Source organism: Benincasa hispida, chromosome 4, assembly GCF_027475165.1.
Source record: "Benincasa hispida cultivar pf3 chromosome 4, pf3_genome.v1.1, whole genome shotgun sequence".
In the NCBI taxonomy this organism is placed as follows: domain Eukaryota; kingdom Viridiplantae; phylum Streptophyta; class Magnoliopsida; order Cucurbitales; family Cucurbitaceae; genus Benincasa; species Benincasa hispida.
The window spans coordinates 66,872,890-67,017,068 of NC_143481.1; the positions used below are offsets into that span (position 1 = coordinate 66,872,890).

A 144,179-nucleotide genomic window follows, 5' to 3' on the forward strand; every position below is an offset into this window, starting at 1 on the left:
AAGACCGAAAATTTCACTCTTTGCAATACAGTACGATGACCTTTCAGAAATTGCTTATAAGTACAGTTCAACCAAATTATTGTTTTGCCCCTATAGTTACACTTAACTCCTTAAGTACCACTGATCCCTCTAATGAACAATAGATCATAGTCCTACTATGACTAAACCCCTTTCGACCCAGGAGAGGATGTGGCGCCACATTGTTCAAGACCCTGAATCAGCCCGTAAGGGAGCAATTTATCTCCTTACCCCTGCTTCGGGGAAGGAGTGAATTCTATCTTGTGTAGTTGAGTTCCCAGCTCCCCAATCAGACGAACCCCCAAAATAGTAGGCTTGTTGAGTCGGCGATTTGGCCGTTCTCACCCATACAAATCAAAAGACTGCCCTCATAGGCGGGAGTTCACAACTCACTCAGGATTAAGATCATGTTACCTATGGTCATCCTAGTGAAATGAAAGTCTCTATAATGAATGATGTTATATAATGAGACTAAACATTTCGTGGTTCGGTCTTATACAAACTCCTTTGTATAGAATATCCCCGCTCGCATGTCTAATAGATGAATGATCAGAATCAAATTATTTGTAGCACTTTACAAAATTTGTAACATCTAAAAACGGGTCATACTCGTAGTGTCACCAGGATAAGGTACCCAGCCTTATCCATATACTATAGACTATTTAGGTTATCACTTAAACATGATCCACCTGTATGTCTCTACATATATGTTTAAGTTACAACGATAACCTTGGATGTTAGTTTATTGGTTTGTTCTCCTAGGGCGAGGCACCAAACATGTTCGAGTCTCAACCTGCATCCGTCATTAGTAATCAAAATCCGCTTTTTGACCAGTGATTCACCGGCCACTAGATCTAGGGATCCTACCTTATTCTCAAACCTGGCAGCTCGGTTGATTGGCACTTTTGTAGGCTCATCTTGCATACAAATTCTGGGGGTATGTGTAACTAAAATATCACATATTTCATAGACAAACTGAATAAAATATCAAATATTATTGAACACATATAAGTTTGTTCATACAAGGTTTACAGACTATATAACCCTATGAGATTTAGGGCATCAACCCTAACAATATCCCACTTGTCCTAAAGCTAGTGGGGTGTACAAGATAATAAAAATACAAGTACACAAAACAATAAACTAGGGCATAACACGCCTAGTACAAGATCTTGAACCCTTTATTTCTTGTTTAAGCATGTTGTAATTTATATTGAATGCATATCTTGTATGTTTACTATAAATTTAGTTTTCAATAAAAATGGAATTTGGACGATTCATTTAGTCGAGGATCTCCTTTAATACGAGTTCTTTCAGTTGGTATCAGAGCCAAGTTATAGTTATGACTCTAAATTCCATTTTTGTATTGAATTCGTTTACAGCAGTGGTGGGTTTTAGTTCATGCATTGCATTTATATGATAAATGTTTGTGGATGTTTGTTGATGGATGATTACGGGATAGAAGTCTTTGTTTTATGGCTTTCTATTTAAGTTTACAAAGTTAATTTGTAAGGGCCCTTGCGTTTTTGGGCAATAAGTTGCAATCGAGTTTGTATTTGTTTAAGTTTTGAGTCACTCGTGAGGCTTCAGAAGAAGGGTTACAGTGTGTTTCGATGGAGAAGACGAAATGAAGGGTTGCCACATCGTTAGCTAAAGCTAAACGATTGCTTAGATTTTGTTATACAATTTTGTAGAGTTTACTACACGATCGTGTAACATTTGCTAAACGATCACATAGCTAATGCTACGCAATCGTGTAGAGTTTACTACACGATCGTGTTGCATTGGCTGCATGATCACGTAGGTGCTTGATAGGTAGACGATCGCGCAGTATATGATACTTGATGCAAGCTTGCATGCTAAATGATCGTGTAGACTATCATGCTCGTCACATAGTCATTAGCTACACGATCGCATAATATACGATACTTGACACACGCTACATGATCGCATAGACTTTCATGCTCATCACATAGTCAAAAGTTACACGATCGCATAAAAACGATCATCTATACTTGATGCCTCACTGCTCAACGTTAAGGAGATTGCTACACGATCAGCTGCAAGGGTTCTTGGTGGAGCAGTTCAAAACCCAGTTCACTTGTTCCGAACCGATGGACTCATTTTTGTAATAAGTTAGCCTTTAATTTCTAGTTTTTTAGATTGTCTATCCCGGTCCATCAACTTTAGTTAAATATACATGTGATGTATGTTTATTTTATATGTCATAATGTATGTTATATAGTTTTAAAACCCACCATAGGTTATGCATTTATTTTCATGCATCATTTTATATTATAAGTGTTATAATATATTAGTATGCGTGATTTAAATTACATAAAGCATGCTCATGCATCATATAATATAAGAGTTATAGTATATGTATGCATGCATCATAGCATATCCATACATCATTTATATTATAAGTGTTATAATATAAGGTTGAATGGTTGTATGATTTGTATGCTATGGCTTAGTTCATTACTTAATTATATAAATGTTATATATTAGTAATGAATGAATATTGCATGACGCATGACACTACCTTAGGTAATTTATAATTGTTATAAATAACTTATGTATGTCTAGCTTGCAATGATTGGTTTTAATTGTTTCATTTACTTATAAGTATTATAATAAATGAAATTAGAATTAAAATCAATAGTAAAGAGTTGCATGCAAATCTTAGGCTATAATCAATTTTTAAAGTGTTTTAAATTTTGATTGGGATAGACCTAAGATCACATTTCTAATGAGATTATAAATATAAGTTTAATCTTTTAAATCAGTTTAATAGGATCAAATTGATTCATAATAAAAGATTAAATATGTAACAAATATATCTATAAGGGACCTTTTGTCTAAGGCCGGTTCTGGCTAGGTTGGGGTACTTAAGTCAATGGAAACGTCACACCCCTACCTGGGAATCTACCTGAAAAGGTGAATTAGATAGATTTGTTACATGCATGCAAATTTGATGAAAGTCTGTTAAAGAGTTTAATGGGACTTGAATCAAAGTTGTTTAATCATCAAAGACAAGAGTTGTTTTTGAGAAAATCAAACAATCACTTAGATAAAATCAGTAGCCAGATTTTCTAAGTTAATTAACCCTAGGTATAATACTCAGTACAAGGGAAAATGGGGTATATGATACTTTACTTTAACCTCTACACGTTTCTCCCTAAAAGTTAACACCGTCAGATCTACTCTCGGCCTCGAGGCACCATGGGTGTCCCCCTACGGTTGGCATTTGGGTAGGTCAATACCAATGTGAATGGAAAGAGTGTTTATAGTAAGTGGGAGTGGGACGTGTGACAACATATCCCCTAGTCTCTCTCATTAGGTTGGATAAAGTTTCATGCATCATAGGTGTCCTCATAAAGGATGACAATTTTGCATGACACTTTATTTGATCTCCAGAAATGGATAGGGTTGCTTTAGTCTCTTGTTCTTATCGGATTTTCCTTAAGGTTGGCTCATTAGGGCGGGACTCTATAACCTAAAATGAGGGGTTGCACTTACACAGAATTGTTAAGGATGTTAACAAATTCTGGACCAAACAATAGTGACTATTAGTTACAATTACAAAGAGTTGTTTCTGTCTAATAGTTAAGAATGTCTCATTTAAGTGAAGGGGTACTTGATCACCCTACGGTGACTTTTGTCCTGCCTCACTGAAGCATCATTACAAAATAGATGTCACTTAGGGTACAGTAGACTATTTTGCTAAAACTTGATTGGTTTTCTAAAAGTGGTTTAATGCAAGTAGACTTAATTAAGTTTGTACTATTTTCAACAATTTAATATGGCTACCACTACACTAAGTTTGCTCGTCGAAGATAAATTAACTGGCAAAAATTATGCTAGTTGAAAAAATACAATTAACACGATTTTAATAATCGATGACTGTTTCGTCCTAATGGAGAAGTGTCCTCCCATTCCACCTTCTACTGTTGCTCGAAATGTTTGGGAAGCATATAAGTGTTGGACAAGAGCAAACGAGAAGGCCCAAGCGTATATCTTGGCAAGCCTTAACGAAGTCTTGGCCAAGAAACATTAGCCCATTGTCATTACATGTGAGATCATGGAGTCTCTGTGGGGAATGCTCGGACAACCATCCGCATAGCTTAGGCATGATGCTCTTAAGTACATCTTCAATTCACGTATGCAAGAGGGGTCATTTGTTTGGGAACACGTTCTCAACGTGATGTCCTACTTCAACATGGCGAAAATGAATGGGTCAAGCATTAATGAGGCCAGCCAGGTTAGCATCATTCTAGAATCTTTACCATAAAGTGCGCTTCCGTAGTAATGTTGTTCTGAATAGGATTGACTACAATCTGACTACCTTGCTCAACGAGCTGCAGACTTTCTAATCCTTGTTGAAAAGCAAGGAGAATAAGGGTGAAGCAAATGTTACTTCATCTTCTAAAAAGTTCCACAAAGGTTCGACCTCTAGAACTAAGTTTGCATCTTCTTCCTCCAGCACCAAAAAGTGGAAGAAAAAGAAGGGTGGAAAAGGGAAGGTTGCTGCTAACCCAAGAGTTGCTGCTTCAAGAGGTAGACAACTAGTGAGGGTTGACAAATGAAAGTGTTTTCATCGCAACTAGGATGGCACTGAAAGAAGAACTTGAAGGAACTCTTATTCAAGAGTACCTACGAGCAGAAACGAATCTTTCCAATTCATTGTGATAGAATTACCGCATATACATTCAAACATACTTTAAAGATGCCAAATAGATCAAGAAATCATACCAGATGAAGATTTCTTCTTCACAGCGAGTCTGAAGCCCAACCGTTTACCTCAAACAATCACCACTTGGACAAAAGGAAACAGAGAAAACAACACCACTCAAAGCCCTCAGTATTCTTGGAGTGAGAATCCAAAGTGTGGAATTTGTTCGGATTTGGTAGAGGGAAGAAAGAAGAGAGACCGTACACAACGATCAAGCAAGTAGGAGGTGCAGTCGTCTATCGCATAGACAAGATGCTTGATCGTTTAGGTGAAGTATACGATCGTGTAAGAAAAGTAAGTGATCGTCTAAACGATCGTGTAGGAAAAGGTAAACGATCGTGTAGGAAAAAAGGGTGAGCGATCGTCCAAACGATTGCTTAGGAAAAACTAAGCGATCGTCTATACGATCGTTTAGTAAATACTGGGAGCTAAATGATCGCTTAGAAAAAAGGTAAACAATCATTTAGATAATAACACGCGATGGTGTAATCAATATGCGATCACTTAGCAATATCATATATGTAAGCGATCGTGCAGTCACTATCGTATAGGCAATGATTTTCTAAACGATGACACTATCTTTTCACAATGTCCGCGCACAACGAGATCAACACACCGTCAGCTATTTATAATGCACTCATCTGTTGTTTAGAACAGAAGAGGTGCCCTCCCATTTCCTTTATAACCGTCCAATAAATGTGATCTTATCACATTCATAACATATAATTAATATCATATATTAATTATAATGTTTTCCTCTACTAGATATAAATCATATTTATATCCAATTTTCTCCAAATTAATGTATCTCATACATAAAGTTAATTATATCATATTTAATTAACTCGTTCAATTATATCATATATAATCGAACTCCCTCTTGTCAATTTGAACATTTCAAATTGACCCAAGAATTGACTCTCAACTTGTATCCAAGCTACCAAGGGGACCTTATGGACCTACGGCTCGAAGCTCCAACGGTACGTGAATAGCTGACTAAACTCTTTAGTCACGATATCCACCATTCGTTAACTGCCAGACACTCCACTAAAGACCGACAGTTGAACTCTTCTTGCCATAGATATATTTCTATGTCCATTGGATATAACCAATCATCAGTACAATGACCCTTCACAGATGCTCGTAATTACAGCAAGCCAATTTATCGTATTACCCCTGTAATTACATCTTCCTCCTTAAGTACCACTGATTCCTCTAATGAACAATACAACATATTCTTACTATGTGTGAACACCTCTCAGGCCATGAGAAGGTACGTGGCGCCACATCGTTCAAGCCCTGGAATCAGCCCTTAAGGGAGCTATCTATCTACTTACCCCTACCTCGGGGAAGGAATGAATTCCATCTTGTGTAGCTGAGTTCCCAGCTCCTAAATCAGACGAATCCCCAAAATGGTAGGTTTGAGTCGGTGTTCTGGCCATTCGCACCCATGCAAATCAAAGGACCGCCCTCAATGGCAGGAGTTCCCAACTCACTCAGGATTGAGGTCATGTTACCTATGGTCATCCAAGTGAAGTGAAGTCTCATTCATGAACGGTGTTATATAAAAAGACGTTAACACTTCGTGGTCAGGTCTTTTACAAACTCTTTGTATAGGACGCCCCTGCTCGCATGTCCCCTACACGAATGATCAGGATCAGACCATCTGTGACAAGTCATAACACTTGTGACCATTTCACAAAGCGGGCCGCATCCGTAGCGTTACAAGGATAAGGTTTCCCTCCTATATCCATATACTACAGACCATTTTGGTTATCACTCAAGACATGATCCACTTGTATGTTACTACATACATGTTTAAGTTACATACAGATAACCAGGGATATTAAGTTTATTGGTTTGTGGTAAAAACATCTAAATGTGCAAAGTCAAGTAGTGAAGTAAATATCATTTATATTATACATCATAAGTGTTCGTACAAAGTTGTTTACAAACTACTGGACACGAGACTTTAGGGCACAAACCCCAAAAGAACTGCCCCAAGTATTTAATAGAAAAGAAGAAGGCCAAACAAGGTAAATTTGATTTGCTTGTTTTGGAAACTTGTTTAGTGGAGAATGATGATTCTGTCTGGATGATTGACTCTGGGGCCACTAACCATGTTTGTTCATCATTTCAGGGAATTAGTTCCTAGTGGTAATTTGATGCTGGTGAGATAACGATGCAAGTTGGAACCGGGTATGTCGTCTCAGTTGTGGCAGTGGAAAGTCTCTAGTTAACTTTACAAGACAAATTTCTCATTTTGAATAATGTATTTGTTGTTCTTGATTTAAAAAGGAACTTAGTTTCTGTAAAGTGTCTTTTGGAACATTCTTATCAAATCAACTTTTCTTATAATAAATTGTTTATTCCTAAGAATGGTGTTGATATATGTTCTGCTAAACTAGAAAAAAATTTGTATGTGCTAAGGCCGTTAGTAACAAATGCCCTTCATAACATAGAGATGTTTAAAACTGTCGTAACTCAAAATAAACGACCTAGAATTTATCCTAAGGAAATGCCCAACTTTGACACCTAAGACTAGGGTACATTAATCTCAATAGGATTGAGAGGTTGATGAAGAATGGCCTTCTAAGTGAGTTAGAAGAAAATTCTTTACCTGTGTGTGAGTCATGACTTGAAGGCAAGATGTCTAAAAGGCCTTTTACTGGAAAAGGTCATAGGGCCAAAGAACCTTTAGAGCTAGTGCATTTAGACCTTTGTGGTCCGATGAATGTAAGAGCTAGGGGAGGTTATGAATATTTTATCACCTTTACTAATGATTATTTAAGGTATGGATACGTTTATTTAATGCAACATAAGTCTGAGTCTTTTGAAAAGTTCAAAGAAGTCAAGGCTGAAGTTGAAAACGCATTAAATAGAACGATTAAAATACTTTGATCTGATCGAGGTGGAAAGTTTTTGGGTTCATCTTTCCAAAACTATTTGATAGAACATGGAATAATTTTCCAACTCTTAGCACTTGGTACACCTCAGCAGAATGATGTATCAGAGAGGAGAAATCGAACCCTATTAGACATGGTTCGGTCTATGATGAGTTACGCTTTCTTACCTGACTCGTTTTGAGGTTATGTAGTGGAGACTGCAACGTATATCCTAAATTGCATTCCATCCAAGAGTGTTGCCAAAACACCTCTTGAGTTATGGAATGGTCATAAAGCTAGTTTACGTTATTTAAAAATTTGGGGTTGCCCAACACATATGCCTAAGGCCAATCCTAAGAAACGAAAACCACGTTCAAGGTTATGCCTATTTGTAGGCTAACCCTAGGGAACGAAAGGTGGTTATTTCTTTGATCCTAAAGGGAACAAATTATTTGTATCGACAAATGCTACTTCTCATTAGGAGGACCACATAAGGGAGCACAGACCCAGAAGTAAAATCGTGTTGAATGAGATTGTCAAAGAAACTACTGAATCTTCAACAAGAGTTGTTGAATAGCCTAGTACCTCAACAAGAGTTGTTGAAGTAGGTTCATCTAGTACGTTAAATCCACCTCAAGTGTTGAGGGAACCTCGACGTAGTGGGAGGGTTGCGAACCCACCTATTCGTTATATGGGTTTAACTGAAATCCTAACTATGGTAGTTGATGGCGAGGTTGAGGATCCATTGTCATACAAGAGAGCAATAGAGGATGTTGACAGAGATGAATGGATCAAAGCCATGGATCTTGAAATGGAGTTTATGTACTTCCATTCAATATGGGATCTTGTAGATCAACCTGATGGGGTTAAACCTATAGGTTGTAAATGGATCTACAAGAGGAAACGAGATGCAAATGGGAAGGTGCAAACCTTCAAAGCTAGACTAGTGGCAAAGGGTTATACCCAGGTAGAGGGAGTCAACTATCAAGAGACTTTCTCGCCTGTTGCCATACTGAAGTCTATCCGAATCATCCTATCTATTACCTCATATTATGACTATGAGATATGGCAAATGGATGTCAAGACTGCTTTTCTGAATGACAATCTTGAGGAGATCATTTATATGGTACAGCTCGAGGGATTCATAGTCCAACGTCAAGAGCAAAAGGTTTGCAAGCTTAATCGATCCATTTATGGACTAAAACAAGCATCTCGATTTTAGAATATAAGGTTTGATATTGCGATCAAATCTTATGGCTTTGATCAAAACGTTGATGAGCCTTGTGTCTATAAGAAGATCATCAACAGTTCAGTAGTTTTTCTAGTGTTGTATGTAGATGATATCCTACTCATTAGGAATGATGTAGGTTTACTGACTACAGTTAATAATTTGCTAACGACCCAATTCCAAATGAAACATTTGGGAAAGACTCAATTTTTTCTGGGTATTCAGATCTTTCGAGATCGAAAGAATAAAATGCTTGCACTATCTTAGGCATCGTATATTGACAAGATGCTTGTCATGTATTCGATGCAGAACTCCAAAGGTATGTAGTCACTTTGTCTAAGTAATAGTGTCCTAAGACACCTCAAGAGTTTGAGGATATAAGACGGGTCCCCTATGCATATGTTATAGGCAGTTTGATGTATGCGATGTTACGTACTAGACTTGACATCTGCTATGAAATGGAGATAGTCGGTAGATATCAGTCTAATCCAGGATTAGATCACTAGACAGCCGTTAAGAACTTCCTCAAGTATCTGTGGAAAACGAGGGACTATATGCTTGTGTATGGTTCTAAGGATTTGATCCTTATGGGATACACAAACTCTGATTTTCAGACTGATAGGGATTCTAGGAAATTCACATCAGGATCAGTGTTCACTCTTAACGAAGGGGCAGTAGTATGGCGAAGCACTAAGTAGGGGTTTATCGCGGACTCCACCATGAAGGCTAAGTATGTAACGGCTTGTGAAGCTGTTAAGGAGGTCGTTTGGCTCAGGAAATTTCTGACTAATTTGGAAGTTGTTCCAGACATGTCAAAGCCCATCACACTTTATTGTGATAATAGTGGTGATGTGGCTAATTCCCGAGAGCCTAACAGTCATAAGTGCCGTAAGTATATAGAGCGGAAGTATCATCTCATCTGAGAGATTGTGCATCAAGGGGACGTGATTGTCACGCAGATAGCTTTGGAGCACAACATTGCTGATCTGTTTACAAAGGCCTTCATGACTACAGTGTTTGAGGGTCACTGCAGAGTATGGGTCTATGGCACAGGCCACGTTTGGACTAGTACAAGTGGGAGATATTGTATTAGGTGTGTGTTATGCCCTAGTTTATTATTTGTGTACTTTGTATTTTGATTATCTTGTACACCCCACTAGTTTTAGGACAAGTGAGAGATTGTTAGGGTTAATGCCCTAAATCTCATAGGGTTTTATAGTTTGTAAACTTTGTATGAACAAACTCTTATCTGATTAATAACATATATGATATTTTATTCACTTTTTCTATAAAATATGTGATATTTTAGTTGCATTAACCACAAACCAATAACTAACATCCAAGATTATCGTTGTAACTTAAACATGTATGTGGAGACATACAGGTGGATCATGTTTAAGTGATAACCTAAATAGTCTATAGTATATGGATAAGGCTGGGTATCTTATCCTGGTGACACTGTGAGTATGACCCATTTTGTAGGTGTTACAATTGTTGTAAAGTGCTACAAATGATTTGATCCTGATAATTCATGTATTAGACATGCGAGTGGGGATATTTTATAAAAAGAAGTTTGTATAAGACCGAACCACGAAATGTTTAGTCTCATTATATAACGTCATTCATAATAGAAACTTTCATTTCACCAAGATGATTATAAGTAACATGACTTGGATTCTGAGTGAGTTGTGAACTCCTGCTCATAAGGGAAGTCCTTTGATTTGTATGGGCGAGAGTGACCAGATCGTCGACTTAGCAAGCCTACCATTTTGGGGATTCGTCTGATTGGGGAGCTGGGAATACAGCTACACAAGATGGAATTCACTCCTTCCCCGAAGCAGGGGTAAGTAGATAAATTGCTCCCTTAAGGGTTGATTCCTGGTCTTGAACAATGTGGCACCATACCCTCTTCTGGCCCGAGAGGGGTTTAGTCATAGTAGAACTATGATCTATTGTTCATTAGAGGGATCATGGTACTTAAGGAGTTAGATGTAACTATAGGGGCAAAATGGTAATTTGGCCTAGCTGTACTTACGAGCAATTTGTGAAGGGTCATCATACTGTTAATTGGTTATATCTAATGGACACAAAAATATATCTGTAGTATGAAGAGAGTAGTTGTCGGTCCTTATTGAAGTGTCCGACAGTTACAGATAGTGAATAATATAATTAAAGAGTTTAATTAATTATTCATGTACCGTTGGAGGTTCAAACTACAGGTCCATGAGGTCCCCTTGGTAGCTCAATAGGATTTAGTTGAGAATCAGTTTTTGGATTAATTTGAATTGTTCAAATTAATAAAAGGATTTAATTATATATGATATAACTAAGTTTTTTCAATTATATATGATATAATCGTCATAATGTATTTGATACATTATAGCTTAATGGGAGGAAATAAATATTTGAATGAGAATCAAATATAGTTTCTATGAATTGGATTCATAGTTGTTAAATTTAATATAAATAAGATTTATATTAAATGTCATATAAAAGAGAAAATAAACTATAGTTTATATTGTATGTGATGCAATATTAAAATTATAGGTTATATGTTATATTTGATATAACATATAATTTAATATATATATAATATGATAAGTTAGTTATCATATTTATAATATTATTATTAGTATTATTTAATAATAAGAAAGGGAGTTACAACTCTCTTCCCCATCTTTTCTCATGGGTGGTGGTTATTTTTTATGGCAAGGAGAATAAAAGAAAAAAAATGTTTTTCTTCTTCTTTAACATTTTTTTTTCCTGTTGGTTGAACGATTGAGAAAGACAAAAGTGTTATGTGTCTTTGTGTTTTGTGTGAAAGTTTTCAACCTTCTTCCTTTACACATTAAGCTTTCCCTCTTAATCAAAATGGTCAAAGCCCACCACTCATGAGTTCTCACTCTGAGAATACCAAGGTATCTATTGTGGTAATGTCCGAGAGGTTTATCTTGAAGAAGGTCTTCAAGTTGTTCGTGATCTGTTCGAGGGAAAAACACGAAGAAAAGTCTTCAAAGGTGAGGTTTCTTGAAACCCTTTCTTTTAATACATGCTGTAATTTAGATTTAAATGTATATCTTATTGTTTGTTTACTGTAAATTTTATATTCAATGAATTATGGAATTTGGTCGATCCGCTTCTACTCAAGATTCTCTTATTAGAGTTCCTTCAATAATACTCTCTTTAAGATAGTTATTAAAAAAAGCCGTCTTGATATCCATTTTTCAGATTTCATATTCCTAAAAAGTGGCAATGGACAAGGGTATCCTAATCGACTTGATCATGGCAACCAGAGAGAAGGTTTCTTCATAGTCCACCCCCTCTCTTTGGGTAAACCCTTTTGTCATGAGGCTAGCTTTGTAGGTCTGTAATTCACCAGTTTGGTCTCATTTTCTCTTGTCGATCCATTTGCAACCAATGGGTTTTACCCCTTCTGATTGATCTACATGATCCCAAACTGAATTGAAGTACATTGACTCCATTTCGAGGTCCATGGCTTTTATCCACTAGTCTTTATCCTCATCACTCATTGCTTGTTTAAAAGTCAATGGATCCTCTAATCCATCATTAGATATGACGACTTGAGTTTCGGTTAAACCCATGTACCAATCAGACTATTGCACAACCCTCCCATTACGTTGAGGCATTCTCAACTCTTGAGAAGGACGTGAAGTATCAGTTCCATCAACAATTCTTGTTGAAGGACATGCTTGATCAACAACTCTTGTTGATCTATCTGTAGTTTCTTTGGTTATCTCACTTAATACTAGCTTACTGCGAGGTTGATGATTTTTAATGTAGTCTTCCTCTAGAAATGTTGCATTTGCCAACACAAATAATTTATCTTCCTCAGGATCATAAAAATAATCACCTTTTGTCTCTTTGGGATAGTCTACAAATAGGCATACTTTTTAAACGACGTTCTAGCTTTTTTGGATTTTGCACCAACACATGTGCTAGGCATCCCCAAATCCTGAAATGATGTAAACTATCTTTACGTCCTTTCCATAACTCGTAAGGTGCTTTTGAAACACTTTTCGAAGGAACCATGTTCAATATATACGGTGTAATTGTAAATAAATGAGCTTCCTTCATGATTTTTCTCCCCCAAATTATATTTGAATTTATATATTTTACTATCAAATTAGATTTTATATAACTAGTTATCGAATTAATCTCAATAAACAAAAACTTTCTGATATTTCTCTCCAATTTATATTTGAATTCATCTTTTGTTATCAAATTTGATTTTATCTACTAACTTTTGATTTGTTTAAATGTTTGTTACAAATTCAATTGTATCTAAATAATTTTTTATTATATTATACATATTGCTATCAAATTAATTTGATCTTTTTTTTTTCATATTTTTTATGTTTTCATTTTTTCATATAAAAACACATAAAATGGCTTATTGTGCTTAAAAATAAACATATAAATGGGAATTAAACTTTAAATGTTTAAAACATGTGTGTATGTATATGTGTACACACACACACATATATATTGTTCAGGTTAATAATAATATTATTGTTATCATCAAAATTAGATACATAAAAAATCCTAAATCTCATCTTCTTCATCTTTTTCACTTAGCCACCCCCTAAAATCTATTTTTCTCCTTCTCAATCTCATGTCTCATGTCTACAATCGTTGGCTCAGTAACACTTTCTTGAATTTCATCGTCTTGGCTAGCTTTTAACGACCACCCTCGCCAGGTCACCAACCTTTTTCACTTGTACATATGTTTCCTGTTCTTTTTTTTCTACTTTGAACGTCATTTTCAACAATGACGTTATGGGATTGATAGTGTTTAGAGTTGACTTTCAATATCCTATGAGCAAAATGATCACATGGAATGAAGACGATGAAACTCCCTACAACTTGTTTGGTGTCAAACGCAATCATATTTCCAATAGTCACATCGAGATTGCAATTGTTGAGATTGGTGTCCTAATTCTCCTGGAGTCGCGTTGTTTGTAATATATATACATTGTTATGAATAAAATAAGAGTTATTTCATTATGGCATTTACTCATATCCAATAAACAAAGCTCCATGGTTATTGTATGTAAACTTAAGCATGTATATGAGATATACAAGTGGATCATGCCTTAAGTGATAACCTAAATAGGTCTATAGTATAAGGGTTAAGGTGGGATACCTGATCCTGGTGACACTACGGATACGGCCCGCTTTATAGAGGTTTGCAAGTGTTGTGAACTACTATAGATGGTATATCCTGACCATTCATGTGGAGACATACGAGTGGGGGTGTCCTATACAAAGAGTTTGTATAAGACTTGACCACATTGATACTGGAGACTTACATCTCATCTAAACAACCACAGGTGACATGACTTCAGTCCTGAGTGTTTTGGGAACTCCTGCCTTGAAGGGCGGTCCTTTAATTAGTATGGGTGAGAGTGACCAGATTGCCAACTCAACATGCCTACCTTTTTGGGGACTTATCTGATTTGGGAGTTGAGAACTCAGTTACACAAGATGGAATTCACTCCTTCCCCGAAGCAGGGGTAAGTAGATAGATTACTCCCTTAAGGGCTAATTTTGGGTCTTGAACATAGTGGTCACAACTTCTCTTTAGAAGAGAGGACTCAGTCATAGTAGGACTATGATTTATGTTCATTAGAGAGATCAGTGGTACTTAAGGAGTTAGATGTAATTATAGAGGCATAACAGTTATTGGCCCAACTATACTTACCAGCGATCTGTGAAGGGTTATCGTGTTGTTGATTGGTTAAGATGGACATATAATATACCTATAGTAAGGAGAGTTCAGTTGTCGATTTTTAGTGGAGTGCCTGGTAGTTAACGGATGGTGCATCCCATGACTAAAGAGTTTAGTCAGTTATTCACGTACTGTTGGAGCTTCGAGCTATAGGTTCATAGGGTCCCCTTGGTAGCTCAATGGATTCAAGTTGAGGATCAGTTCTTGGTGTTGATTTGAAATGTTCAAATTGACAAGAGGTAATTTGATTATATATGATATGATCGGTGTGATGTATGAGATACATCAAGTGGGGGATTAATGTAAATGAGATTTACATTAAGTACCATGGAATAGAAAAAGAACTATGGTTTATATGTTTCATGAGATGAAATATTAAAAATATAGGTTATAAATATAATATGATAAGTTGGTTATCATATATATTTATAATAATATTAATTATTGGATAATTATCTCTTTTTCTCTTCAATTAAATGAGAGGTTGTTGGTGGTTTCACGGTAATCCTAAGATAAAAGGAAAAATGTTTTCCTAAATTTAGTAGTTGTTTTTTTTTAGATTTCCATTCTAAAAAATTACTCATGACGGTTGTCAAGTAAATTAGATTTACTGAACGACAGCTTGGAAAGACTAGACGATCGTGGAGTGTTTCTATACGATAGACACTCAGCTAGCCGATTAGCTAAACGATCGTGCAACTTTAGCTAAACGATCACATAGTATTTGTTAAACAATTGGGCATCGTCTATATGATAGACACTGTCATCTCCCACTTGCTCAATCGTTTACACGATTGTTCTCCTCCGATCTCGTCCTCTAACCAAGTCCACACAGAGCCCACACTTCTGGATTTTCACAACGAGAATATCAAGGTAGCCATTGTGGTGGTGTCATACTCAACTCGACACTGTCGAGGTTTATTTGGAGGTCGTTCGTTGTGTTCGTGATCTGGGTGATCGTTGTGTTCGTGGTCGCTGTGATTGTGTAGTGTAGCAGTCAAAGTGTACGAGCGTTCGAGTGTTGCAGTCTTGTGGGTTGTTCAAGCGTTCGTGATCAAGGGTGTTAAAGATGAGTCTTCAAAGGTATGTTAGTTCTATCCCTTGATCTTTAGAAAAGCATGTTGTAATTTCGTTTTGCGCATAGCCTATTGTTTCCATTTGTGATTGTAATTGTTAATGTTCATATACGATTGAAATTTGGAACAATTCTTTCGCTGCTCATGAAAATCCTCATGTCTGATTTCCTTAAGCAATTCCTTTAAATACTCACTTGCTAACAACTTCACTTATACAATCAACTTTGCTATTTTTCACCTTGGAGGAAGTCCATCGTTATAGACATCTATAAATTTCTAATGACCCCCATCATCTGGCCGTCATCTTTCCTCGCATACACACGTTCTATAGGCAACCCGGAGCGTTAAGGACCATATTGGATGATTTTTAGTTTCGACTTTGGAATATTTATTGTGTATTTGTGGTTCTAAAATGTTTATGTAGAGTGTATTTGTGGTATTCGAGTTGTTTTTTAAGCAGGGTATCTTTGAAAACTCATTGTACTTAATTTTGTTGTTTTTAAGATAGTTTTGTCATTTACTAATTAGTATTTTCATTATATAATTTTTTTTTTTATCTATTTTTATAATTTTGAAATTTTTTTTTCCATTTTTCCAAATGAAACTTTAAAATTTACTATTTTTCCTAATGGTATATATATATATATATATAAAGCCCAAGTAAGCAGCCCAACAACTTCCGAGCCTCTCCACAAGTCAGCCCAATGCCGAAATGTGAAAAGAAAAACCAAATTAAAAAAAAAGAAAAAAGAAAAAGAAAAAAGAAAAAAGAAAAAAGAAAAAATCAAAACCCTCCATCACACCACCCACTTCTCGTCCTCAGCCGCTCTCATTCCCAATCATTTTTCCACGCCTCCACCAGTCCACCGCCACCGCCACCGCGACGACTCCAAGTACACCGGCATCTTCACACTGCACGTCGGCACCGGCAGCACCACAGAACCAGGCCCACCTCCACGGCTCTAAGTCCACCGCAACTCTACGAGCTCGCTCCACTGCTCCGAGTCTGGTAAACCGTCATGTTCGGTTTCATTTCTGGTTTTGTTCAAAACTGAACTGAACCGAACCGTAAACACCCTTTGTGTTATCGTCCTCGCCCCAGCCCCCTTCTATTTGTGTTTAGGTGAACTCTAAATTTTCTTCATCGTATCATTCTAAGGCTCCTTAGCAGGATTCCTCTTGTGCTTATCAATTAATGGGTGTCAAAGGTACTGAATATATTATTTTCTTTTTACAATTTCTTCTGCTCACTCACTGTTTTTGAGTAATCAAACTTTATTACCTTCATATCAGCTAAGAGGCGGGACCTCAAACTAAACCATGGGGAGGAAGAAGAAGAAACGGGGAAGAATGCACTTTCAAAAACAGGGGGCCAAGCCAAAGAGCATATTGAGCAGTTGCAAAGACTCCAACAAAAGGTATTTTCGTCTTGTTTACAAGTTGCCAGGGGAAACGATTTCAATGAAAACTTTGTTAGACTAGCTATTTGTTCTTGTAACTAAAATATTTCCAAGGCTAAAGCAAAGTTATGGGGTATGGTCTAATTTTAGTTCTCGATCGATTTGATGTCATTGTTGTAGAGTAAGAGTGTTTATGGGTTGGGTTGAGCAACTTGTTGGACCCATCATTATGTACTTTTATTGTTATAATTTGTAGTTGCAGGTTAGGGTCTTTAGTGTACTCTACTCCCGGTTGTGATTTCTTAAGATGAAGCCATTTTCGTGAGTTACTTTTTGAATCCTACCAAATTGTTTGGTTTAGACATTTGTCCAACTTAAATAAGCCTAGTTCAACAAATTAATCCCATGCAATCCAGTTGTGTAACATATTGGCTTATTGGGTTGGTTTGGGTTATTTAGATCATTTATAAAATTTTCTGTAGAAGTAACTGTAGTTGAAAGATCTAACCCATTGTACTCCAAGGCTTAAGATTCTTTTTTTCTCTCCTAAAAATATATTTGTTCGAGAGTGAGAGTAAGAAGTCTTAAAAGAGTTATGAAATAGAGCGAAACAATTTTAGCTCTTTGGTAGGGAATTGAACTATGGACCTTTAGGATGGTAATTAGCCATCAAGTTCAATGAAAATAAGATAACAAACTTCGTGCATGCCTAGAGGTTTGAAGTGTGCTAAGATGACAGACTTCTTGCTTGCTGGAAGCCAAAAGTGCATAAATTACATTGCATTGGTGAATTGAGGTGAACAATGAAACAGAAAATCGTATAATCATATATTGTTAACAGAAAGTAGGAATACTAAATAACATTGAATATGAAATATATTGTTGAAAATAGAGTTGGATCTGACAAAATTACTTTACTTTGATGTCTTGTATTCAAAAGAGGGTGAACGAAATATGATTTTATAGATATGAAGTTTTTAAAAGTATCAAAGATTGTGTTTCTTCACCCAAGTGTAAAAGGTGATAGAAGGACAATTGAAAGGTGACCAAGGTAGTTGCATGAGTGAAGGTGGTTGCATAGACAACCACAACCACAAGGCTCATCTTGCCTTCCACCATAAGTGGTTGTTTGGGCTCCCCTTGAAATCCTTTGTGTCAATGATATTTTGGTAGTAACATTTGATTGTCCTTTTTGTCTTACTACACCACACAAATGCTAAAACATTTGCTAATTTATTCTTTGATCTTGTTCCTTATTTTGTATAAAACTGCCTAGAGAGAAAGAAAAGCCTATCAGATCAAAAGCCTATCAAATCTCTATGTCTGACAATTTCTTTGGGGAAACATAGTGAACTTAAGCAATTCTAGTTATTAGTTAGATTCTAATAAGACACAAATAATGCTATACATCTTTTGGTACTTAAGCACCTTGGAGAACACCTTCTGAAAAGTTAGCTATTGAGGTGAGAGAGCCAAGCCACTTAACTACCGCATTGGTCATCCCATTCTAAACGATGTGGGACAAAGGTAGCCCATACTACCTCGGTTCCTAACAATACCTCATCCCGGAAAGTCTACGTCGCTACAGCTAGACTGATGATTCTTCACTTGGAAACACCCGGTCAGAACCCTCCTCCGGTGCTCCTCTCCTGGATGTTGACAACTGGCTCTAATGCCATTGTTAGGTACTTAAGTACCTTGCAGAACCGCACCTTAAAAGCCGGCTATTGAGGTGAGAGAAACAAGCCACTTAGGTATCATATTGATCATCCCATTCTAACCGATATGGGACAAAGGTAGCCCATACTACCTTGGTTCCTAACATAATGGTGGTAATATAAATGGAATTTCCCCTCGAGGTCTCTTAAGAGCTCATCTTAAGAGGTTACCTTTTTTTTTAAAATAAATAAAATAAAAACCTAAAACCTTGTGGAATTCAGTTTTTCTGTTACAGTATGGTCAAGTTGACACGAAAGAAATAGATATGCAATTCCTTTATATATTGATGCCACTTTGTACGTTCTTTTAATTCAATGAGTTATTAGGAGAATGTCTTATCCTCCCATTCTTCCATCCATCCTCTGGCTGATGAAAATTTTCTCCCCAATTTGATTGACGTTGTTTGCCATGTTGTTTATAGGATCCGGAGTTTTTTGAGTTTTTGAAAGAGCATGACAAGGAGCTTCTCGAATTTAATGATGAGGATATTGATGTAAGTACACTCGTTTATTTGAGCTGCAAGCTGCCAATGCTTCAACTGTGTGCTACATAATGTGTCTCAATTCCGTAACAATTTGGTGCAGGAGGATGCTGATGATGATCTTGAAGATGCTGATAATGATGTGGAAGATGCTGAGTTACATGAAAATTATAAGAACTACGAACCTGTTGTTTCTGAGAAGGAAGAAACACCATCTAAGAAAGCTGTAACTGCAGAAATGGTTGATTCTTGGTGTCATTCAATAGAAGAAAATGGAAAATTGGTTGCTCTTCGTTCTCTTATGAAAGCTTTCAGGACTGCCTGTCACTATGGTGATGACAACGGAGATGACCCTTCAACAAAATTTAGTACCATGTCCAGTACTGTTTTCAATAAAATTATGTTATTTGTATTAAGTAAAATGGATGGAATACTTAGAAAGTTTCTAAAGCTTCCTAGCACTGGTGGAAAGAAAGAGATCATACAAGAGCTGATGACCACCAAAAAGTGGAAATCATTCAACCATATTGTGAAGTCATATCTTGGGAATGCGCTTCACATTCTCAACCAAATGACAGACACCGAGATGATATCATTCACATTGCGATGCCTCAAATATTCTTCTATTTTTTTGGTTGCATTTCCTAGCCTTCAACGAAAGTACATAAAGGTATTTCCAACTTTCAAATTCATTAATGTTTAATTTTCAAGGTCCTTATGATGGGATAGTCTAATTGTGGTACATAACCCAATGGAATGACTAAGAATAGCTGGAATGTCATTTATCATTATCTATTCCATTCACACAATATTATTTCATCATTATCGATTTTATGAAGGGCATGATTTTATTATCTGAAATTTTCAGGTTGCCCTTCACTTTTGGGGTACTGGTGGTGGTGCCCTCCCTGTTACCTCGTTTCTATTTTTGAGAGATTTGTGTATTCGACTTGGATCTGATTGTCTAGATGAATGCTACAAGGGGATGTATAAAGCTTATGTCTTGAACTGCCAATTTGTAAATGCAACCAAGTTACAACACATTCAATTTCTTGGAAATTGTGTCATCGAACTTTTCCGTGTTGATCTTTCGGTAGCTTATCAACATGCATTTCTTTTCATCCGTCAATTAGCAATGATCCTCAGAGAGGCATTAAACACAAGAACTAAGGTAAGTAAACTATTTTTATTTATTGTGTTTCATTTCTATATATAAATTATTTCTCCAGTGGATGGCTGGAGATTTTCTTCCTGTGGTCTCTACTTTCTTAGGTATTAATTTCATTGGCAATGCCTGTTTTCTTCTAATGGAAAATTGACGTGATGGGGTGAACAAATTGGAGTTATTAATTATAGTGAGTACAAGGAATGATAAAATTAACTTGGTCAGGGTTTGGGGGTTCTAAGAGCATTTCCAAATGGTTGTGTTATAATCAACTTAGTCTTCGCCTCAAATGCGAAAATGTTTTCCTTTTTGTTTGTGTTTTCCCCATGTCCTACATGGCATATATTCAATCACTTCTTTATTTCTAATTGATAGTATTTGTTTGAGTTTATTTCTTGAACTTGATGTTTTTTTTACAGGAAGCATTTCGAAAGGTTTATGAATGGAAGTACATAAACTGCCTTGAGCTTTGGACTGGTGCTGTGTGTGCTTATGGCTCAGAAGTTGATTTTAAGCCCCTTGCATATCCCTTGGCTCAGATCATTTCTGGAGTAGCTCGTCTTGTACCAACTGCTAGATATTTCCCTTTGAGGTTAAGGTGCATTAAGATGCTAAATCGGATAGCTGCTTCAATTGGAACTTTTATACCTGTGTCCATGCTTCTTTTAGACATGCTAGAAATGAAAGAATTAAACAGACCTCCAACAGGAGGAATTGGCAAAGCTGTTGATTTGCGGACCATATTGAAGGTACTTTTCTACCCTTGAGGGTTTCTTTGTTGTGTACGGCAGCTTTTATTTTTAAATCTTATTTATGTTCTTCAGTTTATATAGTTATTCATCTCTCCAGGTAAGCAAACCCACCCTAAAAACACGAGCTTTTCAGGAGGCATGTGTTTTTTCAGTTATTGAAGAGCTTGCTGGCCATTTATCTCAGTGGAGTTATTCTGCCTCTTTCTTTGAGTTGTCTTTTATCCCTGTTGTACGCCTGCGTAATTTTTCTAAATCAACCAAAGTTCAGAGGTTTCAAAAAGAAATAAGACAGCTTATTCGTCAGGTATACCCCTTATGGTTTATCAAATTTCTATTGCATATGTTTACTTTTTGGAATCTAACACTACTTACAGGATAAGATAATCAGGAAGAATTAGGAGAAGCAAGAGGATAAAGAAAACACAGCAAGAGAATAAGGAAAATTACTTGTTGGATCCTAGAATTAAATTAAACTTGAGAAAGAAGAAAAAGCAAATTGTTCACATTTGCTGATGCATGATAAGCAATCTCCATTTTATCTAAAATATTTTCAATAATGAAGGGGTGTGTTTCGAGATGCTCTTAGAAATATTGTATTTCAATAAGGGGCTTTGTTTTTTTAACCTGTTTGGGCCACAAGATAGATCCTTTCTTTTTCAACGGTAGGTCACTATAAAGGTTGAGACAAAGCATCCTATATTCTTAGAAAGTGCCTCTTGTACATTTTTTTTTTTTTGGGACGGGGGACAAGTATTTCATTGATTATGTGAGATATTGTACTTGGAATGGAGGAAAGCCGATACATCTTGACCAGGAAGATTACGAAGAAAGTCTTCCAATTGGCCAAAAGAACATGAAGAGTATAATTGTTAGGGAGTGTGGCATTTATACCAAGATAGAGAAACTCTAAGAATAGATTCTAGAGAACTATCCACCCAGTAGTGTTAATATAACAAAAAGGTTTGTTTAAGTGTTTTGTATACTGCCGAGTTATTGTACATTGACTTTTGTTATCTTCCATATTTAGGTTGAGGCCAACTCAGAGTTTACAAATGAAAGGCGTAATTCAATTTCCTTTTTACCAAATGATCCTGCTGTATCTTCCTTTCTTGAGGTTTGGACTTTTGCTTTTGTTTGTCTTCTTGTTTAGTCTATACACTGTAATGATTGTTGACTTCAGTATGTGCTGAGCTACTCCAGGTTGAGTTTATATGTATATATATATATATATATATCTACATTGTCAGAGGCTCACTTTTTACCTTAGGCTCATAGCCCAACCCACCCTAATTTCCAGGGAGGCTTCACCCCCAACCGGCTGACTCCCTGTTAATTTGCATGTTATGTTCCTTTGCTTCTTTCTTGTGGGGGTAAGTTCTCTGAATGGGTGAATGTTAACATTCCATAGAGTAATTTGTTGATGGAATATTTCCGGAGCATGAGAGGAAAATTATCCTTCTTTGACGGTTTCTTTGTGGAATATGGACGGAGAGTGAAAGATCAGGATAAAAATTAATACACCCTCGAGGATAGTGTTGATGAATGTACGGTGTGGGTTAGAGTCTTTTTCCTGGCAATTTTGTGGTCTTTACTCTTTAGTTTAATTTTCTGCACCACTATTCCATTGCTTTTAATTTTTTTGGAAGTTGTGCATGCCTTTTTTATTTTTATTTTTGTTGTTCGTTTTAGCCTTGGATTAGGACTATGAACTAGGCTTTTCTTGTTAATTATATTTTATTTTATTAAAATTGTGCATGTAATGGGTTTTAGTACCATTCCTTATGTTTTAGGATGAAAAGAAGTTGGGGGCCAGCCCACTGTCGAAGTATGTCTCAACATTACGTCAAAGAGCTCGACAACAAACAGATTCTTTATCTAAATCTAGGTATACACGTCTCTGTATGGGGATATTTCTTCTTCTTTTTCCGTTTTTCTGCTTTTATACATTAGAGATGTTATGTTCAATCCAAAAAAAAACTTATATTACTATTAAAAAAGGAAAACATATATGGATAGTGGAGGAAGAGAAAGAGAAGGTATTCTCTCTCAGTAAGAAACGAGAGGAGACTATGCAAGAGATCTGTGTCGGACTTAAACAGCTGCAATATCCCAAAAAAGTTAGATAAAAGACACCACGTGCAAAGGACTTGACACAATATTGCAACTTTTAGGATTCTGAAGATCTATCCTTTAGGCTAGTTAAGAAGAAACACTATTGAATAGTAATGATAGTTTAGACTAGTTCTCTAATAATTTGGCACGCCTAGCAAAGAAAAACTACCGAATAGTTCTGACTCTCTAGGAAGACTTTTCTACACTGCTGCCTGCTGGATAACCAAAGTGGCCAATCATGCAAATCCGGAGACTACTAGATGAGGGATTCTCATGATGTGTTCTTTTAGATGAACTACACCATCTAGGATATAAATAGGTCATTGGCGTGGAAGGGCATCGATAAGTTGGCACAAGGTAGAAACTTAATTTTGAAGTATGAAATGCATGCCATCATAATTTCTTAAAAACGTTATGATGCAAGAAAAGATGGTTGTGAGACCTCCCCACTACTATAGCAAATTAGTGCACAAGTTAAGTGACGTACGAAAATTGGGATACATATTTTTTATTTAGTAGAATCAGAGATTAACATTCAAAGGGGCTACAATCTAAAGGACAAAAGGGGCAGGATGTCCTTTTACTTCTTGCAAGAAGTAAGAATAAGAATTAACATCATAGCTTGTCTTCTGCTTTTTGGTCGACCGCCTTTGATTTTGCTAATTGAAGCAAAGGTTTCGAAGATAATGTCAATAACCTGCATTGGTAATTGATGTGTATGATTTCCATGTTTCCTTTTTAACATGCTTGTACGTTACAGTGTTCTTTACGGTGAACATTCATCTGTATTTGGGAAAAGTGGGTCAGACAGTGAAGACGAGGATACTGAGGGAAGAGAAGGGACCTCTGTCTTTAGTTCCACCTGGTTGCCAGGAAGCAGTTCCAAGTAAGTTAAATATGTAGTCAACATGGCATATTTTTATGCACTTGTTTTTTTAGTATACAAAATGAACCATGGTTGAGCTTTATAATTGTTAGGGAGAAGCATCCAGAAGAAAAGAAAAGTAAGAAAAAGAAAAGAAAGATGGAGCAACAGGATAAGGCAGCTCCTAGAGATGAAGATGTTGTGGAGGACTTAGTGCTCAGTTCAGACGAGGATGACGGACCTTTAAGTGACACTTCTGCTGAAAGTGATGGCAATGAGGACATTGAACCTGTTAGAAAGCAAACTCGGAAGCCGAAAGCGCCATCACGGGGATTGAAGAAGATCCGTTCGCCTGGAAACAAGGCCAAGAAGAGAAAAACTTCTCGATAAAAATGAGTAGGCAGAGATGTTCAGGTTAGCAAAAACACAATGAAAGAAATAGGTAAAAAAAAATGGTGCCATTTCCCATTGTTTTTGGTCTTCATAGGTTGGTTCCAGCTGAAGTCTAAGTTAAGCAATGCAGCTGGATGATGATTTAGGGGGCCATTGGAGGGGAAATTTTCAATGGTCAGTGTCTGTCTTGTGATTGAGAAAATTTTGAGAGAACAAAACACCAAGCGGCTCATGTTGTTTATTTAATTATTTTCTTATTTTCTTTTCTTTCTTTCATAATGTCAATATCTGCATAGGTTTATGAAAATTTGATATAAATTTTGAGGAAGTTCAAAATTAACGGAAGTACTTTGGTTAAATTAATTGCATCAAATTAGATCTCAATATTAGTCATTCAATTGAATTATGGAATGAGTTTTTTCATTCACATTTTCTTGACTTGAACATCGATCATAAATTTATTTTATTTATGCTCCACATCTGTATCAATTTTCATTCAGCAAATATGATGAACAAAAGTCCACATCAAACCTATTAATCTGAGTCCAGTCACTGTGCCATGCTACTTTAACAATTTGATTTTATATGTTTTCATAATTTTATATCTGTAAGTGCATCAATTTCATGCTCAATATTAGTCATCCAAATAAATTTATAGTACATTATGGTTGTATGCTTACAAATCATTAAGTAGTGATATTTTTCTATATAACAAATGTGTAAGGTGGTGATTTCTAAAAGAAGTAAGAATCTATGTTTGGATTGAGCATCCGATTTGTAATACGGTCAAATTCATTCAGTTCTCACAGTTTCAATCCAATTTTTTCCTACCGCTTTTCACTTTACGATCTCATTTCTTTCTACCCTCGATATATCATGTAATGCATTCCAACACTCCTTTGATTTCCATTACATTATAGTCTCCCAAACAATATCTTTAGCTGCTGAACTATGTTTATGTAGACATAAAATACATGTTTAACAAATAATCCGTATTTTCCTAATAGTAATATCTTTAGCTGTTGAGTTATGTTTATGTAGACATAAAATACATGTTTAAGGGGCAATGAAATTGTAAGGCTCTTTGATTCTCTGCACAGAAACAGAAGAAAATAAGAAGAGAATAGAGAATAATAGGGCAAACGATGGTCGTTTATTTATTTATATACTTCCTCTTCAAGACTCAACATAGACACAAAAACTCCCCTGCAATTTCTTCCCAAAATATACAGGAAATATTACTCCCAGCACCTTTGAGAAAGCCCGGCATTTCTCTCCAACCAAAAAGCATGCTCAACTTTCACCAAATTCTTCTCTCCCGTCCTTCCTTACCAATGTTGTCCTTTATAACCGCCTGGTGATTCCCTACTCAACATCTCCTTCCTTTGCTCTCATAGATGATTGTTCAATTCCCTTTTTAGCCCTTCGTGAGTAGGTATAAGTAATTTGTGGTCTTACAGAAATTTGGTTGCTTAAGCAGAAAGATACAAATGGCTGCTAATAATGGTTTGGTAATACAAGGTTGGCATGTCCTGCATCAGGAAAAGCATTATAGTACTAGTTAATAGCGAAAGAAAGCTATCTGAAAATGACAACAATGTTTTGATAATGTAGTGTTGTTTTGTCGTTTCTATGAGAGTGTTTTGAGTTCTCAATCCAACAACTGACGAATCATGTTCTGTATATATACATAGCTTTGTTTCAACTCCAAGCTTTTCTCTTATCTGTTAAACCAACCGCATTTTGCTTTGCGGCAAATCCACACATTTCAACATCAATTACATTTTTTAAAAAGGGAAAAAAGTAGCCTTAATTTTGAGATCTGATCTATTAATTTAGAAGTTTAGAAAAGAAAAGGGGAAGTTGTATAAATAGAGGATTAGAAGAAGGTAGGCATATCAAAAGCTTAAGCAACTAAGAATTTAAAGAAAAGAGAGAGAAATGGAGGGGTTGAGGTTGAAGATGAAGATGAAGATGAAGATGAAGAGAGATGTGTTTGTTGTGATTGTGGCTGCTGTAGCTTTAATGGCGGAGAAGGGTTTGGCAGATCAAAGACATGTGGTTGGGGGAAGCCAAGGTTGGCAAGAATCTGTTGATTTCGATTCTTGGGCTTCTGCTCAGACCTTCAAAGTTGGCGATCAAATTGGTATGTAAATCCTTTTGTATTCATCAAAACAATATATATACATTTGGCTACATTACCTAAAACACCTCTAAAATTTCCTACTTTATGTAAAAAAAATATATTGTAAAAAATAGTTTGACATGCCTTTTAAATTTTAAAAGTTTGAAAAATACCCTTAAACATTTAAAAATATTATTGTTATTAGTTTTAGTATTTTGTTTCAAAAACATATTTGAACTTTTAATTTTTTTTAAAAAATATCTTTAAATTAAAAATAAAAAAATAAATATATTCTTACCATTAGTATTTGAACACAAATCATTAATACTCATTTCAAAAATATCTTTGAACTTTGAAAAGTACCTGAAAATTTTCTAAAATAAAAAATAAACTGTATTTGATTGTGCATGAAAATGCTATCATAACAAAATATGTTTGTACTTAATTTATGAAATTTAACATGACATTCTTATATAATGGTAATAGACTAATTAATTAAACAATAAAACCATTCAATATATTGATAAAAATTAATTAATTAATAATCAATAATAATTTTAATTATAAATATTTGAAATTTGAGTAATTTATAATTAAATAACCAATTAAATATTTAATAAACGTCATATCAATTATAGTCTAATACTTAAATTTTAATTTTAATTAAATAATATAAAAAATATTTTGATAAACAATATATTATATAAAAAGTGAAAAAAAAAGATAAAAATATGATATGTTAAAGAATACTAAAAAAGTTTTACCCATAATGAATGAATTAATACAAATTAATCACAATAAATAGATAATTATAAACAATCCATAGTAATTATAGGTTTATAACGAAGGATGAAATTAAAATTAATTACATAAATCTATACAATTAATTAATTATCTATTCTAAAAAAAATAAAATTAATTATTAAAAAAAAAAAAAAGAATTTTCGTACGAACTAATTTAACTAGTTTTGATCTTTGTTATTATAAAAATGTTGAAAATGGAAGAAAAAGGAATTCATATTGAGTTTGAAGTACAGTTTTCAAGTACGATTCGGGGCTGCACAGTGTGGTAGAGCTTCCTGATGAGAGTTCATATAAGAAGTGCGACATTGGGAATTCAGTGGAAACGAAGAGTAGTGGGAACGATGCGATCAAATTGACCAAATCGGGGACTCGATACTTCGCTTGCGGCACCATCGGCCATTGCAGCCAAGGAATGAAGGTCAAGATCCACATTGCCACCGGCACTGCTTCCTCTACTCCATCCCCACCTTCTTCTTCTTCCTCTTCTTCTTCTTCTTCTCATTCACATCATTCTCTTTTCGGTTTCTTCCTTATGCTGCTGCCTTTCTACGCCTTGAGATTCATCTGAATTTTTAATTCATTAATTAGTATGCTTTTGAGTTGTATTCTTTTTCTGTTAATTCGTTTTAGATTTGGGTTTTCATGAGTTTTTTGTTTGGGAATTGAAATGGCTAAGTTTATGTTGGTATATTATTAGTATGAATGAGAAGGAGATAATACTGTGGAGTATCATTTATTAGTATGAATGAGTTTTTGGTTTTGTTTGGAGCTACCTTACCTCATGTTATTTTTTTTTTCCTTATTTCTTTTATGTATATGAATCGTTTGGGATTTATTATATTTAGTAATTTAAGATATAAGGTTGGAACATTCGATTTTAAGAGAAAGCGAGCTATATTCATGTTGATGGATTATTAGTATGAAATGAGAAAGGGTTAATATTGTGAAATATCATTTATAAATATGATATATTGGTCCTACGACGATGGTTGAATCTGATTTTGTAGATGTGGTTGGATTGTTAAACCTTTCAACTCTGATCTATGTAAAGTTAAGTTAATATTTTTGTGAAAGAGACTCTTAACCTTGCTCTGTCCGTAAATATCCTTAATTTTTGTAAGGTTCCTAGAGAAGAGAACGAAATTGTTCATGATATTGCATCTTTGACTTCTTCAACTGGATCTTCTCTGGTTGGAAAGATTCCAACTTTTATCCCTTCTCTTTTTATTGAAAGGGAGCGAGATATTGTGGTTTAGCGTGGTGCCTTTTCCGTTTTGTGTAGCGTAGTCGTTCGTTGCTATCGTGATTCGCTCTAGGAGTGTATTGTATAAAATAAATTGGAAGAATAAGTTCTAAGTATAAGTGATGCGTTGATGCTTTAATGCGTTTAAGTATTTGTAACGCATTAGTGCGCTAGAAAGTTGCAACAGAACGCACAACACTTCTTTTAATGACGTTCAAGTTTTCCTAAACCAGACCCAAGTATAAATCTAATTTAGGTTCCTGGCAAGTCCAGGGTCGAACTTAAGGATTCAGTTAAATAAACACAAACCTTGCGTTGTATCTATTGTAGGGGTTTTCCTAAATATATGAAGAGCAATGTGTTATTTACACTAAAGTGTTGTGCCTGTGCAAGAAGATACAAAAGAGTTGAGTAGTGAGTGATAGATCATGCGAGAATGGAGTTTAGTGTAAGTGGTATGCGTCGGTCTAAAATGAGTATACACAAACCAGAATGAGATGGGATGATTTTCTTATCTTTTGTTTATGCATTAGACATTATTCAACTCTTCTCAATGCAAATAACATACAACACCTATCTCTAGGATGCATGCGTCTAACACAGAATGCAATAAACACCAGTAAGTCTATCTCTAGCTATACTAGGCATCCTACTTGATGCAACTTAGTTATTCTCTCGAATAATCTAAGTTAAAGATACTTTTACCAAGTGATCAAGTCGGCTTAAGCGTTTGAAATGAAGTTTTGCATAAAGTATAAGTGCATTCAACATAAACAAGAAATAAACAATGGCAACATGTGATGGATCAAATATATGAATTTTATAAAGAAGCAAATTGTCTTTACAAAAATAATATTCAATCAAATGCAATGAAAGTGATAAATAAGATAAAAGGAACTGAGTCAAGCCGCAGAGTAGAATCTCTTGTATCTCTTTGGCTCAATTCTGTTGTATACAATCACTTGTATAAGAGTTGGACGAAGTGTCTTTCTCAAGCTTGGCTTCCTCCGCTCCCTGACCGGCGGTGGTGGTGGTTCTCAACCCTTCTCATCGTCTTGGCACCACAGCATAGCTTAAACTACGACTACGCTAATTACAGAGAGTAAGGATCTTGATAATTTCTGAACTGAATAATTTTCTCCCTGCGAACTCTGGAGGGACTTCATCTATTTATAGGCGTTGGTCATGTCCACACTTGATGAATGGGCAGCATTAAAGTCCATACCCTTGTTAGCATTAAAATTCATGCCCTGGTTAGCAGCCTGAATCTCGAGAGCTTTTCAAACGCTGCCTGCTGCAGATGCTCATACTTGCAAGTGGTGATGTGACACAATTAGCCTGGATCAATGAATCTTCTCTGCGTTGAACTCCCTTTGACGCATGGCCCATGCGTTAGAGCTTTCCCTGTGACACCTTCTTGATTATACATTAGCTTTTTGTAAAGATCCTATAATACAATGCGTTAGTGCTGCGATATTTAATAATAAAACTTCTTTTGCATGAGTTTGCTAATGTTTGAATAAATCCATGCATTTCTTCTAAAAATGAGGAGAATTTATCATTAAAAACCTTAGTTGTTCCAACTTAAGAGCAAAAATAACTTGTATTTCTACAAGTTATCACCACCCCCAAATTTGAACAATGCTTGTCCTCAAGCATTCCAAAATAATTCTTTGTTATCTCCTTTGTCTTAAGTGTGCAGAGTTCGCCTCTCATCATATTCAGTCATAAGTTTGAGACAAGAGTTTGGAAAATGCAACTCAGATTGACTCATTTCTGAAAAGGACTAATGTTCAGTTTCAGATGCAGCATGCCTTTTATCAACAACTCCTTTCGTTTCTCAAAATATTCTCGTTTTTTCTAAACCAACAATGCGTTAGATGTTCTTTTTAAGATAAATGCCAGATAAAAAGAAAAAAAATTATGAATTCACTTATCCATGCATTGTTTCAGGTATCCCACTTTTGTTTTGGCTTGCCCCACGGGTGTCATGCGAGTATCCAACTACGGGTGAGAACCCTTCACAACTAAACTCATATCTAATATTCATGCGTTTCAAGATATATTTTCTTCAGACTAGATAGAGGAGTTCTATGGGACGCGTTGGTCTAGGAGACTTAACTTCGTTTTAGCTTGCCTCCACGGTTGTCATGCGAGCATCCAACTACGGCTAAGTTCCTTTTCCAACTTAACTCATGCCATTTTAAGCTTTTTCTTTTGAAATAATGACAGAGGAGTTGCGTTTAACATTTTTCTTATTTTGTTCCCTTTTCTTTATGATGTACTCGTTTGATGCGTCTTAACTCGGATTTCCCTCATCCCCAAATTTGGAGATGAGCTATACTCATCCCAAATTTGGAGACGAGCTAAATCTTCATTGCTAAAAGAGAAACAAAATTTCAAAAAGGCTTTGAGAGTCCGAAAGGAGTTTAAGTCTTGAAGCTTGCACGCGTTAGAAAGTAAACTTAGGCTTTTTAAAGAAGTTCAGGCCTTGTTGATTTTCCTAACGCCTACTTTATACTTATAGATTTCATATAGTTGATATCATTAAGGTCAGACAACACACAAGACTTAGAAAACATCTAAAGAACAAAAATAAAGTATGCTAAGGTCAAACGCAAGGAACAAAATGATAGGAATTTCTCATTCATTTTCATAGATTTACATGAAGCAAACAAACAAGTAAAGCAAATACAAAAGAACATCAATTAAATCAAAATACAAAAATAACCCAACATCCAAAAACTCTATTATGTTGGCGCATCATCTCTGCGTTCTTCTCCAGGGTCTTCATCCATAAAGCGCAGAGGGTTTCTAAGATGGGCAAGCAGTGGAGGCAGAGCAAACATTCCAACCAAGACCTAATTGATGTATTGCATTGTATAAACGAATTGGTCTTGCATCCTTCATGTTTGTTGCCTTAGGTAATTTCTTAGAACCCGATTCTGTTGCTGAAGACCTTCGATGGATGTGGCCAATGGTCTGAGCTAATCACTGATAAAAGTTTTCAACTCTTATAAGTCAACGCTGCATTGAGGTGGTGTTGGTTCTTCACTTCTTCCAACTGGGTCTTCAAAATTTGCTGCGTTGCTCGATCCTAACCCAGTTGGTTCAAAGATTATTGGAGGAGGCACGGAATTGGGAATTGGACTTGGTGGGGACGAAGAAAGGGAACAAGGAATGTCTTGATCCATATGAGTTGGTTCTTGGTGCATTTGATCAGGACTCCCTTCTGACGGGGCCAATGGTGAGTCATGGATAGTAAGGTTGAGGCTTGAGCCCACTTCTTCTTCCGTAAGTTTAAGCTCTGCTTCATACTCTTCATGCTCTGAAGCTTCATCGTTGTGTTCAACAATCTGGACGCATCTTCTTTTGAGGGTGCGTTTGGATGATCGAGGTTTGGTTGCCACTTCTTTGGTGGGTAAGGCAGGTTGAGGCGGCGAACCACGAAGTAGACGCCTTATTAACTTGATATCTATCAAACCATCGATCTCTTCATGATCATCCCCCAGAGGGATGCCTCCGCATTCACACAATGCACAGATCAGCCATGGGAAGTACAGTTGTCCTTGCGGTTTGGTTTTGATGGCCTTGATCTGATCCCTTATTATTCTTCCAACGTCTAAAAGGATGCATTGCATGATGCAATAGGTAGCCAGGATGCGTTCCTTTGACAGTGTTTCATCATGCGTTGTAGGCATAATGCTTCTTTTGATCAGATAGTACCATAGGTTTGCGTTTGGAGTTAAGTTCCTAGAGGCTAGCATCTTTGCTCCGTTTCTAGATGTTTGCCACTTGTTTCCAGGTTTGGCTACTGTCCTTAACGCATCTTCCAATTGACTTGCCGTTGGCTACTCCAAGATGCGATTACCTTCTGCGTCTGGATTACTATCAATGTTGAACACTTCGTTGATCTTGTCCACTGAGAAGTGCACTAATACCTCATCAACAAAGGTTGTGTTCTTCTCCATGTCAAACTCGTTGTTGTAGAACATGCGGACGAGGTTGGGCCAAATACGTGTGTGCCCAACGTAGAACTGACTCCACCCCAATGCGTTTATTGTTTTTGTTATGTATATAGGCAGTGGGTGGCGCTCGGGAAAGAAGCACTTTTCTACAAATATATCACTGAATTGAAGCTTTCTTCCCGAGGTCTTTTTAGGTAACGCGTCGGTTACCTTGCGTTTTCCTACCGCGTGCTCTTTGGCTTCTCTTGCCAGCTTTCGCCCTTGCCTCACGGGCTGGTAGTCTTCCAAGTCCTCCTCTAGTGCGTCGTGCCTTGAACAACTCCCATGCGTTGCATCTCAGGACCGGATGTTGATTGTTCATCTTCTTCCTCTAATAATAATTTCCTTTTCCTTGTCACTCTCTTTGATTTTAAAGGCCTTTCATTCGCGTCGGTTTGGTCTGGGCCAATTCTCCCATCTTCTTCTCTATCTTCTTCTTCTAATTCTGCCTCTAGCATCATAGTGTATCGCTCTGCTTCGTCCAACTCAAGTGATGCATTAGGTGGGTTGGAACGCATCAATTGATTTTCCTCTTGGCCTTGATTAAGGCTCGCCAAAATGGCTCCAAATACTTCTTGCTCGTCCAGTCGAGCCAATTCAGCCAACTCTTTAGGGTTATGCTCTGACGCAGAACTGTCAGAGGGGGGTATGGGTGGAGTAAATGGAGGGGTGCCCACTGGGGTATGAGGCGTCCCAGGGGAGGATATGACAATAGGTGAATGCGGTGGTTGGCTTGATGCGTCTGAGTCGACTGGGTAGATGGTTGCTAAAGGTTGGATTGAGAGTGGAAGCGGTGGACGCATGGCTGGTGACGGTGCGTTGTAAAGGTAGGCTAGAAATAGATCATGCGTTGCACCTACCATAGTTATGTTGGAACGAATGGTGGTGGGGCAAGCTTGGTGTAGGGCTTAGAGGCGGCCGTAGATGACGGACGCAACCTCGGTTTTGCAGGTGTTTTGGGCTTTGGCTTAGGGGTAGTTTAGGGTTTTAGTTGAAGGGTCTTGGTCGGAAGGGTAGCGATGACTTTGGAGGTTTTGGAAGGGAGTTTTGTGGGTGTTGTGGTGGGCTTTGACGGCCTTTGGGAGGAGAAGAAGGTTGCTCTGTCGTGCGTGGGTTTGGATTGGATAAAGGGTTTGGAGGTTTTTCTAGGGCTCAAGGGAGGCAAAAGCGAAACAGATGAGGAAAAGTAGGAACTTATCGGCGAGTCGTTCCCGAAGCTTATGGTCTGGTTCTGACTGTCTGATGCTGACGACATTGTGGCCGGCGGGGAGCTTGGGCAGATCGGAGGTGAGGGAAACGGAGAGGCTAGGGTTTTTCTTTTTCGTTTCAGAGATGGCTCGAGTGAGAAATGAGGAAGAAGAAGGAAATCGAAGCATTTGATCTTTTTATAGGCTGGGAGAGTTAGTGGCCACCTGACGTCCGTAATAAATGTGAAGCTGAAGGGACGTCTTGGGTTTCTAAGCACTCAGGTGCTTTTGTATTTTCGAGATGCATCCCTTCAACTAGGCCATGCATTAGACTTAAGTCTAATGCGTCCGTTATTCCCAACTCGATTATACACAACTTTTTAAAAAAAAAAAAACAAGTAAAATTTCCAACTTATGAAGACAAAAACAAAGAACAATCAATCTTTAAAACATAGACAAACAAACAAACCAACAAACTCCAACGCATTGTAAAATACAGAATGCAAAAAGACAAGATAGAGGAAGCGTCCCTGGAATATATGGCGATGCGAACGCAGGGATGCTTCGATGCGGGCCTTAGCTGGCTTCGCGTAGTGTGAGGGACGACTTTTGACGTTCCAATTCATCTTCAAAGTATGGCTTCACTATTTGGCCATTTACTTTGAATGCGTTGGTGCCATCTTCCCGTGTTACTTCCACTGCTTTATATGGAAAGACTGTTTTAATGATGGACCTGACCACCTGGATTTTAACTTCCCTGAAAAAAAAAAAGGCATATTTCAGGTGACTAGGTAACGGTTTCAACTCGAGTTCTGGTGGTTCCTCAAGTGATGGACGTGTTGGTTTTATCCGCCGCTCACTCAGACTTGGCGGCTCTTGTTCTTTCAGATTCTCCTCTAACGCGAGGACCTTGTATACATGGGTCTCTTCTTCAGGAAGCTCAATACTTTTCAGTTGACAATCTTCACTATCTGGGAACTTTAATGCGTTTAATACATTAAACTTCACCTCTTGATTATCGCGCATAGTCAATTCGCCTTTATGCACGTCAATTAAAACTTTCCCAGTAGCTAAGAAGGGGCGTCCAAGGATAATTGGTACCTCCCTATCTACTTCATAATCCAAGATAATAAAGTCTGCTGGGAATATGAAGTTGTCAACCTTTACCAGAACGTCTTCAATCCTTCCTTCTGGGTACTTGATTGTTCTGTTAGCGAGCTGAAGAGTAACAGAAGTGGGTTGTGTTTCACCAATTCCCAATTTCTTAAAGATTGAGAGAGGCATTAGATTAATGCTAGCTCCCAAATCACACAACGCATGACCCACATCCAATCCTCCTATCGAGCAAGGAACTGTGAAACTCCCAGGGTCCTTCTGTTTCTTTGATAGACCATTGCTTACTAATGCGTTGCATTCCTGCGTTAATGCGATTACTTTCGTTTCGCTAACTCTTCTTTTCTTCGTCAAAATGTCCTTAAATTTTTTTACATATTTTGGTATCTGCTCCAGGGCTTCTATAAGTGGAATGTTGATATACAATTGCCTTAGGGGCTCAAGAAAGCACTTGAATTTTTGTTCATCATTCTTCTTCATCAGACGCCTAGGGAATGGTGCGTTCAGCAGCACCTCAGGCTTTCCCACGTTGGACGTACTGGGTTCTGAATGGCTTCTAATCTCAGGCATTCTTTTTTCTTGATCCATTGAACGTGTGATGCGTTCTTTTGAAGGACTGTTGTTTCTTGGATTCATTCTTCTTTCTTCCAGAGCTTTTCCACTTCACAACATCACCGCGTGACATTGCTCCTTTCCATTATTGTTCCCAAGTGTTTCAGTGTTGCTAGATAGAAATCCAGGTTGCCTGCTTTTCAATTCGTGCTATCTGCCTTACCTGGATTTCCAGGTTTCTGATAGACGACGCCTGGCTTTTCAGCAGCGCATCATTCTGGGCTATGTATTCCTTCAATAGGTTCTCAAGCGGAGATCCTGAGCTCAATGTCTGTCCTCCTCTATTGAAGGACTATTGATGTGACTAATGCGTTTGTTGAAATGCAGGCGGCGGTCCATTCCTTTGCTGATGGTTCACCCCTGGGTGGTGCTTCTGATGATTTCCTCCTGTCCAAGAAAAATTTGGATGGTTTCTCCATCTGGGGTTATATGGTTGGAAAATGGGTTATTTTTAATGAAACATACTGACTGAGGATTTTGTGGGCAATCCGCATAGGAGTGAGGATCTCTACAGCCCACACAGCTAACCATAGGTTGTCCAAACGCTTCTATCTGATTCATCTTCTGCTGATTTGATGCGTTTCCTAGCGTTATGTTCTGCAAAAGGCTGGTCATCTAGCCACTTGAGCAGAAAGTGTGGCTATTGTGTTGGAATCGATAGGATTAACGTTCTGAGATCTCTTTTTCCTGTCATCTCTTCCATCATACGTATCGTCCACCCATTCCATGTTGTGTTTAGAAATGCGGTCTAATATCTCTTTAGCCTCAGTGTAAGATTTGTCCATAAGTCCACCAGTCGCTACTGTGTCTGCTGCCATTTGTGATGCTCTATTCAATCCTCCATAAAACGTCTCCATTTGAATAGTTAGAGTAATCCATGGTTCGGGTAAATTTTGACCAAGCCCTTAAAACACTCTCATGTGGCACTTAAGGTCTCAGTGTCTTCTTGTTCAAAGTTCATAAGCTCTCGACGTCTCCTCGCGTTGGTGGTAGGTGGGAAGTATTTTTGCATAAATTTTTCACCAACTTCTCATAATTATAGAGAGTAAGGATCTTGATAATTTCTGAATTGAATAATTTTCTCCCTACGAACTCTGAAGGGACTTCATCTATTTATAGGCATTGGTCATGTCCACTTGGTGAATGGGCAGCATTAAAGTCCATACCCTGATCAGCATTAAAGTCCATGTTCTGGTCAGCCGCCTGACTCTCGGGAGCTTTTCAGACGCTGCCTGCTGCAGGTGCCCATACTTGCAAGTGGTGATGTGACACAATCAGCCTGGATTAATAAATCTTCTCTGCGTTGAACTCCCTCCAACGCATGGCCCATGCGTTAAAGCTTTCCCTGTCGCACCTTCTTGATTATGTGTTAGCTTTTTGTAAAGATACTACAATACAATGCGTTAGTGCCGCGATATTTAGTAATAAAACTTCTTTTGCATGAGTTTGCTAATGTTTGAATAAATCCATGCATTTCTTCTAAAAATGAGGAGAATTTATCATTAAAAACCTTAGTTGTTCCAACTTAAAAGCAAAAATAACTTGTATTTTTACAAGTTATCAGTAGTTTTTTTTAAAAAAAAAAAAAAAGAATGAAAGATATATTGGTCATCCTTTGATGGAATAATTATCTTTGCCAATGTGGTTTATCACAATAAAAAATGGACTTTTATTTTTAAGTTCAACATAATTTGTGAGGTTGAAGGGAATGGGCATGTGTCTTAATCGGTTGATAAGCTATGTTGGTTGTTTAAATATAATTGTGACATTTAGTGAAACAAATGTCACATGATTTATTTTCAGTCTTTGATAATGCAAGTTTGAATTATTCACAATTCTGTGTTAACTTCTTCCATTTTGAACTTTCATTTTTCAAAACCATATTATATGGATAGTAAGATCACCAAAAATTAGAAAACATATAACTTGGTATGTCGAAGAGAATTTGAGCCAAACAACTTAAAGTTGTCTCCTTAAGACAATTTTACTCACTCTAGTACCTGAGTTTCTTGAGTAATTGTCTTATAGGATAGAACAAATTAACTTTCTTATGGAAGTAGCACCTCGTCCACAAAATCCAACGAACTATACTTTGTGGAAATAAATTGAACTTGTACAAATTTATAAAAAGGGAGAAAAGTTGTATGAGAATAAAATGCTAATGAAAAAGTTGTCCAATGCAATTTGAAGAAGAAACATATATTTATAGACTATTCTTGACTATTTGAATAGTCGTGTCTCTTCTTTAAGTTGGTTAATTACGGAAAAAACATGTTTATTCATGAAATAATGCAACTCTACATGAAAGGTCATATACCATTTATTCCAACAATCCTTCCCATAAATGGTAAGTTGACAATTTAAGATAAAAGGAAAAAGAAAACGTTTAGTATTTCCCAATGAAAAATCTGCATCGAGATAATTAGTAAACACTTTAAACTTTCCCTAGTGAACATCAATCGAGTTTACTTAGCTAATTAGTGGATTTGATGACTTGAATTGTCTGTCATTCTAGAGTAAACTAAGACAATTGAAGTCACATTAAGTTGCCTCTCTAGTTAATACTTGAAAATTAAAGGCTTTAATCACATTTTCCTTGATGATCTTTCAACCAACTCTCTAGCTACGCCTTTTACAAGCAGATCCACAATATTATCTTCTAACTTTACGAAGTCAATTGTGATAATTCCACTAGAAAGTAGTTATTTGATTGTATTAAGCCTTCATCATATATGTCAAGACTTATTATTATTCACTAAAGAGGTTTATGTTGTATTCACACTTTAGGAATACCGTACAAAAATTTTATAGCTGACTCAAACATATCCCAACCTCTTTTTAAATTGTTATTTAATATTCTCAACCTTGGATTATCAATTGGGGAATAGACATTTTTCCCACAATAACATAAGATTTTAAGAAGGTTTCAACCTTTTCATAATTCACAAGGAATTTCTTATATTTTCATATATGGAATTCCATATTAAATATAATTTAACTTCATCCATGGGAAAACATATTCACAAAACGTGTCTTATCCCGATTTTGGAATCAATCATTTTATAGATAAAAAAAATTCTGACTATGCTATGATATCTTCTGTCTTATATATATTATTTTTCTCTAATGATTCCATGGCTTTTTTTTTTTCTCAAATCCACCACTACAGACATTATATAGTGTGTTATCTAGTCCACTCAAAATGTGACTCTTACATAAATATTTTGCATATATTTCTATGCCTAAGTGGAAGAAACTTTTCTTTGTTGGCTTCTCTCTCAAACATTACAATAGTATGTTCTTTAAAAAAAACTTGACAAAGTCAAAATCTTATCATCATTTGGAATCATTGCCATTAAATTTCTCCATACTTTTCACAAAAAATGGTGCAAGATTTTGTATCGGTGATGATATTTATGTAAAAGCGATCACCAAATAATTGTGAACCAAGGTAAATACTTTACCGAATAAGTTCTCACGAAAGAAAACTTAGAGACATTATTCATTATGTTTGAAACGTAAAATGATATGAGAAAATTATGTTTGATACCCATTATGCATAATAGTAACAACAGATCGAAATAAACCAATTAAAAAATTGAAATATTGCAATACTCATGACTAAATCAATAGTCATACATATAACTAATATATACATATCATTCTTTCCCAATTCTGCTTTATGCATAATAAAATTTACACAATAAAATGGTTATACCCAACAAAATTCGTTTCTTTAAAAAAAAAAAAAAAAAAAAAAAAAAAACTCAAATCCACCCCACTAGAAAAAGGTGAAAAGTCTCCTTTGATTACCCAACAAAATTCAAATCCACATAACCATTAAGTAAGACACTTTTCTCTAATAACAAAGTGGTTATAGGCACTAAAAAGTTTATGAAACTACACAAAAACCGTGCAAGCACATTTTCACAACTTTTAGTCGGAATAGCCATAACATGAAAAAAAAATTTAAAAAAAAACATACATATATATAATTTAACAATTTCAATATTTTTCCAAACTAGAAAATTACTCAATTTCAAAACGTACGGAACAATTTCTTTTGAAGTCACATCAGATGTATAAATAACTCTAAAATAGAGTACCTTAAACCAACCGAGCAACACACATTTTTCTTTCTAGTGCCGAAGTCTATGTCCACCCTACATTAACAGAGCAGCACAATTTTTTTCCACTAATTTTCTCTTCGTGGATGGTTGAAATGAGAGAATTGTTGTTGTTTTCTGTTTCAATAATTGTAGGGGAAAAATATATGCAACAAATGATTATATATCTATAACTTGGCGTGGGCAACAAAATCAATATAATACAGAATTCAAAAACCAAACATGTAGAGGAAAATTGTCTTAATTTTTTTTAATTAGATTCTGATGTACATAATTCAAACAAAACAGATTAATAAAAATATTAATTGAAACATAGGCACAAAATCGAATAAAAAAATTGCATATCCTAATTAGTAAAAACCATAAGATCATAAAATTGTCTTAAGATTGTTATATGGATAGTAAAATCACCAAAAATTAGAAAATAGAGAACTTGGTATACCGAAGAAAATCTGAGTCCAACGATTGTCTCCATAAGACAATTTACTCACTCTAGAGCTAATTGTCTCCCAGATATAACATAGTAACTTTCTTATAGAAGTAGCATTCCGTCCACAAGATCGAACAACATTTTGTGGAAATAAACCAAACTTGCATAAATTTATAAAAAGGGAGAAAAGTTTTATGAGAGTAGATTGCTTGAAAAAATTTCAATGCAGTTAGAAGAAGAGGCATATACTTGACTATTCGTGGCCATTCAAATAGTTATGTCTCGTCTTCAAATTAGTTAATTACGAAAAAAACATGTTTATTCATGAAATAATGCAACTCTACATGAAATGTCACATATCATTTATTCCAACAAACCAATCAATACATAACAAGTGAATAAAACATCATCATTTATCATCTTGAAGATCGATGATCATCTCTAAAAAAGGAAATAGGAAAAAAACTACCGTTCATGAAGTTGTACACGGATTTGAATTGGCACTAAAACAAATCATATTTCATCACTGCCCAATTCAAAATTTTCATACTTGGAAGCTTGGAAGTTGCTAAAAGCTCAAATAAGACTCTGAGAATCAAACTAGAAGTAAATGTAGGAAATTTTATCAAGCACAACTATATTTCCACAAAAAAGAAAAAGAGAATCAAAATTGAATGGAGAATCCATTTGTTTATTGGAAAATTGAATCAATAGAAGGCCCAAAATTGGTGAAGAAATAATAGAAACAATGATATGATACGAAATACAGCAGAAAGTAAGTGAAGAAAAAAGCTTTTGGAATATGTGAAGAGTGTATATTTTGTGTTGAATCATGAATGAGATGAGAAAAATTGATAGTTCAATTCCGTTTTTCGTTGCCTTTGATTCTTGCCAGATGAGGAAATGCACTCAGAATATTGTATGGCCTCAAATCTTGCCTCGTCAAAATCCCAATCACCGGCGGAACCTGCAATCAACGATGAATGAATGACAGCGAGTTGATGGAGTAATGAAGAAGAAGACGAAGAAGAACTTACCCCAGCTGCTTCATATTTGGGCACAATCAACAAATGGCGGAGCCCTACTTGCCGGAACAGAACCATAGCTTTGGCCACCGACATGCTCTCCATCACTGTATAAGGCGTAGTGTTCGTAAGAGGATGAAGATCAACGTACATCTCCATCTCCTCTTTCGTCACTACAAGCTCTTCGATCTTCCCTTCCCTCTCCGCCAGTTCCACCCATGTAAATTTCTCCCTCACTTCCCATTCCTCCGTTCTCCTCCTCTCTCTCAAGAACCATTTCTTCTTCAGTACCTGTAGCAGATGCGCTCTCAGCACCAGCCCGTGCAGCTCCGTCGCTCCCACCGCCATTCCCACCGGTGGCACCACCGCATCGGCGTCCACAACAGGGAATCCATTGTGCGTCGTGTTCCTAAGAACCTCCACAATGCGGGACACTTTCTCCAATCCCCGCAACGTCACCACCGCCGGCTTCGCATCGGCCAGCTCGCCTACAGTGATGTTCCTCATCCACGTCTCCGGATTCGCGTCCAGGAATGGAAGCCCTTTCAGATGGAGAATGATGTCGTAAATGCTAGGGTTAAAACTGTCACCGACGGTTTTCGCAATCAGAAGAACAATCATGGTAATCGGAAGGAGAAGGAGATTGTTGGTGAGTTCGAGGAATATGACACAGAGAGAAACGGTCATCCGCATGGAGCCGGCCATTAAGGAAGCAGCACCGAGAACAGCCAAGAGTCCTTGATCGAGATTGGTGTAGGGTCGCATGAGGAGGCCGATGAGGCGGCCATAGCCAGAGCCCATCAAGATGATCGGAAGGAAGAGACCGGAGGGGACGGCGATACCGAAGGTGATTAACCCTAACACGCAGTAAAGGAGGAAGAAGATGACGAGGGAGAGAGGCTGATACTCGGCGGGAGTGTTGATGGAGAAAATGTTTCGAACAGCGTCATCGTTGGTGGTGAGAAGAAGGGTAGCGAGGTCGTTGTAATGGCCTTTGGGACAGTTGAATTGCTTGAAGTTGCCGGAGCGGCCATTGGTAGGGCAAGCGGAATCTGGAAGAGAAGGGTTGCAGGGAGTGCATTGAACAAGGTATGGCAAGCTGTATTGACAGATTGAAGTGAAGAGTGATACTCCTAAGCTTAGTAATAGTTTGTGCATTCTTCCCTTCCTGCAAATACCATTTCACCATTGCAATTTCTTATCAGATCATTCTGCAAATTTGCTTGTCAAAATGAAGTTAGAGTTAGCCTAATCATGAAAAATATTTGAATCTAGTTTCCTTTTGATTTACATTGACGTGGAGAGGAAGTGAGAGTGAATTTTCTTACTGATTGATGAGGTTGTAAACTCTGAGGATTTTGTGGAGGAGATGATTGTAAAGGCTTCCAAGGAACCCACCAAGAAGACCAATGATGGCAACAGGTATGATGTCCATTATATGGTAACTAACAGAAACACCACTGACATCAAACATGATAAGCCCTCCTTCTCCAAACAGCCCACATTCACCTGCCTTGCATATTTCAATGAAAGTTCTTAGGACCACCACAACAATGGCAGTGCTGAAGAAGGTCCTCCACAGCAGGGCACTCCTCCACCAAGTAGCCACCTCTTCTAAAGCAAATAGGACACCCCCGACCGGAGCTCGGAAAGCTGCACAAACCCCTGATGATGCCCCACATGTGATAAGATCTCGCCGATCACGATCATTGTTGAAATAGCGTAGCCACGTCCATTTAACTCGATAATTATCTGGACCACCCTGTCCAAGTAAAGAAGCAATGCAGCTGCCAATGTGTACTAGAGGCCCTTCTTTCCCAAGATCTAGCCCAGCAGCCACTGCTCCAATGCTCCCAATAATCTACAAGGATCAAAGTTTATAATGCCACTTGGTTTTATCCAAGAAAGATATCAAAGATCAAAGGAGTAATTGCATCATCAGTTTCAGTTTCTCAGATTGTCTACATTCTGTGTGAGCTGCAGATCAGTCTGATTCATTTTGTAGATTGATCAAGGATTGACATTGACATTCATGGCATTAGAGAACCTGTTTTAATTCTTACGCCTATTCAATCAATCAAAAGCAAATGAGGATATTACAAAAGACAGTGACGACAATCCAAAGATGATTTGATCAACCGTGTTTGTTGTGCTGAGATTCAACAAGTGTGTGGCATACACACCTTAACGATCAACGTCGTGGCACCAAACATATTAGGAGTGTCTATGCCATTGAGATAAGCTTTGATTTCTGGTATGCCAGGCCCAGCTGCGGTGGGAGCAAAGCATACACAGAGAATAGCAGCAACAAAAGTGAGAAGGAAATTTGCAGTGGTAAAGTAGGCGAACCCCATTAAGTACCTAAATCCAAATCATTTCAAAACCAGAATTTTTGAATTCATTAAGTTTCTGTTTTTACAGATCAACAAAACCAAGTCTAATCGGTATGTATATATGTACTTACCTTTCTTCCTTTATGTAACCAACCACTTTCAAAAGCTTGTAGCCAGCAATATTTTCAATGGCAAGATTGATGAGAGTGGCAATGATCCCTGTAAGAAGTCCAACAAGACAAGCCAATGTCCATTTAGAGAATATGTACTGCAACACTTGAACTCTGGATCTGCTTCTCCAATCGTGCTTAAACAGATCGTTCTCATTGATCCTGAATGAATTCAAACCAAACCCAATTCAAGAAATTGGAGAATTCAAGGAAAAAAGGGGAGAAAAAAAAAGAGGATGTTTTGTTTATATATTCTTACTCATAATCCAAGCTTTCAATGAGAGAAACTTTTGCCCCAACAATGGCAAGAGGACTAGAAGAGAGAGTTCTGCTTCTCTTGAGAAGGGGTTGGTTTAAGGGATTGCTTTCTGGGTCTCTTTCTTCTTCTTGAGGTTCTGCTTCCACTGAGTTTGTGAGAGTTGATTCTGTGACAAGGCTTGAATTTTCCTCCATTGATGCAGTGAAATGGACAGAGAGAAGAGAAAATGGTCAAGTTTTGGAGTTGGGGTTGGTTTGTGGATTGGAAGAAAGTGTAAAGTTTCTCCTCTGTTCTAGGATTTTAATGCAACAATGTTATCTCAATCATGCACTTGTCTTGTCACTTTCTCCCTTGTGGTCATTTGAATGGCCAGTTGTTCATTTTTCCCCCATCCTCTTTACCCTTTTTTTTCTTTTCATGTTTTTGGTTTGTCTATAGTTTTTTTTTTTTTTTTTTTTTTTTTAGATATTTATTTATTTATTTAAAAACAATTTATCTATAGTTTTCAACAAGGCAACTTGGCACTCATTTAATTTTATACCATTTGGAACATTAGTTTACCATTATGGCACCTTTCTTTTACCAAGTATTGCATTTTTATATTAAAAAAAATACATTTATTCCCTGTCTTTGTAACTTTATTATTATTGTCTTTTTTAATAAAAGAAGCTTGACCCAGGACTCAAGTTGCTTGGTTTGTTAAAAAAAATTCAATAAATAAAAAAATATATATTTGTGATAATCCACTTACTTGAAAAGAAGGAAGATTCATCCCATTTTAGATATTTGATCACACCAGTTATGTAGAAAAATCATTTTTATTATTGGCTTTAAGATATATGTATCGAATTTGATATCAAATTTGATGAGATATACTTTTATTGAAATATAATATTAGAAATATGAAGATAGGAACAAACTAGATAAACGATTGAATATGGCTAAAAACAATTGATTGTTTACTCACCACTTTTAGAAAAGAGAAAACATTAGAAACTAGAAAGTGAAATATATGGTCATTCATAATTTTATAATATGAAAACTTCAATTATGGTTTAAGAAGTTTTATCCGTTGAAAATTCCACTCTATCCATAAAAGAGAGGTCCACTAGGTCTTAACATGCATACCCACATGTGCCATGTGCTACTCTAACAATGTTCATAAATAATTTTACGATATTAAAAATATACTATAGATTATACGTCTCATCTTAATATGATGTGATACTTTTCAATTTTAAATAACATATATATTAAAAAAAAATTAAATGATGAAATTAATCTAAGAATTTATCCCTTAGACATTATCATTAAACGTCAATTTCATGTCTTTTTTATTTTTTTGACTATTAATTAATATGATGCAATTGAAATTAAATTAACACAATTCGTATCTGTCATTTTTTGCAAATATTATTTCTGATTCCTCACGGCTAGTTGGATCCGTGAGATAGGGATGAGCACAAATCGCTAATCCAATTGGTTTGGAACACGTGGTGTGTTGTAGACCGATGGATCAAGAAGAATGGACGGTGGATCATAAATGGCTTTTCGGTGATCGAAGAGGTAAGCCGATCTAAGTTTGGTAATAAAATTGTTATGTGATTTCAATAACTTCGGCCAACAACTTTATAGCTTCGTTTTCATAAAATAAAATAAAATAGAATTATTGCTTTATTTGTCATGTCCGGTCCAACTCGACCAATGTGGAGCTTATGGGTAATTATTATATATTTTTTTCTAATATGGAAATGTAAATGAATATATATTCAAAATGAGGAATAATTACTTTTGGTTTCATTTACACATTTTAATTATGAAAATAATAATATTTGATATCGAATTACTTGTTTGGCTTGGAAACTACTTCTGAAAAGAATAATTAATTATAATCTCCTTTTAGTCGAAACCCTTTTATTTATGATTTAGCCAAACTATAAGGAAAAAGAAAAAATATATTTTTTAAAGAAACTTATTTATTATTTAAACCGATCTAAGATTTTCATAACCTACTAAAAACAGTAAACAAACAAAAGAAAACACCCTAAAGCAGAAACACATATACTTAAAAAAGGAAAATGGAAAGAAAAAATAATAATTTCACGTACAAATATGCATTGAGATTGTATTTGAAAAATATTATAAGGTTATGAAAAATAATTGATAATAATGGTGGCCAAAATGTCCAAAACTAATAAAGGGACAGGTTTCTTTTTCAAAAAAGAAAAAAAGTAATTATAATTAAGGGACAGGTGGCGAATATTTATAGGTCCGATCCACGTAGGAGAGGATGCCATCGAGTCCCCATGAAAGGTCAGAAATATGGATAAATCTCAATTATTATGAAATTATGGGGAATGGTATTGGAATTGGAATTACTTAAAAAAAAAATGGAAATTTTAATGGATGCCCTTTCGGCGTTTGGTTTCCACATATTTCTTTATATTTATATAATTTAAATATGAAAGAAGACTATGTTTGCTTGTTTTGGATGGTAGTACCAATTAATACATTTCATTTATTCACATCGGTTCAATTTTAATTCTACTTTTAAAGGATTTTCTCGGCCACGATTATTTAGTAAAAACGTAAATGTAATAAATTGATGGTAATATGAAAAGTAAGCTCCATTTGATTAAATTTCATGTTATTTACTTGTGTTCATCCATACTAAGTCCATTTCCAAATTTGTAATAAAAAAATGCAAATTGATTAACGAGCGGAGAGTACTCAATCTAATTGCGTATAGAAATTACATCGTATTGTTATTGTTACAGTTATCATTATTGTTACTGTTATAACATGAAGAATTATGAATTTTGTCACATTTATTGTTACTATTATCGTTATCATTACAGGTAGCAGTAATGGTAACCGTAAATGCGACAAAATTTATAATTTTAAGTAAACGTGATTAAAAAAATCCAATTACATTTACAATATGACCTATTTTGATTGATCTATTAATGAAATTTTATTACAATTACATCAATTTTCATCACTGAATGGTAAGCATGGTCTTAATTATTCTTAATAAATCTTAAATTTAGTTTATACGATTAGTTTATTATTTAAAGAGATAAAAAAAATATCTATTAGTTTTTTCATTATAAATTTTAAAAATATATATATACATAGTGTGATTTTTTACCTGGAAATTATGATTATTATTTAATCAGATTTTGAAATAAATTAATTTTGATGGATTAAAATTTAAGTTTTGTTTTGTTTTTCTTTAGTATGAAAAAAATATATATATATATATTACAAATGAAGTCTGTGGAATGATATTTCATTGCATTTATTTCATAGGTATATATCACAGTTATCTATGTTTCCAAACTTGCTTATTAATATTTGTGCTTTTTGCTGGGATGATATTGCAAATATTTGTTTAAATATATTAAATAGCTTTTTTTTAGTACAATATAATAAATAGTTATATTAATGCACATTTGTTTTTTTCTTTTTAATTATTGTATTTTATATTTTATGAATAAACATCGTGTCCATGACTTGCGCAATAACACTATTAAACATAACAAAAGATGGCCCATCTTATCATCCTCAATATTTGAACAATTAAAAACAAAATAAATAAATTTATATAACTTTGAACGGATTTCCATAGTCAATGGAGTATCTAATTTGATTATCCCTAAATTAATATTCTTTCTAAATCATAAAATTAGTTGGGGAAGAAAGAAAAATAAATTAAAGGGGAAAAATATAATTTGACTATAATTATGGGGCACCTTTTAATTATATCGTAACTAATTAAATCTTTTTTTTCCTTTTCCAACAAACAAAGACGGACTTCAGGTTGAGGGAGAAAAGAGAGTGTGAACCGAAACGGTGCGTTCTCGAGACGCCACTTCTCCCCTTTATCTGGGAACATAGAAACAAAAAGCATCTTGGTAATTCCATTTCACCCTTTTTTTTATTATTATTTTCTATTTTTTAAATTTAGTTTTTTTATAAAAAAAAAAAAAAATGTTTCTTAGCGAGTAAATTAAAAATAACATGTGATGATATTTCAAAATGTACCAAAAAAAAAATATATTGTGACGGATATATGTGATCAGGTTGTAATTTCATTACATGATTATATATACAAAATTAATTTTAAAGTATTAAAAATCAACTTAGATATAATTTAAGATTTAACATTGAAGGTTGAATCATTCATTAGACATTTTAATTTTTTAGAATTTCATACTCATTTTATTTTACTTTAATTTTTGTAAATATAATAATTAAGGGTGGAGATCGAACCGACCCCTAGGAAAGAAGATCAAATTTTTGATCGAGGATGTACCCTTGTCCCGTCCTCATTCCCATGGAGATTTGCAATTCTCGTCCCGTCCCATTCTCCGTTTGAGGGAGTCGAGGTCGGGGAATCCCCTTTCAGGAATCAGATCCCATGGAGAAAAATTTTCTATTTCTATTTTATTTTTTCATTTATTTAAAATTAATTATAATTTTGATATTTATATTAAAATTGTAAATACTTTACCTAACAAATTGATATTATTATTATTTTATTTATTTAAATGAAGTTTTTTTTAAAAAAATTAAAAATAGAAACAATAGCTTAATTATTGTTTTATATTTATATAAAGTTATTTATGTTATATATATTAAATAATAAAAAAAAAGTAATTATATATATATATATATAACAGTAGCATATTGATTTTTTTTATTTCACTTTACAACATAATTAACTTTTAATATATATATATATATATAAAATATCCAGGGTGGGTTGAGGATGAGAACATGGGACGGGGATACCCTTTCCGTCCCCGGTTGAGGACCCATTTTGTATCCCTGGTTTGACACCATCCCTAATCAAACCATCAAAGCGAGGACACGTAGAACCCGATCCTGCGGAAATTTTTGTCAACTCTATATATATCATATACAAACTCATCTTATATTTTTAAGTTCTATATGATTGTATCTATCTTAGTCTTTGACGAAATCTTGAATTCATGGAAGTTGTTTTAAATAATATAAGTCATTTAGAAAGTTTTCATAGAAACCATCCCAATTAAAGATTTATCTTCCTCAATAAGAAGAAAAAAAATCAAATTAACATACAAAGTTTGAAAACCATGATAATATTTAAACGAAATTTACTTATTATTACTGCCATGTGAGTGAAAAAGTATTATCACATTTTTTTCTATTTTAAAACAAATTATAAGTAACAGGTAGATCATCCCTAATTATAAGCAATTATTGGGTTGCTTTTCTCCCAATTCGAAAAACAATTATTCTTATGTATATGATGTAAATAAACTATTTGTTTTAATAATTATCATAATTTAATTACTCTTCAAGTAATGACTTCTATAATGACTAATAATTTACTACATTATAATTATATCTTACCCTTCCCAATAAATTAAATTAGGAAGAAAATGGTATAATTATTTATGGAAAAGGGTACGAAACTAAAGTTTTCATATTACTAATAACACATTTTTTAAAATTCGTTCAAATAATTTTTTTATCCATCTCGAATGAGATCGAACACCGATATTTAATTAAAAAATTAACTTCTTTTTTTTTTATATAATTTATCGTTTGTTTTGTCCCTTTGGGTCTTTCTCGCTACATATCGGTACATTAAACATCAAGATTTTACTAATTTTTTTAAATAATATGTAACACAAGATTTATATCAAATTTTAAATATTTTCAAATTTTCTTCAAATTTGGTTTTATAAAAAATTATATTTAATTCTTATGTATTTTTTTCAAAACTTGGTCAAAGTCTATTTCCACAATGATATGAATTTCTAATTTCTAAATGAATTTGTCAATTAGATTTTTTTTAGATGAATAGTGTATTTTGAATTTTAAAGTTTGGGAAATGTTAAATTTTGTAAAAAAAAAAAAAAAAAGAAGAAGAAGAAGAAAAAGAAAAATAGATAAGATAGGAAAAATATATAAAATCTCGATATCAATCTGCTCAATAATTCATAATCTCGATATTAATCTGTCCGAGATTAATATCGAGATTTATATATCTTACCTAATTTTTTTGAAAAATTTAATCTTCCCCAAATTTAAAAATCAAAATCAATGATTACATGAGATCCATCTAAAAGATCATTAATAAATTGATTTGGAAATTATAAATTAGGTTAAAGATTTAAAAAATTACATAAGATTTTGATATAATATTTGGCTAAGATAATCAAATTTGGAGAAAATTGAAAATATATAAGATTTAGTATAAGATTTTGGTAGATTACATAATATTTGAAAAAATTAGTAGAATATCGGTGTTTAATCTGGTGAGATATACCGAAAAAGACAAATGATCATAACAATCTATAAGTAAAAGAAAATCGTTAATTTTTTAACTAAATCTCTATAGTCATCTTAGAAGGACCATAAAAATGGTTTGAACAAATTTACAAAAAAAAAAAAAAAAAAAAAAAAAAAAAAAAAAAAAAAGTTAGTAAGATGAAAAGTTAAACGTGAATTTTCCTATTATTTATTACCTATTCTAGATATTTTACCTAAGTTTTATGCATCATTAAAAAGTGGAAAGGACACAATGACAATAACTTGAGAAAACTATAATTATATCTTACCCTTCACAATAAATTGAATCAGGAAGAAAATAGTATAATTATTTATTACCTATTCTAGATGTTTTACCTAAGTTTTATGCATCATTTAAAAAGTGAACAACACAATGACAATAACTCCAAAAAAGAAAAAGAAAAAGAAAAAAAATACAAAAAAAAAAAAAAAAAAAAAAAAAAACACAAACAATGAAAACTTGTTTTGTAAAGTTCGCAAATCAACTTTAACTGACTGTGATTCGGAAACAATAATTCAAAATAAGATTTGATCCTTATGTTAATTTTTTTTTTGGGAAATTAATAATTTTTTAATCAATCACTTTATTTTCATTTACGCAAGATTTTAACTTTTATACTTATTTATACAATAGTTTAGTCTATATACTTTAGAAAATGTAATTACTTAATTACAATCATAAAAAAAATTGTTGTAAATGAGATTTTCCTTAAAAAAAATGCAAAGGAGATATAATGATTGGTAATTGAGATGATGGTTGGAATAATCACTTATCCACGTCTTATTTAAAAATAATAAGTATAAGGTATGCATACTTGATCGTCACATGCTCGAATCTTTCTTTTTAAAATTGTATTAAGAAAATTGAACGTTCAAAAAGATATAGATTTACACATTATCATTTCTGTCTTTTTTCATATGTCGCAAAATTACTCATGGATATTAAGAAAAGTCAAGATCGCTAAATTTTAACAATGGACAAGAATTTATATTTTTACAAAACTCATGATACGACTTGAAATTACATCTAGGATTTCATCAATTCATGACAAATGTGAACCCGTGACTATGTTTATTTCTATAAATAAAATTGTAGGCTGATAAATAATATAGAAGATGATTTAGTTTACTTTCAATAACATCTCATTTAAAATTCTAGTTTTATCCTTAAAATATTTAAAAATTTCATTAATTTTTTTTTTAGTACAATAGGGATAGAGAAATTTGAACCATAAACCTCTTAGTCGTTGCTAACACATCCATATACCAAATGAGTTGTGCTCTCTTTGACAAATTCTCATTGAGATTATTCTAATTTATAAGCGATTTGAACCTCTTAAAAAAATAATAATGTTAATAAAAGTAAAGCTAAGATTTAAAAAAGTAATAATGAAAATAAGGGAAAAATCGTACAAATAATACCAAATTTTGGATTGAAGTAAAAATTTGACATACTTTCTAAATTTTAATTTTGCCCTTTTATTCATGTCGTATTTGGGAGAAATTATCAAAACGAACATCATGCAAGTAGATTGAGCCTCTCGCTTCTTTCTCTCACGCTCGATATCCTCTCTTCTCTCACTCTCAACAAACACCATGACCTCTCATTCTGTAGATACCATCACTCTTGCTCTCACTCAGTGAAAACTCCCCTCTACAACATAAATGTTGTAAACAAATTATTAACAAATAAAATATTATTATTTTTCAAATGAGTGTTATTTATTAGTTGCATAACTCAAAATCCAATAAACTGAAATCCAAAGTTATTTAATGTAAATTGAATAGTATATGGTTGACATACAAGTAGATTACGTTCAAGTAATAACCTAAAAGATCATAGTATCTATATAAAGTTGAGTGTCTTATCCTGGTAACACTATGAATACGATCCACTTTGTAAATGTTACAGATGTTGTATGTGTTACAAACGATTTGATCCAAATCGTTGATGTCAAAACCATTCATGTTAAGACGTGTAAGTGAGGGTATCATATACAATGAGTTTGTATAAGATCGGACCACGAAATATATAATCTCTCTTTATTATACCATTGAATAAAGAGATTAATATTTTAAACAACAATCATATAACTCGATCTTAATCCTGAGTGAGTTATGAACTTCTGCTCATGAGGGTCATTTTTTAACCTGTATGGGTGAGAGTGATCTTAGTTTCCGACTCGATATGCCTACCATTTTACGGACGATACCGAGTGAGGAGCTAGGAACATAGCTTCACAAGATGAAATTCACTCCTTCCCAATTTTAAAGTAAGTAGATGGGTTGTTCTCTTAAGTATTGACTTTGAGACTTGAACAATGAGGCCTCACCCTCTCATTGGCCGAGAGAAATTTTATTTATGGTCAGACCATAAACAAAATTGTTCATTAGAGGATTAGTGGTACTTAAGAAGCAAGAGGTAATTATAAGGGTAAAATGATAATTTGCCCCAATTGTAATTACGAACAAGTTGTGGAGGGTTGACTTATGTGTAACGGTTAAATCAATGGACGTATAAATATTCTACAGTTCATAAGAGGGCAACTATAGGTCTTCAGTGGAGTACTTCATAATTAATGAAGGTTGATTAATTTTATTAAGAGTTTAATTAATGAATATTGTATCATTGGAGTTTATAATTGTAGGTCTGTTAGGTCCTTTTGCTAGTTCACAATGGGTTAAACAAGGATATCAATGTTGGGATTAGTGTTCTAATTCTCCCGGAGTCTTGTTGTTTGTAATATACACATTGTTATGAATAAAATAAAAGTTATTTCATTATGGCATTTACTCATATCCAATAAACAAAGCTCCATGATTATCGAATATAAACTTAAGCATGTATATGAGATATACAAATGGATCATGCCTTAAGTAATAACCTAAATAGGCCTGTAGTATAAAGATTAAGGTGGGAAACCTGATCCTGGTGACACTACGGACACAACCCGCTTTGTAGAGTTTTGCAAGTGTTGTGAACTACTACATATGGTAAATTATGTCCATTCATGTGGAGACATGCGAGCGGGGGTGTCCTATACAAAGAGTTTGTATAAGACCAGACCACGAGATAATTCGTCTTTGTATATAACGTCGTTGATGCTAAAGACTTACATCTCACCTAAACGATCATAGGTGACATGACTCCAATCCTGAGTGTTTTGGAAACTTCGGTCTTTGAGGGCGATCCTTTGATTAGTATGGGTGAGAGTGGCCACATTGCCAACTCAACATACCTACCCTTTTGGGGACTTGTCTAATTTGGGAGCTGGGAACTCAGTTACACAAGATGAAATTCACTCATTCCTCAAAGCAGGGGTAAGTAGATAGATTGCTCCCTTAAAGACTAATTTCGGGGCTTGAACATAGTGGTCACTTCTCTTTGGAAGAGAGAACTCAGTCGTAGTAGGACTATGACTTATGTTCATTAGAGGGATAAATGGTACTCAAGGAATTAGATGTAACTACAGACGCATAACGATTATTGACCGAGCTATACTTACGAGCGATCTGTGAAGGGTTATCGCACTGTTGATTGGTTAAGATAGACACATAATATATCTGTAGTAAGGAGAGTTTAGCTATCGCTCTTTAGTGGAGTGTCTGACTGTTAACGGGATAACACTCTATGAATGGTGGATCCCATGACTAAAGAGTTTAGTTAGTTGTTCACGTACCATTGGAGCTTCGAGCTACAGGTCCATAATGTCCCTTTGGTAGCTCAATGGATTCAAGTTGAGGATCGGTTCTTGGTGTTGATTTGAAATGTTCAAATTGACAAAAGGTAATTCGATTATATATGATATGATCAGTATGGTGTATGAGATACATCTAGTGAAGGGTTAATGTAAATGAGATTTACATTAAGGACCATGGAATAGAAAAATAGCTATGGTTTATATGTTTCATGAGATGAACTATTAAAACTATAGGTTATAAATATATTATGATAAGTTGCTTATTATATGTATTTATAATAATATTAATTATTGGATAATTATCTCTTTTTCTCTAATAACCAATTGAGTGGGAGGTTATTGGTGGTTTCATGGTAACCGTGAGATAAAAGGAAATTTTTTTTCCCTAAATTTAGTAAGATTTATGTAATATTGATTTGAGAATTCCATTCTCGAAAAAGTTTTCACAGAAAGGTTGTCAAGTAAATAAGACTTACCAAACGACAGCTTGGAGAGAATAGACGATCGTGGAGTGTTTCTATACGATAAACACTCAGCTAGACGATGAGTTAAACGATCGCATAACTTTTGTTAAACGATTAGGCATCGTCTATATGATAGACCTCTGCCATCTTTTATTTACTTGTTTACACGATTGTTCTCCTCCGGTCTCTACCTCTAACCAAGTCCACACAAAGCCCACACTTCTGAATTCTCACACTGAGAATACCAAGATAATCTTTTTGGTGGTATCATACTTAACTCGACACTGTCGAGGTTCTGTGGAGGTCGTTCGTTGCGTTCACTGTATTCGTGACCTTGGTGATGCTTTGTTCGAGTTCGCTGTGATTATGTAGTATAGTGATCGTGGTGTACGAGCGTTTGAGTGTTGTAGTCTTGCGGGTTGATCGAGCGTTTTTTTATCAAGGGGTCTTGAAGATGAGTCTTCAAAGGTAAGTGAATTCTTCCTTTTATCGTGTAGTAAAGCATGCTGTAATTTCTGTTTTGCGCATAACCTGTTGTTTCCGTTTGTGATTGTAATTGTGTTGTTTATATACGATTGAAATTTGGAACAATCCTTCCGTTGCTCATGGAAATCCTCATATCCGATTTTCTTCAATCAAGTGTTGAAAGAATTTGAAATGTTCAAATTTAATAAGGAATTAATATTAATTGTATATGATACAATTAAAATAATGTATAAGATACATTATAATATAAAGTTAATTATTGTTGGATTTTATGTCCTAAAAACTCGCAGTTTATAAAATGATAAACATTTTCTATAATCAATAAACTTGTTATTGATCTCATAAATTATATGAAAGTCTAAATCTAATAAACTAAGACCCATGACTATTGTATGAGTACTTGAACTTTATGTAAAGACATAAGAGTGGACCGGGTTCAAGTAAATAGTCAAAATGATTTATGGTACATGAATGAGGTTGGGTACCTTATTCTGGTAACAGTGTGTGTAACAACCTACTATGTAGTTGTTACAAAAAATTGTAAAGTGCTACATATGATGTGATCTTAATTCGTACATGTGTATGACATGAGGAGTGGGGGCGTCATATGCAATGAGTTTGCATAAGATCAGGACCAAGAAATAAGTCACTCTTACTTTATAACGTTGTTTACTGTTTAAGACTAACCATTTCACCTAGATGATTTAGGTAACTCGATCTTAATCCTGAGCTAACTATGAACTTCTGTTTATTCGGGATTGCCCTTAGATTTGCATAGTTGAGGGTTGACTCAACAGCGTCAGGTGCTCAATAAGACTCCCATTTCAAGGGTAAGACCGGATAGATAGCTGGGGACATGGGGTGCAAGAAGAGTTCATGCCTACCCGATTTAGGGATAGGAGAAAGGTTGTTATCTCAAGTACTAAATCCAGGTCTTGAACAATGGGCCCCACCCTTTCACTAGGCTGAGAGAATTTGGTTTGGTGATTGGATCACAAACCAGTTGTTCATTAGAGGATCAGTAGGACTTGAGGAATAACAACTTGTGAAGGGTCGACTTGCTGATTATGGTTAAATCATGTGGACATAATATATCTAGGAGTGCAACTATGGGCTTTAGTGGAATGCCCATTAGTTAATGAATGGAAATTAATTTAGTCTAATGAGTTTCGCCAATTAATCTCGGATCGTTGGAGCCCATGATCTGTAGGTCCGCGAGGTCCCCCTACTAGCTCGTAACGGACTAGCTCTAGAATAACGTGATAAGTTAATTTGAAACGTTCAAATAGAATTGAGGGAATTAGTAATTATATGAGATATAATTATGTTTAATTTTAGAATTAAATGGAATAGAAGAATTTATATATATTTAAAAATGATTTAAATATATAAAGATGGATATATGTTAAAATTAATTCAATATTTGACATTAATTAATTAAGTTTTATTTTATAATTAATTTATGAAATTAATTAAATTTTCATTTTTAAAATTAAAATAGATTTACAAAATCAAAATTTTATTTTGAGATAAAATTGAAAAAGGAAAAACAAACAAAACACAAAATGGAAAAAAATATTTTTCCATTATCCATCTTTTGAAGTAACTCACACATATTGCATCTTCTTGCCTTTGTCTTCTCCAAGCATGAGCTGCAACTCATGCAACTCTTCTCTTTGCATGTTGATCTGCAATATAATGAAGAGGCTGGAGTGAAAATCGGGCATGCAATCTATAGAGTTTTGAGAGAAAAATTGGTTTGAAAAAAAAGGTTCTTCAACAAGGTTGCTGCAGTGAGCATTTCTCCTTCTACCCTTGATTCAAGCTTGTTTTGAGTCCCACAACTCAATCTAGAGCACCAAGATAATAGTGGGAAAGATATTGAGGTGGTCTATAACAAGATTTGGAGAAGATAGCAGCTGGTGAAGGAGCTTTGAAGAAGTTCTACAAGAGGTATGTCTTGAAACTCATTTTTCCTGATCCTTGTGTTTCCGCTGCTGTTGATACAATCCTACAAATTTTGAATTAGATTCAAAATTAAAACTTTATAATATGAGAGTATTAATACTTAAATAAGATTGAAATATTAAATTAATATGAATTGAATTCATATCAATACTATATGCTATAATTAATGCGAATGAGATTCACATTAAAACTATAAAGTATGAGAGAATATGTATATTAGAATATGATTTATATATGTACATTAAATAAAATAATTAAATCAAATTTAATTAATTAGTGTTTAATTATTAAATAAATTACTTGAACTAGATGTACTTAATTTTTATTTAACAAATAAATAAATAAATAAATTTTAATTTAATTAATATTTCTATTAAAATCATGAATTAGATCCCAAATTTTAAACTATTGGGTTTTTTTTCCACATAACGATTACTTCCACTTCCATCCTTCGGAGCAATTTGGATTAAGGTTTTGTAGATGCATGGGAATTGAATGGCTGTAAATGAAAGATAACTTTGTTGGATTATATATAAGAATGAGAATAGGATGTTGGGAATGTGTAACACCCCGATTTATTTTGGAATTAAGTTTTAATTTATTTTGTAATTAAGCTTTAATTTATGTTGGACTACTTGGATAAATGAGAATCTGATATTTATGTATTTAGCTAAGTTAAAATATAATCTAATTATTTAGAATTAATTGGGTTTTGATTTGGCTTGTATTTGGATATTTGATTATTTATGGAGATAATTAAATTTGTTGTTGGAAGTTTTAAAAGAAATATGAATATATATATAAGAGGAATGGGGAATTTGGAATCTAAAAAGGAAAAGGAAAAGGAAAGGGGTTTTATGTTATATTTATATTTATATTTACATGTGGGAAAGGAAAAAAAAAAACACAGAGAAAAGAAATTAGATTTTTTTTCCCCTCTCCCTCTCCTCACCCACGCGCAGATCCATCCATTTCTCCTTTTCGTTTTCCTTCAAGAACCGCAAAGAGTCGTTGCCTCGTCTCGTCACCACCGTCAAAGCCATCGTCTCCGTCCTCTAGCCGCGTCGCGCCTGACGCCATCTCACCTAGGTCTTCGCCGAACGCGTTGCCATTCCGTCGTCGCGAGCTTCGACGCTTCCAGTCGCCTTTGAGTTGTCGTGCATTGAGTTGCTAGCCACACCATCTGTCCTTCGTGCGGTTTGGAGTCGTGCCGTCCCTCGCCAGTAGTTCGCGTCGCCATTCAGCCAGCCATGTACATATCCGTATCTACCACCGCGCCCAGCCATGAGCCGACATAAGTTGTTGGATGGTTATTCTTTTGAATTGAAAGTAATAGTGGCATGATCAGATTGGCTGATTGAATTGAGTTTTGTAATTTGTCTTAGACCAAGCCATAACTTTGGGTTGATTCAAGTTTACTAAAGAAATTCTAAGGAGATTTTATTTTATGTGGTTTTTTTTAACCAATTTGAGGTAAGTGGTATTATCACCGGTGTCTTCGTGCCAGGTGGCCTAGATTAGATTTATAAAGTTAATTAATGGACTCTATAAGCATAATTTTGTTGTTGTGATATACTTGTTGCATGGCAGTTATGAGTATTATGAGCATGTTTGAATTTCTAATCAGTACTGAAATTATGTATGTGATGCATGATTAGACCAATAAGGCAGTTTATCGTCTCGCCTTGATGCATGTTTTATTTCAGAGGACCGACGGGTCTAGTTTCGTGTTTGACGGTGTGTCTTTAGGTCGCTAAACATGTGTGAATCGGCAGGTTCACGTTTATGTTATTTTTCCATGTTTGACAGTGTACCTTTGGGCCGTTAGACATGTGCGAATTGACAGGTTCACATTCATGTTATTTTTCTATGTTTAACAGTGTGCCTTTAGGCCATTAGACATGCGTGAATCGACAGGTTCATGTTCATGTTATTTTTCTATGTTTGATGGTGTGACATCAGGCCACTAGACATGCAAGTTAAGGCAAGACAGTACGTCCTTTGGTTTCTTTTCATTATCTGAGACAATTGAAGTTGGTTGAGCCACGGGCCCATCATTCTCTACTTGTGGATGCATAGCCTGATCCCAGTAATGGGATCAATTACTGAGTATTACTCAACCTTTATCTTTATATTTTTTTCAAGTAAGGCAAAGATACTCGGACGACTGATAAGAAAAATCCGTGACAATGCCAAAGGAACTAGAAACGTTTCTGCATTTGAATCTTTATGTCTTCTCATGTTTTTATTTTATTTTATTTATTTATTTCATGTTAAGAGGTACCCCAAGTCAAACGATTTAAAATCTTGAGTTAAAGTCAAAATAGTTTATTATACACTTAACAGTCCAAAATCCTATTATTTTATTTTATTTTATTTTTCCTCAATGTGGATATTTATGCATGCATGCAGTAACGATTCCCTTTTTAGTTGTCCTAAGTAGAGTTGTTACAAAATGTGTTATACTTAAGTATACAATTAACCAGAACTAATTTCAATAATTAATTTTCATTTGTTAATTTATTTTTATTGCATTGAAGTTACTAAATCAATTTTAAGCCATTAAAATTTAACTAAATTTACCCACGCACCCTCTAATTTAATATATTTATTATCAAATAATTTTTGTATATTGCACATTTATATCATAGATTTTTATTGAAAAAATATTGGTAATTAATTTAAATATCTTTTTTATTTGTAGTTTTATTAATTGAAGAGTTAATTAACTAATTATTTAATGTCAATTATAGGCCTTATATATATACAAAAGAAGTTGATATAAACTAAATAATTTTAAACATCAAATAATGTTTTTAATTTTTTTAAAAAATGACTATGATTATGGATTAAAACTAGAAGTACAGGTGTACAAGATTATTTACTTGAAAAAATTACTTATTTTATTATTAGTTAATTAATTAATATTTTTTAAAGACTAATTAATAATTTTAATAACTAATTTATGGTGATAATATATATTACCAATAAAAAGGGATTTAAGCAAATATAATTGTGATTATTCATTTTTTTTTAAAAAAAGTATGGTTTTTCATATTAATTCATAGTAATGGAATAAATTATTATATTAGCATTGTTATTAATAAAATTAATTATATGTGCCAATTATGAATTTCATTTAAACATGTTTATAAAAGTTAAATAAATTAACTAATATCAACAAAGAATAAAAATAAATAAAATAAAAAGATAAAAAGTAAGAGAGATAAAAACATTTGGAAATAGAGAAAACCCATCTATTTGGGTGGTTATGAAAAACCTGCATAGATGGGAATATGAAATGTCTTGGAATAAGATATTCTCATTCCCAAGGTTAAAAAATTGTACCAAACATGGTGATAGAATGTCATTCCTATTCCCATTTCTTATTCCATGAACCAAACGGGCCAAAAGAAAAGTTTTTTTGTAGAGTTGGTTTTCCCTTCCTCACTTTCACAAAGAAAATTTCTCACAAACCTTCTTTTCCAGAGAGAACCACATAGAACACAAAGTGGGTGGTGTTTTATTTGTTGTTTTACGTTTGTGCTGTAAAATTCATCAAGATCGAGAGAAGTTTAGAAGTCTATTCTTCAAAGGCTAATTTATGTTCTTTGTAATTTGCTTTTTCCACAACATGCCTAATTATTATTATTATTTTTTTAAATTCTTGAAAAAAAATACTTTATTCCAAATTCAAAGACAAGAGCAATAAAATACTTTCGCATAGGGATTCAATCCTTTTAACAAACCCATTGTCAACAACCTTTCTCTAGTGGCGCTTGAAAACCCATTGCTCGGACCCCTGTTTGACCCTCACAAGAAAAAAAGAAAATTGGGGAGAGGAAGAGGTAGAAAAAAAAAAAACTTAAGGCTATTTTGGTATGTTTGGCTTATAATGGTCTTCATATTTTTCACACGAAATTTATGGAGAAACGTGTTTCGAGAGTTGAACTTGTGTTTATGTTGATTTGATGCAAATATAGTTCGATCTTTAGTACTTCATCATCTGTTTCCATCTTAATTTAATACATACGATTGATTTGAGGGAGCAGAACACGTGACGTCCTTGAAGTTGAAATCTTGAAAGAATCTTTGTATCTTCAATAAGAGTGTTCAGCTTCAAGAGCTAGAGAGTTTTATGATTGTTGGGAGAATTATATCTAGGCTCTCTGGAGTGCAAAATTTATAACTCTTCAAATATAGGATAACTATTCTATTTATAGAGTCCCCAGGTGAGTTTTATAAACTTGGAATTGGCCCTTTGGCTCAACTAATTAAATTTGGGCCTTAATTGGTCTTTGAGCTAATTAAGTCTATTTTTGGACTCAATTTGTTTATACGAAGTTTTCTGGTGGAACGTGTTTCGTGGAGTTAAATTTGTTTATATGGATTTGATGTGGATGTGATTTTATCTCTAATACTTGGTTCTTGAGGAAACAAAGCACATGATATTCTTGAAGTGGAAGTCTTTGAATAATCTTTGTATTTTCAGGAGACTCGTATCTTCAAAGAGTGTTCAATTTCAAGAGTTAAGTAGTTTTCTTATTGTTGGGAAAATTCTCTGTAGGCTCTCTAAAGTTTAAAATTACTGAGTCTTAAGATAAAGAGAACTCTTCTATTTATAGAGTCCCTAGGTGTTTTTTTTTTTAAGTTGGGCTTTGTTGTTTTATGGATTTGGCCCTTAGGCCTAACTAATTGGATTCAAGACTTAGTTGATCGTTGGGTCAAATTAAGTCTTTTTTCTTTGCTTAGTAGGACTTTAGCCCAAATTGGAATATTTAATTGTACTAAAATAATTAATTTGATCAAACGGTCAAGACAAAAACATGTAGGATCGTTAGGATCAACCAATTACAGTCTTCAATTTCAATCCGAGACACATGTTAATTTTTAATCAGTCTCAAATTTGATGATTTATAATTTCGTCATTAATTTAATCAATGACGCGACAATTTGTAGTTGGTCCAAAATTTCTCATTCAACCAATAATATGAGCAAGAAAAAATAAAATTCTTCATTTTAAAAAAGGGGTACTTGCAAGAATAACAAAAAAAATTACAAATTTAGTAACGGTTTTTTAAAATTTGCAAATATAACAAAAAAAAAATAAAAATAAAAGCATATGTGCATTTTTATTCTTCCAAAATTACCCTGGTTGGTGTATCAAATATATCATTAGTTTATTTGATATACTTTATATCTAGTATATCGGTCATCTGAGACTAGTATACCAAAGATAAAGTATATAAGCTACACAATTGATGTACCAAATTTATCACTCATAAACTGTATTTATCAGTCAATAAGTGATTGTTAATTTACTATTGTTTGCTTGACTTAATTTCAATTCTTTTTCGTCTGTTGTAGGATATTATTTTTCTAATAGATTATAATTAACCTATAATGGTTTAATCCATTATGTTAGTATCCATTTTCAATAAATGTTCACAAACTTTTAGTACACTATTGCTACACTTGAAATTGAATTTTGAGCATGTGTTAATATATAATCGATATATACTTAAATAAATATATTTTTAAAAAATATTGATATACTAATGATATACCAATGTTTTATACTTGAAATGAATTTTGAGTTAATGTTGATGTAATACTAATACACCAATGCTGTACTTAAATTTGTATTTAAAAGAAATATTGATATATTAATGATATACTTGAAATTAGTTTTTCACGAGCATTGATACAATATTGATAATCTAATTTGTACTTTAAATAAATTTTGAATAAATGTCTAATTATAACTATTAATGTACTTACAATATATATATTTAATATTGAATTTTGAATAAATGTTGATATACAATTGATACACCAATACATTACTTAAAATAGATTTAGATGATAATTGATATACTATTGATACATTAAAAATATATATGAAATGAATTTTTAATGACTACTGATTTAGCATTCATACATCGATGTCACAATTTAAATAAAACTTGAACGAGTGTCGATAAATTATTAATACACCACATACTTAGAATTGCATTTTCAACTCATTATGATACACCATCGATACACTAACGATTTGCTTATAATTAATTTTGAATTAGTATTAATACACAATTGAAATGCCAATGTTAAAATTTAAATATCATTCTTCTAGATGATATACTTCATATTTGGCATATCAACAACATCATGGATATATTTTTTTGTCTTTCTAAATCATGTATATTAATAAATTAATATGCGAAATATGAAATATTTGGTATACAATTCATATAAAAAAATTTGAAAACAAAACAAAACAAACTAACTAATATAATTATAGTTGGTCAATTACTTGACCAAATAAATGCATTTAACACATACCATCAATATCAATAAAGAATCAAACAAATAAAAATAACTCTATATCAGTAAGAAAAAAAATATTTATCATAATTGAACAAACAATAATGTCAACCATAACACAATCGAAGTTATGATATATCAGTTGTAGAATTAATATTCTTTAAACAAAGTATATCAATTGATTGATATACCAAATATAATGTATATCAATAACTGTTATACTAAAATATAAAGTATATCAAATATAGTTACTGATACATAAATGGAGTAAAATAGTAAAAATAAAAAAACTGAAAATCTGGCTTAAATTTTTTACTATATTTGTAATTTAAAAAAATTATTGCTATATTTGCAGATACATTTTTATGTATATTTCTTTTTGCTGCCTATTACAATTCTCTTAAAAAAGAAAAAAAGAAAAAAAAAGGGGACATAAATCCGTATTGAAAATTTGTTTGGGCTTTATACGATTATCTAAATATTAGGCCCATATCCAATTGCACTAATGCACTTGCATCCGCAAGAACAACAGTTACAGAGCAGAGGCTCAAGTGTGAAGCCAAAGCGCTAACACCTGAAAATGGCGGGAAAAGAGGAGTTGCTGTCCAAGCAGACCTCTATGCACTCATCTTTGTGTTCGTCTTCTCTATCCAAACAACAAATCGGTGATTCCCAACCGGAGGAGACATGCTGGAGAAAGCAAGTAGACCAGAATCTGAAGAGGCTCCAATCGCTCCTCTTCGGCGCCGATTTCGCTCTCGAAAAAGGCGATTACTCTGCCGCTCATCTTCTTGGTCTTCGTCTTCTTGGATTTCTCGACTCTCAGACTCATACCGACGTTGATCAAGCTTTTATTCATCCTATTAGGCGCGAGGCTGTTGAGAAAGTTCATGTCGCTCGCCGATCTCTCATGCCCGAATCCGATCGGTATGAATTTTAAAAGCCTTTACATTATCTCTACTGTAGTCTTCTTGTGGAAGCAATGCTATTTAGCGCCAGGGAATGAATTCGAACTATAGCTTTAGCATTGGACACTCATTGTTCAGTACTTTCGAGAACTTAGAATTGTAATGGATTTGCTACTTAGCTCAGTCGACAGTTTAACTGAAAAAAATTGTGGTTTTAATTGGAATAGAGCTAGGTGAAACAATCAGAAAGCAAACGCATTCACGAAGAAGGAAAATATAAATGAATTTCCGATCCTGATATGTGATCTTTGGAGACTTTAAACATTACATTATCCTGTATTAGTTCCAATTTAGTTATATCTCATTAAATATTCTGATATTTTGATCTTTGAGACCGAAAGCATTTTGCGGTGAAGTACTGATTAATTCCAATTTGGTCGCAACATCATCTGTATGCTCTCAGACAAGTGTTTGAACAAGCAAAGACAGCTCCAGGATGTGTATTTAGCATGAGCAAAGAAGTGGATTTCGGCAAGATTAAGCAGTCAAAGTACTTTCAGGCACTTCAGCACTCTAATGGAAGGATTATAAATGAATCGGTAACTGACAGCCATTGAATAGGTTTATTCATTTAATTTCCTACGACGTTCGAAAATTTTAGTACAGAATGTCTTGCCATGTGTGCTCATCATATTATATCTTTTCAGGATCAGCTGGAGAGGGTGGATAAGTTGAGTACCAAGGCACGAGGAATCACTGCAGAAGCAAAGGTTACATCCCCCCTGTATAAAAAAGATCATGGCAGGAATAGTCCTAGTCTGTACAGGAGTTCTTTGAACTCAAGTAATCGCCTTGACGATTGTATTATTGTAGAAAAGGATCCTTCATTATATGATCATAAAAAACCCCAAGGTATATCTTTCACAAAACTTGAGGAGGAAGGGCGGGCTTATGGAAATATGGTTTCAACACCGACAAGACGTGTTCGGATGGAAATAAGTAGTCCTAAGGTAGACAATGCCAACTCACCATCGAGCACTGAAGATGCTAATGCTGACTTTTCTGGCAATGCATTTGTCACAGCAAGAACAAAACTGGTATTTCTTTCACAGTTAATGCATGGTGCATATTCTTGTTAAAGCTATTTCGAAGTCAGATAAAGTGAACTCATTTTGAGAAGATTTAGGGCCAGCCAATATCCTGACTGTAAAGCAACTTAATGTTAATATTCTCTCTATGGAAAAATGTTTATGTAGTAGGTAAGATATTCTTGCATTATTCTCCTAGCCTGAGCCAAGGGATTCTGGTCTTCCCCTAGCCTGTTTCATTTATTTATTAATTTACCAACAACTTTTGAAGACCTTGTTTGTTTTTTCACTATTAGGAAATGGATGCAAAACAAAGACGAGGACTTGCAGGATCACCAAATACTTCGGTCTCCCCTCAAAGCGATTATAATGTTTCATATAAAGGATATGGGATGCGATCATATGGTTCTTCACGTCGTGGAGTGCGTGGTAATTTTGTCCCTCCTATTAGGTCTAGTGGGGGCACTGCTGGGAACATGGTAAATTCACGAATTGGTGGAAAAGGTGAAGATGCTTTGGATGACTCAACTAAGAGATGGTAAATATTTTGACCGCAAGATCTAAAGTAGACTGATGAAAGTTCCCGACTTCATTTTATATCTTGTTACTTCCCAAACCATCTCTAAGTAATTGGATGCTTTCTCCTTATCTAGACAAACTAAACTAGAGGGTAGTGGGTTCCTCTTCCTGTTCAAATGCTGTAATTCTGTGTAGCTGCTGGCTCTGCCACTGTTCTGTATACAATGCTCAAGGGCTTGTCAATTGTTGTGATGCTTCGACTAATATTTTGCCTTCTAAGTAAAGTTTTTAGTTGTTGGCCTGACTTCCTGGAATTGTTGACTCTTCTACATGATGTAGGATAGTTACAATAAGTTCTGGTACTAAGGTCCCGTTTGGTAACCATTTTGTTTTTTATTTTTGTCTTTGAAAATTAAACTTATGGACACTACTTCCATCTCTAAATTTCTTCTCTTGTTATCTACTTTTCACCAATGTTTTAAAAAACCAAACCAAATTTTGAGAACTAAAAAAAGTAACTTTCAAAAAATTGTTTTTGTTTTTGGAATTTGGTTAAGAATTCAACCATTATACTTAAGAAAGATCCAAAGAATTTAGTTAAGACCAAACCATTGTTCTTAAGAAATGTGGATGAAATAGGCTTAATTTTAAAAAACAAAAACAAAAAACCAAATGGTTATCAAACGGAGTCTAAACTTTCCAACAATTTACAGAATGCTTGCTTGAAATCCTTTAGATGTGACAAAGAATTATAAGTTGCTTCTTGTAACTATTCAGATTCTGATACACTTCATGTTGTATTCTAGTTTGGACATGTTGTGCGGACCTGATGGTGAGCTTCCTGAAAAATTAAGGAATTTGGAGCCTCGACTTATAGAACATGTTAGCAATGAGATTATGGACAGGGATCCGAATGTTCGGTGGGATGACATAGGTATAACAAGATGTTTCGTTTCATTCTTCAATACAGTTGTGTTGGTTACAAAATCGTGCTGATTTGAATTCGTTGCACAAAAAATTGTAGCTGGTCTTGAACATGCAAAAAAGTGTGTAACTGAAATGGTTATATGGCCGTTATTACGTCCCGACATTTTCAAAGGTTGTCGCTCTCCTGGAAGAGGTCTCCTTCTTTTTGGTCCACCGGTAAGTTTAAAGCTCAATGAATATTCTACACAGGAAGTTTTGTGGTATAATCTATAATTTTCTTTCAGGGAACAGGTAAAACAATGATCGGAAAAGCAATTGCTGGAGAGGCAAAAGCAACTTTCTTTTATATATCTGCTAGCTCATTAACTAGCAAGTGGGTAAGTGCTAACGTGATTGGCATTATTTATGTAATACTTATGGATATTCTTGGACTTACGGGAAAAGATTGATTGATCTTAATGTTTCAAAGATGGTTTTTAGATACCCTGTTGACACATCGTTAGATTTTAATCGAAACTAGGCTTCTCTGTCATTTTGAACTACTCACTTTAGGAATATAGAATGTTTTTGCTTCACTGCTTACTTCATTGTTTTATCACTTATCATAGTTCGATGAAAAAAAAAAAAATAGCTATGGTAATACTTTTCAAATAGTCTATAGATTGTTTGTGAATTGATTGACATACAATTTCTTTGCTTCTTTAAAAACTATTTTGGATAGTTGCAAAGATTGAGGTCACTGTGCATTTTGAACTGCTATTTAGGAACTATTATTGAGATTAACCTATAAGAAAAACAAACTTTTAAAAATAATTCCCCATAACATTTTTTACTGGGTTTTTGTTTGAAAAATAAGTAGAGAACTTCTCAAAACAACTTCCAACCAGTCTCTTAGTTTTCTTGAAAATATGTTTAATATGCGTCAAATAGTAACTTTTCCAAGTGGTAAATGTAGATTGGTGAGGGTGAAAAGCTAGTGAGGGCCCTCTTTGGGGTTGCCAGTTGTCGTCAGCCAGCTGTCATCTTTGTTGATGAAATTGATTCGCTTCTGTCTCAGGTAGACTTCTTATTTCCTACACATGCTTGAATTGGTTCTCAGTTCGTATAACAGTGTTGTTCATCAAGCAAGTTTGTTAAACAAGACTATTCGTGTTGATTTAAGATCATTTCATATATATTTTCTTTTAGCATCACTTGTGAAATTTTCTTCCATTTGTAGCGAAAATCAGAAGGTGAACATGAATCAAGTAGACGACTCAAAACACAGTTCCTTATTGAAATGGAGGGTTTTGACAATGGCAGCGAGCAGATTCTTCTCATAGGTAATGTTTTCCCATTTTTAAAATATTGCTTGTGATTCCATGTAAATAATTTTTCCATTTGTCTGGTGAAATTGTTTTTCTTTCCTGACTAAATCAATAATGTTTTGCAAACTGAAAAATCCTCTATACTTTCTAGTGTTTAGATTCCTAGGAAAAAGAATCAAGAAAAAGAAAAACTGCCATTAGTTTTCTAAAGATTTAAGTTGAACTTGTGTTTTTCTTGAAAATTCTGGAAATGCTGTATAATGAGTAAGTTCATGCAGATGAGTGATTGTAATGTAACCTTACATTCAAAATCTTTTAATTTGAAAATAAAGGTCATGAGTTGTATAATATTTGATACTATCCCAAGAGAGATGTTCTGAATCATTTTTTTTTTCTGAAGTCATATATTTTCTTATGCACAAGGCTGAAAGTGGACACGATCGCTCTTAACATTTACCTTCTAGTATTAATAATGTTCATCTTCAAACTCTTCAAGCCTGCTATGGTTTTTATCACACAATTTTTAAGCAACTGTTCACATTCTAAAGATATTCAACCTATCCAGGTGCAACTAATCGACCACAAGAACTTGATGAAGCTGCAAGGAGACGGCTTACCAAGCGACTCTACATTCCTCTCCCTTCTTCAGGTACAAGTCATGATTTTATCCGTGGTAACTAAATGCACTCAACGCTCTTAGCACTTGGCTAACTGGTTTTATTGACAATATAGAAGCAAGAGCATGGATTGTGCGTAATCTCCTGGAGAAGGATGGATTATTCAAGCTTTCTAAAGATGAAATTGATGCGATATGCACTTTGACTGAAGGTAGTAACTACATTACAAAGTTTAGACCTACTAGATTCTTACCATCACTATGTTACCTAGGACTGAATGTACAATATCGGTCTTTGACCTTCTCTGTGAATTCTTGCTGGAAAATTTTCATTTTCAGGATATTCGGGTTCAGACATGAAAAATCTTGTTAAGGACGCTTCAATGGGGCCTTTAAGGGAGGCTCTGAAACAAGGCACAGAAATTACATTGCTTAAAAAGGAGGATATGCGGCCTGTAACCCTTAAAGTAGGATTTTAATAGTTTAGTATAGCCGTGTTTTCTTTCTCAGGGTTATTATCCTTTATTTCTTTCTGGCTTATTTTTGTAGGACTTTGAGAGCGCAATGCAAGAGGTCAGGCCCTCTGTTTCTTTGAGCGAACTTGGCACATATGATGAATGGAACAAGCAATTTGGGAGCTTATCACTTTGAATCTTTTTACTTGACATAGAAGGTACGCTGGCGGGCCAAGGTAGGACTAAATTATAAGTGATATTTAAACCAATGTCACTGTCTTCTATTTTGAGACCTGAAAGAGAGAGCCTTACATCTTATGTGCAGCATTTAGAAATTTATTTCGTTTATGTGCGAGTTTGTTTTGAGTGCTTTAGGAGTATTTCTTCCAAAAGTACATTAAGCCCCGTGGGATTTTTACTTGTAAGTCTCTACATATCTTCTGGTTAGTGTAATCTCCCTATATCTTGTCCGTTACAAAATTGACAAATAAAGATGAACAAAAAACCATAAACAATAAAGAATCAACACATAGATTTATGTGGTTCACGTGTTAGCTACATCTACAGGGCAGAAGGAGAATAATTTTATTAGAGAATTTTTCAGAATATAGAACAGAGGTACCCTTTTAAGGATAGAGAGTTTATATAGCGTACTTCTCTTTACCTTAGAGTTAGAAATGTATATAACATAAAGCTGACAAATGCATGACTTAGGTTTATTTATTTATTTTTTTTTCGTGTAATTTTTCTCAAAATTGAACCAACACCTTAGATTTTATTCACAAAACCTCTATTTTTATCCATGGCCCCAAGAGGTGCGTTATATGTTAGCATGTCGAAAAATTTAAACGGTCATGCAGCTTGGCCTTTATGCTACGAAATAATGTATGTACCTGTGGTGGTGTATTCTGTAGGCCTCTGATCTTTCTACAAATTCGAGGTGGAGTGTATGATGAAGTTTATCTTGGATCCTCCCTTGAAGATCCAAATGACAAGTTGATTTCTTCGTGTTATTTTGTGGGAGGAGGCTTGAGATGTAATGTACTTAAATGCCCTTGTAGTTCATGCTTTTTAGCTTTTTTTTTGTAGTAATCTATTTGTCACGATGAGAATTACTTTTCAAAATTTTGTTTACTGATAGTCCTTTGTTGGTTCGTTTTCATGAAAGTGTGTGGTCACTAAAGGAAAATCTAAGAACCCAAGAATTAACTGATACTGCAATTTTTTTTTTTTTTTTTTTTTTTTTTTTTTTTTTTTTTTTTTTTTTTTAAAACCTTTTGCTGTAAAAAAAATGACAATGATTAGGTGCATCTAGACGACACCTAATCTCATGCAACCATTTTTCACATAGAAAAAAATTAAAATAATTAATTTTTTTATTTAAAAAATTATCACTATGACAAATTTTTGTTGAACTGTTTGGGTTGTATAAAGATAGATATAATCCATACAACACATGAGTTAATTAAAAACATGCATCCATACAAATGAAATAATGGAACTTCATCCATTTCATATGTGATTTCCATGTAAAAAATTATTCCCTTTGAAAATGGTTGGCGGATACGAAAAATAATCTACATCCCACATTTGAATAATCAATGGACCTCACAATCTTAATAGATAGATAAACTACTCTAATTGTCAATTAATTTTGAGTTTGAACTCCAAGTTATCTCATATGGTATCAGGACCCGTGAAGTCCAAACATGCAATTGATCTAAAATAAAAAAATTGAGATCTGATCCAAGAATGGTGAATCCAAAGAGGTACTATCTTGAAGAGACATGTTGAGCATCCCATATAGGAAAAATGAAGGGACTATTTCATTCATTGTCAATTGATTATGGGATGAAATCTTAAGTAGTAAAAAAGTGATTAAAAATTCTAAAAAAATTTAGGGTGTGTTTGGAATACACTTTCAAGCGTTTAATTTAAAAAATGATTCATTTTGAAGAAATTGGAGTATTTGATAACTACTCAAAATAGCTTTTCAAATATATTTTTCGTTTTTATCAAAAGTGTATAAATAAAAAACGAGTTTTTTAAAAAAATATTTTTTTCTTAAGTAAATCCAAACAGGTCCTTAAAAACACGCTTGAACGAACTATATTATTCATCAGAGTAAGCAAGTTCCAAATTCTTATTCGCATTTCTAATGGAAAATCTAATCTTAGCTAAGTGGAATTTGGTAAAAAGAAGAGTTGATGCAGCACATCATTTATTTATGAGAGATGAAAAAGGCAGATGATGCAGTTCTAAGCTTTGGGTTTCATCTCTTTCTTCTTTGTTCTATATATTGGAACGACCAACTCGAACTCGAACTCTATGCCATGAAGTGTTGAGTATACCTCTTACATTCCATATCTCTTCCACTTTTTCTGGTTGCACATTCGCTGCTGAATCAACCTGCATTTACAAATTCAACTCAAAGCTTTCCACACTTGTAAACTAACTTTTGTACAGTCCACTTCACCACCTTTTTCAATCATATAGACTTGCAGCTTTGCACTAAGTTAAGATTTCTATGCATCAACAGAAGAGACTTACAGCTTTAGCTACAATTTCGGTGTTTTGTAGGACGTCGACCGTGACCTCGAAAAACACCCATGCCCACTTGTAACTGCTCATACTATCAGCAACATATGGGACACCAATCTTCTGATATCTGGTGGCTTCAATCCAGTTTTTGCCACCATCAACAGATATGTCCACTCTCTCTATTCCCCGTCCACCTCCCGACACTGCATAGCCTCTAACTGTAACCTGACATACATTTGAGATATATGATCTCGAACAAGAGATTGGAGGCTAGTATTCAAGAAGCTATCCAAACTATAACCATTATACCAGCAGAGAAAAAATTAGGTTCAAGAGAATAAGATGGAACGAAAAAAAGTAATGCAACGAGATGACATCTAGATTATAAATATGAAGATAGAACAAGATGATGTAAGACCCTAGTTATAGTTATCTTTGGATTATTAGTATGGTTATTAGTAAGGAGCGTGTTAATAAATAGTTAGTAAGTTTGTCAGGGTTTTTAGTTATAAGTAGAGAGAGGAGGTTGGGAGAAGGGGGAAGAATTTTGTAGTGATTTCCTTTGGTAGATTTTGGAAGAATGTAGGCTTCTCTCAAAAGGCTTTGGTATATGTAGTTTTTTCATAGTATATTGCAATATATATTTCTATCTTTAGTGTTTTTTGTTCTTTGTATTCTCGAGTGTTCTTATTAGGACATGGATGTATCCTAACACATTCTCCAAGTTTTGCTGATTTACATGTGTCCCAAACTTGCAAATTAATTTGGATGAACCCAGAAGATTGGAGGTTCTTAGAACTGTAATAGGCAATCCTTTGCATGAATCATCATTGTTTTTATATCATTCTTCAAATATTGAACCTAGGTCACGTTAATCAATCTGTAATGAAAATTGGTGTAATTGTAATGAAGTTCTATCGATGGATCAATCGTAATGGATCTCAATCGTAAACGTAATTGGATTGTTTTTTTTTATCACGTTTATTTAGAATTATGAATCAATCACATTTACTATTACCCATTGACCTTAACGGTAACAGTAATAGTAATTGTAACAATATTAGTAAATGTGACAGATTCATAATTATCAAATTGTAATAGCAACAGTATCAGTAACGGTAACGATAATGGTAAAGGTAATTCATAATTCTCAAATTGTGACAACAACAATATTAGTAATGATAAAAGTAACAGTAACGGTAAAGGTAGTGAGTCTACATAAGTTTCAAACACAATCAGATTGAGTACTCTTCGTTCCTCAATCAGATTGTGTGCTTTGATTATAAAAATGGAGGTGGATCCTACGGTTCATTACGATTACGGAACACAGGTAAACAATAACAAACGTAAGAAAATGAGACCCACTTTTCAAATTACTATTGATGGATTACATTTCACCTAGAATAAACGTATCCTTACATAAATAAACTAACCTTTCCAGGCTTTATATGGTCTACGTCCTCCAAAGAACATATGGCACACTGCAATTCAGCAAGTTCAACATCATTAGTCAGGTGAAAAGTGTACATTCAAAGTAAATGATGATGAACAACTATCTTCTAATTTTCCTCATCAACAAAGAAAAAAAAACCAAAAAAAAAAAAGGGAAGTAACAAGCACAATCAAGCAAAAAACAGTAGCCTTTAGTAAGAACCTGAACAGGGAAATCCATTTGAGGCCTCCTTGCCGACCAATTAATATTACTCCAATCTACAGAAGGAGGAAACATTTTGTAGTCTTTCTGCATAAAGAAACCCTGCAAGCCAATACCATCAACTCCATTGTAAAGAATGGAAAATTCTTGAGGTAAAAGAAAATTGAATTTTATACTTCAATTCCTACTTGGCATTCCTCTGCATTTATGCTAATAGAATCAAGCCATTTAACAGAGCGAGCACCAATAACACCAGGGACAACCACACGCACCGGATATCCATGATCCCTGTTAAGAGGCTTTTTTCGAAAAAAGTAGAGACTATTAGAGTATAGTAGAGTTGCACGACATGCAATGTAATAGCATAATATCGAGAAGTTCTCCCACCCCTTCTACCGGTATTATAATAACAACGATTATGTGTTTAGGGAGTTGAATTGGTCATTATAGCATGTGAGTTATAATAGTTTGTAAATTACATTAATATGTCTTTAGGGCGCAAATTATTTTAGTCTGGGTTATAGTAATCTATGTTTGACATACAAACTATTTTAGTATGGATTATAATAGTCTGTTTGGAACTCAGACTATTTTAGTTTGAGTAGAAAATAGTAAACACTGTTGAAAAGAGTGAAAGAGATTATGAGTAATAAATGATAAACAATGTAACAAAGAGGGATTTGAGGTAGTAATCATGTAGATAATTGTATGCTATAATAATTGAAAACACCAACTATTATAATTAGATCCCCAAACATGGAGTGGGATACACCTACTTGAAGTTGGGGGCCCAAATACCCTCTAAGTAATTACCCAACATCAGAACGAATATACGAATATAGGCAGGAAGAGCCTACCAAACATTAATAAAAAGTACAATTACAAACACACAAGAACAATTTCTCCCTTTTGGGAGTTTGTAGACCCAAACAATTTTCTTTCTTTTCATCTATCAATGAACTCAAGGACACAGTTGAACAAACTACAAATCATGTTCAAGTAAGGTCGCTCCTTTTCATTTACAAGTAAAAAGTTTGCTTCTTGTTTAAAAAAGAACTAACATAGAAGAAAATTAAAAAAAGGCAGGCACATTCAATAAAATCGAGTTCATTCATTGTTGTGTAAGCATACAATCAGTATATTGTCTATTAAGTAGTAGAGAAAAGGAGTTTAATTTGGCAAGATATTCAATATGTAGAGATGTAGTTTGAACTGTTTTAAAGCTACATAACTTACTTCTCCATTCATTTCATAAGCAAGTAGAACATCTGCTTCAGGATTTGAAGCTTGGATAAGTGGAATTGATGCCTTGTATGGGCCTCCCTTTTCTTCCTGTACTTGATAATCATAGCAACCAAAATCATTCCTAAAGGAAGTCAACTTTCATTAACATAATTCATATTATCATTAATGACATATCACATGTCCTCTTTTTTCTCATATTCTTTGGAAAAGAGCATCCAACTAGGCCAACGTTGTACCTCGCACTTATCGACACTCACAAACTCAACATGTTTGCCACCTTTTTGTGTACAATAGCTGAACTTAGATATTCCAACAAGTTCAAGAACATCAGCCAATTTAGCACCACCCCAGATAGCTGTAAAGGTTAAAAAAAGATTTTAACTTTATAAGCTAACACATCTAGAACACTAGCTGTTCATTTCACATACCATTTCCTAGAGTAGAAATATCCCAGCCAACTCCCTTCACTTTTCTGACTTTGCTCATCGCTGTCCTTCTGTTACCTGCGCACTATGTCCATGCAAACCTAATGGTGTCAAATTATATAAGCAATCATCCAATAATGGAAATCGTTCTCGAGATCCCACATTGAAAAATCAAGGGTCCTCACAATGTTTATGAGATAGATGGGCAACTCTAATTTCCAATTGATTTTGAGATGAAACTCATGTTATCTAATATAGTATCGTAGCGATAAGCCCTAATTGACATTTGGCACAAGAATGATGAACCCAAAAAAGGCACTATCTTGATGGACATGTTGAGGACCCCATGAAAAATCAAGGGATCTCATACTCTATAAGGTAGATGAGCTACTTCTTTTATTGTCAATTGGTTTTGAGATGGAACATCATTGTTATCTAATAGAAACTACTCTTAAACCTTGTAGATTATAGATGCTCCAACTAATGGCTATTAATGAGAATACCTGTAAAGTGGCAGTGACATTGTACTTTGGAAGCATCCTGTTACATTATAAAAATCTTAGGTGCTTTTTGAAGCATGTTAAAAGTTAATATACAAAGTTTCACTATGCTGGTATGTTCATATAGAAAAGGAAATGCTCTTTTAAATCCAAAATACCAAACAGCTCACCTGATATCTTTCATGAACAGCTCTTTTGAGTTTTCTATTAGACCATTTATAGAAACACAATATCTACAATTTGAAAAGAAAAGGTTGGTCCTTAGTAGTAATTAAGAACATTTACCCCAAAAAAGAAAGAAAAGAAAAGGAGGAAGAAGGAAACCTTTCAATGTCATCCACCAAAGGAATAGGGCCATGATTTCTCTTGTAAAAAAAATCTACAGGTGTGATATAAGAGGAAATCAGGGCTGAGCGAGGTGGCTCTGCATTGAAGGGCTCCTGAGGCAGAGATATCAAGGGAGAGAAACATCAGCATAAATATTCATAACAAAGCACTTCTTCCTTTCGGAGGGATTTTGAAATGGTTAAAATTACTTTATGTTACATTTAAACTTTCTGTCACATTCAAAATCAGCTAAAACACAACTTTAATCACTTAAAATTAATTTAATGTTTACTTTTATACTTTTAAATGCAATTTTAATATGATTTAAGAAGTTTTTGTAAGGATGACAGATTTTGAAAGTGATAAAAGTGATTGTAACCGTTTCAGAATCACTCTAAAGTCTACCGCTCTTAAAGAAGGAAAATTTGAATAAGGAAAGGGAAAAGAAAAGGCTTGCCTTGGCGTTGATAAGGAGACATGGGTGACGAAGAGGGTCTTGTGAATAATCTGAGGGTGCAATTAATCCAGGCATTGCCACAGGCGAGGGGAGTGAAAGTGATGCTGATGAGCTGAGGGAGAGGCTGTCTGTGATTGTTGAAATCGTCACAGCCGGGTGAGATGACAATGAGAAAAGCCCACGTGGAAACTGACGTGGCTGCTCGTTCTGACTTGTCGCTTTGCCAAATCTGTGGGTGGTTTTGGGGGATGTTTACCCATTGTTTCACATTCTTATTCTTATTTTTTAATTTTATGATGAATCGATCAAACTACTTGAAATTGTTTGATAACAAAAATATGTTCCAACTAATTCAACTACTTAAATTGAGTCATCACTCTTTGATAAAAACATTATTTTGATACTTCGTTTTTGTGTAACGTGACTTTTCTTAGCTTCGGTATCAGCGATGTTTTCATTTTTTTTTTTTTAAAGAAAATTATAACAATTTTTAGTGAAATATCAAAAACAATTTTTTTTTTTTTTTAAAAATAAAACTATATATAAATTTTTAACATTTTAAAACATTGTTATAGAGTGAATGACAAAACAAAAGTACTGTTAAAAATATAAATAATCAACTTGGCAACAAAGGAGACCTTAAACATTCCATAAGAAAATACTTTTTCAACTAAATTCATATTTCAATTAGCGTTGAGTTGGTTATTATAGTATGTGGGTTATAAAAATCGATGTTTGAGATGCAAACTATTTTAATTTACATTACATATGAGGAGAGATGATGATTACAAATAGTAAACACTAAATAATGAGATTTTCAAATAGTGTTATTGTAGTTAAGCGTAAGTTATAATTATTGGAAGGCTAAATTATACAAACTGCCATTGAACTTTGTATTTTGTGTTAAAAATACCATTGAATGTTTAAAAGTTTCAAAATTACTTTTAAATTTTAAAAAAGAATATAAAAAAAAATACCTTTATCGTTAGTTTTGAATGGAAAGTGTTTTGTTTTAAAGATACCCTTAAACTTTCAAAAGTTCCAAAAACATCATTGAATTTAAAAGAAAAGTTCAAAAATACCCTAACTGTTAATATATGAACAAAAATCGTTAATACCTTGTTGCAAAAATACCTCTAAACTTTCAAATTGCATTAATATCCTATACCCTTACCTTAAAAATAAAGGAAATTAGAAATATTCTTACCGTTTTAACAAGGTTGTACACTAATAATTGGATATGTGTTAATAATCAAATGCATCTTTTTGTATCAGGCTATTTACAGTTTTGATAGGTTTTAAGGAAAGATTTTTATTTTCAAACTTTGTGAGATCTTATGATTTAACTTGCAACTTTGGTTTATAATTTGTTGTGACAAATTGATATACGAATTGAATGAGAGAAAAGTGAGACCATCTATGTGAAAAATATATATATATATAATTTATTTTAAATTTGATTCTTTTCAAACTCTAGAAAACTTTCAACATTGATCAGGGTACTAACAATAGAAGCATTTTCAAACTACTTTTGTGTAAATTCATATACTAGCAGTAAAAGTGTCTTTGAAGTTATTTTTTTAAAAAGTTCAAGGATATTTTTGAAATAAAACATTAATAATTTTCATCCAAAACTAATGGTAAGGATATTTTTAAACTGTTTTCAAAATTTATAGATATTTTTTAAACTTTTGAAGATTCAAAGATGTTTTTAACATAAAATATAAAGTTTAAAGGTATTTTGTATAATTTAACCTAATTGAAAACTTCAACTATTATAAGAGGAAACCCAAACATTAGGTAAGTTATAATAGTTTACTCCATCCAAAGCAAGTTGGAAGCAAATCGGGGTCAAACACCCTCTCACAAGGGCTCTTCTAAATTCTTAGATTATCTGTTCAATGCAGCTAACTATAGATAAAACTTATAACTCAATCCACAAGTTCTTGATATTTACTTTTTTCTAGAGGTATTCAGAACAGAAGCATGCTAAAGTAATATATACAAATATATAATAACATTAGTCTCTTAAGTGTACTAAGATATTGAGTTTGTAACAGCAGAATCAAGTAACTTAAATTTAAGGATCTTATGTACAGATGCAACAGGCTTTAACTCCTTTCTGGGAGCTTGTTTTGGTTCAGCTGCTTCTCTCGAGCGACGATTTGATTCAGATGGCTCAGCTTCTTCTTCAACCACAGGGACTTCCTCTACATTAGGGAACATGACTTCAGTGTAAGACAATGGTCTTCCAACATCTATTGAAATGCTTAAAGAGAACAAATTGAAAACTTGCTTTAAAGTTCAGGAATCAAATGGCTTCATTTCATTTAAATTTTCTCACCTTCTGCGAAGGTAAGACACGTGCCTATGGTTTCTTCATATTCTCCAATCTACAAAAGAGAGGTAAAACAAATATTTTAATATGAAAGTTACATAGAATAATTGCCTGTTAATCACAAAGAATAGACTACAACAGCCTTGCCAGTTGCCTCAAACCAAAAGATAAGAGAGTAAGATCAATGTCATTTAAATTGTGAGCATTAGCATAAATTACTATACATCTGAAGCTTATCCTTAAATGGTAAAAATTTAGGTCCTCTAACAACCATAGTAAACAAATCAACTGTAAAGAAGGAAATGGTGCATAAATGTGCTCATGTGTAAACTCAATAATGCCATGAGACTACATATTATGGTTCTGCTGCAGTACACTAGGTGTAGAGATTGTATCTTATTAGCAACTTACCATCTTAATTTTGTCGCAGATGGTCAAAATTGGATTCATGGTGTCTAAACCCTGAAAAAAAAATTAATCAAAATTCACATAAACCGTACAAATTAACAGAATGCTTGCCCAACAACATACATAATTTTTTTTTTCTTAAAGCTCGCTGCATGTAAGAATAAAAAACCAATCAAACCCTCACACGATACTCCAGGAAAATACAAATTGTGTATCGGTCTGGGCTTCTAGCACTGAATCCTAGTAGAGGGGAGTACTCATGGTTGGAAAGAATTTGTAATAAAGTAATAAACGTACTAGTTAACCACTTCTCTCTATATAGGCATACAGAATTAAAGTATAACCTTATTTTGAGTAGTTGTCATGACGACTAATGTAATTTGCTCTCTCTCTCTCTCTCTTTTTTCCCTCAAATCAAACCAATTTATGAAGGTGGGGCTTGCCCTTATCTATTGTAACTTGCATTCATTCTTTTTTAAATCAATTAGATGCCCCTTCCTTTGGCTTAGCTCTCCACCAAGTTTGGTATTGCTGTTTAACTAAGGCTAATGTACAATATGCATAAGCAAACAGGAAGCAGTGTAACAAGGATTCTGAAGTTGGAGAACTAGCCATGGTGCACTTAAGGAACAGTAGCCCAAGTAGCCCTCCTGAGGGTACATAGAAAATGGAGATTGGCCCTTGCAAAATTCTGAAGTGAGTGAGAAAAATAAGTAGTTTTTTACCATAACCTACCATCTGATCTCAACATTTCTAACTTTCCTTCAAAAATTTCAAGTTATTTTTCTTAGGAGGAGGTTAATGGTATAGGCATAAGGGTTAAATTGTAATCTTATGTTGATGAGTTGTTAGGATTAAGTTTTACCTAAGGTTATTTATTTTATATTAACTTCATGGAACCTAATGCCATTCACTCTCATTCCCCTGAAATCTAACCTACTTAGACTTATAAAGATGGAGCTTCACCTTTTGCATTCATTTTTTAAAAATCAATAAGACAACCCCTTTCTTGGCTTAGCTCCCCACTAATTCTCACAACAAATGGCCTTCAATTTGCTCCAAAGAATAGCAATAAGTATCCCTAAATATGCCATTAAATATATCATATATGGACCAATGTACAATCAATTTTCTGTATGATACATGTATTGGAAGTTATGGAGATTATTCTTCTACCTGTTAAAGTCTAATTCAATTCAAATGTAGTATTCTTAACTGCTTAAAGGGGAAATTAATAAACATCTCATTTTTAATTTAACAACGTAAACTTGAAAGCAAATATTTAAATATCAAGAATTAGTTCGCAGAAAAAATTTAATTACTTGATAATTAGAGTAGGTCAGAAACATACAGATAGAACATATGGAGCATTGGGTGGAATGTCAAGCAGCGATACATCACCAAGGTCAAGCAATACATATTCTTCCTCGACATCACAGGCAGAATCAATTGTAGCTTTCTCCATGTTCCTTAGAGATACCTCTGAAAAATAAATTGAATTTGTCAGCGGCTCAGCAATATCAAACAAAGCGTATGGCTAACCCCTGATTTTGATAGGTTTCCAAATCAGTGTGTTTGAATGCACAGGAGAAAAAGATACCAAAGGAATTTGAAATCAGTTGCGGTTTGATTTGATACCTAAGTAATATCAAATAAAAATTTGAAATCAGTCGGAGCTCCGGCGGTAGCGTGGCGACGATGGACGCTCGGCGGCGGAGGAGTCGCGTGGTGGCCGGGCTGCTAAGCGGTGCTGCAAACCGGATGAGACTGAGAAACAGAACGAGAGAGAGAGAAAGAAAGAATGGGGAATAGAGGAGGGCCTTACCGGCGGTGAATGCGGCGTCTGGCGAACGTCAGATGGAGGCGAGAGCAGAGGCGGCCGGCGGTTGGACGGAGGAAGGGCGCCGGCGTCTTCTTTGTTCGTATGCGTTTAGCGTGGGTCTCTTTGGAGGAGAAGGGCCCCTGACCCACTCATGGCTCGCGTGAAGTATTAAAAAAAAAAAAAGGGGGTTTCTTTATTTTATTTTATTTATAAATTTTCTCACACACAAATGTATGTAAATCGTTTTAAATTCTCTATTTCTTCCCTAAATTTCAAATTTTCAAAATTTTCGAATCTTTCATCAAATAAAATTCAAACAATCAATAATATTAATAATCTTATCAAATTATCTAAATGATTGGCTAAAAGTTAAAATAAAAGGTAAATAAAATCCAATAATTTAAGATAATTAATTTGAATTTATCAAAGAAATAAGAAGAGAGTTTGGAGTTTTATGATAGTCTCTTTAAATGTTGAATGTGATGTTTCTATCAATTAATATTTAAAAATTAATAAATAGATAATTTTTTAAATGTAGTTGATTGATATGCTCTTGAAAAATTTTTAGTTCCCCAAGAGTACTATATTCGTGCACGATATAAATTTATTTTCATAATTATTATTGGACTCCACATCACATTTGATTTGAAAAATTATTAGTAAGATTTGAAAAATTATTTGAAAAATTATTTTCATAATTTTTTAAAATGTTATTTTGCTTTGTTTTTAACAATTACCAAATTTCATCTTTTATTATTCAATTAAAAAAATTAATAAGATTCACAAAATGTTATTTTGCTTTGTTTTTAATGATTACCAAATTTCATCTATTATTATTCAATTAAAAAAATTAATAAGGTCCACGGAATGTTATTTTGCTTTGTTTTTAAATGTCCCATATATTTATTAGCTCACATTATGAAATAAGATATGTACTAATAATTATGAGTGGCATTAGAACCATTAAAAAAAATTAGAAATTTATTTTGAATTCCCAAAATAATTTACTATACCTCAAGAATAATATAACATCGAACTTTGATGTTTCTAATATCTGTCGTCGGTGTTTAATGAGAAATTTTATGCATCTAAGGAATCAATAAATTTCAAGGAGAGAACATTATTTAGTCTCATTTTTAATTTTTAAAAATTTTCATTCATTATTGAAATTCAAATCGTTAATTCTATGAAATTTCATGCATTTATGGAATTTTAACGATAAAACCCATAAAGAAACTTTACTTTTTCTCAAACTTTTTTTTTAAAAAGATATCTTTTATTTGTAGAAGAATTTTTATGTACTTATGAATTAGAATAATTCACAAAATTAACACTACTAATTTTCAAATTTAATTTTGGTTAGACATTTTCATGTATTTGTGGAATTTTAATAAAAACCCATAAAGAGAACACTACTCCACCCTAAAACTAAATATTTATTTTTATTCCAACTTTAATTTTTAAAAAAATAAGTGAATAATTTAATTTAATCTTTCGATATTCTAAACTTTAGACATGATAGAATTAATTGAGATTAAATTTATGAAAAATATGTACATACAAAATTTGAATAAAGTAAAATGGTGATTTATAATTTAACATGAAATGAGACTAAGTATCAATATAATAACCGTATTGAAAATAAATCCAAGTTTACAACACAGTAACAAATTAATATCAAATCAAATCAAATCTAACAAACTTAATAAATATCAAGTTACACTGCAACAATAGTAAATTCTCTCCCTGTAAAATTAATATTAAATTAGGAGACATAATTTAGCCATTGCAACAAGAAGAAAAATAAATATTCATAATAAAAGTAAAGAAATTTAAAACCTGAGTAACTTGAAGACCGTGAAATTAACCTACTTGGGAGGCGAAATAGCAACATATAGTGGTGTTCTTTCGTAACCTTCAAGCTACTCTAAGGTTTTAAAATATATGTTTTTCTTTCGTGAAATTACTTTTATTATGAAAGTATTTATTTTTCAAGCTATTTTTAAACTATATGCTACTTTTTCGAAACTATTTCACCTCCAAGTAGGTCAATTTGAACTATATAGTGTTCTTTCATGAAATTGACCTCCTTACCTCTTACCAATTTCGAAAGATTTAGTATGCATCCCCACTCAATGCGTGAAATTCCCAAGGAAAGATAGAGAGGAAGAGATTTGAGAAAAATTAAGAGGAGTGAGAAATGTAGAGATTGAAGAAAAAAGGGAATGAGAAAATGATCAGTGAGATTGAAAGATCGGGGAGAGACAATTAGAGAAAAATTTGATTCTCAAAAGATATATTTAATTCGAATTATTTTGTTTAACTTTATATATTTAACTCGGGATGATTATGAAGAAAAATAAAAATAGAAAATAGAAAAATGGTAGGACGAAATACGGGATCAACAAAAATGAGATGGAATAGAGAGAATGGAGAAGAGACGCCCGTCTGTGTTCCAAACCGCCTCAAACCAACTACCACCAACCAACAAACACTAACATGTTGGTTTTTGACCATCGTTTGAGACCAAAACTAACACCAACCGATCAATGTACACTCTTGATTTATAGGAGATTGTCATCTTTGTTTAACACATGCAATATCAAAGTCTCTATGTCCAAATGTGCAGAGAAAAGGACTATGTCAATAACCATCATTATATATAATCCACTACCATATCTACCAAACTGCCCAATTTTATAAAATTTGTTGTCATTTTAGCAAGAAATTATGTACCTAAAATTTAATATCGGGCACTCACAAGTATTAAGAAAAAGGTAATTCATTTTCCTCTAATATGCCCCTACCCATTCAAATTTAAAAATCAAGTCAATATCTTTTTCTTATTAACTTTTAACTTTCTTATGTTATATGCTATTATATCTAGCAAAATGGACATCACAATACCAATGCTACATGATTCATATCAAATTTCAGTCTATTAATGTTGGTACAGGGCAGAGCCACCCAATTCATCTAATTTCTTGGGTTGTCATTTCAACACAAAATTAATCAAAACTCATCCTGTATTATCTGTTCTGTTGAATACCATTTTGACAGCAAAATCAACAAAAAGTAGTCAGTAGTGAGATGGACTAAAGAGAAAATTTAGGGACAAAAAGAAGAACACTGCCAATTGAGAATAATAATGAAACACATTCCTGTGAAGAAACTGGCAAATTATATGTGCACAACAAAGAAAAGAGAAGCCAATGAAGCAGACCTTCTACCTTCAAGATCATCAGAGCTTTTAAACAAGCAGTGATCAAAGTGATGCCTTCAGAAATCAGCAAACTGGATTGGTCTCAGTGGCATCAGTGGAAGCTAATACTAATAGGGGTTGAGCAATAATGCCTTCCTTTCTTGCTTTCTTGCGCTCTCTTTGCAGCCTGAAATATTCCCTCTTCCTTGCTCTATAGCTGTTTGGATTCTCAGGCTGCACTTCTCTTGGATAAACACTCACCTGTAATGCAATGAAGTAATTATATGTCGGTTTTGTAAGAATTATTCATATCGAAAGGTTCTCATTCGAAGTGAAAACCTTCTTCTTGTCCGGTCCATACTTCTCGAACTTTACAAGCCCATCAATCAATGAGAAAATTGTATGGTCCTTGCCAAGCCCCACATTTTTTCCAGCATGGAACTGAAATCAATGGAATCGACAAATAAAGAACAACAGAAATAAAACAATAAAGAATCAACATAGGGATTTATGTGTTAGCTAACAACATTGTCTAGAACAATTCCCTTCATCTTCAAATCAAAGATAATGTTTTCAAATTCATGGATATTTGTCACAACTAGTAAATAGCGAGACCCGGTATTTATTTGTTCGTTGGAAGCACCAGATAACAATATGACTCAATTACGAGAAAAAAAAAGGTTCGATGTATGCTCAAGAATGCCCTAAACAATGGGGGGAACGGGAACGGAGTTCAACTGGATGTAATATACAAAAAAAATGAAATGAGAAATTAATTACCTTAGTTCCACGCTGACGAACGATAATGGAACCAGGTTTGGCAACTTGATCGCCGAAGATTTTAACGCCGAGCCTCTGGCCTTTAGAATCTCGGCCGTTCTTGGTGCTTCCAGCTCCTTTCTTGTGGGCGTTTTCAATGGTTAAAGGGAATGTGTTTGGGAAGGAGAAGGAGAGCTTGGGAGGGGTTTGAATAGAGCCGAAATCGCCTTTGAAGAAAGAGGAAGAAGAGACGAGAGAGAGGCCTTTGAATGCAGCAACTAGGTTTAAACTCATGGCTGCAACGGGGAATTCAGAAAGGAAGAGAAGAAATTGAAGAGGTTTCAGATTGAGAAAGGAAATGGATATGGAGAAGGGAAAGAGACAGAGACGGACCGAATAAAAACCTTATCCTTCGAACCACGATTGCCACAAGCTTGCACTGAACAACACAAAGTCACACAGCCTAAATGAAACCTTATGTTTAACTTTCTACTTTGTCTAATATATATATATATATATATATTTGAAATTTTAAAAAAATACTCTTAAAACTTTTTAAAAGTGTTTAAAAAAAACTAATCATCTTTTAAAACTTTCAAAACTACATGAGAAGTGAAAAAAAAATATTCTTATGGTTAATATATGAACAATAACGGTTAATACTTCTTTACAAAATATCTCTAAACTTTTAAAAGTCGCATTAATACTTGTTGCCATGTGTTCGCACGTGTTCAAGATGATGCGGGCAACCAATTTCATCTAAAAGGGTTAATTTTAAAATAAAATCAAATGAATCGTCATCAATCTTTTTTACAATGTGATTGGACACCGAAATAAAATAACTAATATTAAATTTAAAAAAATGGTTTGCAAAAATTAGAGTTGAATTTGGGCGTCATTTGTGTATGGAGAAGGTATTAGCACCTCACAACACTTGTTTAAAAAAATGCCAAATTTTAAATCTTGAATCAACAATTTTTTTTTTTTTTTTTTTTTGAAGAAATTCATTTAAAAAAGTTTTAAAACAAATGTCTTATTACCCTTATTACTCCAACCTTTGAAACAATGATCCCATAAAATAAATACATAAATTTCATCCATTAGGCTATATTAGAATTGAGGAAAACTTCTTCACCTCAAGATGTGAGATTACTACAATTTTTCAAAACTTGTCATTTTTTTTATAAAAAAAAATTAATTAATTCATTTTTTTTCTTGTGATCAAATCTCGAATTCTCAAAGATATGATCTCTCAACTCAACAATTATAGTAAATCGGACTTCTAAATTTACTAGATTCCATTGTAGGAATTTCTTAGGAAAAAATGTGGTCTTAAACAAAACAAATTATTAGAAAATCTTTTGAGACAATATATTAATTTTTAAAGGTTAAAAAACAACCAAAGAATGTAATTTAAAGAATTTTTTTTTGATGACTTAAAAAGAATTTAGAAAATATTTTAAAATTTTAGATAAATTTAAATTAGAAATCATATACCATTACACAAGTAAAACCATGACTTAAAAAATATGATAATAAATTAATTAAACATAAAATAATATATTAAGATCTTAATAAAAACATATTGGAGATTGATCTCGGACTCCCAAAGAATCAATTCCTCATCTAAAAAAATTTTAGGAAATTGGATTCCCAAATTTCCTAGATTCTATCATCAGATATTTTTTTTAAAAAAAATAGTTAAAAATATAAATAAATTTAACAACTATTAACAATAATATATTAAAACAATAATCAATGCTATAAAAAAAGAAGAAAAATATAATATTTAAATATGGATATAAAAAATGGATAAATACTAAAGAAACAATAATCAATGCTATAATGAAAGAAAATAAATTAAAATGCTAATTATAAACCTAAAATAAAGATAAATATATAAAGAATAAAGTTTAAGAATAAACTAACAAAGGAAATAAATAATAATATTAACCAAATTGAATTTCTTTTAACTAAGTTATTTTCTCTATCTATTTTCTTTTTACTCCCTTCTTCTCTCCCATTCTAAATTCTCTAATTTTTTCGTCTCAATCTTATTTTGTTACTAAAAAAACTCACAAAAAAAAGAAAAGAGAGTAAAAAAAAAGAATAAATAAAAAAGATAAACACAAGATAAGAAACAATATGTATAAATAAATAAAAGAGAAACTCACAAAAAAAATAAAGAAATAATTGTATTAGAAAGGAAAATGGAAAACTAAGAACAATAACAATAACCAAATGTCTAACCTTTTAGTTTTTTTTTCTTTTCAGGGGAGCTTGAAGAAAAAAAAAATTGAAATCCAAAACACTAAACTATTTTATTGTTTGAAGTATGGATCGTTGCCGACCTAAGCTCTACCAATACATCTCCAACTAAGTTAGAGTTTTTCTTGTGTATTGGATTATTGACATTGTAGATTTTTTTTTTCTTCTTTTGTGGAACTCTCCCTTGATGTATGTAAGGATGGAGGTTTTAGAGTATCTAAAGAAGAGTGGATTTGGGGCATAGTTTCTAGGTTTCTTTTTGGAAGAGAAAATGAGGATTTTGGGGTTATTATGGATGGAGGCTCTCTAGGGTTTCTAGAGAAAAAGGAGAGTTTTTTTTTTTTTTTTTTTTTTTTTTTTTTTTTGAAGAAAAAAGAAAAGGTTTGTATGAAATGGTGGTTAGGTTTTTTAAGAGAAAGTTGTATGTTTAAAACCCAAAAATTTTACTCCAAATGTTATTTTCTTTTTATTGATTCTTATTTCAAATTTGAAATTTTACTAAACTTGTCCTATCAGACAACTTTTGGGCAACTAAAACCAAGTTCAAGATTTTTCCACATTTGCTTTGTATTTTTTACCCTAACTAAATTGGTTACTTTAACCAAACTAAAAAAAATTTAAAAAGAGGTAAAAATTAGTTTAAAAATGTGAAAAATCATCAAATTAATAGTTTTATTTATTTTAAATAAGGCAAGACAAAAATAGATGGCTACAACATGCCCTTTCATACATCCTTGTAGAATAAAAGGTGGACGAAGGTGTAGCCACTATTTTGTCGAGATAAATTACTTCAAATATATTAACGATGTCAAGGGTCAAAGAAAAATAAGTGTCTCATGGCGAAATAAAAAGAGAGGTGAAAGACGGGGATAAACAAGCGTCATCATAGCAAAAAGGTATCAAGGGTCAAGGATAAACAAACACCACATGACAAAATAAAAACATTAGAGCCCAGGGATAAACAAGCACCTCCATAGCAAGAAGGTATCAAGGGTCATGGATAAACAAGCACCTCATGAAAAAAAAAAACGCTAGAGATAAACAAGCGTCATCGTAGCAAAAATAAAACGTTGGGGCCAGGGATAAACAAGCACCTTCCAACAAAAAGTGTCAAGGGCCAGAGATAAACAAGCGTAATCGTAGCAAAAATAAAACGCTGGGGCCAGGGATAAACAAGCGCCTCATGACAAAGTAAAAATATATCGGAGATCAAGGATAAACAAGTGTCATCACAGCAAAAAAGTGTTAAAGGTCAGGGACTAGTAAAAAGTATCAAGGGCCAAGGATAAATAAACGCCTCATACAAAGTAAAAATGTGTTGGAGGTCAGGGATAAACAAGTGTCATCACAGTAAAAAGTGTCAAAGGAAAAGGATAAATAAGCATCTCATGACAAAATAAAAAAGAGTTAGAGGTTAGGACAAACAAGTGCCATCGTAGCAAAAAACTATCAAGAGTCAGGGATAAACAAGCGTCACATGACAAAATAAAACGTTAGAGGCAGAGATAAACAAGCACCATCGGAAAAAAAATAAAACGTCGGGAGCTAGGAATAAACAAGCACCACCACAACAAAAGGTGTCAAAGGCTGGGGATAAACAAGTGCCTCATGACAAAATAAAAACGCTAGAAACTAGGGATAAATAAGTGCCACCGCAGCAAAAATAAAATCCTGGAGGCCAAGGATAAACAAGTATCTCCACTACAAAAAGTGTCTCGGGCTAGGAATAAACAAACACCTCATGACAAAAAAAAAAAAACTGGAGGTTGGAGATAAAAGAATGCCATTGTAACAAAAATAAAATGCTGGAGGCCAGGGATAAATAAGCACCACCACAAAAAAATGTATCAAAGGCCAGAGATAAACAAGTACCTCATGACAAAATAAAAATGCTGGAGGCTAGGGATAATCAAGTGCTATCGCAACAAAAATAAAATGTTGTGGCCAAGGATAAATAAGCACCTCCACAGCAAAAAGTGTCAAAGGCTAAGGATAAACAAACACCTCATGAAAAAATAAAAACACTGAAGGCTAGGGATAAACAAGCGCCATCGCTACAAAATAAAACATTGAGGGCCAGGGATAAACAAGCACCACCACAGCTAAAAATATGATGATGAATGTAATGTATGCTTATTTTAATTAATTTTTTTACCCTTCTCTAGATTCTTTCCAAAAGAAGAAAACAAGTTAAAGCATACAAAATAGCTCGTTTAGATACCACAAACTTGAGTTATAATCTAGCTTCTATCTTGCATTGAAAATCTCCTTAGAGTGATTATTTTCCAAATAAAACGTCATCTCTTATCTTCAAGATAAATGGTATAGTAAAAAAGTGGATCTATAAAAGGCCAAGTAATCTTGTAATTAAACCTTGATATTTTCAACTTGAAAGGCCGAAGGTCTTCTTTGATTTTTCCAGCTTCACGAGTGAAGACGTTTTTATAGATTTTTGTATGAGCAACAATGATGGATACTCCATGGTCTGTAATGCAGTCTTACTCAGACGAATGACATTTAAACTTCGATAGGGAAACTTGGTTTTAACCTATATATTAAATAAAGGAGGACTGCCCCTGTTGATGTGTAAACAAATGATAACATCTCAAGACCATCATTTTTCTCAATAACTTTGATACTTTATTGGACGTTTCTACTACACCAACTCAAATTTCAACCGGAAGTAGTTGATGCACCAAAATGTTGTACTCAATCTAGGTACAACCTAACGCAACTTTATACTCACAAAGTAGAGGTATGATGGTCGAATAAACATATTTTGTTGACCAAATGCAAGCTCATACTACTTCCAAAGTTTTTTTTACTTGATAACTGAATATCCTATTGTTCTCTTTTTCAACTGCTCGAACATAACATATTTTAATTCCTTTCCTTATGATTAAGAGATGAAAATTTAAAATCAAACCTTGATGTTGATTCACTTCTAATGTCCTTATTGACCATATATTATTTTTTATGATTAGATTAATAGGAGGGATAGTAAAATTAGGAATATAATTGTAAAATGGAAGCAAGTAATCCATTTCATTGCGGAAAAAAGGACAGATGCAGCTATCAAGATGCCATCCAATTCAACAAAAGATTAGGTTCCCCTGTTATAAAGATCTTGCCCTGACCTTAAGAATAGCTAATGACAAACACTATCGCATTTCTCTAGTAATCTTTGATAGTTCTGTGACTTTTCAATTGTAAGGCATAGATTTTTTTTTTTTTTTGTGAGCATGGATAAACCAATTCATCAAATGAAGTTACACTTCTAGAAATGATAGCGACAAGATGCTTTGTTGCCCTTTCTTTGCCACTTGTAGATTTGGTGCATCTAGTTGACTTTTTCCTCTTTGTTGAAGGCTTTGAACGTAGTTTACTTGTTTAAATGATGATGATGATAGATGGCTAACAATTCTCTGCCCCGAGATGATCTCATGCATTTCATTTTTTTCTTCTAGTAGAATCATGCTTTTAATAATGTCAACTTCTACTTCTGCATCATTTTGTAATCCTTTCACTTTTAATTGCACGCTTAATTTTTTTTCCCTATCATTATAATGTCGGAAAAGTTTGTTGAGGCTCTTTTCATAATTTTATCATAGTATGGAACATTTAGCGAACTTATAAACAGTGATGGCATTTCCTTATCAGTTAATGGAGGCTACCCTTGAGTGACCATTTTTCTACATTTTTTAGCATATTTCTTGAAAGTCTCTATTGTTTCTTTTTCCATATAATGGAGATTCAAATGGTCCAATGCCAAATTAATATTGTGCTCATACAGTCTCAATACTTGTGCAATTGATAGCTATCCAACTGCATGTACCAATGAGCAGCTGAGCCAATTAGACAATAATTGTTAAAGGGAAAAGTGGGATCAGTAGGCGCTCCAAAATATCTCAACTAGGTTGGCACCTTCTTAGTGCCTTCATCATATCCCATACCCAGGTTAGATTCATTGCCACAAGATAAAATAATGTCATTTAAGCTATCTCAACGAATCAATAATTTGTCATCATGTGAGTGGATTGACATCTTTCAGCAATACATGACGATATGGCTTTGGGGCAGCTACCTCATCATACTTTTCAAATTCAAATAATTCGAACCTAGATGGAATAATAATGACACCTGAGACTAGATACAGTTGTGTCACCTCAATGCCTTCGTAAATGTTGGTGTTTTCTATTGCACACAACCTCTTTTCTAGGAACTTTAATATAATCTTTCCTCGCTTCTTGTATTTTTAAAAGTCTTCTGGCTGGCTTGCATCCTTAGGGTAAAAACTAAGTCATTCAAATGGCTCATTTGTTATGGAGCTTGGCTATGATCTTATGTAAATTATGTCTTCCATTCTATGGATGATAGATTTGATAAATTCTTAGGAGTAAAACCACATGAGTATGGAAAGGTGTTATCTGAAGCTTGGTTATGTCCTAATCTTGCTTGTCCAAATACCTCTGCTAATGGCCTATCTTTAACCAGAGTGGATGGTTCTAAAACATTTGCCACTTGTCTTTTTAATTCTTCGACATCCTTTCTAATTACTTGCACTTGGCTATTGAATTCTTCTATGACCTCGACTTTTCTTAAGTCCATGATGGAGGGGGTGGAGATCTTTTGAGCTACTTGTAAAAACTTTCACTCTTTTATTCTTTTTGAAGAAAAAGAATGGTTCAATTATTCGAAGTTATTTACTAGCATGAGGTACATGTGAAATTTTACCAACCATACAATAATTATAAAAGTCTAATTTAAACAAAATTCATAAATATTTCAAGGAGAAATGACTGAATGCAATGACTAATGAGATTTTTTTTTTAAAAAAACAAAATGCTAGCAATAGTGACATAACATGTAAATGAGTGTTTATAAACATAGGATTACACATGATAATGAAATGACTATCAATGCTAGATCATGTAATTAAATAATGAAATAATAGCAATAGAAAAATATGAATATTAACATAACCTATAATATATTAAGAAGCCACAATATCTGGATTTTTTTTTTTCAATTGTATCTAATCTTTAATTCATATATTCACAAAAATCCATTAACATTAAACATTATTAGCTATTTAAAAAAGTAACAGGAATACTTTAATAATAATTTAATCATTAAAAGTGTAACTTCCAATGAGAAATGGTGTAACCTCATTTTTCTTTGATAAATTGCAAATATTAACAAAATACAATGGAAAGAAGTTGTTTATGAGATGAAAAATTAATTAAAAAAATAATAAACATCACCCAAAAAAAATTATGAAATCGTAAAATTAAATTATTTATTAAACATGTGGTGATTTGAGAGCTTCTTTCTTTTGCTTGATTAGTTGTATTTGTTTTTTCTCATTACAAATTTTATTAATTTTGAAAAACAAAACATAATTGATACACCTTTCATCTTTTCATTTTATAAAATATTTATTTTTTTAAAATACACAAAATATAATGATATTAAGTTTCAAAAGTTTTTGTAAAGTTTCCTCCTCCAATTATAAAAAATGAGTTTCTTCCACCATTTTTATTACCAACTTAAAATTCAATATTAGGTTGGGATTGTAAATTACTGAATACATATTCTTTTTCAAACAAATATATTTGAATAAAATGTGTCTTTTAATTTTTTTTAAATACGTTGCTCAATTTTCTTTAAGGATATATACTCTTTTTTTAAATATGAAAAAAACTTTATAATACATCCACAAAATTACTAAAATGTTATTTGATTAAAAAAATCAAAATTGGCAAAAAAAAAAAAAAAAAGAAAAGAAAAAGAAAAAGAAAAAGAAAAAGAAAGAAAGAAAGAAAGAAAGAAAAATTCATGTCTCTTTACTTAATTTTTATGCAATTTTGATGTTTAAAAAAAATATAAATATATAACGTTCAAAATAGAATTTTCATTCTTTACCAAAATTATTTAAAATTAAATTATTTTAAAATAAAAAATACACATGTAAAAGTATGTGGTAGTGTACTAGTATAATAAAGTTTTAATGGTGAGGCTAATTCTAAGCCGTAAATGATAATGTTTCCCAAATTGGTCAAAAAATTGTACATGATAGAATGACCAAGTTGAGCGAGAACTTTTCGTATGCTTAGCTTGTACAGGAGTATAAGCTCCTCGAGGGTCACACTATTCCATTCTTGGTTCTAGATCTATTAGGTAAAGCATGGGTAGGAGGTTTGTAATAGTGTGTGGAGCAATATAAAAGATTAAATAATATCAACATAAAATGCTCCAAGCAAAGTGAGGTTTGCTCTAAGGTCCAACTTGAAAAAGACCCTCAAATTGGTCAAAGTTGTACATGATAGATTGACCAAATTGAGTGAGGATTTTTGTGTGCTGCATGGGAGCATAAGCTCCTCGAAGGTCAACACTACTTTATCCTCAATTCTAATCCTATTAGGTAAAACCCAGGCAAGATGCTTGTAATTGTGTGTGCAATAATAAAAAACACAGTAAATACACACAATAAATTTAAAATAAAGTTGAGGAATAAAACAATTTAAGATAAAAGGAAAAAATGACCAAACTCTCGAGGTGGAACCTCATGTTCCCGGTGGAGTTGCCAAGCTATCGTCACGTGCTCGAGATGAAGCGTAGCGACTGATGTCTTTGAAAAGGGTTAATTTTAAAATAAAATAAAAAAGAGTGGCCATCAATCTTTTTTAGGGTATGATTGGACACCAAAATAAAATAAATAATATTTAATTAAAGAAAATGGTCTGCAAAAGGGTTGAGTTCGAGAGTTGTTTGTATATGGAGAAGGTGTTAGCATCCCACAACACTCTTTAAAAAAACAATGGCCAAATTTTAAATTTTGAATCAACAATTATTTGAAATTCACCTAAAAAAAGTTTTAAAACAAATGTCTCATTTTACCTCTCATTACTCCAAGATTTGAAACAATGATCCCATAAAATAAGCGAATAAATTCCTTCGAGATTAGGCTATATTAGAATTTAGGAAAAATTCCTCACCTTAAGAATGTGAGAAATTACTACAATTTCTCAAAATCTGTCGTTACCTTTTAATAAAGGTTTTTTTTTTAAGTTAATTAAATTCATTTTTTTTTCTTGGGAACAAATTTCGGACTCCCAAATATGTGATCTCTCACTTCAAGAAATTTAAAAGTGCGGTCTTAAAGAAAACAAGTTATTAGAAAACCTTTTGAAATAATATATTAATTTTTAAATGTTCAAAAACACCCAAAGAATGTAATGTAAAGAAAAAATTTATATGACTTAAAAAGACTTTATAAAAGATTTTAAAAACTTAAATATATTTAAATTAGAAATCAAATAGGATTTAATATGAACATACACAAGTCATAACATGACTTAAGAAACATGATAATAAATTAAGTAAACATAAAATAACATATTAAGATTTTAATAAAAATATACTGGAGATCGATCTTGGACTCCTAAAGAATTGATTCCTCATCTCAAGAATTCTAGAAAATCGGATTCCCAAATTTTCTAGATTCAGTCGTCGGATATTTTTTAAAAAAGAAAATCAATTAAAAATATCAACAAATTCAAATAACTATTAACAAGAATATATCAAATTGATCACAAAAAAAAAAGAAGAAAAAAATATAATATTTAAATATGCATATAAAAAAATGGGAGAATGCAAAGAAACAATAATCAATGCTATAATGGGAAAAAAAGAATTAAATTAAAATGCTAATTATAAACATAAAATAAAGATAAATATATAAGGAATAAAGTTTAAGAATAAAGTAACAGAAATAATAATATTAACCAAATTGATTTTTTTTTTTCAACTAAGTTATTTTTTTCATCTATATTGTTTTACTCCCTTCTTCTCTTCTACTCTAAATACTCTAATTTTTTTTATATCTCTCTTATTTGGTTACTAAAAAGAAACTCACAAGGAAAAGAAAATAGAAGTAAAAACAAACAATGCGTAAATAAAAAAGATAAAAAACAAGATGTGAAGTAATATATATAAATAAATAAAAGAGACACTCACAAGACAATAAAGAAATTATTGGGTTTTATGTCTTAAAACTCGTAGATAGTAAACGTTGTTAATTGACCGTCGTCAATAAAGAGTTATAGATATTAATTCAATAAATGTTATTGTTTGTGTTGTTTGTCTATTTTTGTCTAAATAATCCTAAATCCAATAAACTAACATCCAAGACTTCCTTATGAGTCTTGAATTGTATGTGGAGACATATAAAGATCAATGTTCAAGATACAACCTGAAGGATTTATAGTATAGGGATAAGGCTGAGTACCTTATCCTGGTAACACTATGGATACGGTCCACTTTGTATTTGATATAAACGCAATGATCTAACACGTTCTGTAGTTGATATGCGAGTGGGGGTATCATATGCAATGAGTTTGCATAAGATTAGACCACGAAATAGTAACCACTAGATGTAACACCATTAACTAGTTAGGTTATTATTTCTATAGGATGACTTAGGTAACTTAATCTTAATCTTGAGTATATTATGAACTCTTGTTCACAAGGGATTATCTTTTGATTTGCATGGGTGAAGGTGGCCAGTTCACCGACCTAATATGCCTACCATTTTTGGGACAAGATCGAGCAAGGAGCTGGGAACATAATAATACAAGATGGAATTTACTCCTTCCTGCCTTAAGGGTAAGTAGATGAGCGTTCCCTTAAGCCGTCTCTTCGGGACTTGAACAAAGGATTCTACCCTCTCATTGGCTCGAGAGAGGTTTCTGTTTATTAGTTGGACCATAAGCAAGTTGTTCATTAGAGAAGCACTAGTACTTAAGGAGTCAGAGATAACCCAAGGGTAAAACGGTAATTTGACCTCAGTTGGAGTTACAACACTCGTGAAGAACTAACTACCCAAGTTCTAACCTATTTAACTTAGGTAAAAATCAGGGTTTTACAGTTTTCTTCTTCCCTTTCTTCTCTTCTTCTTCATTAGGAGCATGCTTAGATATATTTAACGTTTATCCTATTTTTATGTGAATTAGTTCATTGTTTTTATATTTTATAAAATTGATTTTCAAATTGCATGTTGCTCACACGCTTCCGTGGGAATCCGATTCCCTTCAATTGGTATCAGAGCCAATTCTTAAAATTTTGGTTTTTGGTTTGTAGAAACAAAAAAAATAGAGAAAATGGTGGACGAATTTATGTAGAGTTTTCATGTGAGGATCACTGTAAAATTCATTTGGGTATTTTTGGCTTAATAGATGTTTTTGGTATTTGGCACATAGATTCGTTTTACTTGATTTGTTCATGTAAAGACCCATTGTTTTTAGGCATTTAATTTAGTAACCGAGTCTGTAAGTCTGGGTCATTAGTTTTTCAAGTGTTGTTGAATATTAGGATGAAAAACAGAGGTGTTTGGTGCAAATTTGAAGCATATTACTGCAAATTTGGTGTTTTTGGACTACAGCATCATGACACTGCATCCCTAGCATAGCGATACTGCAACGAGAGGCAGAAGGCAACAATTTTTCGATTATATTAATTTAACTATTTTATTAGGGTGTCAAATATCAGTCTACTAATGCCTTTTATAAAATTTAATGTGCATGATATGTATGCTTAAATTATATGATTTATATGTTGCATATTGTATGGTATATAGGTTTAAAAAATTCCACTTTAGGATAACCATGTTTCATGCATACAAGTGTTATCTTATATGGTTACATAATTAATTAAGTATGCTCATGCATCATATTAGAATATAATTGTTATATAGTATGATAGCATGTGAATTATTTTCTTATTAATAATATAACTATTATATTGTTTAATGAAAATGATTGTGTATGTTTATTTTCATGGATGATAATTATAAGTGTTATTATTATTAGATGAAAACAAACTTTGCATTGAGCATGACATTACTTAGAGAAATATAATGGTTATATTTGATTAATGCCATTAGATGCAAATTATAGGTTTTAACAATTTTATTATTTTATAATGGTTACAAGTTTAATGAAATAGATTAAAATCTATAATCAAGAGAGCATGTAGACATAGGTCAAAATTAATTTTAGATGGTTTAAAATTAATTCACCTAGATTTATGTTAAAAGTATTTCTAATGTGATTAGAAATAGGTTAATCTTTTAATTTTTTTAATAGGATTAAAATGAATTTCATAAAAGATTAAATTTATGAAATAATTGCTTATAAGGAACCTTTGTCCAAGGAACATTCTGTTTAGGCTGGGTATTTAAGCTGACGAAACAGAACACCCCCTACCAAGGAACCAAACTGGAAGGTAAATTAGGCAAGTATTTTGTAAGTATGAAATAAATGGTTTTGTTTATTAAAGAGTTTAATAAATAAAATCACATATTTTTAAAATATTCAATATAAATGTTATATTGAGCAAATTAACAAGAACTTAGATAAATTATTTAGCCAAGTTTTTATGGGTTAATAAACCCATATTTTAAAAATACTTAGTGGGAGGGAAATGATGTATATGATGTATTATTTTTCCTTTCACATTTTCCCTAAATGTTCACAGGGTGAGAAAGTGTTTATAGTAGGTGGGAGAAGGACGTGTGTCAACACATCCTATAGTTTCCTTCATTGGTTTAAAATGTTTTTTTTTTCTTGCTCGACCTCGTGGTGCCCTGGAGGCGTCCCCCTTAAGAAGGTGTTTGTATGGGAAAGGGACATAACAAACCCCGTAAATGGATAAGATCACTATAATTAATTGCACTAATTACGTTCTACCTCGAGGTAGACTGGTTGGGTTGGGATCATAGGGTTGAGAACGAAAGGGTTATACTTACAAGAAAACATTAAGGTAGTTCATGATTTCTAGACTAAATCAATGGTAATTAAATATTATAGGAATAAGAGTTATTATGGTATAATATTTGATTGAGAATGTCTCAATTTAGTGAAGGAGTAACTATTCACCCTAAGGTGATATTTATTCTAAATCACTGAAGTATCATTGCAAAATAAAATGATGTTGGGGTTCATTATTTCTTTTGCTAAACTAATTGGATTAAAACAAATTTTTGCATATCTAATATAGATAATTTGTTTTGAATTAGCATCATCTAAATCATGACTAGCATGGTTTTTTTTTTCTTGGCACCGATAAATTAACCGGAGAAAAGTATGCAATACGAAAAAAAAAATGCGATTAACACCGTTTTAGTCGACGACCTTAAATTCATGAAGCCTATGACAAATGGACTAAGGCCAACAATAAGGCCACAGTCTATATTTTGGTAAGTTTGACTGAAGTCTTGGCAAAAAAGCATGAGCCCATAGACATTATATGCGAGATCATGGAGTCATCGTGTGGGATATTCGGCCAACCGGAGTTCATCTTCAATGCCCGAATGAACAAGGGATCGTCTGTTGGAGAACATTTCTTGAACATGATGGTCCACTTCAATATGGCTGAGATGAATGGGGTTGTCATAGACGAGTCCTGCCAGGTAAGCTTTATTTTGGAAACTCTTTCGAAGAGTTACCTTCAGTTCCGCAGCAATGTTGTCATGAACAAGATTAAATATAATCTTACCACTCTTCTGAATGAGCTGTAGACTTACGAGTCTTTGATGAAAATCAAAGAACAACACGAGGAGGCAAATGTTGTCAGTTCCTCGAAAAAATTCCACAGGGGTTCTACATCTGGACTAAGTCCACGCCTTTTTCCGTTGGCTCCAAGAAATAAAAGAAGAATAAAGGTGGTAAGGGGAAGAATAACGCTATCCCACCTGCTGCTGCCAAAAAGTGCAAAAAGATCGAGGTTGCAAAGAGAACCTGTTTTCATTGCAACCCGTATGGACACTGAAAACATAACTGCCCAAAGTACTTGGCCAAAAAGAAGAAGGAAAAAGAAAGTAAATATGATTTACTAGTTCTAGAAACGTGTTTAATGGAAAATGATAATAATGCTTGGATACTTGATTCGGGAGTCACATGTTTGTACTTTTTTACAGGAAACTAGTTGCTAGAAGTAGCTTAAAGCTGGAGAGATGAGTCTATGGGTTGGAACAGGGGAGGTCATCTCAGCGGTTGCAGTTGGGAGCTTGAAGTTATTTTTCAATTCAAAGTTTATTTATTAGACAATGTTTACTATGTTCCTAATTTTAAGAGGAAATTGACTTCAATTTCATATTTGTTAGAACATTCTTATAATATATATTTTATTTATGATAAAGTGTTTGTCTCGAAAAATTGTATTGAGATATGTTCTGCAACAAACGAAAGTAACTTATATGTACTAAGGCTATTAGTATCTAAAATGCTCCATAATGTTGAAATATTCAACACTACAACCACACAAAACAAAATAAGGAAGGTTTCTCCAAAAGAAAATGCTCATCTTTGGCATCTAAAACTAGATCATATTAATCTCAATAGGAATTATGGAGGGGTCGTAAAAATAGTTTACAACATCTTAGGATTTCAAGATATCTAGCATTTGTGGCAAACCCGAAGAAATTGGAACCACGTTCAAAATTATGCCTCTTTGTAGGCTACTCCAAAAAAAAAAAAAAAAAGAAAAAAAAGAAAGAGATGTGGTTACTTTTATGATCTAAAAGAGAATAAAGTATTTGTATTGACAAATGCAACTTTCTTAGAGGAAGACCACATTAGAGAACATAGACTATGAAGTAAAATCGTATTAGATGAACTTACCGAAGAAACTACTGAAACTTCAACAAGAGTTGTTGAAGAGGGAAACACTTCAATAAGGGTTATTGATATTGCTTCATCCAGTCAAGCACATCCGACTTAAGAGTCGAGGGAGCCTCAACATAGTGGGAGGATTGTAACCTAACCTACTTACTATTTGGGCTTGACAAAAACTCAAGATGTCATACAAGATGATGAAGTTAAGGATCCATTGACCTACAAACATGCAATGGGTGATATGGACAAGGATGAGTGGATTAGAGCAATGAATCTAAAAATGGAGTCTATGTACTTCAATTTTGTCTAGCAACTTGTAGATAAACCTAATGAGGTTAAATCTATAGGTTGCAAGTGGATCTACAAGAGAAAAAGAGGTATAGATAGAAATGTGCAAACCTTTAAGGTGGGAATGGTAGCAAAGGGTTATACCCAGGTTGAGGGAGTGTACTATGAGGAAATTTTCTTTCCTGTTGCCATGCTAAAATCTATCTAGATTCTCTTGTCCATGCCACATATTATGACTATGAAATATGACAAATGGATGTCAAGCTGCCTTTTTGAATGGTAATCTTGATGATATAATCTACATGTTTCATCTCAGCTAGAAGGATTCATTGAACAAGGTCAATAGCAAAATGTTTGCAAGATAAATCATTCAATTTATGGATTGAAACAAGCATCTTGATCTTGGAATATGAGGTTTGACGTTGTAGTCAAATCTTATGGCTTTGATCAAAATATTAATGAACTTTGTGTTTACAAGAAAATCATTAATAGTTCAGTAGCTTTCTTAGTGTTGTATGTGGATGATATCTTACTCATTGAGAATGATGTAAGTTTTCTGACCAAAATTAAGGAATGACAGTTTTCTGACCAAAATTAAGGAATGGCTAGTTGCTTAGTTCTAAATGAAAGATTTAGGTGAAACACAATTTATTCTAGAGATCCAAATCATTAAGGGTCGTAAGTAGCCTTTTCTCAAGCATCATATATTGATAAAATACTTGTCAGGTATTCAATGTAGAATTCTAAGAAAGGTTTATTACCTTTCAGTCATGGAATTATTTTGTCTAAGGAACAATGTCCTAAGACATCTCAAGAAGTTGAAGAAATGAGACTGATTCCTGATGCATCTGTAGTAGGTAGTCTTATGTATGCCATGTTGTGTACTAAGCCCGACATCTGCCATGTAGTGGGAGTGATCATCAGATATTAATCCAATCCAGGATTTGATTATTGGACAACGGTTAAAACTATTCTCAAGTATCTTAAGAGAACGAGAAACTATATACTTGTGTATGGCATTAAGGATTTGATCCTTATAGAATATACTGACTCTGATTTTCAGACTAATAAGAAGTCTAGGAAATCCACATCAAGATCAATGTTCACTCTTAATGGAGGGGCTATAATATGCCGTAGTATTAAACAAAGATGTATTGCGGATTCCACTATGGAGGTAAAATATTTAGCTGCTAAAGAAGCTATCTGGCTCATAAAATTCCTGATGGATCGTTCCAAACATGACTTTGCCCATCACTCTTTATTGTGATAATAGTGATGTTGTGGAAAATTCCAAGGAGCCTCGAAGTCACAAACAAGAAATACATATTGAGCGCAAATATCATCTCATTAAGGAGATTGTACGACGCGGAGATGTGATTTTCACAAAGATTGAGCACAATATTGTTGATCTATTTACAAAAGCTCTCACGCCTAAAGTTTTTTAGGGTCACCTGGAAAGTCTGAGTCTACGGGATATGAGTCATCTAAACTAGGGCAAGTGAGAGATTTTATTGGGTATATTATATGCCTTAGTTTATTGTATTGTATTTGATATTGTACATCTCATTCGCTTTAAAACAAGTGGGAGGTTGTTGGATTTAGTGTCCTAAATCGCTAATATCTTATAGTTGTATTTTGAAAGAATAAATTATTGAATTAATAAAATAAGAGGCATTTTATGTTACATTTCGACTGCATTAATTCAATCCAATAAACTAAGATCCAAGGTTATGTGATGTCATTTGAACAGTATGTAGTAAACATATAAGTAGTTCATGTTCAAGTTATAACCTAAAAAGTATGCAGCAAATGGATAAGATTGGGTGCCTTATCCTGGTAACACTACGAATATGACCCACTTTGTAATTGTTGTTGAAATTGGTATCCTAAATCTCTTTTGTATTCTTGTAGTTTGTAAACTTTGTATAAACAAATTGTTATTATTAAAATAATTGCTATTTTTTGAGCATACACTCAATCCAATAAACAATTATCCTAGGTTATTTTATGTAATTTAAACATGTATGTAGAGACATACGAGTGGATCATGTTGAAGGAACTCTTATCAAAGAGGACCTATGAGCGAAAGCAAGATCGTTTCAAATTCATTGTGACAGAAATAATTCACAAACATACAACAAATTATGCATCTACTAACAAATTACGGCATGCTTTTAGCAATTAAATAACAAAGAAACGAGAGACATACCTCTTGAAGAACTCTTCTTCCCTTTATCTCCCACTCTCGTCAATGAACAACACCTCTCGCTGTCGCTGTGCAAGCCCAGGAAATCGTTCACGAAATCTCACTGTCGCTCACCATTGAATGGTCTTCTACACGAACTAGTAGTAAGGAGGACACCACCACTCAGTCACCTCGGTATTCTCGGAGTGAGAATCTAGGAGATGTGAACTCTATTGGATTTGGTAGAGGGAAGGAGAAAATTACGATCGTTTACAACAACCAAGCAAGTGGGAGAGATTTTGTGTCTATCATATAGACGGGTGCTTAATCGTTTAGAAACAGATGCACGATTGTTTAGTAAAACAGGGCTGATTGTTTAGACAATCGTTTAGGTAAATCGCTCGCGCGCGCAATCGTTTAGAAAATACTATACGATCGTTTAGGAAATATGTGCGTGTGCACGATTGTTTAGTAAAACTTGAGCTATCGTGTATGCTCTCGTTAGCTAGACGATGGGTAGTGTACTAATTGTGAAGCGATTGTCTGATCTTTTTGTAAAATGAAAACTATTTTCATTTTATCCTTCAGTTATGAAAGCTGAATGCAACCTCCCACTATCTCGTACAGTTATGGAGAAAAAACCACCAACAATTATCTCATAATTGTTTAATTAAAAATAAATATAATCATATTATATTTATAATCTATAGTTTAATATCACATCATATGCAACATATAAACCATAGTCATTCTCTCCTCCACTAGATATAAATCATATTTATATCATTTTCCTCCAATTAATGTATCTCATACATAATGTCAACTATATCATACATAATTGACCAGTTTAATCATATCGTATATAATCAAACTCCCTTTTGTCAATTTGAACACTTCAAACTGACTCAAAAATTGATTTTCAACTTGAATCCATTAAGCTACCAAGGGGGCCTTATGTACCTATGGGTTGAAGCTTCAACAGTACGTGAATAGCTGGTTAAACTCTTTAGCCACGAGATCCACCATCTGTTAACTGTCAGACATTCCACTAAAGTCCAACAACTGCACTATTCTCACTACATATATATTTCTCTGTCCATCAGATATAACCAATCAACAGTACAATAACCTTTCACAGATGCTCATAAGTACAGCTGGGCCAATTTACCGTTTTGCCCCTGTAATTACATCTAACTTCTTAAGTATCACTGATCCCTCTAATGAACAACAAAACATAGTCCTACTATGTGTGGACACCTCTCGGGCCATGAGAAGGTGTGTGGCGCCATATCGTTCAAGCCCCGAAATCATTCCTTAAGGGAGCAATCTATTTACTTACCTCTACTTCGGGGAAGGAGTGAATTCCATCTTGTGTAGCTGAGTTCCCAGCTCCCAAATCAGATGAATCGCCAAAGTGGTAGGTTTGAGTCGGTAATTTGGCCACTCGCACCCATGCAAATAAAAGAACCGCCCTTAAAGGCAGGAGTTCCCAACTTACTCAGGATTAAGATCATGTTACCTATGGTCATCCTAGTGAAGTGAAGTCTCTGTCATAAACGATGTTATATAACGAGACTATAACACTTCGTGGTTTGGTCTTATACAAACTCCTTTGTATAGGATGCTCCACTCGCATGCCTTCACATGAATGATCAGGATCAGACCATCTGTAGTAAGTCACATCACTTGTAACTATTCTACAAAGCGGGCTGCATCCGTAGTGTCACTAGGATAAGGTTTCCCTTCTATATCCATATACTACAGACCATTTTGGTTATCACTTAAGGTATGATCCACTTGTATGTCTCCATATACATGCTTAAGTTACAATAAAAAACTAGAGATCTTAGTTTATTGGTTTGTGGTAAAGCAATTAAAACATCCCATGTTTCATAGACAACAGTGAAGAAAATATCATATATTATTACATTACAAGCGTTTGTTCAATACAATGTTTACAAACTACAGGACCCAATGAGAGTTTAGGGCATTATCCCCAACACATGTTTAAATGATAATCTAAACGGTCTATAGTAGATGGATAAGACTGGGTATCTTATCCTGGTGACACTATGGATATGACTCACTTTGTAGATGTTATAAGTGTTGTAAACTGTTATAAATGATCTGATCCTGATCATTCATGTGGAGACATGTGAGTGGAGGTATTCTATACAAAGAGCTGGTATAAGACCAACCCACGAAATGACTAGTCTCATTATATAATGTCGTTAATAGTAGAGACTTACATTTCACTAGGAGATCATAAGTGACATGACCTAAATCCTGATTGAGTTGTGAACTCTTACCTATGAAGGCGGTTCTTTGATTTGCATGGGTGAGAGTGGCCAGATCACCGACTCAATATACCTATCATTTTGGGGATTTATCTGATTGGGGAGCTGAGAACATAATTACATAAGACAAAATTCTCTCCTTCCTTGATGTTGGGGTAAGTAGATAAATTGCTCCCTTAAGGGTTGATTCTAAGGCTTGAACAATGTGTCCACTCCCTCTCTTGGTCCGAGAGGGATTTGGTCATAGTTGGAATATGACTTATTGTTCATTAGAGAAATTGGTGGTACTTAAAGAGTTAGATGTAACTATAGGGGCCAAATGATAATTTTGGTCCAACTATACTTACGAGCAATTTGTGAAGGGTCATCGCACTGTTGACTGGTTATATCCAATGGACACAGAAATATATATGTAGTGTGAAGAGTGCAACTGTCGATCTTTAGTGGAGTGACCGACAACTAATGGATGTTGAATAATTTAATTAAAAGAGTTTAATTAATTGTTCAAGTACCATTGAAGCTTCAATCTACAGATCCATAAGGTCCTGCCTGTAGCTCTCAAGGATTATTGAGAATTAATTTTGGATTAATTTGAATTGTTCAAATTACTTGAGGGAATTAATTATATATGATATAATTAATAAATTAATTATGTATGATATAATTAATATAATGTATTCGATACATTATAATATAAAGTTTATTTTGAGAGGAATTAAATATTTGAATATGATTCAAATACTAATTATATGGATGAGATTCATACAATTAAATTTAGTATAAATGTGATTTATACTAAACACCACGAATGATTGAGAGAATAAAAAACTATAGGTTATATTGTATTTGATACAATATAAAAACTATAGGTCATGTATTATATTTGAAATAACATATAGTTATATATGTTAGGGTTGGTGCCCTAAATCTTGTAGGGTCCGTAGTTTGTAATTGTATGGTACAAATATTTTATTTATTTAATAATATATGAGATATTTTATTTGATATTTAGTAGCATTAAACCCACAAACCAGTAAACTAACATCCAAGGTTATCATCTATCGCTTAAACATGTATGTATAGACTTACATGTGGATCATGTTTAAGTGATAACTTAAATGGTTTGTAGTAGATGGATAAGGCTGGATATCTTATCTTGGTGACACTACGAATACGACCCGTTTTGTAGATGTTACAACTGTTGTAAAGTGCTACAAATGATTTGATCCTAATCATTCATGTTGAAACATGTGAGTGGGAGTATTCTAAACAAAGGAGTTTGCATAAGACTAGACCACGAAATGACTAGTCTCATTATACAACGACATTTATAATAGAGAATCACATTTCATCAGGATGACCGTAGGTGACATGATCTGAATCCTGAGTTAGTTGTGAACTCCTGCTTATGAAGACAGTCCTTTGATTTGTATGGGTGAGAGTGGTTAGATCGCCGATTCAATAAGCCAACCATTTTGGGGATTGGTCTGATTGGGGAGTTGGGAACACAGTCACATAAGATGGAATTCACTCATTTCTCAATGTTGGGGTAAGTAGATAAATTGCTCTGTTAAGGGCTAATTCCGAGGCTTGAACAATGTGCCATCACACCCTCTCTTGGCCCGAGAGGGTTTTAGTCATAGTTAGACTATGACTCATTGTCCATTAGAGGGGTTAGTGGTACTTAAGAAGTTAGATGTAACTATAGGGGCAAAACAATAATTTTGGCCTAGCTGTACTTACGAGTAATTTGTGAAGGGTCATAGCATTGTTGATTGGTTATATCCAATGGACATAGAAATAAATCTGTCGTGCGAAGAGTGCAATTGTCGGTCTTTAGTGGAGTGGCCGATAGTTAATGAATGTTGAATAATTTAATTAAAGGAGTTTAATTAATTATTCAAGTACCAATTAATTATTCAAGTACCATTAGAGCTTCAATCTATAGGTTCATAAGGTTTCCTCTGTAGCTCAATAGGGATTTAATAAGAATCAATTTTGGATTAATTTGAATTGTTCAAATTAAATGAGAAAATTTGTTATATGTGATATAATTAATTTAATTTAATTGTATAATATATAATTAATATATTTATTTGTACATTATAATATAAAGTTTATTTGAGAGGAAATAAATATTTGAATGTGATTCAAATATTGATTATGTGAATTGGATTGATATAATTATTTTTAATGTAAATGAGGATTTATATTAAATACCATGCATTAATGAGAGAATGAAAAGTATAGGTTATATTGTATTTGATACAATATTAAACTATAGGTTATATGTTATATTGATATAACATATAGTTTAATATATGATAAGGTGGTTATCATATATATATTAATTAATTTATTAAAATAATTAGTTGAATTATTTTATTAAATTAATGTTGTTTTTTAAATTAATTTTTTGAAATTAATTTATAGGAGGGAGTTGTAACTCACTCCCCCTTTTTCTCTTTGATGGAAGAACGTGAGGAGTTGGGGGGTTTTTCACGTATTCATCTTCTTCACATAAGGTTGAACCAAGAAAAACTCTCTATATCTTATCCCAAACTCTTTCCCTCTAAAAAATTAATCTCCATCTCTCCCAAAATTCTAAGAGCCCACAACTCATTGGATTCTCATCCCGAAGAATACATAAGGCTCCAATTGGTGATGGTCATCTTGGATCGAGGGTTTCGAGTTCGTAGCAGTACGTGACCAATTTTGGAGAAAAGGAAATTTGAAGAAGATCGAATCTTCAAAGGTAAGATTTTTTAGAAACCCTAAATTTCTCTTTTCTCTAAATTTATTAAGCATTTTGTAAATGACTGTGTTTTACATAATTTTTGTTTCTGTAATTTGTGTTTTGTGAAAAATAAAAAATTGTGACGATCCACATTTCTTCTTAGAACATTCATAGGTTTCTTCAATATATTCATATAATAAGTACAAACTTAAATTAAATTTAATATTCATAGATATATACATATATACATATAATAAGTTAGTTATTATATGTATATATGTATATATCTATATATATTTAATTTAATTTAATTTTTGAATTAAGTTAATTGAGGGAGTTATCCCTATTTTTTCTCTCTATCCATCGTGGCGTTGTGTGGTTATGGGTATCTTCTTTCTCTTGCTTCTTACATAGAGAGATGATCTGAAAAATATTCTCTCTAGTTTTTCTCCTAAGATCACACGAAAAAAAGGTGTTCTTCTCTTTCAAAATTTCTCCCTTTCCCAAAAGGATAACAGAACCCACCACTCTTGCTTATTCTCATCCCTTAAGGAGAATACAAGAGGTTCTCTTATGATGGTGACCATTTGGGTTTTCAGTTTTTTGGAGATCGAGATCCAGACAAAGAGTTCGTGACCAGAAGGAGGGATCTCACTAAGAATTGGTTCTTCAAGGGTAAGTTGATTTCTAACTTTTTTTCCCTTTTAATCCTCAATCGATAAGTATGCTGTAAATTGTCTGTTTAATGCATAATTTTTTATGTTATGTAATTTTATTATGTGAAAAACGAAATTCGAAAGATCCCGCTTCCGCAGTGAACTTCATCATTTGTTCAATTGGTATCAGAGCGGGGTTTTTGTTTCCTAATTTTATTTTTTTAGAATTATTTTTACAGAATTTTGGTGTGTTTCATTATGTATTATTCATGTGATGAATGGATGTAGAATGGTTTTGCAATTTTGGATGTTTCGGGATTGGTCTGCTTGTTTTACAACTTTATTTTTACAAATTTGATTTGTAAGGGCCTTTTATTTTTAGGCATTAATTGTAATAGAATCCGTGAATTTAGTTTTGAGTCGTTTGTGCAGTTTTTAGTGATTTTCTAGAGAAAACGAGATCAAAATCTGAGAAGAATCGAAAGTTTTCGCATTTGTATAGTGACTACTGTACAGTAGCATTGCAACACTGCAAAAGGCGAAATGGAAAAATTTTCCAAAGCGTTACAACACTCTAATATAGAAAAAAAATTTCAATTCACGTGCAGTTCAGTTCGTGGTTCAATTGGTTCGCGTCCGGTTCGTGGGCGGTTCGGGTGTTGGTAGGTCCGGTTCGTGTGGTTAAAGATCCGGTTCACTTGTTTTGAACTAGTTAAACTATTATTTGTAATAGCTAGTTTTTCTATTAATTAAATTAATATAAATGTTATATTAATTTAATTAATTTCTTAAGAGTCCAATTCCGGTCCAATAATTGTTGTTTAAATTATGCATTTATGGTTTAATTTTATTTATATATGTTGTAATGTATGCCATATAGTAAAATTCCATCATATTCATTATTCATACATAATTTATATTATATAATTGCATGATTTAATTTTATAGTATGCTCATGCATCATATAATATATGTATACATGTATTAATAATATTGTCCTACATCATTTATATTGTAAGAGTTATAATATAGAGTTTGATGTATGTATGAATGTTATTTTATTTCATTACTTTAGTCTATATAAATGCTATGTATGCTAATTAATGAAATGAGAATTGTATGAAGCATGATATTGCTTTTGATAATTTTATAAATGTTATAATTTTATTAAGTATGTCAAACAATGCAATGAATGGTTTTAATTTATTTCATTTATTTTATAATCGTTATTATTAAATGAAATTAGAAAATAAAATCAATAATTCAGAATTGAATGCAAACTTAGGTTCAAATAATTTTTTTAAATAGTTTTAAAATATTATTCACATAGACCTAAGATCACAAATTTTTTAATGAGATTAGAAATTTGTTTAATCTTTTTAATCAGTTTAATATGATTAAATTGTCTAAGGCTAGTTCTGTCTAGGCTAGGGTATTTAAGTTGAGGAAACGGAATACCCCTACTTGGAAATTTACATGGAAGGTGAATTAGATAGATTTGCTATAAGCATGCAATTGTTGATCAAAGTTTGCTAAAATGTTTAACGAACATTAATCAAAATTGTTTAATTATCCGAAGTGTTACTGTTGGGCAAACTTAAACAATCTTAGTATAAATGATTAGTCTTGTTTTTCTTAAGTTAGAAGCGCAATTGAAATTCCTGGGGAGTTATACATTTGTTAAACCCTAGGTTTTTTAAAATACTCAATGGGAGGAAAAAGATGTATACGATATGTCAATTTTCTACTCACATTTCTCCCTTAATTTTCACACCATGAGACTCAAACTTGGCCTCGAGGCACACTGGGAGCGTCCCCCTTCGGATGGTGTTTGCATGAGTCAATGTCAAGGTAAATGGAGAGAGTATTCATAGTAAGTGGGAGAGGGATGTATGTCAACATGTCCTACAATCTCCTTCATTAGTTTGCAACGTGAGTTCTTTTTGCACGACCACGAGTCGACCTGGGAACATCCCCTTTGAATGGTTTGTGCATTAGGTTAATATTAGGTAAACTCCAGAAATGGATAGGATCACTTTTGTTTTTACTCCAATTGATTTTTCCCTTCGGTTGGCTCATTGGGTCGGAACTCTAGGGTCTAAAATGAAGGGTCACACTTATGAGAAATTGTTAAGCTAGTTAATGATTCATTGACCAAATTAATGATGATTATTTGTTATAGGAATAAGAGTTTTCCTGGTGTAATAATTGGTTGAGAGTGTCTCAATTCAGTGAAGGGACAACTGACTACCCTTCGGTGGCTTTTGTCCTAAATCACTGAAGCATCATTGCAAAATTTAAATGTTAAATATGGTTCATTTAGTTTTTGCTAAAATTGATTGGACGCTTTAGAGTTATGCTAAAATCTAATGTAGATCAATTTATTTCTTTTCAGCAAAAACGTCAAATTGTATTTCTTCGTCATTTGCCTTTACTTGTTTACTGGTTTTATTATACGACTTGGAATGATTCGATTAAAACTTTTTTCGTGGTTAACGACTTCAACATCTTCTTAACTAAGGATTGTCTTTAAGTCTCAACCTGATGCAACAAAAAAATGTTTGTGATGCATAGGAAATGTGGACGAAGGCTAATGATAAGGTCCGAGTTTACAGTTTGGCAAGCATACCTGATGCCTTAGCCAAAAGATTTGAGAGCATGGTCACTACATATCAGATCATGCAATAATTACAAGAATTATTTAAGCGATTTTCTCACAATTCAAGCAAAATGGGGTTGAAGACAACGAAACCAGTAATGTCAGCTCCCTCGATAAATTCCAGTCCATATTGAACGTCAAGGGAAAAATAGAGAAAGCAAATATTGCTGAATCTAGTGAAGTTAATCAACGAGGATTGTCCTTTAAGATGAAATTTGGAGTTTATGATATAGGTTATGAAGCTGATCCCATTACTCTCCGGAAAAGAAAGAACTCCGAAGAAAATAAATCTGATTTATTTGTCTTTGTGACGTACTTAGTAGAGAATGATGATTCTGTCTGAATAGTTGATTCAGGAGCAGCTAATCACGTATGTTATTCCTGTCAAGAATTTAGTTCTTGGAGACAATTGGTAGATGGATAGATGACTCTTAGAGTTGGTACTAGTGAGGTCGTTTCAACTATTGCCGTAGGCAGGCTTAAGTTATTTTTGGACAATAAATGATATATGTTATTAGATGACGTATATGTAGTTCCTAATATCAAAAGGAACTTAATTTATGTTTCTTATCTGATTGAACAAAAGTATTCCCCATCATTCTCTGAAAATAAAGTGTTTATTTTAAGAATGGAATGGAGCTAGGCTTTGATTTGATGGAAAGTAACTTATATGTACTAAGGCCGTTAGTTACAAAAGCTGTGCTAAATACTGAAATGTTCAAAACAGCAACAACTATTAAAAGATCGAGAATTTTTCCTAAAGAAAATTCCTACCTTTGACATCTAAGGTTAGGTCACTTTAATCTCCATAGGATTGAGAGATTGGTGAAAGGTGGACTTCTAAATGGTTTAGAAGAAAACACTTTACCTGTATGTGAGTCATGCCTTGAAGGCAAAATGACAAAACAACCTTTTACTGGAAAAGGTTATAGAGCCAAAAAGATCTTGGAGCTTATACATTCAGATCTCTACGATCCAATGCATGTAACAGCACGAGGAGGGTATGAATATTTCATCTCTTTCATAGATGATTTTTCTTGATATGAGTATCTATACCTAATGCAACACAAGTTTGAAGCACTTGAAAAGTTCAAGAAGTATAAGACTGAGGTTGAAAAGTTGTTAGGTAAAAAGATAAAAACACTACGATATGATCGTGATGAAGAGTATATGGACTTAAGATTCCAGAACTATATGATAGAACATGAAATTACGTCCTAACTCTCAGCCTTAGGTACACCTCAACAGAATGGTGTATCGGAAAGGAGAAATAGAACCCTGTTGGACATGATTCGGCCTATGATGTGCTATGCTCAACTTTCTGACTCATTTTGTGGATATACAGTAGAGACTGCTATTTACATTTTGAACAACTTCTCAAAGAGTTATTTGAAACACATTTTGAGTTATGGAAAGGTCGTAAAGGTAGTTTATGTCACTTCAGAATTTGGGGATGTCCAGCCCATGTACCAATGAAAAATCTCAAAAAGTTGGAAATGAAGGAACATATAGATAGGGATCCTTGAGCGAAAGTGGATCATCCCAATGTCCTATTTTTTTAGAGAACAATAATTTTACAGAGAAGAACTAGAATTATGCATTTAATTTAGAAAATATAGCATGCTTGAAACCCCCAAAAAAAAAAAAAAAGAAGAAGAAGAATAAAATGGGTTCAGAACCCTTACCTTTGAAGAATAGTTCTTCAATGGAGTCCATTGAATTGACGTATCCCACCACGATGGCTACCTCGTTATTCTTTGAGTGAGAATTCAGGAGGAGTGAACTCTGGCTATTTTGGTTGAGGGAATTATAGAGGAGCAAAGGGAGGAAGATCCAGAGAGTTCTTTATCTCTGTATTAATTCACTAAAAAGAAGAAGAGAAAAAACCACACTCTTCAAAACTGCTCACTAACCCGTATGCGTTAAGAGAGAATAGGAGAAGTAAGTTATTTCCCTTCCATCAAGTTTTTTTTAAATAAAAAAATTAAAATTAAAATAAATTAATTTAAATTTATAATTAAAATCATTATATATATATATATATATATATATATACATACACGCACACCATATGTTATATCATATATAACATGCAACCTTTAGTTCAATATTGCATCATATAGAATATAACCTATAGTTTTAATTCTCTCATCAAAGACATTTAATATAAATACTATTTATATTAAATTTAATTATGTGAATCAAATTCATATAATTAATATTTGAATCATATTCAAATATTTATTTCCTCTCAAATAAAATTTATATTATAATGTATCAAATACATTAAAGTAATTACATCATATATAATTAGAATTAAATTAATTATATTACATGTAATTAATTCCCTCAATTAATTTGAACAAATAAAATTAATCCAAAAACTGATTCTCATTTATTCCCGTTGAGTTATCGAGGGGACCTCATAGACTATAACTTGAAGCTCCAATGATACAAAAATAATTAATTAAACTCTTTAATTAAACTATTAACTACCCGTCAACTATCGGGTACTCCACTAAAAACCGACAGCTGCACTCTTCGCAGTACAGATATATTTTTGTGTCCATTGGATATAACCAGTCAATAGTATGGTGACCCTTCACAAATTTTTCGTAAGTACATCTAGGCCAAAATTATCGTTTTACCTTTGTAGTTACATCTATCTTCTTAAGTACCATTGATCCCTCTAATGAATAATAAATCATAGTCCAACTATGATCAAACCTCTCTCGTGCCAGAAAAGAGTGTGGCACCATATTGTTCAAGCCCCAAAATCAGCCCTTAAGGAAGTAATTTATCTACTTATTTCGACGTTGGGGAAGGAGTGAATTCCTTCTTGTGTAGCTATGTTTCCAACTCCCCAATTAGATGAATCCTCAAAATGGTAGGCTTCTGAGTCGGCGATCTGGCCACTCTCAGCCATACAAATCAAAGAACCCTTTCATAGGCAGGAGTTCACAACTCATTCAGGATTCAGGTCATGTTACCTATGGTCATCCTGGTGAAATGTAATTCTCTGTTATAAACGTCGTTATATAATGAGACTACAAGATAACATTGGATGTTAGTTCATTGGTTTGTTGTTAATGCAACTCAAATTGAAATAAAACATCATATATTTTATTAAATAAATAAGATATTTGTGCAATACAATTACAAACTATAGAATCATATGAGATTTAGGGCATTAACCCCCAATAAGAACCTCGTTCAAAAGTATGTCTATTTGTAGCTACTCCAAGGAAACGAGAGGTGGGTATGTCTTTGATCCAAGTGAGAATAAAGTGTTTGTATCAATAAATGCTACCTTATTGGGAGAAGATCACATGAGGGACCATAAACCACAAAGTGAAATAGTTTTAAGTGAAATTTCTAACGAATCTATTGAGACTTGAACAAAGGTTGTTGAAGGGGCTGATACATCAACAAGAGTTGTTGATGTTGGTTCATCTAGTTATTCACATCCATCTCAAAAGTTGAGATTGCCTAGACATAGTAGGATGGTTATAAATCCACCTATACATTACATAGGTTTAATAGAAGCCCAAGATATCATAGTTGATGATGTTGAGGATCCATTGTCTTATAAACAAGCAATGGAAGATGTTGACATGGATGAATGGATTAAAGCCATGAATAAATTTGATACTGCAATCAAAGCATATCGATCTTGGAATATAAGATTTGATACTGCAATCAAATCCTATGGCTTTGATCAGAATGTTAATGACCCTCGTGTTTACAAGAAAATCATCAACAACTCAGTAGCTTTCCTTATGTTGTATGTGGATGATATCCTACTCATTAGAAATGGTGTAGGTTTTCTATGGTGTAAAGAAATGGTTGGCCGCCAAATTCCAAATGAAAGATTTAGGAGAGACCTAGTTTATTCTAGGGATCTAGATCATCAGGGATCGAAAGAATAAATAATTAGCCTTGTCTCAGGCATCGTATATTGACAAGATGCTTGTCAGATATTTGATGCACAATTCCAAGAAGAGTTTATTAGCTTTTAGGCATGAAATTGTATTGTGTAAGAAACAGTGTCCTAGGACTCTTTAAGAGGTTAAGGTAATGAGACGAATTCCCTATATATCAGTTTTTGGTAGTCTCATGTATGCATTGTTATGTATTAGACCTGACATTTACTATACAATAGGGATTTTCAGTAGATATCAATCCAATCTAGGATTCGATCAATGGACAGCGGTCAAAACAATCCTCAAGTACTTTTAGAGAATGAGGGACTATATGCTTGTGTATGGAGATAAGGATTTGATCCTTATAGGATACATAAACTCTGACTTTCAGACTGATTGAGATTCTAAGAAATCCATATCAGGGTCAACGTTTACTCTGAATGGAGGAGCTATCATTTAGCAGAACATTAAGAAAGAATACATCGCAGACTCTACTATAAAAGTTGAATACGTAGCTGCTTGTGAAGCTACTAAAGAGGTTGTTTGGCTTAAGAAGTTTCTTACTGATTTGAAAGTTGTTCCAAATATTTCTTTACCCATCACACTTTATTGTGATAATAGTGGTGTTGTGGCAAATTCTAAGGAATCTAGGAGTCATCGAACAGGTAAACACATTGAATAGAAATATCACTTGATACGGGAGATTGTGCATCGAGGTGATGTGATTGTTAGAAGATTGTTTCAGAGCACAATGTTGCTGATCCGTTTACAAAGGCTCTCATAGCTAAAATATTCGAGATGATGGAGTAAACTAACATGCAGGGGAGAAAATCAGAATCACTTTAATAACACTTAATTTAAGTTTAAAACATGCTTTAGAAAAACTATTTCACAGGAGGGTTTGCTGAACACAATACCTTTGATGAACCTTCTTCAAAACCAACCGAGTGCCATGGAAAGATGCTTTAATCTTCAAGTAGTCCAGCAGAAAGATTTTCTCACTATTCTATTGCAAGGATTGTGTGGTTGAAATACTAAATTGAGCTGGTTTTGATAGAATTGAAGAGGGTTTGCTAAGGGCTTCAAATTCTACATAATTTTTGTTAAAATTCTGAATGCTTAGCTAATCATTCAGCCTAACACTCCAATTTATAAAGTTTTCAACAGACAATTCCAAAGCTTGCATGAAGGTCAGCCCCTTCTTCATGAATTGAGTGAACTTAGATGAATAAGGTGCTTGCACCTTTAGTGGAGATTTCCAACTTTTGAAAATTTTCCTTTTTGTTTTTCAAATCAAAATTGATTTCTAAAATAAATTTAATAAATAAACTAATTTATTTGTTTATTAGTTTTATAAAAGTTAATTCATTAATTAATTTTAGATAAAACTAATTATGAACACAGCGAACAACCTCCAAAAAACCTCGAACTATGTCGAGTTGAGTATGACACCACCACAATGCCTACCTTGTTATTCTTGGCTTGAGAATCCAGAAATGTGGGCTCTATGTGGACTTGGTTAGAAGACGAGACTAGAGGAAGAACAATTGTGTAAACGATTGAGCAAGTGAGAGATGACAAAGGTCTATCAGATAGATAATGGCCAATCGTTTAACAAATGCTATGCGGTCATTTAGCAAAAGCTTCACGATCGTTTAGCTAAAGGCCAACTTAATGAACTACCGTATACTGTCATTCCATGATTGTTTAGTTTCTCTTCAGCTATCGTTTAGTGAATCTAATCCACTTGACAACCAACCGTGAGTAATTTTCGAGAATAGAAATTCTCAATTCAACAACTACTAAATTTAGGAAAACATTTTTCCTTTTATCTCACGGTTATCATGAAACCACCAATAACCTCCCACTAAATTGGTTATTAGAGAAAAAGATATAATTATCCAATAATTATTATTGTAAATATATATGATAATCAACATACGATACTATATTTATCAACGACGTTATATACAGAGACGAATCATCTCGTGGTCTGGTCTTATACAAACTCTTTGTATAGGGCACCCCCGCTTACATGTCTCCACATGAATGGTCAGGATTTACCATCTGTAGTTGAGCCATGTCCGTAGTGTCACAGGATTAGGTATCCCACCTTAATCCTTATACTACAGACCTATTTAGGTTATCACTTTAGGCATGATCCACTTGTATATCTCATATACATGCTTAAGTTTACATACGATAACCATGGAGCTTTGTTTATTAGATATGAGTAAATGCCAAAATAAATTAACTTTTATTTTATTCATAACAATGTGTATAAATTACAAATTACGAGACTCCGGGAGAATTAAGATACCAATCCCAACAAATACATCTTGCTCCTTAAGCTCCCACTGACCCTCAATTAAAAAATTGATTTATAGTCTTATTTATTAACCATAACCCTCTCTTTCATGTGAGGGCAGGGCCCGTTGTTCAAGACAAGGCATCGGTGCTTAAGAGAACAACTTATATGCTAACCCTAAGTCGGGTTGGAACGAATTCTATATTGCAAAGCTATGTCCCTAGCTATCTATCCGGTCTTATCCCTAAAATGGGAGGCTTATTGAGCAGTGCTGTTGAACTATTTTCACCTATGCAGATCAAAGGATAATCCTGAATAAACAAGAGTTCATAGTTAGCTCAGGATTAAGATCGAGTTACCCTAGGTCATTGAGTTTGAAATAGTCAGTTTTAATAGTAAACAGTTGTTATAAAGAAAAGTGACTATTTCGAGGTTTGGTCTTACGCAAACTCATTGCACAGGATGCCCCCACTCACATGTTTCTATATGAATGATTTTTGGATCACATCGTTTGTATCAGTATACAAAATGGGTCGCATCCAATAGTGTCACCAGGATAAGGTACACAATCTCATCCATATACTTATAGACCATTTTTGGCTACATATTAAAACCTGATCCTCTTTTATTTTGCCACATAAAGTTAAAGTATTCATGTTATATCATAGATTTGTTTATTGGATTTTTATAAAAGAATGCAATATCAATAGTAATTTATTGAATAAAATACTCAACAATATTTTTATTGATAAATAAAAGGTGGTAACAACATTTACGAACTACGAGTTTGGGACATTCCCAACACGAGGGTCATTTAGAAAGTCTAGGTCTACGGGATATGCGGCATATTGTCTAGGGCAAGTGGGAGATATTACTGGGGTATAATGTATATCCTAGTTTATTGTATTTTTTACTTTATTTGTATTGTATATTTGGCTCCCTAAGCTTTAGGACAAGTAGGAGATTGTTGGGATTGATGTCCTAAATCTCTCTTGTATTCTTGTAGTCTGTAAACTTTGTATAAACAAATTGTTATTTTATGAGCATACACTCAATCCAATAAACAATGATCCTAGATTATTTTATGTAATTTAAACATATATGTCTACATACAGGTGGATCATGTTTAAATGATAACCTAAACGGTCTGTAGTAGATGGATAAGGCTGGGTACCTTATCCTGATGACAATATGGATACGACCCACTGTATAGATGTTACAAGTGTTATAAAGTGCTACAAATGATCTGATCTTGATCATTCATGTGGAGACATATGAGTGAGGGTATCCTATACAAAGAACTTGTATAAGACTGGACCACGAAATGACTAGTCTCATTATATAACTCTGTTAATAGTAGAGACTTACATTTCATCAGGATGACAATGGATGACATGACCTGAATCCTGAGTGAGTTGTGAACTCCTGCCTATGAAGACGGTCCTTTGATTTGCATGGGTGAGACCGACCAAATCACCGACTCAATATGCCTACCATTTTGGGGATTCGTTTGATTGGGGAGTTGGGAACACAGTTACACAAGACGAAATTCACTCCTTCCTTGATGTCATGGTAAGTAGATAAATTGCTCCTTTAAGGGCTGATTCCGAGGTTTGAACAATGTGGTTACTTCCTCTCTTGGCCCGGGAGGGATTTGGGCATAGTTGGACTATGACTTATTGTTCATTAGAGGGATCAATGGTACTTAAAGAGTTAGATGTAACTATAGGCGTAAAACGGTAATTTTTGCCTAACTGTACTTATTAGCAATTTGTGAAGGGTCATCACACTATTGACTGGTTATATCTAATGGACATAGAAATATATCTATAGTGCGAAGAGTGCAGCTGTCGGTCTTTAGTGGAGTGACCGACAGTTAATGGATGTTGAATAATTTAATTAAAAGAGTTTAATTAATTGTTCAAGTACCATTGGAGCTTCAATCTACAGGTCCATAATGGATGTTGAATAATTTATATCTATAATGCGAAGAGTACAACTGTCGATGTTTAGTGAAGTGACCGACAGTTAATGGAAGTTGAATAATTTAATTAATTGTTCAAGTACCATTGGAGCTTCAATCTACAGGTCCATAAGATCCCTTCTGTAGTTCAACAGGGATTATTGAGAATTAATTTCGGATTAATTTGAATTGTTCAAATTATTTGTGGAAATTAATTATATTTGGTATAATTAATTTAAAATAATTATATATGATATAATTAATATAATGTATTCGATATTATAATATAAAGTTTATTTTGAGAGGAATTAAATATTTGAATATGATTCAAATACTAATTATATGGATGAGATTTATATAATTAAATTTAGTATAAATGTGATTTATACTAAACACCATGAATGATTGAGAAAAATAAAAACTATAGGTTATATTGTATTTAATAAATACTAAAATTATAGGTTATGTGTTATATTTGCTGTAATATATAGTTATACATACATAAAATAAGTTAGTTATTATATGTATATATTTATATTTTTCTCTCTATCTATCGTGTGGCGTTTTGTGGTTATAGGTATCTTCTTCCTCTTGCTTCTTACGCAGAAGGATGATCTAAAAAATTTTCTCTCTAGTTTTTCTCCCAAGGTCACCAACAAAAAAAAGTTTTTCTTCTCTCTCAAAATTTCTCCCTTTCCCAAAAGGATAGCAAAGCCCACCACTCATACTTATTCTCATCCTTTAAGGAGAATACAGGAGGTCCTCTTGTAGTTGTGGCCATTTGAGATTTCAGTTTTTTGGAGATCGAGATCCAATCGAAGAGTTCGTGATCGAAAGGAGGGATCTCACGAAGAATTTGTTCTTCAAAGGTAAGTTGATTTCTGACCCTTTTTCCCTTTTAATCCTCCATCGATAAGCATGCTATAAATTATCTGTTTACTGCATAATTTTTCTGTTCTGTAATTTTATTCTGTGAAAAATGAAAATGGGACGATCCCGCTTCCACAGTGAATTTCACTGTTCCTTCAATTGTTACATGAGTTGTAAATATTACAGCCAATATGAGCGATATTGTTCACGTGACGACATGTGAGTGTGGATATCCTGTATAAAGACTTCATACAAGACCGGACCACGAAAAGATTAGTTTCTCTTTATAACACCGTTACTTGAAGAAACAGACATTTCACTAGAATGACCATAGATGACTTGATCTTAATCCTGAGTGAGTTTTGAACTCCTGTCTATGAGGATTTTTTGATCTTTATGGGTGAGTGGCCAAGTTAGCCGACTCAACAAGCCTACCATTTTGGGAATTTGTATCCGAGTAGGGAGCTGGGAACACACCTACACAAGAAGAAATTCATTTCTTCCTGATCATAGAGAAAGTAGATAAATTGCTCCCTCAACAGCTGATTTCAGGTCTTGAACAATGAAGCCTATACTCCTCGTTAGCCCGAGAGGCGTTAGTTTATAGTTGGACTATAAACTGTTTATTCATTGAAGGAATCAATGATACTTAAAGAGTTAGATGTAACTACAGGGGTAAAGTGATATTTTGACTCAGCTGCAGTTGTGAGCAGTTTGTGAAGAGTCGACTTACTGTTGATTGGTTATATCCATGGACACAAAAATACATCCACAGTGCGAATAGTGCAACTATCAGTTTTTAGTGGAGCGACCGGTAGTTAATGAATATTGATTAATTTTATTAAATAGTTTAGTTAATTAATCTCACATTATTTGAGCTTCTAATTTGTAGATCCATAAGGTCCCCCTGTTAGCTCTTTAAGGATAGTAATGAGGAATGATTTGAATAGTTCAAATTACGTAAAGGGATTTTATATTAATATGATTAATATATAATGTATTCTGATACATTATAGAATATGGTTAATTATAAATATGATCTATAATCCAAACTATATAAGAGAGATATATTTGAATGAGATTCGAATATTCAATTCATATGAATTGGATTCATATACAATTACAATATTAGAGAGATGTACTTGAATAAGATTCAAATATTAGATTTATATGAATTGGATTCGAAATGTATGCATATAAATATGTGATATTTATATGTCAATTAATTAACTCTATATTAAATATGATTTAATATATAGTTACTTAATTTATACGTTAAATGATTAGTTAATGGTTAATTAATTAATTAACAAATGATGGAGAATAGAGACTAGTATAAATATGTGATATTTATGTTAATTAATTAACTCTACATTAAATATGATTTAATATATAGTTATTTAATTTATATGTTAATTGATTAATTAATAGTTAATTAATCAATTAATAAATGATGAAAAGTAGAAATCTTGAAGAGGGGATTACACTCTCCCTATAAATATACCATTATAGCCTATTTAGGGTAAGGTATTTTAGTAAAAAATTGCCCTAGTCACCACTCTCATATTCCTTCTACTCTAGTCTTTCAATAATATTTCCTCTACCTTCATTCTCTCTTCCAAGGTATTAGAGCCCATACATCTAGCTCCTTGGAATCCAAGAGCATAACGGGGAAGCTCTTGCGGTGTGTATTGATTCTTGAGAGGTTTGAATTTGTTCATGTGCAAAGGAGAGGAAATCATGAAGAAAGGGAAATCTTCAAGGGTGAGTTTTCTTCTTCCCTTTCTTATTATCTTATTTATTAGTAGATGCTTAGGTTTATTTAATGTTTATCCTATTTTTATGTGAATTAGTTCATTATTTTTATGTTTTATAAAATCGATTTTCAAATTGCATGCCGATCACACGTTTCCACAGGAATCCGATTCTCTTCGGACAACCCCATCACAACCAACCCACGAGGCGTTGGTATTGAGTTTCCAGAGACCAACAATGGGTGGGGACCACAAAACCTGACCAACATGCTTCTCCCTCCTATCCGACAGTGTTCCCTTACACATAATTGGACAAAATTCCTCCATGTGCAATATGATCCTTCTTAACAGCACTTCTCTAATCAGGCCTGAACCACTACAATTCACTAGATTTATGTAGGTCCACACATCCCATAGAAGGATGGATGCAACCCCCAGGTCCACTTCATCAATTTTCAAAACCATTCCACTCCAGCAGTCCCTGAAACCGTCCAAAAGGCCAAATAAGCATGGAAAGAAAGAAGCTAAATACTCTTAGAAAATTTGCATCCCCACAAAATGTTTCTAACAGACTCCATGCATTTCTTGCAAAACAGGGAAAAGAGGTTAGTATTAACTTCTCTTTTAATAATATTAGCGAGGGTGGGGAGAGTCAAAGACAACTTTCCTCACAGTAATCTTCACCGTCGGGGACACCTCAAGCCTCTACATCGACTTCTAAAAGGGTTTAAGTTTAAGGCAGTTTGAGCCAGACTCACAGGAAGACTTCGTTGAACTCACCGCTAATTTATAGACACTCATGACCGAGAAAATATCTTTGGGGTTAGGGCTCTATATAATCTCATTACCTTCCCCACATCTGCTCAACTGGATTCTAAGAATTGACAATGCATCACTAGGGAGAAAATTATCGATTACAAGGCCTTCATTCTAAACACTGCCCTCATTAAGCAGATCATATATACATTTCTATCCTATACTTCTGTTTATACAAACGAGCATCCTAACACCCTCACCAATGAGCCAAGGGTCTTTGTGAATGTAAACACTGGCACATTTTCTATTTTTCCATCTATACCCCTTTAGAAAAAGCTTATTGTCGCACAAGATACTCCTCCAGACTAGGGATGGATTATTGCCCAAAGGTACGTCTTGAAAGTCCCCATAGGTAAAATACATACCTCTCAGCACCCGAGAAAGCAAGCAGTTTGGGTTTCTAATGACCCTCTAGCTCTACTTAGCAAGCATTGCTTGATTGCTAAAGTTCACGAAACCCCATTCCCCCCACATCTGTGTTAGCACACAACTTCATCCAACCCATCCAAAGGGCTTTTTTTTTTCTCCCCAGAAGAGTGCCACCAGAAACACGCACAAGCTCTATTAATATCATCACACAATCCTTTAGGGAGCTTAAAGCAACTCATAGTATATATCGGGATTGCTTAAGCTATAGCCTTTATAAGAATCTCTTTACCGCTCAGGGAAAATAAACTACCTTTCCACCCTTGGAGCGCCTTCCACACCCTTCCATAGAAACACACACAGGCTCTACTGATATCATTACACAACCCTTTAGGGAGCTTAAAACAACTCAAAGTACATATCGAGATCGCTTGAGTTATAGCCTTTATAAGAATCTCTTTACTGCTTAGGGAAAATAAACTATCTTTCCATCCTTAAAGTGCCTTCCACACCCTTTCATGGAGGCAATTGAAGAGCCTAGACTTATTGCTATCATTTTGCATCGGCATTCTAAGGTACATCCCAAAGGAGTCCGTTTTTCAAACCCCCTACTTTGATCTATGATCTAACCCTTCTCTATATTTTTTTCTTCACTCTTACTCTCCTTCATTTTAACTGTTTAACCTTTTGCTTATCTCATAAAAAAGTGCCCCCTTCAATTTGGGAAAGCACCAAAGGGACCTTAGGATTTATATATTTTAACAAAGTTGTATGTTAGTAGTCGAATGTGTGTTAATAACCAAATGCATTCTTTTTGTATTTATATAATTTGTTTTAGCCATCTCAATTCCAATTTGAAAGTTTAAGGATGTTTTTGAAACATGTATTAACAATTTTTTTCTTACAAGGCTAATAATAGTATTAATGCAACTTAAGAAAGTTCAAGGATATTTTTTAAACGAATATTAATAATTTGTGTTTACATACTAACGGTAAGAGCTTTTTTTTTAAAGCTTTTGTAAGTTTACGAGTAGTTTTTAAAACTTTTAAAAATTTAGAGGTATATTTAAAATAAAACACTAACGGTTTTCATTCAAAACTAACGACATGGGTATTTGTGAATTTTTATTGAAAGTTTAAGGGTATTTTTGAAACTTTTAAAAGCTCAAGGGTATTTTGGTTACAAAGTATAAAGTTTAGGGGTATTTTGAATAATTTAGCCAATCATAAATGCCCCTAACTTTGCTATGACAAAAATTATGTTTTTTCTATATTTATATTTATGTTTTATTATTATTATTTTAAAGCTAGGTCCGTGTAACGAAAAAAGAAATGGACAACAATTTTTTAAGTAAAAAAGCTAAATTAGAAATATATATACCTCCCATTTGTAATCTGTTTCAAAAGTATCCATATTCCTTTAAACATTATAATATTACTATTGACCTATAATGTGGTAATTCAAATTTTCATTCTAGATCACCACTACAATATTTTAGGTCCATATTTTTTAAAAAGATTTAAAATTTTTTGTAGTCCAATAATAGTTCTTAGATGTCGGTGGATTGTTAGAGGCAATATCGTAGCTTTTCAAAAGAATAAGATTATTTGCAATTCTTAAAATGCGGATGTTAATTATTTTTTTTTTATTATTTTATTAAGAATTTACTCTTTTGTTTGTTAAATTGTAAATTTAGTCATCATGGTTTAAAAAAAAACGAAAAAAATTAGAATTTAGTCCTTATGGTTTATAATTAGAATTTAGTCTCTATGGTTTAAATAATCTATACTGAACTATTTACGAATGTTTTGTCAAATCAATGGACTATTTGTGAGGTTTTATCAAACCATAAGAACTAAATTTTAACTTTCTCCAAATCACGAGGATCAAAATTATAATTTAGCATTTTTTTTTTAAAAAAAAAATGTGAGCAAACTTAGAATTTACCTTGATGATTAAAGAAACACAAAATCAATAAGAAAGCTTCCCTTGGTACTTCATTAATGCTTAAATTTGGATTATATCATTTTCTTGATGATGCTTTAACGTAGACTTTGTTGTGGTATACTTTATAGTCTCGACCTTTTTCCTTGATATCAAGGTTCCCTCTTAGGAAAAATTTTCAATTTAGTGAAGTTCTATTTCTTGGTATTCTATATCTTAATTGAACTGATAAGCTAAACGCTTCCCTCATCATGTCTCCACAAGCTCTATTAAGAGCCAACATTTCTAGTACCAAATATTTTCTTCATTATTCAGTCTATTGGAAGTACATAACAAAGCAACTAATCCTGGCTATTCCATCTAAATACATTGTTATCTTGAATATCAACATGGTAACATCCATCCATTTCAACTAACATTGATTTCTCCGCTAAGACAGTGCATTGCAAGTCAAATAGGAATTAGTTCTGCCATCTTGAAACTCAATATATCCCTACCATTTCCTATATGATGTTTCAAATTACATCCCAACTACAAAATGACTACGAATCAACCATCGGATGAGGTCAATGATCAAATCAATATCAAATGAAAAAGAAAAAAAAAAAGGGTTCAACTCTGACATGCTGCAACCCCAGATATCATCATTGAGAAGAACCAACAATAAAAACCTTGCAGCAAAAGTTAGAAGCAGGTATGCTGGAAACGGGAGACATACTTGGTCTAGATACACAATTTTTATCTCATTGTTCCAGCTTTTGAGGAGTTGGACACTTTTTCATGCTGAACTGCTCGAGGAACAAATGTTAACCCTCGAGTGTGCCTCCGGCCAAAGCTGATTGATGAAGGAGTTGAGTCCGAAGTACTTAGTTTAGATACTCCCGAAATGAGGCCATCTATAGCTTCGTCCTCAACTTCCATTTCAGAGGTTTCTTCCTTTCCTTGAATGGCTTGTTTATGATGTAATTTCTGTCTTTGTTTCTTAGATGGATGAGCTTTCTTAAAGAATTCAAATGAAGCAGAAAATTTATGCTTGTCAACTAGATGCTGCTGTCTGCTTTTGTAGCTTTTGAACTTCAAACCACAACCTTCCACCAAGCATTCATACTGTGATACACAGTATACATTTATATTAGACAGAAAAACAATGAACCAAAGTGGAATCCATTTAACAAGAACCCGCTATGTTTCAAGTTTCATTAACCAGTAGCCTATTTCAAGTGATGTGGTAGTATTACCTACAAACGAGATGGGATCATATAACTTATCCAGTCATCCAATTACAACAACGGTGGTTTTATTCTAGTTCAGCGTTACTCTCGACCAAGAATTTGGAAAATAAATCTAGTTACAATAAGACTAGTAGCTCAGTCTATGAAATCTAAAGCTTTGATCCCTCCCCACTAACCCTGCTTAGTACCTTCATGCTCGAGCTGCTATCATAATCATACAGCGCAAGAATAATATATGAACTATTGAAACTTTCACAGTAGGCATTAAAGCCCCAACTTGGTTAAAATGACAATGTGAAGCATAACTAACTCTCTGTATATATAGATCAGTAGGGCAAGAACTATGACAGCTGCACCACAGAAATATATGGAGGATAACAAGTTCAAGATACATACCATGTCATAGCCACGCGCAACTTTTGCTTGAAAGAACGAGTCGTGTGCCTCAGACACATGTAAACTAAGCAGGCGCAATGTCGGGTAAACTCTAGGGCAAACTGAACAGGAGGCAGTATGCCGCGAATTGTAATGATCTTCAAAGTCATCCAGAGATTTCAAGTGTGCACCGCAACCAACAATTGGGCAGAAGATTTCACTATACAGATAACAATTTCAATAACGAAACACTATTGAAAATAAAGAAAGAAACAGTCAAAATATTATCACAACTAAGCTATGGATTTTCTTCTAAAAATTTAACCTCTAAAGAGTCCTTTAGACTTGGCAATATATGAGCAGATAGAAAATTAAACCTTTACCTGCTAGCATCAACTACCATATTATGCAGCTGTAGCTTTTCATCTTCGGTTAAATCCAAGGCAACCTTCAAAATTAGATAAAATAAAGAAAAATGGAATATCATGATCGTCAACGTTAGGGATTAGAATGAAAATTCCGGAAATCAACAAATAGAGAACTGAAAACCTAGCAAGCTCCAGAATCAAACAGACATTCTGATAATCACGTTTAGAGAACAACTGATTTCATGAATACCGGATAAATTAGCAATAAACAGACGCATTTAGAAGAACGGAAACATTCATATGGCTGAACAAAAGAGAGAAAAAACCTGTTTGGCTAAGATCTCGCGCTCGGCGTTTCCAGAGGCAAAGAAGGGAGAATCAGGATCGAACCTCCGTCGGAAAGGCTTCCAGTACGGGAACTCTGATTGTGATTCAACTTCCATGGCAGGGCAATGGACCGTTGCGGCTGGAATTTTCCTTTTCTTTTTCTTTTTCTTTTTTTTTTTTTCAATTTGATTTGAACTTTGAACGGCTGAAGGCCAAAGGGAGTCCGAATCAACCTTCAATCGACGAAATCCCCTGATCGGGGCTCGACCCCGTCGTTTCCGGTTTGGATCCACCCAGCAGAAGCTCCGACCCGAATTTTCAATTTATTTTTAAGAAATATTTATTTTGAATTAAGATGTATTTTTTCTAAGAAAGTAGGTATTAGGTCTAACTTAAGTACTTGAAAATATAACTAGGGATGGTATGAATATCTCAAATTGATTTTATTTGAGTGTACGAGGTTCATCTCAAAATTAATTTGCAACGAGAGGAGTAGCTAATTTCTCAATATATCCCCTCAAATCTCTTTTGGGTTTATCAATATTCTTGATCAAATCCCAATTTTTATTTTTTATTGGACCGAATATCCGTTTCGAATTTATGAGCTCTGATACTATATTTGATAATATGAGATTCTATCTAAAAAATAATTGACAATGAAATGAATAGTCCATCTATCTTATAAAGAGTAAGAGATTTCTTCATTTTTCTAATATAGGATTCTCAAAAAATTGAAGTTTATGAATTGAGTTATCACTAATGAAATTATAGTATATATATAGGTTTGTATTGTGTATTATAAAACAATGGTAATAAAGTCAAACCATAAATTATATTCCTATATTCCTATATTCCTATATTCCTATATCTTATAAAGGTATTTTGAGAAACTCTTATTTGATCTGTTTTCCTATGAGCAATTTATGATTACATAATCAATAGAAAAAATGGTCTCGTTCTCCTCCACTCTTAGTTAATTTGAACATTGATGCATCCTGGTCGAACAAATCTTGGATTATTGGTCTGAGCACAATTTAAAGAGATTTTATGGTCATTTAATAGCATCAAAATCACAAGCTATGAACACTAATTTTGAAGCTCCTCTACCAGAGATTTTGGGGATTGTTGAAACCGCATAATCTAACCTTGAATGAAGATTTTATGCTGGATTGAAGAAATCATGGAGATGGCTGACAATTTTGACTCCTTACCCATAATCTATAAGCACACTAAAATAATGTCTCTAAAATTTCTTGGTTACCCCATTCCTTTATTGGTTAAAAGACCTGATTAATTCAGATGATTTTATTGCTTTAACCCATGTCACATTTTAATAAAATGAGGTTTTATTCAAAAAAAAAAAAAAAAATTATTTTATAATAGTGGTATTCATTAGTATTTAATAGCCAATCTTTCTTAAAACTCAAGCCGTTATTGTTAACCATTTCATTTTTTATTTTTTTTGAAAATTAAGCTTATTTTATCTCAATTTCTTATAATGATTTGTGTCTTTAAAATACCATGATTGAAATCTTAGCCAAATTAAAAAAAAATTAATTTTTTTTTTAATTTCTAAATTTTGACTTGATTTTTTAAACCATTGTTAAAAATTAGATAACTAAGAAAGAAATTCGAATGTGGAAGTAATGCTTATAAACTTAACTTTTAAAAACAAAAACAAAAAACTAAGCCCCGTTTGGTAATCTTATTTTTGTTTTAGAAAATTAAACCTATACACATACTTTCCTTTAAATTTCTTCTTTTGTTATCCACTTTTCACCCATGGTTTAAAAAAATCAAGCCAAATTTTGAGAACTAAAAGAATAGTTTTCAAAAAATAGTTTTTATTTTAGATTTTGATTAAAAATTTAACCATTGTACTTAAAAAGATACAAATCATTGTAAGAAATCTAGATGAAATAAGCTTAATTTTTAAAAATAAAAACAAAAAATCAAATAATTATCAAACATCACCTAAATAATTACCAATACAGAACCTTAATTTCCTTGTTATTTTCTTTCAAATTTTTTCATTCTACATTTTACAAGAGCATTAACATCATGAAATGAAATATGTAATCATGAAAGAGTGCGATCTTTTCATGCGGTGATAACATTTTTTTTTTTTTTATTACAAGTTTATAACTTTGGGTGAAGAATATGACCTTCGAGGGAAAACAAATTGTTTTGATATTTTCTTTATTAATTTCTTTTCTTCTTAAAGAAAATAAAAACAAAATAATTGTTTTAATCTTTTCTTTATCAATTTCTTTTCCTTTAAAGTTTTGTTTTATTTTATTGACATAATTAAACGATACCCCAAGTTCTATATAGACAATAGATTTGATGAAGATAAAATTAAGTATCTAAATTGACTTTATTAAGAAAATGGATGGAACAATAATGATGAAAGATCTTTATCTTTATTTTAACATGTAGGAAAAATGGCACTTTAGCTTTTGAGGTTTGAAATTGTTACAAATTGATCTATAAGGTTCAAAATATTTTCTACTTATAAGTATTGCGTGCGTAGTGTTGAGAATGTCCTAAAATTCACAGTTTGTAACCATGTAAACATATTCTATTTATCAAGGAAAGTATTATTGAAGTTTTTATTCAATAAAAGTGTTATTGAAATTGTATTATGTACTAAAAATCCAATAAATGAATCCATGACTATTGCATGAATATTGTAACTTTATGTACTGATATAAAAGAGGATTAAGTTTTAGTATATAGCCAAAAAAGATCTATAAGTATATAGATGAAATTAGGTACCTTGTCTTGGGGACACTATGAATGCGGCCTACTTTGTATAATGATACAAAGGACATGATCCTGAAATCGTTAATGTGGAGACATGTGAATCGGGGCATCCTATGCATAAGAGTTTTGCATAAGACCAGACCACGAAATAGTTATTTTGCTTTATAACGACCGTTTACTATTAAAACCGACTATTTCAATTCGATGACCTAAGGTAACATGATCTTAATCCCGAGCTAACTATGAACTTCTATTTATTCGGGATTATCCTTTGATCTGCGTAGGTGATAGTAGTTCAACATCACTACTCAATAAGCCCCCCATTTTGGGGATAAGACCAGGTAGATAGTTTGGGACATAGTCCTGCAAGATGGAATTCCCTCCTACTCGTTTTAGGGTTAGCAGATAGGTTGTTCCCTTAAGTACTGATTCCTAGTCTTGAACAAAGAGACCCGCCCTCTCATGGTCGAGAGGGACATGGTTTATTAGTTGGACTATAAACCAATTGTTCAATAGAGGATCAGTGGGAGCTTAAGGAGCCAGATGTATTTACAGGGATTAAACGATAATTTTGACCTAGCTATAAATACAAATGACTTGCGAATGATCGACTTACTGATTATGGTTAAATCAAGTGGGCAAAAATATATCTACAGTGAGGACAGTACAACCATCGAGCGATAGTAGTATGTCTTGATGGTTAACGAATATTGATTAACTCGAGTTAAAAAGTTTAACCGATTAATCTCAAATCGTTGGAACTCATGATCTATAGATCCATAAGGTCTCTCTACTAGCTCGTAAAACATTAACACATTGGATTAGAAAATTGAGCGAATTTGAAATGTTCAAAATTCGAAATTAGGGTTTTGAATTTGAAATGTTCGAATTCAATTTTTAGGGTTTGGATAATTATATTCAATATAATTAACTGTTTTAATTTATTGAAATTAAACGTAAATCAGAGAGTTTATAATATTTAAATATTGATTTAAATATTGAATACTGTAGGATTCATGTTTGAAATTAGGTGTTCATTAATTTAATATTTGATATTAAATTAATTAATTAATTAATTAAATTAAATCAAAATTCAAATTCAAGAAAGTAATATTTTTTAGAAAAATTAATTTAATTTTAATTTCATTAAGTTAAATTAAATTTATTTTAAAAAATGAATTTTGAAGTGGAAAAATTCAACTTTTTGATAATTTTCCCACTCACTTAGTGCTAATTCAGATATCATTTGGCTGAATGTATGAGTACTTGCATGTCTAAGCTTGTTAAATACTTCATAAATCAGATTTATGAAGCCTATGCAATTGAAAATTAGTGCATTTTTTTTCTTGAAAATTCTTTTTACTCTCAAATCTCTCGAACCCTTTCAATTTCCAAATCAATTAAGAGTTTCCACCACTCAACCCAAGGCTAAGAATAGTAGAGAAGACTCTCTTGGTAGTCTACTACTGATTTGACGGTCAATTTCGTGGTGTTGAGCAAGGATTTGAAGAGTTACTACAAAGGTATATTTCTATGAAACCCTCTTTATTGTAAAACAGTGTCATGCATGTTTTTAAACTCAAATTAAGTGTAATTAGAGTACTTATTGATTCTGTTTGCTTCGCATTTTACTTATTTAAACTCAAACGGTGTTACCTTGCTATTCTCTATAATTCCAAAGAATTTAGAAGAGTAGTCTTCAAGAACTTTTGAGGAGGAAAATGGTAGAGAATTTCTAAAGTGAAGATAGAGATAAGGTAGAGGTTTGGAGGCTAGGTTTTGTGTGATAAAAAACACTTGCCCTAAGTAGGCTATATGGATATATTTTAGGAAGAGGGTTAATCCCTTCTCCAAGAATTGCCCTTTATACCCTTAGTGCTAATTAATTAAACAACTCTCATTTAGTTAATTGGTACAATAATTAATAACCATATATTAAATCCTATTTAATATATATTTATTTAATTATCATAAATAACATATATTTATACTAACTTCCAATCTCCGTTATTTCTTAATCAATTAAATTACTATATTAAATCATATTTAACATGGAGTTAATTACACTACTACAGAAATTGGATTACGTGACGTTTTTTCAATATCAAGTAGAGGGTATACTTGATGCTAATAAAAGCGTCGTCTATTCGACTGTCAAGTATAATGTCATAACTTGATACTGTAAAAACGTCAAGAGAAATATTCTTGACACAATTTCCGTGTCAAGAAATATAATACACTTGACACTAATGACATGTCAAGTGTATTAATTCTTGACACTTATTATTGTGATTACTTTTGACATTTTTTATTTGTCAAATATATTTTTATCTTGACATGAAATAATGGTCAAGTAATCTAATTCTTGACACATTTCCAATGTCATCTATGCTTTTTTTTTTCCAAATTAAACATTCAAATTTAATTTCCAGTTCTCATTTTCTGCATTACATTTGTTCCAATAAGACAATTTCATCAACTAAGTAGTTGCACATATATTTCAAGTCTATATATTAGCCCAATATATCCAACGTAACAATTGAGAATACTAAAATAAACAGTTCCATTCTTCTATTACTCATGTCTATATGAACGATTCCAAAATTTACAAGACGAATAGTACAACAGTATATATTCTATCAACCCACCTCAATATATGATAATTCCAAAATTGTAAGACCAATCTATATATGCTATGTATTCAAAAAATCACAATACTAAAATTCTATCCTCCACCACACATTTCTTTGAATTATATAATCTATAATGGCTTAACAAAATATTTACACAAAAAAAGTTTTGGGCATTCCCATGTAGCCACATACACAATTTATAGGAAGTCCATCAGATATAGCGACCTAAATATTCAGCCCATTCCACGCCTACTTCATCCAATTCAAGTTGCGAGTAGGAGCTCTTCGAATCAATCTATAAAACATAGAAAGTGAGATATACAGATTTATTTACTATTTACACTATCTATATTGTTACAATATATATAAGTAGTTTAAAGACATACCACATCTATTATAATATTCTTCTCTTTAGTCACAATTTCTCGCATATATCTCATAACGTAATACCCACATTCGACAGTTCCCACTTGTAAAGAACACTACAATACAAAGCCAATAATTAATATACATATCATACAGATGCATTAAATAAACATCATTCTATTAATTTTTTCAATGCTCTTATACTTACCTTTACTGTTTTCCAGAATGTGGTTTTTTTGAGTCTTTTGTATATTTTTTTGAGACTGGAAAATGGTCTGCCCTATATTCGTCAAAGAGTATAGTATAATATTCAGAATGAAATAAACTTTACACCGGGAAAAAAAAAAAAACTCAAGCAAAGTTAGCTTACAAATTATATAAAATAAAATAATGATTTAATATAAAATCCTCTTTTGTTAACTAAACACTTGAAAATTTATTAATCAGAAATAAAAATCCATACCAAGCAGATCAACAAAATTAACATCTAAAATATAAACAACTCACCAAAAATTGGTCCAAATAATCAAACATTATATTGCAACAGAATCATAAAAACTCATAAAACCAAGCTGATCAGCAAAATATCAACAATAATAATAATAATAAACAACTAATCTAATCTAATCACAACACTCCAACTAAACTCAAAAGTCCAAACTGCATACATAAAAAAAAAAAAAAAAAAAAAAAAAAAAAACTGCATCCTAAACTAATCACAAACTGCATCCTCAAATTAAAAAAAACTGCATCCGTAAGTGCATCCTCAAACTAAAAAAAAAAATAATCCGTAAGTGCATCTGCAAACTGGATCATCTAATCTAATCACAAACTGCATCCTCAAACTAAAAAAAAAAAAAAAAAGAAACATACACATTTCAATTAAAAAAACATACACATAACAAAAATGCAAACTAAAGTCCTAAACTCAGTTTTTTAATTTAAAAAATAAAAAAAATACTTACTCATGGCAGCGAACGATCCCAATGGAGACAACACAACCAGTGGCAGTGGTAGATCTCAGCAGCAGCGGGCGATGAAGAACCCTAAACGGTAGTGGACGACCCATCGGATAAAAAAAACCCCAGCGGCACCACGGACGGACGACACCATCGGTAGATCTCACGGGCAGCGGATGACCCATCGGATAACAAATCGGCAGTGGACGACCCACCGAATGACACCACTGGCAGCAGATCTCAATGGCAGCAGATGACCCACCAGACGACACCACCGGCAGCGGATCTCAACAACAGCGGACGACCACGGACAACACCACTGACGGACCACCTTTCGTACGACCAGGGTTTGGGGTAGGAGAGAAATGCGGTGGCTAGAGAAAATGAAATCATAAATTTAGGGCTTTTCATTAAAGTAAGAAAAAAAATATTATTAGGCAATTTTTTTTATATTTTACTTGACACGAAAAAAATGTCAAGTAAGAGCTTCTTATACTTGACACGTGAAACGTGTCAAGTAAGACCTTATATTACTTGACATGAAAATCGTGTCAAGTAAAGGTTCGCGTAGAAATATCTGAAATATTCCAACAATCTCCGCTTTTTTAACCCTTTTACTTGACATTTTTTTATCCAAATCATATTACTTGACGGTTTTTCTACAGAAATGTCAAGTAATTAAAAACTACAAGTGTCAAGTAATGTAGATTTTGTAATAGTGTTAACATATAAATATCACATATTTATATGTGTACTATCTCTTTATGAATCTAATTCATTAAAATATCTCTCTTACGTAATTTGGCTTATAGATCATATCTATAATTAACCATTATATATTAATCTCATTAATATAAAATTCCCTCATTTGATTTGAAAAATTTAAATAATTTCTCATTACTATCTTTTAGTGAGCTAACAAGGAGACTTTATGGACCTATAGATTAGAAACTCCAATGATATGAGATTAATTGATTAAACTCCTATAATCCAATTAATTAATATTCATTAACTACCGATCACTCCACTACAGACTGATAGCTGAACTCTTTGCACTGTAGATATATTTCTGTGTCCATGGATATAACTAATCAACATAGTGATGATCCTTCACAAATGTTCATAACTATGGTTGGGTCAAAATACTGCTCTACCCCTACAATTACATCTAACTCTTTAAGTACCATTAATTCCTTTAATGAACAAATAGTTTATAGTCCAACTATAAACCAACACCTCTCAAGCCAGTGAGAGGTTGAAGTCTCATTATTCAAGACCTGAAACTAGGGAGCCATTTATCTACTTTCCCAAAGAATGGGAATGAGTGAATTCCATTTTGTGTAGCTATGTTCCCAACTCCCTAATTAGACAAATCCTCAAAATGGTAGGATAATTGAGTTGGTTATCATAACCATTCCCACCTATACAAATCAAAGGACTGCCGTCATAAATAGGAGTTCATAACTCATTCAGGATTAAGGTCAAGTTTCTTATGGTCATCGTAGTAAAATATTAGTTTCTTCAAGTAACGGTGTTATAAAAAGAAACTAACGTAGTCCAGTCTATGTATAAACTCCTTTATACAAGATACCTTCACTCACATGTTCTTACACGAACAATATGGTTCATATTATTTGTAACACTTAGATCTCATGTAACAATTATAAAGTGGGTCGTATCCGTAATGTTACCAGGATAAGGCGCCCAACCTTCATCCATTTACTGCAAACCTTTAGGTTTTTACTTGAACATGAACCACCTGTATGTCAACCACATACTGTTCAAGTGACATCATATAACCTTTGATCTTAGTTTATTGGATTGAATTAATTCTATCTAAATGTTAAATAAAATATCTTTGATTTTATTAAATAAATAATTTGTGTTAACAAAATTATAAATCACGAGATACACTAGATTTAGGACATCAATCCCAATAGGGTCAAATATGATCATTATCCTCGTATGCAAAATTTACTTCCATATTTTTCTCTTTTTCCTTTTAGGGAGGCTTGATAGAGATTGACCAAGTGTTTTGACATATGACAGTTAAGTAATCAATACCCAGTCATTCCGCATTAGAAGCATTTATTTTCAACACGTTTTGAACTCTTATCTTGTGGAGCTTTTCCTTTGTGATTATCATTTTGCGTGGTTCTTTTGAAATTTGAATGATTAGAACGACCATTACAAAAATAATAATTATTTATTCCTCTGCCATGGTCACGACCTCGACCATGATTATTATTAAAATTCATAACATTCACTCCAGGGAATGATTCGTTCCGGTTGGTTGAGATTCATGATTTTTAATCAATAACTCGTTATTTCGTTTGACCATGAGAAGATATGAAATTAGTTCAAAATATTGTTTAAAACCTTTCTTTCGATATGGCTGCTGCATGAGCATATTCGAGATATAAAATGTAGAAAATTTCTTCTCTAACATATCAGCGTCAGTAATTTTCTCTCCATATAACAATAATTTCTAACTGATTTTAATAATACGGAGTTGTAATCACTTACTGATCTGAAATATTGTAACCTCAAATGCATCCATCGATAACGAGCTTTAGGATGAATAACTGTTTTTTTATGATCATACCCTTCTTTCAAATCTTTTCACATGATACGTGGATCTTTTATTTAAGATACTCTATTTTCAATCCCTCGTGGAGATGATGATGAAGGAAAATCATAGCTTTTGTTTTGTCTTGACCAAATGTCGTATTTTCTTCTTTAATAGTCTCTCCAAAATTTATAACATCCAGGTGGATTCCAGCATCAAGCAACCATGACAAATAATATTGCCATCAATATCAAGAGTGACAAATTCTAATATTGTGAGATTCGTCATGATAGCAATATCATGAAATATTGTATTTATATTAGAAATTTAATAGATATTAAATATGTAAAATAACATTAAATCTATTAATTATAATAAAGAGAAAAAAACTCGACCTATTTTTAGGACCTACCTTCAGCAAAGGAAATGACAGGAGCTCATGTTGATAACGTTTAGTGAATTTGAGAAGCACAACGGCATATGACGAGAATATGGATATGAAGAAAATATAATATAATAATAATATGTAATAAAATAAATAAATATTAAAATAAATAAAACATAATACATAAATAAACAAAATAAAATAAAGCAACCCAAAATATGAAATAAGAAATTTCTCCACTTTCTCCAACTTTCTCTGAATTTTCACCAATGTGTGTATCTTACGAGCTCCACCAAATGTTTCTATTTATAAGCAAAATAGCAAGTAGGAGGTGGTTTATTTAGACACTAAAAATGAGTATTTACAAGACACGTGACAACATACATGAGGTATAAATAGAGTGACATTTGGCTTTTGACACTAAAAATTGATATCTATTTTACACATAATTTATAATATTTATAATAAAAAGTTGATTTAATTATCATATAAGATGGAATCAATACAAGATCTTTAATTGATTCCAAATAATGTTGATGCATGAAAGGTTGAAATTAAACAAACAGTCATCATTGAAAAATATTCTAGATGTTGATGCATGAATATGACCTGTTGGCACGAATTGAGTAGTGTTGTGCTTAGTACACTTCGATACATGTCTAAATTAATATTGAAGTTATATTTATGTTGAATTGTGTATTGATAGCATATCTCTTATTGACAATAACAAGATGGATCCCTTTTATTTATATATTTCTACAAACATTTTGTTGGGAATTCTCAACCAAAATTTTATATGGGCTAGATAATGAGATGATTATAAGTATATAAAATAAAGACAATTATTTCTAATGATAGGTAGGAGGTAACAAACTAGTGGTATTAGAGTCATACCCTGACTTAGCTACGTGGATAGAAAATTCAAGATCTTTTGAATGCTTCTGTAAGCTTTGTTAGACTTCAAACTTAATATCCCAATCCATTTGTACTTTAAGGTTCACCCCATAACAATTGAAATTAAAACTACATTTTCTTCCAACTTTTTTCTTCTCACTAGTGTTAGGTATAAGAAAGACCATATAAATATATAAGAAATACGAAGAAATACGGTTACACCTCATCATTGCTCAAATAGAAAGGCCATTTTCTTTATATATATATATATATATATATATATATAGCATCAATGCTCCACTATCATAGCAAACTTGCATTTTTTATTTTTCATTTATGCAGAAACTTTGTACAAGGTCTTTTGATGAGACATCCCAAAATTCACAATTATGGTTTTAAAAATTTGAAATCCCTGGCTTAATGAAGTCAACTAAACTAAAAAATTAATGACCCAATCATTTAACATGGGAGGAACTAACCCACTAAGTTCCTTTAATTTTGTTCTTAATTAGCTGTCCCTCTCCTCCACCCTTATCTGTATTTAAACCTACAAAAACCGACCAAGCATCACATTACATTTTAATGGCAGCCATGGCAATGCGAGTGGCGTTCTGTTTAGCTCTGGTTTGCATGCTCATTGGGGTCGGCCACGCTCAGCTCTCGCTCAACTTCTACAATTCGACGTGCCCAAATGTCGAACAAATCGTTCGCCAGGCCGTCACCCTGAAGATTAGCCAAACATTCGTTACTATTCCAGCAACTCTTAGACTCTTCTTCCATGACTGCTTTGTTCAGGTAACTTACAACATTTGCTTTCTATATTATTCAAACAATTATGAGGTTAAATTACAACTTTAAGTCCTCATTAATTTTTAAGTTTGTGTTGGTTTGTTTGGTCATGGACTTTTAAAGTATCCGATAGATGTGATGCATAAACCTTTTAAAATTTTAAAATATAAGCATCAAAACTTTTAATAATATTTAATAAGTTTACATATATTGTTATAAAATCAAGTAAAGAATACGAAAAAATATGAAAGAACGAAAAAAAATTGACATACAAATTTACATGGTTCACTAACAATGTGTTAACTATGTCCACAGAACATAGGAAGAACAATTTTTTTAAGAGAAAATGATATATTGTAGATTACAGAATGAGTAGTGCCTCTAAGATTAAAAAAGTTATATATTGTACTTCTTTAAACACTACGTAGAAAAAGAAAATATTTAAATAATTAAATATATGCCAGATGTTGGATCGGTATCGAAACCATAGAGGGATGAATATGGTTTAATTAAACTTTTTGAAAAATATGTTCAATTTAAACTAATTAAATAATTTTTATATTAAATTAATAAAACCTATTAGTTTTTTCTTTTTTCTACCTATACTCTTTCTTTTTTTTTTTTCATAGGAATTCCGCATATTTTCATATCTAGGATTTTCATATACAACATATATCACTGTCAAGAGCGTTTTTTTTTTTTTTAATTTCAATATTTTGAGGAAAAAGATTAGATTACAAATTTGAAAAAAAAAAATTGGGTTGCACAACAATATTGATAAAAAGTATGTAATAATATATCCGATCAATATCAACCAACAAGAGCAAACAACAAAATAAATGAAAATTAATTAGGAAAGAGTTAAAGAAAAAGACAAAGTGATTTTTATAGTGATTCAGTCAAACTCGACCTACATTCACTTTTCCAAACACCTCTTGGAATTTTGTTTGAAAATCTTCTTTGACTCTTTCCACGGATGAGAGTCAAACTATTATCTTATTTTTTTTACGGGTTCAAGAGCAAACCCGATTCTTTTCACGGATTAGGATCCAACCATTATACTATTCTTGAAGCTTTAAATACACAATAAACTCCCTAAATAGAGTAGATGCCCGAATTTGAGTTTACAATATTTAATCATCACAATACAATGAAAATATCTCCCTAGAATAGGATGAAAATAATGAAATTTGAGAGTTTTGAGAGAGATGAACAATGGTGATCTTTTCGCAATTTTTGAGGATTGTAAAGTTATGAAAAAATTCAAATAATTTTGAAAAAGATGAAGAATGAAAAGAAAGCGAAGTAGAGTAAAAATCATATTTTAATTTGGACCATTAGATTGACCAAAAAGTAAAATGAAAGACGAAGATAAAAAGTGGAAAAGTAAAAAGAAAATAAAAGTAATATATATAATAATTTTTTAAAAATAGTTTGACCGTTGGGTCAAATTTCCCTTTTTTTTATAGTTTCTTTTACAATTTCTTTTAAAACATTATAAAATCGTTTTGTTTAAAGGAAAACCAAAATCCACCTCATACAATTTTAAGGTCCCATGTGTCACTCAACCTATAGTTATACGTGATACTCTCAATTGGTCAAATTTGATGATTTGGCTGTCATATCACTACCTCGAGTATTTTCTCGTTACGCTTCTTTTTGCTATATCTTATTCGTTTGAACTCTCATTCGGGTGATTCAAGAGGTTTTAAAATCGTTGTTTCAAGCTCTATTCCACATATTGTCCAAAACAAAACCAAAAAGAAAAGCTTGTAATGGGTGGTTAATTGTGCGCTGTTGTAAAGTTGTAGGGATGTGATGCTTCGGTTATGATAGCATCTGCAAGTGGTGACGCTGAAAAAGACTCGGAGGACAACTTATCGTTGGCGGGAGATGGATTTGATACCGTGGTTAAGGCAAAGCAGGCAGTGGAAGCTCAATGTCCTGGAAAAGTATCGTGTGCGGATATATTGGCCATCGCTGCAAGGGACGTTGTGGTTTTGGTTAGTTTTTTCAAACTCAACTATTTAGAAGAGATGTGATTGATAGTTTTATAATGTTAAATGTACGAGAGAGAAAATTTTAAAGAAGAATTCATATTTAATCACCTTAATAGAATTTTTGCCGTGGATAACACTTTTAGGACTAATAATTTAGGTCTTATTTAATAACCATTTAGTTTATTATTTTGTTATCTACTTTTTATCATTAATGTTTTAGATTAAGGATATGATTTGATTGATATTATAGGCGGGAGGGCCAAATTTCTCGGTGGAATTAGGACGGCGAGATGGGCTAATCTCGAAAGCATCTTTGGTTGCCGGAAACTTACCGGGACCAAATTTCAACCTGGGCCAACTAAACACAATGTTCGCCAAAAACAACCTAACCCAAACCGATATGATTGCACTATCAGGAGCCCACACGGTTGGGTTCTCACATTGCAGTCGTTTCGCGAACCGGCTCTACAACTTCTCAGCTACGTCCAAAGTGGACCCTTCCCTGGACCCGAACTACGCCAAGCAGCTCATGGACGCCTGCCCCCAAGACGTGGACCCTAGGATCGCTGTGAACATGGATCCAGTAACCCCAAAGAAAATGGACAATGTGTATTACCAAAATCTAGTGAACCACAAGGGGCTTTTCACGTCGGATCAGGTGCTTTTTACGGACCCACTATCACAGTCCACTGTGAGTGGGTTTGCTAATGACCGTAGTAGGTTCAATAAAGCGTTTGCAGAGGCTATGGTTCGGCTTGGGAGAGTGGGGGTTAAGACTGGCCTTGTGGGTGAGATTAGAACTGATTGTACCACATTTAATTCCTAATTATATGTTGCATGGGACAAATCTCCTTTCCTTTTTTTTTTGTTCATATTCTTGATATCTGAATTGCGTGTACGTACTTGATGATTATGATTCTCTACAATAAAAAAAGCTGAAATAATGTCATAGGAAAGTTTATTTACACGTTATTCCATGTCTTTTTTTTTTTTTTTTTTTTTTTTGCTGGAATGATGAAGCTTTGGTAAAAATGAGAAAACACTAGAAGAGAGAAGATTTAGGAGATGCTTCTGTATTGATATTTCCCTGATATAAGAGTAATAGCACAAAGGTGAATTACATACACTTACAAAAAGAATATTCAATGAAACATAATGTACATGGATAGTTATACAATTTGGTCAGCGAATAACAGAAAATGGAGAGGAATAATTGATAAAGGCTTCGTCCATGTCACTGTACGCATCAGGTCAACTGTACTGAGTCACTTGTTGACTACCATATTGTAATATCCCCTTCAAACTAGGCGTTAAATCTATTGACCCGAATTTGGATCTCAGAGAGAAAAATTAAGAATGTGAAAGGGCTTTGGTGAGGGTGTTAGCTGTTGGGGTTAATGCCCTAAAGTCTCGTGTCCAGTAGTTTGTAAACAGTTTGTACGAATGCTTGTATTGTTAATATATGATATTAACTTCACATCTTGTATTTTGCTCAGTTGGTTGTTATATTTGCTTTACCACAAACCAATAAACATAAAATCTCTGATTATCTGTATGTGACTCAAGCATGTATGTGGTGACATACAAGTGGATCATGTCTTGAGTGATAACCAAAATAGTCTGTAGTATATGGATATATGATAATTAATCCAAATTTCACGTTCGGACGTGGGTTAGTGGGGATTGTCGGTTAATGTAACCGATAAATTAAAATGAAAAAGGTTTTCATTTTGATAGTTAGTCGGTCATTCACCCAAAAGATTTTGAAAGCGCTCGTTGATGAAAGTAAACAATCACTTGAGAGACTATACGATGGCTCTTCTCCGCCTAAACGATCGTCCACCTCGCGCTTAACGATCGCACACTATTTCCTACACGAACGGATAGCTTCTCTAAATGATCGTATAGTGTGCCGGCTTTACTAAACGATCGTGTACCTTTTCCTAAACGATTGTTCAGTAAATACTACACGATCGTGTAGCTCCTCCTAAACGATAAGCATTTTTGCTATGCGATAGCGTTTTCTTCCCTCCCACTTGCTTATCGCCTACACGATTCGTGTTTCCTCCTTCCTCTACCAAATTCACCAAAGTCCACCCTTTGGGTTTTCACTCTGAGAAATCTGGGGCTCTTTAGTGGTGGTGTCGTCCCCGTTGCGGTCGTGAGTTCGCGGTTGTTCATGCTGCTACAATCAACGCTTCCATCGGGCGTTGGTAGATCACTTGGAGGGTTCCGCTGCGTTGAAGTTCTAAAGATTAAAGATTGTCTTCAACTGGTATTGAACTCTATCCCTTTGTTAATTTGTTGTTCGTATCATGTCGATAATTAGATTTATTTGCATAACTGTATATGTTGAATATATATTATTGTATTTCGGTCACTGTGAGATCGAAACGATCCGAACGCGCTCATGGAACTCTTAGATATGAGATCCTTCATCAGCAACTTGTTCATTAGAAGGAACATACCGAACATCAAAGTGTTTCTTGAGAACCTGATCTTGAACATAATGCACATCAATCTTAATATGTTTGGTTTAGACATGAAAAACTGGGTTTGATGCAAGAGCTCCAACTTTGATGCTATCACACCAAAGGACATGTGTATCGAGGAAACCAAAACCAATTTCTTCCAATAGCTGTCGTATCCATGTCATTTCAACAGAGGCATGAGCATGGGTGCGGTATTCTTACTAAGTGCTGGATCGGGCAAAGGCAATCTGGTTCTTGGATGACTAGGATATTCATGAGGTGCCAAGAAAAACACAATAGGCAACTACTGATTTTCGATTGTCAATGCTGGAAACCTAGTCGACATCGGAGAATGCAGTGATAGTTAATGAATCATGGGTTGGATGAGAATGTCAAGAGAATGAGTACCTTTCAAGTAACAAAGAATTCGTTTGGCAGCCTTCTAGTATACATTAGTGCGAGCTTTCAAGAATTGGTTGAGTTTGTTGACGATAAAAGCAATGTTCGACTGTGTATTTACAAGGTATTGTAGAGCTCCAAGGACACTGCGATAGGGAAAGAGGCCAGCAAGAAGACTTCTAGCATGAAGGAACAATATCTTACTAGAGACGGCTGGTGTTGGACAAGGTTTAGCAATGGACATATGAAAACGCTCTAACAGGTTAGAAATGTACTTCGCCTGGTTTAGGTGGATAACATTTGGAAGATATGAAATCTGAATCCCAAGAAAATAGTTTAGACGACCAAGATCTTTTAGGGCGAACCTTGAGTCGAGAGTTAGGATCAGTTTCGAGATGAACCCCTTATCACTAACTATGATGATGAAATCATCCACAAAGATGAGAAGAAGAATAATCGATGAGGATCTTCAAAAGTAATATAAAGAGGCATTTTCCTTGTTGACTAAGAACCCAATGGTTGTGAGAAAAGCTTTAAGTTCATCATTCCAAGCTCGGGGCATTTGTTTGAGGCCATAGATAGCTTTATTCATCTTGTAGACATAGGATGGATAGTCAAGGTCTACGAATCCCAGTGGTTGAGTCTTGTACATGACCTCCTTGTGTGTGCCATTTAGGAAGGCGTTGTTGAAATCTAGTTGACATTGAGGCTAGTTATTAGATATGACCAAAGACAATATAAGGCGACTGGTGGACGATTTTACAATCCGCCTGAAAGTGTCGAAGAATTCGAACATCCCTTGTAGGGACTTTATGATTTCATGGATAGTGATCATGGGCTCATGCTTCTTGGCCAAGACATAAAAAAGGCTTGCCAAGGTATACGCTCAGGTTTTCTCATTTTCCCATCTATGCCTTCTGAACGTTTCAAGGAGCATTTTGAGCAAGAATAGGAGGACAATCCTCCATAAGGACAAATCTCAGGTCATCCATGATTAATATTATATTGATTATGTTTTTCCATATTGTGTAATTTTCGCTGGTAAGTTTGCCGGGAGCGAGCAAATTTAGTGTCGCGGAAGTCATAATGAAAAAAATCCTAAAACATACAATTTATTTAAATTAGTATTTAAGCATTA

The 144,179-nt window shown here is 33.3% G+C and overlaps 10 protein-coding genes across 15 annotated transcripts; 4 read left to right on the top strand and 6 right to left on the bottom strand.

Moving 5' to 3' along the window:
* The first annotated feature begins 16,438 nt into the window (after window positions 1–16,438).
* LOC120075626 (Noc2p family) lies at window positions 16,439–24,937 on the top strand. Of its 2 annotated transcripts, none has more exons than XM_039029194.2 (12): window positions 16,439–16,700; window positions 16,851–16,899; window positions 16,985–17,109; window positions 19,232–19,303; window positions 19,395–19,961; window positions 20,160–20,462; window positions 20,876–21,205; window positions 21,306–21,512; window positions 22,236–22,322; window positions 22,999–23,093; window positions 24,081–24,206; window positions 24,299–24,937. In XM_039029194.2, the coding sequence occupies exons 2-12, from the start codon at window positions 16,887–16,889 to the stop codon at window positions 24,573–24,575; spliced, it is 2,202 nt and encodes a 733-aa protein (XP_038885122.1). In that variant the 5' UTR covers window positions 16,439–16,700; window positions 16,851–16,886; the 3' UTR covers window positions 24,576–24,937. The 2 variants fall into 2 exon arrangements, with proteins under 2 accessions (XP_038885122.1, XP_038885123.1); XM_039029195.2 differs by having other exon boundaries at window positions 16,488–16,700; window positions 16,794–16,899.
* A 1,458-nt stretch (window positions 24,938–26,395) lies between these two features.
* LOC120076390 (Cupredoxin superfamily protein) lies at window positions 26,396–28,249 on the top strand. Its single transcript, XM_039030204.2, has 2 exons — window positions 26,396–26,724; window positions 27,741–28,249. The coding sequence occupies exons 1-2, from the start codon at window positions 26,520–26,522 to the stop codon at window positions 28,073–28,075; spliced, it is 540 nt and encodes a 179-aa protein (XP_038886132.1). The 5' UTR covers window positions 26,396–26,519; the 3' UTR covers window positions 28,076–28,249.
* Window positions 28,250–34,520: 6,271 nt separating this feature from the next.
* Window positions 34,521–35,645, bottom strand: LOC120076294 (uncharacterized). Its single transcript, XM_039030061.1, has one exon. The coding sequence runs from the start codon at window positions 35,643–35,645 to the stop codon at window positions 34,521–34,523; it is 1,125 nt and encodes a 374-aa protein (XP_038885989.1).
* Window positions 35,646–40,896: 5,251 nt separating this feature from the next.
* CLC-A (chloride channel A) lies at window positions 40,897–44,404 on the bottom strand. Of its 2 annotated transcripts, XM_039029260.2 has the most exons (6): window positions 44,014–44,404; window positions 43,716–43,916; window positions 43,435–43,612; window positions 42,580–43,112; window positions 41,264–42,419; window positions 40,897–41,193 (listed from the first exon to the last, which is right to left on the bottom strand). In XM_039029260.2, exons 1-6 carry the CDS (start codon window positions 44,205–44,207, stop codon window positions 41,086–41,088), a joined length of 2,370 nt encoding a protein of 789 aa, XP_038885188.1. In that variant the 5' UTR covers window positions 44,208–44,404; the 3' UTR covers window positions 40,897–41,085. The 2 variants fall into 2 exon arrangements, with proteins under 2 accessions (XP_038885188.1, XP_038885187.1); XM_039029259.2 differs by having other exon boundaries at window positions 40,897–42,419.
* A 19,406-nt stretch (window positions 44,405–63,810) lies between these two features.
* LOC120075088 (P-loop containing nucleoside triphosphate hydrolases superfamily protein) lies at window positions 63,811–70,261 on the top strand. 2 transcript variants are annotated; one of them, XM_039028251.2, is made up of 14 exons: window positions 63,811–64,228; window positions 64,673–64,808; window positions 64,917–65,306; window positions 65,594–65,835; window positions 66,623–66,750; window positions 66,841–66,959; window positions 67,028–67,120; window positions 67,699–67,800; window positions 67,963–68,065; window positions 68,616–68,699; window positions 68,783–68,878; window positions 69,006–69,133; window positions 69,216–69,357; window positions 70,036–70,261. In XM_039028251.2, exons 1-13 carry the CDS (start codon window positions 63,882–63,884, stop codon window positions 69,315–69,317), a joined length of 2,070 nt encoding a protein of 689 aa, XP_038884179.1. In that variant the 5' UTR covers window positions 63,811–63,881; the 3' UTR covers window positions 69,318–69,357; window positions 70,036–70,261. The 2 variants fall into 2 exon arrangements, with proteins under 2 accessions (XP_038884179.1, XP_038884180.1); XM_039028252.2 differs by having other exon boundaries at window positions 69,216–69,339.
* Window positions 70,262–71,207: 946 nt separating this feature from the next.
* On the bottom strand, window positions 71,208–76,637 carry LOC120075306 (sulfite oxidase-like). Of its 2 annotated transcripts, none has more exons than XM_039028574.2 (12): window positions 76,271–76,637; window positions 75,811–75,926; window positions 75,657–75,719; window positions 75,490–75,526; window positions 74,990–75,071; window positions 74,798–74,916; window positions 74,553–74,648; window positions 73,505–73,615; window positions 73,317–73,418; window positions 73,096–73,143; window positions 71,672–71,887; window positions 71,208–71,530 (listed from the first exon to the last, which is right to left on the bottom strand). In XM_039028574.2, the coding sequence occupies exons 1-12, from the start codon at window positions 76,343–76,345 to the stop codon at window positions 71,414–71,416; spliced, it is 1,182 nt and encodes a 393-aa protein (XP_038884502.1). In that variant the 5' UTR covers window positions 76,346–76,637; the 3' UTR covers window positions 71,208–71,413. The 2 variants fall into 2 exon arrangements, with proteins under 2 accessions (XP_038884502.1, XP_090168873.1); XM_090312747.1 differs by having other exon boundaries at window positions 73,493–73,615; window positions 76,271–76,429.
* A 1,557-nt stretch (window positions 76,638–78,194) lies between these two features.
* On the bottom strand, window positions 78,195–81,049 carry LOC120075999 (uncharacterized). Of its 2 annotated transcripts, none has more exons than XM_039029768.2 (6): window positions 80,842–81,049; window positions 80,655–80,766; window positions 80,368–80,498; window positions 79,020–79,070; window positions 78,615–78,663; window positions 78,195–78,480 (listed from the first exon to the last, which is right to left on the bottom strand). In XM_039029768.2, exons 3-6 carry the CDS (start codon window positions 80,479–80,481, stop codon window positions 78,308–78,310), a joined length of 387 nt encoding a protein of 128 aa, XP_038885696.2. In that variant the 5' UTR covers window positions 80,482–80,498; window positions 80,655–80,766; window positions 80,842–81,049; the 3' UTR covers window positions 78,195–78,307. The 2 variants fall into 2 exon arrangements, with proteins under 2 accessions (XP_038885696.2, XP_090168780.1); XM_090312654.1 differs by having other exon boundaries at window positions 78,195–78,528.
* Window positions 81,050–83,846: 2,797 nt separating this feature from the next.
* Window positions 83,847–85,290, bottom strand: RPL27 (ribosomal protein large subunit 27). The gene is made up of 3 exons (XM_039028306.2): window positions 84,821–85,290; window positions 84,380–84,481; window positions 83,847–84,301 (listed from the first exon to the last, which is right to left on the bottom strand). Exons 1-3 carry the CDS (start codon window positions 85,091–85,093, stop codon window positions 84,125–84,127), a joined length of 552 nt encoding a protein of 183 aa, XP_038884234.1. The 5' UTR covers window positions 85,094–85,290; the 3' UTR covers window positions 83,847–84,124.
* Window positions 85,291–124,930: 39,640 nt separating this feature from the next.
* LOC120075844 (nucleic acid binding / zinc ion binding protein) lies at window positions 124,931–127,117 on the bottom strand. The gene is made up of 4 exons (XM_039029545.2): window positions 126,810–127,117; window positions 126,499–126,563; window positions 126,137–126,335; window positions 124,931–125,615 (listed from the first exon to the last, which is right to left on the bottom strand). The coding sequence occupies exons 1-4, from the start codon at window positions 126,924–126,926 to the stop codon at window positions 125,247–125,249; spliced, it is 750 nt and encodes a 249-aa protein (XP_038885473.2). The 5' UTR covers window positions 126,927–127,117; the 3' UTR covers window positions 124,931–125,246.
* A 10,847-nt stretch (window positions 127,118–137,964) lies between these two features.
* Window positions 137,965–141,136, top strand: LOC120076697 (peroxidase 51-like). The gene is made up of 3 exons (XM_039030596.2): window positions 137,965–138,177; window positions 139,983–140,174; window positions 140,422–141,136. Exons 1-3 carry the CDS (start codon window positions 137,965–137,967, stop codon window positions 140,995–140,997), a joined length of 981 nt encoding a protein of 326 aa, XP_038886524.2. The 3' UTR covers window positions 140,998–141,136.
* The last annotated feature ends 3,043 nt before the right edge of the window (window positions 141,137–144,179 follow it).

What these genes read in the sequence shown, in the direction of transcription:
- LOC120075844 (XM_039029545.2), bottom strand. Translation starts at nt 126,926, where the DNA reads ATGGAAGTTGAATCACAATCAGAGTTCCCGTACTGGAAGCCTTTCCGA. An exon ending in GCGAGATCTTAGCCAAACAG is followed by an intron (nt 126,564 to 126,809) that starts GTTTTTTCTCTC and finishes CTAATTTTGAAG; the next exon opens with GTTGCCTTGGATTTAACCGA. An exon ending in ATGGTAGTTGATGCTAGCAG is followed by an intron (nt 126,336 to 126,498) that starts GTAAAGGTTTAA and finishes TTATCTGTATAG; the next exon opens with TGAAATCTTCTGCCCAATTG.
- LOC120076294 (XM_039030061.1), bottom strand. Translation starts at nt 35,645, where the DNA reads ATGGATCAAGAAAAAAGAATGCCTGAGATTAGAAGCCATTCAGAACCC.
- RPL27 (XM_039028306.2), bottom strand. Translation starts at nt 85,093, where the DNA reads ATGAGTTTAAACCTAGTTGCTGCATTCAAAGGCCTCTCTCTCGTCTCT. An exon ending in TTCGTCAGCGTGGAACTAAG is followed by an intron (nt 84,482 to 84,820) that starts GTAATTAATTTC and finishes CATTGATTTCAG; the next exon opens with TTCCATGCTGGAAAAAATGT. An exon ending in ATGGACCGGACAAGAAGAAG is followed by an intron (nt 84,302 to 84,379) that starts GTTTTCACTTCG and finishes ATTGCATTACAG; the next exon opens with GTGAGTGTTTATCCAAGAGA.
- LOC120075999 (XM_090312654.1), bottom strand. Translation starts at nt 80,481, where the DNA reads ATGGAGAAAGCTACAATTGATTCTGCCTGTGATGTCGAGGAAGAATAT. An exon ending in ATGCTCCATATGTTCTATCT is followed by an intron (nt 79,071 to 80,367) that starts GTATGTTTCTGA and finishes TTTTTTTTTCAG; the next exon opens with GGTTTAGACACCATGAATCC. An exon ending in GTGTCTTACCTTCGCAGAAG is followed by an intron (nt 78,529 to 78,614) that starts GTGAGAAAATTT and finishes GCATTTCAATAG; the next exon opens with ATGTTGGAAGACCATTGTCT.
- LOC120075306 (XM_090312747.1), bottom strand. Translation starts at nt 76,345, where the DNA reads ATGCCTGGATTAATTGCACCCTCAGATTATTCACAAGACCCTCTTCGT. An exon ending in GTCTCCTTATCAACGCCAAG is followed by an intron (nt 75,927 to 76,270) that starts GCAAGCCTTTTC and finishes TCTCTGCCTCAG; the next exon opens with GAGCCCTTCAATGCAGAGCC. An exon ending in CCGAAATTGTAGCTAAAGCT is followed by an intron (nt 71,531 to 71,671) that starts GTAAGTCTCTTC and finishes TTGTAAATGCAG; the next exon opens with GTTGATTCAGCAGCGAATGT.
- LOC120076390 (XM_039030204.2), top strand. Translation starts at nt 26,520, where the DNA reads ATGGAGGGGTTGAGGTTGAAGATGAAGATGAAGATGAAGATGAAGAGA. An exon ending in CAAAGTTGGCGATCAAATTG is followed by an intron (nt 26,725 to 27,740) that starts GTATGTAAATCC and finishes TTTGAAGTACAG; the next exon opens with TTTTCAAGTACGATTCGGGG.
- LOC120075088 (XM_039028251.2), top strand. Translation starts at nt 63,882, where the DNA reads ATGGCGGGAAAAGAGGAGTTGCTGTCCAAGCAGACCTCTATGCACTCA. An exon ending in GATATGCACTTTGACTGAAG is followed by an intron (nt 68,879 to 69,005) that starts GTAGTAACTACA and finishes TTTCATTTTCAG; the next exon opens with GATATTCGGGTTCAGACATG. An exon ending in TGCGGCCTGTAACCCTTAAA is followed by an intron (nt 69,134 to 69,215) that starts GTAGGATTTTAA and finishes TTATTTTTGTAG; the next exon opens with GACTTTGAGAGCGCAATGCA.
- CLC-A (XM_039029259.2), bottom strand. Translation starts at nt 44,207, where the DNA reads ATGGAGGAAAATTCAAGCCTTGTCACAGAATCAACTCTCACAAACTCA. An exon ending in GGTTACATAAAGGAAGAAAG is followed by an intron (nt 43,613 to 43,715) that starts GTAAGTACATAT and finishes ATTTGGATTTAG; the next exon opens with GTACTTAATGGGGTTCGCCT. An exon ending in GTTTACAACCTCATCAATCA is followed by an intron (nt 42,420 to 42,579) that starts GTAAGAAAATTC and finishes TGGTATTTGCAG; the next exon opens with GAAGGGAAGAATGCACAAAC.
- LOC120076697 (XM_039030596.2), top strand. Translation starts at nt 137,965, where the DNA reads ATGGCAGCCATGGCAATGCGAGTGGCGTTCTGTTTAGCTCTGGTTTGC. An exon ending in TCCATGACTGCTTTGTTCAG is followed by an intron (nt 138,178 to 139,982) that starts GTAACTTACAAC and finishes GTAAAGTTGTAG; the next exon opens with GGATGTGATGCTTCGGTTAT. An exon ending in CAAGGGACGTTGTGGTTTTG is followed by an intron (nt 140,175 to 140,421) that starts GTTAGTTTTTTC and finishes TTGATATTATAG; the next exon opens with GCGGGAGGGCCAAATTTCTC.
- LOC120075626 (XM_039029194.2), top strand. An exon ending in ATTTGCGGACCATATTGAAG is followed by an intron (nt 21,206 to 21,305) that starts GTACTTTTCTAC and finishes TCATCTCTCCAG; the next exon opens with GTAAGCAAACCCACCCTAAA. An exon ending in CTGTATCTTCCTTTCTTGAG is followed by an intron (nt 22,323 to 22,998) that starts GTTTGGACTTTT and finishes CTTATGTTTTAG; the next exon opens with GATGAAAAGAAGTTGGGGGC.